Below are 144,179 nucleotides of genomic sequence, written 5' to 3'. Positions count from 1 at the left end.
AGAGAATATGTCCCTTCATTGCCACCACTTCCAGCTAGTTCAGTCCACTCTCTTCAGGTGGTATCAGGTGAGCCTGGGTCTAACAAAGTTGACTGGCATGTGTGTGGAAACTACAAGAAAGGTTCATCACTGAGTCTTTTACTTGGAGTTTTCAAGACAGAGGGTCCTTGCTCTTGAATGCTGGAGCAACAGCATGAACAGGTGGCAGGCACCCCAAGGAGAGAGAGAGAGAGAGAGAGAGAGAGAGAGAGAGAGAGAGAGAGAGAGAAACCCAGAGAAGAGCAGGATGTAATGAAGAGTGAACCCCTGACTTCTCCAGCCCTGGCTCCCGAGCAGCTGGTTCCCTGAGGCTGGCTCCATCCTTCTTTTCACCACAGTGCACAGCACAAGAACTCCCCAGAGCAAGTCTTCCTGTGGGTCTGATGCAATGTGAGTGGCCCCAGGGCTATCGTGAGGTATGAAGAGGTAAAAGGTTATTTCAGCTGTGGTGTTTAGAGGTGAGGCCTTACAGAAATGATTAGGATCAGATGTCATTAAGATTAGGGTAGGTTTCTGGTGGTTTTATGAGGAAAAACACCAGACATTCACACATATACACAGTTCACAGACTTTGTCTCAACTGCCCAGAGACTTTGCCAGCAAGAAAGCCATAGCTGGATAAGGTTTCTCAACCCTGTACTTCCAACCACACACCAAAATAAACCTCTTTGTGTGTGTGTATGTATGTGAGTTTGTATGTGTTTGTATATGTGTGTGTTTGTGTAGCTTGTGTGTGTGCATGCATGTGCATGTAGTCACCAACTGGAAGTCAACATACCTCTTCAGATGCCATGTATTTTGTATTTTTGAGACAAAGTCTTTTGTTGGGACCTCAGGATCACAATTGAGGTAGATTGGCTGGCCACTGAACCACAAATTTGCCTGTCTCTGCCTCCTTAGGTCTTAGAAGCACATGTCTAACTTTTAAAATGGGGGTCTGGAGGACTAAACTCTGGTCTGTCTTTGAATTATCACTCACTCCCCTCCCCTTTTTCCTTTTACTTGCTGTTGTTGGGGTTTTTAGTTCAGTTTTGTCTTATGGTCCTGGGGTCTGCACCAGAGCCTTTCACCTGCTATGTGCTGCCCATTCTTATCATGTGGTAAAGAAGCTGACAGGAACAAATGAGGAGAGAGTTTCCTTTGGTCGTGGTTTCAGAGACTCACTCCATCCTGGCAGGGAGGACGGACAGGGAGGAGCAGGGCAGTGCACATCACAGCTGCTAGGAAGCAGAGAGGGAATGCCCACACTGTGGCTTACCCTGCCTTTCCTCATTTACTCCGTGGGGCCACAACCTATTTGGTAGCATGCACACTCAGGGGGGGGGGGTGCTCTTCCCTTAGCTAGTCTCTGGCAAAAGCTCCAAAGCCCCAGAGCCACACCTGGATGTGCACTTTACCAACTTCCCACTCAGGTCTCAATCTCTTGACATTCATGATAGAAATGAACCATTACTGTAGGCAAGTGCTCTACTACTGAGCTAAGTCCTTGATCCTGGCTCTCTTTATAAAGTGGCCTGCCTCTGATATTTCATGTAAACACACACACACACACACGCACAGAGAGAGAGAGAGAGAGAGAGAGAGAGAGAGAGAGAGAGAGAGAGAGAGAGAGAGAGAGAGAGAAACAGAGACAGAGACAGAGACAGAGACAGAGACAGAGAGACAGACAATACTTGTCCCCATTGGTTTATGTCCAGTTGTTTCCCTCTACAGAACACATTTGATTCTTCACTTAGATTCCTCAGCAGTGGTAGCAGTAGGGGAGAGAGAAGAAATGTTTGAAAAGATAGAAATGGAGAACAGGGAGACAGAGCAGCATCCCCAACAGGCAAGAATTGCTGTCTTTACTACTTCCTACAGAATTAGGCACCGAGGAGCTCATCCCTTGCCCAAGGGAGTATTGCTGATCAGTAGAATTCGACTGGAACACAGGCCAAGGAAGAGCTTGCATAGAAGCAGGCCTCTGACAAATTCTTGTTATCCTAGCACCCCAAGCCCAGGACTCATGCCTTCTGATGCTTGCGTGGTATGTACAGTGGAATTTCAGCTCAATCCAAAATTGCTGTACTATTTTGCAAAAATATTACATCATTTTGCCTCCCCACCAGCCGAGCTTGAGCTTTCCAACTGTTTCATGTCACCATCAACCCTTGATATTAAATTTTAGTGCAGGACTCCCAGTGGTTATGTAGTGATAGCTCATTGCAGATTGATTTATATCCCCCTAAAGTCTTGAAGCAATTTAAAAATCAATCCCTTCCTCTTGGCACCTGCTACCATAGATAGCCCCAACCCATGCTTCAGTTTCTCAAAATGGCCTTTGCTGTAGCTCTCAACTGGTCTTGTGGTCTTAGCCCGCCATTCTTCAAATCTTACAAATCTTAGTGAGCTTTCTAAAATGCACATTGAATCACATCACTCAGCTCCTTGCTTACCACCCGTAACGGCTGCCCTTTACCTCAGAGCCAGATTTCCAGCCTATCATGCTGCAAAGACAGATAGGTAAGGCCACAGGAGGAATAGGGTGAAGGAAAACTGGGGCTCTACCTGAAGGGGTATCTTCCACCCAGTTTCTCAGGACCACAGCCCTTTGTGAAGAGAACCCAACAATGGAGTTGTTGCTTTTGTTTTGGAATCCCTTTCAGTTTTAAATGATGAAGAGGTGGCACAAAAGCAACCATTTACCCATTTGGCTAAATAAGGCAGAGCAATAAACAAGGCGGCCTATGTGCCCATCAGCTCATGGCCACCAACGCCACTCTGTCTCCAAGGGCCGCATCACTCCAAACTCCTTACCTACCCCTCCTGCCAGTACAGGTGGCTGTGGTTCTGTGGATACAGCACACATGTCCCTCCCCGTTCTGAGTCCCTCCTCCTTCTGAGCACTTGGTCCAAAGTGCTCAAAGTCTCAGACCCAGCCCTTTGCTTTGTTTTCCGGCCTCGGTAAGAACTTCCTTCTGCCAAAAGTTCTTCTTCCACTGTTCCTCCCCGCCCGGCCACTGTGACCAGGCATCAGGGTCCATGTATGGAGCCCACAACACAACACACTGTTGGGGGGATCTTTGCACTTAGAGGCTTCGCCCAGGATTCTGTGCACTCATTCAAAGCACGGATTCCACCCCACCCTGTCATTTCACCTCAGTATGTCCACCATTATTTTGTATAAAAAAAAAAAAAAAGAAAAGAAAAGAAAAAAAGAACAAAGAGCAGCGTCTGTAGAAAAAAAAACATAATCTGAACGGGAAACTTACTAGGTAAACATACCCATGATGATTTGTGGTTACTTACTTTGCATTGGGTTGGCTATGACACCAGTCTTGGATGTCTAGGGATTCTAATCTGAGGGGAAGCACTCAGGGAAACTGCAACAATGATAGCCAGGCTGTGCTGGTTTTTAATAATACCAACTGCTGGCTCTGTTTTCTTTGGGGCTTCTAAAGCAGTGACAGGAAGAGCTGAGGTGTGGACAGGTGTGGACAGACACTCACAAAAAGAACCTTTCTCAAAGCAGCACACTCAGGAACTAGGAGAATTTTAAGCAGGAATAAACCATACTCCCCCTGGTGGCCAGCATGGGGGTGGCCAAAGGAGGACTCTGCTAGTTGGGCTTGGTCAACTCGACCTAGTCCTATCTGGGAAGAGAGACTCTTAACTGAGACAATGCCTCCGTAAGATTGGCCTGTAATAAAGTTTGTGGGGGCATTTTCTTCACAAATGATTGATGTGGGAGGGCCTAGCACACTGGAGGCAGTTCCATCCCTGACCTAGTGAGCTGCGTTCCCCACTTCCTCTGCTTTGGTTCCTGCCTTGAGTTTCCTACTTCCTTTAACGATGGAGTGTGACCTCAGAGTTCTAATCCAAAATAAACCCTCTCCTGCCCGAAGTGCTTTCTGAGCATTGTGCCTTGTCACACCAATATAAAAACAGAATAAGACAGAGACACTGTGATTGTCTGGATCCCCTTCTCGACCCCACTGCTCCTCTGAGCCTCGACCACCCTAGTTCAGTGCTTGAAACCAGAGTCACAGCTCTCTTCAAATTCTGCCGAGATTCATGGGGCCTCCTAGTCTCTTGATCGTCCTATACGCAGAGTCCTTCTCCATGGCTCCTCCTTGGCATCCTGTGACTACAGCTCTACCACCATAGACACCACTTGTCAACTACTGTGTCCATTTTTCCAATCCCTTATAGGCCAGTCCTCAGCCTAACCTGTTCGTAGCTTCCCTCAGTGTGTTCAACATCCCTGTCTCACTTGCAGCCTTTCTATCAAAACACAGAGTAGTCAGAATCCCAAAATCTGTGTTTTCCAAACATCTGATTCACTTCAGACCTTCTGAAACCTACTTGAGAGCCAGAGGTCTGCAGAAGCGTCAACAAAAGCAGCTGTGTTAAAGACCCACTGTCTAGAAGCCCTTCAGCACTGGACGGACACCCTCCTCACCCCTATGCACCAATGCAGAAACTTGTCTCTTATAAGAGTCCTCTTTAGGTTATACCCGTCACTGACTCGGCAGGGTCATGGTCACCGTCTCCCCAACCCCCACCTTCTGGACATCTGGCCGCACCCCTGTTATGATCCCATTCAGTGTGGCATCTGCCTTAGTGAAAAACAAACCCCAAGGCCCCGCGGCTTGTCATGGTTCTTCCTCCGGGGCCGTTGTACTCCAGGTTCCGAGGCTTCAAGTCCTTGATCATGCCCAGAACTCTTTTCTAACCTGGCTGTCTCTAGTCCTTTTCCAAGTCGCCTCTCCATTTGCACCTGCTACAACGGAGGCCTGACAATGGCTCCTACACTGTAGTCGCAAAGTCACGCCTCGCCCCTCCCCGGCTCTGGCTCCCCTTGGCCCACCCTCTCCGGCGCATGCGGGTCTCCTGGCCCTGGAGGGCGGGCTCAGGAGACAGTCCTAGCTTGACCTGGATCCCTAACTCTGCGCACACTGGCGGACGCGCTTACAGCAAGCAGACGGTCAGATGGCGAGCCGCCTAGGGGGCGCTACTCTGCACTAGGGCATCCAGAGCGCGCCACTGGCCCCGCCCACACCAAGCCTCCAGCCACGCCCGTACTGCCCAGCCTTGCCCACCCCCAGTCTCGATTGGTCCCGCCTGCCTGGATATCCTTATTCTGATTGGCTGGCCTGAGAATCCGTCAGACTGAGCGCCGCGGCGGCGGCGGCGGCGGTGGCAGCAGTGGAGCAGAAGGGAACCGGACCGGAAGGGTCGCAGCGCCCCGCGCCCCTCACACCCACTGCGGCGGCGACGGGGCGGAGCAGAGCGGGGCGGGACGACCGGGTCCGGGTCGTGGAGCTGGGTGCCGCCAGAACGCATCGCCGCCAGCGTGCCCTCCCTCTGCCTCCGGCGCGACGGCGCGGAGCCGAGGTGAGCCTGGCGGGCGGCTAGGCCTGGAGGGGCTGCTCGGGCCGCGCAGGGCCTGGGGTGCGGGGCTCAGGGGTGGACTGCTCGGTACTGCCCGGCTATCCACGGCTCCGCGGTCGTTCTCTCCCGCCTGGTGTGTGCAGCCCCAGGGCTGCAGGCTGGCTGTCTGGCCCGGCCCCAGCAGACCTGCCCGCAGGGGTCTGTAGGCGCCTTTCCTCCAGCTGTGAGGCACGTCGCTGCACCCCGCTGCATGCCCTGGAGCCTGGGCTCTGGTCCCCTCGACCTTGGCGGTGACTGCGACCCTCGCTGGCCCTCTGCTTTCCCCTCGGGAGTAATGGTAGAATGTCTAGGGTTTGGTCGGGGTTGTTATCGGGCAATGTAACTGTCTCAAAGCGTTAGGGCAGAGAAGCCTAAGGCGCACATTTGAGGGCATCTGAGTGGGTAAATAAATGCTTCCTTGCTGATGTGAGTGTCGTAGGAACTCCCCCTCATCCGCTTAGATTCCTCCCCCACTTCTGCGCCCCCTCCCGTGCCTTGTCATTCATCTTTCAGTGCCCAGCAAAGCCAGAGTGGGCCCTGCCCACCTCCTCCGCCACTCCTTCCCCTCTTAACAGAAGCAGATCTCTGCTCTCCTATCCTAACCTCACCTGCCTTGGGCATGCCCAAATCATTTATTTACCTCAGGACCTTTGCACTTCGATTTTTCTATGTTCAGAGTTGTCTATAAGATTTTTACCCAGCTGTCTCTCTCACATCGCTTCCTCCTGTGGTTCAGTGTCTTGTTATAGGCGAGGCCTATCTAGCTTGACCACCCTTTTCCCTCGCTTAGTCATTCTCGCTCATCAGTTTCTTTAATTTTCCGTCCAGTACCTACTCTGGATTGATGCTATCTGATTTATTGCCCCATCCTTTTTGTTTAGCATGGTGAGTAGAGGTAGTTGTCTCGTCTGTAAAGTCAGATCAGTAAATGAGCAGTAAGACCATCCGTGCCTATTATCTCTGCTTTGTCCATTTTGTTGGTGACTTTTAACTTGTGAAACTTGTAAGCATACAGACGCTCATTCTCACTTTGTGAAATATTTTCATGTTTTTAATCTCTTTCTAGTAGCTGTCAGAACAATTTGTGATTAAAAAAAAATACGTTTTGGTAAGAGTTTTGCTCGGGCTTCCTTCCACACATTCAGGAGTTATCTACAGAATTCTGTATTATCTAGGTCATGCTTTCTGCTGGGCTCTGGGGACACAAAGGAGATAGCAACAGGGTACCGTCCCCCAGAGAGTCCAGGAGCCCCATAGAGCAGACTGGCATGCACACAGTTCTAGGACAGGATATGACACCAGCTGTAGTGAAGGGTCTGTGCCCTAGAAATGGAGGGTGTGGGGTGGGGGTGCTGGAGGGCCTTGAGCAGGGACAGACACAGAAAGTGAAAGGGCAAGATCAATGAGGAACTCTGCTCAGTCTGGAGCCAAGAATCAGCCCTCCAGGGCAAGTGTGGGGCTTATGGAGTGCTGGAGACCCCAGAGTTCCAGAACTTGGTTCAGCAATTTTTGTAAAAGCCAGGATTCCAAGTTTGTATCTGGACTCTGATATTTCAGTGTTGGCAATAGCTAATTAAAACTAGCTATTTGGTGCCAAGCCAAATGCGGACCTCATGCAGCACTGCTAACCTCCTGAGCAGGCAGTGTGGGAGGGAGAAGCATGGAGGAGCAGGAACTGTAGCCTGAGGCCAGAGTAGCTAGGCCCTGTTCCCCAGATACCAGCCAGGCACTCATTTGAGTGTGGCTGACACACTGGGTTCCACAGAGGAAGAAACGGAGGCTCAGTGCAGTTTGCTTCAGCGCAGGCAGCCAGTGAGAACCCGAACCCAGATTGCCCTCCATCTAAGGTTCTCAACTCTATTTGTGTTTGGCTTTCGATTTGTTCTGGAAGAACAATAGCCAATCTATAAATGTTTCTCTCCTCCCTTTCAGAAGAGTCCTGCATAGTTAAAAATAATTGTCGTTTTTGGGGCATAATCTCTGGAGAGCTTTGGTCTTCCTGAGGTTTTAATTTGCAGGGTCTCGGGACTTTATAATTACTTGTTAACAGATACTTTGCTGTATCCTTTATGAATGGTCAAGGGTATACTTGGATTTGTCAGTTTCAAATGAAAAAAAAAAGTCTTAACCTTCTGTACAAAGACAAATGCCAAACAAAGTAATTATTAATGAGTTACTAATATTTAAAAGGCTTATAAGATAAAACAAAAATCTGATCTTAAAACTATAAACTTGTCAGTAGGGCTGCTATATTTGTCTATATATAAAGTTATCTTTCACACCTGGCTAAGAAGGTGGCAATTTTATTAAAAAAAATAATTATTAATGGTTTATACTTGACCTCTGTGTGAATTGATTTCAATAGCAGTCTGTTAGTTGTTTATGATGGGGACTTTCAAATTTGTTAAAAAAAAAAAAAAAAACCTAGTATCAGTGTCTAAGGTTTCAACTCTGGCAGTCTTGTTCCATCCCTGACCTTAGATCCTCGACATCCCATTGTTCTGTCCATGAACTTTTTAGTCTATTTCCCTAAAAGACAGGGCCTCTCTTAAACTTTTAAAAGCAGTAATTCTTTCATAGCATCAAATACCCAGTCAAAACTCAAAACTAGGTGTCTTGTGTATCTTACAGTTTCTGTAGTCACTTGAAAGTAGAGCCAAGTTTTTGTTGTGATTATTGGTCTTTTCAGTTCTCTGTTTGTTTTTATTTTTAATTTTATGGTGTTTATTGTTTTGTGGGTTGGTTGTTTGTTTCTTCTTTCAGATATGACTTCATACTCATTATGAGTGAATGGCCCAGGCTGGCCTCAGCTCCATGGCAATCCTCCTGTCTCAGTTTCCCATGTGCTAGAATTATAGTCAAAAGGCACCACACTCAGCTAGATTTTTTTCAGTGTGTTGCTTTTCCTGCTTCTCTTCTGTTTTCCCTGTAGTTCCCTTGTAGAAGCAGATGGTGGTTCTGGAGTGTCTCCATGGTTGGGTTTTACAGATACCATCTCTGCAGTATAATATAGAGCTTCTGTTTCCTGAGACATACTAGGTGAATCTAGGTGACACCCACTGAGATTGAGGGTGGACTCAAGCCATCGTGCCTTCTCAGCTGAGCTGGACTCACAGCTAGAGGCGTCCTGAAGTTCTGTGCTCATCAGTGTTTTACAGATGAGGGTAGTTGCACTGGATAAGTAACTGTTCCACAGGGAACCTGGCTTGAGACCTGACCTTGACCTTCCATACTGCCTTTCCACGCTTATCCTTTTCCTAACCTTTGCTTTAAACTGACAGTGCCTGGGCTGAACAATGGGCCAGGGTTCAGAAATTAGCCAGGTACAGCCTCTACCACTGAGGAGCTTGGAGGAGAGCAAAATGGAAGGAGAGCTTGGTGCTGTTTAAAGGGATAGGCCGAGTAAGGAACCTTGCATGAAAAGTAGGTCCTTGAAGAGTAGAAGGGACAGGGACATCAGCTAAGGCAGATGGAGCCGCTGAGCAGAAGCCTGCAGGTGTGTCTGGTATCCAAGAGTGGGCCAGAGGGCTTGCTGTCTGCCCTTGTGCTGAGGACGGCTCATCAAGCTCTCAAAGTCACTGATTAAAGCATTCAGACAGGAAAAGGGTGGAATCGCTGTGTATTCTCACCAGATCTCTTTTTTAAATTTTCTTATTGTGGAACAATTACAGATCTTCAAGAAGCTGCAAAACCCCATCTATTTTTTACCCAGTTTTCTCCATCGATTGTATATTTATATAACTCTAGCACAGAATCATAACAGGAAGTTAGGCATGGCTACAGTATGTGTACAGTTCAGTATTGTTTTATCATGTGCAGATTCCTGAACCACCATTGCCACCACAGGATACAGAAACATCTTACCATCCCCACGGTCTCCCCTACTGCCCCTTTGTAGCTGCCTAACTCACCAGCTTCCACCAAGCATAATCCCTGGCTATGCAGTGGCAAATAGGATTCCATGCTTCTGCCTAACAATTCCTTAGAACAGTTGCTCTTACTGAACACTTCCTACCTATGGTTGGTTGAATTTAAAAACTTGAGAATTCATGAATGTGGAGAGCTACCAAATCAGTGCTGCAGCTTTTTCAGTGCTGACTAATATTCCACAGTCTAGGTGTGTAGCCATGGATATTTGTGCTATTTCTAGTTTTGATCTGTAACAGAACTGTTCTGAGCATCTGTGGCTGGTCCTTATGTGGGCAGATAGCTCTCAGCTAAGGGGCTTGGTACCTGAAAACAGGGCTAGCAGGGAAAAATTTGCCAGGCATTAAGTGTTGAGGTGAACACCATGTTTTGTATCGAGTACATACTGTAATAAATGAACAGAACTTCAGAAAGGAGGCCCTGCAAGGCTGCTCCAAGGCTCTTAAATATCAAATGGATACCTTTGCCTAACTGCAACGCAGCATCAAGTCAGGAAATTGTTGATAGTGATGTCACCCAGTGGTAGAGCATTTGCTTAGCATGTGAGAGTCCTTCAGCTCAGTCCCAAGCATGGGGCAGTTAAATTGCCATAAGCTAGGTTTTTTTTCCCGTGAGAATTAACATAGGCTAATGAGAACTTTATGAGAAAAATGTCAGGATCATGTTTTGTAACAGGGTGACTAAGACTTGCATTTAGCCATAGCAACAGTCCATTTAAATTGTGCATTTGAAATTTCAGTGTGATTAAAGGGTTAATTGGGTGTGAATCACTCAGTCTTCCTCTGAGAAAAAGTGTGCAGGTGAGGGATGCCTGTGTCGCTCTGGTGTGGCCCTCAGACAATACTTTATATCCCACACTATTCAGAGATGTGGGACTGGTGTGTTAGGAGGAAGGAGGATGCTGTGGTGAGACACACCTCAGCTCAGTGCTGGGCCGCACTGGGAATTTGGGCAGCGCCTTACTCCCCCAAACCTCAGCTTCTTCCTTTTTGTTGGATGATAGTGCACCCCTCATAGGTTACTTGAGAGAATCTGAAATGTGTCTCCTAGAACCTGAGCTGTTCTCCTCTCTCCAGTCATCTGTCTCAACCCACCCTCCCTGCCGGTGACACAAGGCCATTTTATAACATTTCGTTTTAATTGAATTTTTTTGTTTAGTTTTTTTAATGTAAATATATGAGGTTAAAAACAGAACAGAAAATTCTAATGGGAAGAGGAATGTTTCTCACGTCCCATTTCTCTGTTCTTGCTGGTGTGTAGTCTGGAGTGTGTGTGTGTGTGTGTGTGTGTGTGTGCACATGTATGCTCACCTTTGTATGTGTTGTGCGTGTATAGTCCTTGAACACAGATTGACATTTATTATGTGAATTTTATTCAAGTTACTTTATTTCCTTTTTGTATCTTAGATAGCTTTCCACGCCAGTACGCACAGACCCTGTATTGTGTTTAATGGCTTCATTGTACTTTATGTTTTGAGTTGTTTACAGTCTTGCTGGTTAGCTATTTTCCATTCTTGTACAGATATCTTTGAATATTACACACATATATGCACCCAATATATTTCTGGGCCTGTAATTTCTGGGTTAGGATTCACATGCATGTACAGTATTAGCTATTACTTGTATGATTGGCCACCTTACAGTTCTCACCAATATTCACACGTGTCTTTGTCGGTCATGTGAGCAAACGTGAGGACAGGCCTTGCCTCTGTGAAGCCTTCCTTTAATGACAGTCTCTGGGCACTGTTCTACTCCCTTCTGTGCTCCCTGACCTGCTCTGGAGTGAACCCAGGGTCTCATGCCAGGCAAGCACTCTACCACCGAGTTTCCTGCCCAGCTTGTATCTCCCTACTTTTTGAGAAGAAGCTCGTGGCCTAGGGAAAAGACAGACCTATAAACACCTTTATAGCCCCAGCTGAGTGTGCTGCCAAGTCTGTAGAAGTGGCTTGGATGGAGCCCTGTGTTGGACTGTGACAGTGACAGAGCAGTGTGGCTAATGCGGTTGCTTGAGGAGTGCTTGTACTTCCAGCTTACAAAACAAGCCGGTCCTTCTACCTAAAATGACATTCCAACTGAATAAATCCGTTAGTAGCTAACTTACATGTTTTCTCAGGTTGTCTTGTGCGTGGGGGAAGGGCGGGCGGCTCTTTATCTTGTTCTCCTCAGCCCATGTGTAACAGGAGGAGTGTTTAGGGGCTTCTTAGTTGACTTTCTTCTTGCCTAACAAGATAACTTTATTTTCATTTTAGAATGATTTTAAATCTTGTGATGAAATTATATAATCCTTGAGCCTAGTCTATTAGCTCTAATCCCCAAGTTCAAGGCAGCTAGCCTAGTATTGTACTAGTCCAGCTATGGAATGTGAGCAGCCATAGCAAAGAGCTGTGGGAATGAAGGCCAGGTCTGGTCACTTTCATGAAACAGGCCCATCTGTAGGTTACACAGCTCATACCAGTGTCTCTAATACTGGTAAAAGGCATATGGCTCTCAATCTGTGGTTTATCACTTGAACCTGAACCCATACACTTAGAGGACTATTCCACTTATCTCTAGAAGTTCTAGAATCAATCAATCCAAAACAATGCCCCCATCTGTGGCCGAGACGTCTAGACATAAGCTGATCGCACAAGAGGGAAGTGGATGAGATGCATTAGTGACATAGTAATCTCGCCGTGGCTGGGAAGAATGTGTGAATTCTTTTCTCCAGAGGTGGCTCTATCCCCACCCGCAACCCCACTCCTGTTTTTAATATGAACTCACTGTCTTGTGCTTGCTAGCACTCGGCTACTGAGCTGTGTCGCAGCCCCAAGATATTTTATTATAACCCAGTCCTTTAAAGATGTGGCCTTTGTGCATCTCAAAAATCCCTTCCTTTCAGGGCTAGAGAGGTTGAGAGCACTGACTGCTGTCCCAGAGGACCCAAGTTCCATTCCCAGCTCACAGCTGTTCAGGCACACACACAAGCATTCAGACAAAGCACCCAGGTGCATAAAATAAATAAATGTTAGAAAATATTTGTTTTAATTCGTTCTTTTCATCTTTTCATGATCTTATACTACTGAAATGTCGTTTTGGAGTGGAGGGGGGTATATACCCCTTGCTTAAATGGAGAGCATGGCCAAGCTGATTTTCCCATTTTGACCATGCCATCTGAAGCCCCAGCAGATCAGAACCACTATGTATATAATCTGTATGCATACAATCTATCTGTATGCGCATGCATACAAGCTCATCAGCTCACTCTGATTCTCTCTCTCCTCAGGGGTCTGACGAAGGCAGCAGCCCTTAGGATCCTGTATGACACTACATCATGAGTGACAGTAAAATCGATGGTCAGTTTTACAGTGTGCAGGTGGCGGACTCAACTTTCACTGTTCTAAAACGTTACCAGCAACTGAAACCGATCGGCTCTGGAGCCCAAGGAATTGTTTGGTAAGTCTGGGCTGTTCTAATAGCATAGACGAAGCCTTTAGTAACAAGTGAAACTACTGAGTAAGACTTTAGTAGCACTGATTAAAAAAATAATCTCCCTTGTAGAATTTGAGCTAAACTAAATCAGTCCTTGCTGTAGTTATATACAGTCATGTGTAGGATACAAACTCAATTTTTCATTTGCTCTGTTGTTGGCTTTATTGATTTATTTGTTTGTTATCTTTTCATTTGCCTTGCCATTATGATATCAGAATGATTGGTGTAACCGGAATTTGGCGTTTTATTCATTTCTTCATCATGGCCACCTTCTCCCCCCTCCTCCTTTTATTCCCAATCACTCCTGTTCATTTCCAGGCGCCATCATTGCAGTGCCTTGCCATTCAATGGCAGGATGAGGCCAGGCAGTGTCATTATCACACCATGGATTAACCAGGAAGGGATGCTGTGTGAGGGGTTGGGCTGGCCGTCTCTTCTTTGGTGTCTCTCTTCAACTATGTGTCCAGCCCAGGACGTCAGAACCATTAGTCTGACCCTGAACCTTAGGCTCTTGCATGGTAAGACAGTCAGCTGCTGCGACATCACTGGCCAGACAAAGGTAACGTTTCTCGCGTGTTTTCTAGAACTCTGTTGTCAGCACCTCCCAAACTTTTTAGTCTGTAGTTTTCTGGACAAAGCTTTTTTTCCCCCCTGCTAATCAACAAGATTGTTTTTTGTCTTTAAAAGAAATTGCGATTGCTGGTGATTGCCGGGTGTGGTGGTTCGTGTCTTTAATCCCAGTACTTGGGAGGCAAAGGCAGGTGATCTCTGTGAGTTCAAGGCCAACCTGGACTACAAAGTGCATCCAGGACAACCAGGGCTACATAGAAAAACCCTGTCTCAAAACCCAAAACATATAAATAAAATACTGTGATAAGATAAAAACATTTCATGTTTATAGCTGGTAGGCCAAGAGAATTGAAAATGAAAGAACTCTCCCAGGCATTCTGGGAGGAGAGCTTTGGTTTCCTGTGACGACACTGAGCCTAGCGTCATCAGTGGGTTCAGCTGAGACTCCGCTGCAGACTCTGATCAGGGAGACCTGCTCTTTTCCTCAGTGAGGGCAGCCGGGGCCCTGGTGCTCGGGATTGCGGATTAGGAGGCTCAGAGGAGAGACTGAGGAAAGAGGAGGTGCTACATGAAAGAGTGTGTGCACAGTGTGCCAGCTGTGTGCACGGGGCCTTAACAGTGCAAACGTGCTTTAGTGCAGATAGAATGTCCTTTCTCTCAACTGCTCAGGGGCAGAGTATTTTTGAGTTTAGACTTTTATCACATTTTTCAGTATTTGTGTTTACTGATAGGCATCTGTAAGCCCAAAATCTGAAATCTGAAATTCTCCAAAATCTAGCAGTCTGAGCACCATGATAGAAAATTATATAAAGAATATTATATATTCGCTTGATTTGTAACCTTTCTTATTTGGAATTAATAATTTGATAAGAGGATTGCCGAAGGGGAGCAGGAGTTACTTTGTGGGCGTTGACTTTAGTGAAGTGAATAGTGTATATGATACAACCATGAGCTCCTCCGTGGCCCTCTCTGTATATGTAGTGCAGCTGAGGACAAGGAAGGCTCACTGACTTTTGTCTCCCATGGCTTCTGAGGGAAGGTTTAGGTGTAAAACAGTTGTTGGTGTCTTGGGACTTTAATTCACTTAGTTAATGCTTGATGACTTTGAATCACTGATACTTTTTATATGACCAGGACTCTGTTCAGGGTCTTCATAATGATGAATAAATCAATATTCATTAAATTCCTCTTTAGAATCTCTCAATAAATTATATTCATCTCCATAGGACACTGATTATATTCAAGAACTGTGTAGGGCTAGAGAGGAAGCTCAATGGTAGAGCACTTGTCTAGCATGTGAAAGTACCTGAGTTTCTGGCCAGCACCAAACAGAAACATGTATTCATATGTATGTTATATGTATTTAAATATACATACATGAATTTGTGCACATGTATATATATTCATGTGTACATACTTATATATGTTTATATATATACTTGAATACATATGCATACATACACAGATATACCCATACATACCTGTGTACATATACATACATATGTACACACATGCTTCCATACATATATATGCTCGTGTATGCATATATGCATATATATATGTGTGTGTGTATGTATGTGTATACATATATATACATACACACACTTTAATTTTGTAATGGTAACTGACAGTTTTATAGTATCCTCCCACCTTAAGTTCTAACATAGGAAAGTAAAACTTCAGAAGTGATTGCACCTCTCCCCTCCTCCTTTCTACTTTTGTATTTATCCTTTGGTATCAGATAGGATAGGAGGGTGATCTGGTAATGGCACATTCCTATAAAGCAAACCAAAAAAGTTTGAGAAACCCTGTCTCGAAAAAACAAAAAACAAAGACAATAGGCTCTGGATTTTCTGTCTTAGATTGTTAAGATCCGGTCTTTTTGCTGTTGATGGTCCAGAGCTTCTTTTTGTCAGCATCATACTTTTAAAATATCTACCAGTGAACCTTTAGGGTGTGTGATGGGCAGAATACAGTTTCCTCAGATAGAGCCATATCCTAACCCTGGAATCCTATGAATGTGTGACCTTACAGGGCAAAATGAATTTTGCAGACCTGATTATATTGATGATCTTAACATCCAAGTAGGAGGATTACTGTAAGCAGCAGGCCAAACTGGGTTACATAGTGAGTTCATGGACACCATTGATAGAACGCCATCTAAAAACCAAAGCAACAAAGCAATGACCTGGAGGTGGGAGGATTGGCCTGGTGGGCCAATGTAAGTGGGAGTGCTCTTACAAAAGAAGTCGGGACTGTCCCGGTCAGAGAAGGAGGTGTGGGAGGTGTGACCATAGACTGTGGAGTGCTGTGGGGCAGGGATGCAGGACGCTTCTAGAAGTTGGGAAAAGGAAGGAAATGGATTCTTCCCAGAGCCTTCATGAGGGTCACAGCTGAGTTGACCTTACTGTTAGCCCCTTAGGACTCGTTTTGGACTTCTGAACTCCAGAAGATAGATAATAAATGTATGTTGTTTTAAATCAGTAACACATGGCCATTCAGTAGCCACAAGAACAGCACTAGAAGTTAATGTAGAGGCAAGTGTGTTTCTACAACTCTGAGAAGTAAAATGTGTTAGCACCAGTCAGTGGTTTCCAAACTAGTCAGTTCCATTAAATTAGACCACGATAGACACATAAGGCCAGCTGTGCACAGGAACCATAGTGTAGGTTGGCCCGATGGCCTACAGACTTACATGTAAAGAGCTGGGGCCAAGATAAAATATTCTGACCTTAGTTTTATTTTTGCTTTTGTTTGCACTGTTAGGCATCAGACTCGGGGCTTCGGGTGTGCTCTGCAAGCCTCCTTGCTGAGAGGCTCCCAGGCCCTCCCTCCCTTCATGTTCCAAATTGTGTTTACAGTTTTGGACCTATTTGATTTGTTTCTGTTTTTGTTCCTTAGAAGATGGTAGTAAAGCTTATTAGGAAATCGGTTTTCTAATGTTACCGTTTTAGAGTATAAATGCCAACTAAATTATATATAATACTGTTTACTCAAGATGTAGTGTATGCTTTCCCTTTCTCCTTCTAAAACCCCAAGGTGTTCAGCCCCAAATGTAAATCTGTGGTTCTGTGACTTGCTTACCCCTTCTCTTTAGTCTTTAATATTGGGTTTGGCAGTTCCTAGAGTAACAGTTACTGTTAAGGTAAGGAGTACCCTAATGCTTTCTGTGAGCATGAACATTGGTCTGGCTGTACATTTTCTTATTTTCCTTTATAAATATAAACAAACCATAAATAATGTCCAGAATAATATGTCTTTGATAAGGAGGCTGTTGATGTGAATGTCTGTGAGATAGGAGACTTGAGTTCTGAGCCCAGTACAGATCTTTGACCCAAATTCTTTGTGACCTTGGGCAGCCTACTGTGTCTTAATGAGTGTTTACATTTTCACCTCTAAAATAATGGCTTGAAACTTTTGATTCAAGGTGTTAAATCAAAGAGCTAAACAAAAGAGAATTACAATCACTAGTGAATGAAAAAGTTCTAATAAATTTCTGCAACATTAAAATAAGTTGGGGTCTTGGTCCAGATAACACTGCAGAGGAAGGGAGTGAGCAGAGGGGCTGTGTGAAACAGGAAAGGGCCTTGAACCACAGAACTCCGGGGGGTGGGAAATGTATATATCACAATACAGAAAATGAAGATAAGATGGGGAGGAGGCTAAAGCCAGGAACGTTAAAACACATCTGTGAGACAGTCCAGTTCCCACCAGAGTGCTCACTGTCCTCCATGCCCAGCATTTGTCCTTACAGGGCTAATAAGATGCTGAAGAATCAATATTACACCAAGCAAACCTAGCATAGGAAACCCATCATTTGAGGCTTACCTGTTTCTTGGTCATTTAAATTCTGAGAGAGACTGCTTGAACTGTCCTGTGGCTAGAGAATAGGAATTAGGTCCTGGGGCTCTCTGATAGGGCCTGGGTAACCTCTGCTTTGTTTTGGTGCCACTGAAAGGCCATACCCTAAAAGTAATGGGGTTAACTCGAGTGAGGCACAGCCCCCATCCAGTTATCATCCACCCGTTGAACTTATACAGTGGCGAGTCTAAACTGTTCATGCCCCGTGTGCCCAGTAGAAGCAAATATAAATTCTGAAGAAGGATAGCATTGCCCTGGATTTCAGATTCCTTCTAGAGCAGCTTTATAAATGCAGGTCCAACACAATAAAAAATAGCTAGGTACCCAGGGAGATAGGACAAAAGGATCAGATCAACAGAAGATCCCAGCATCATGAGATCCAAAATTTTAAATCGCTGTGGTGATATGTTCAAGATGGTAAAAGACAAGATGAAAGCTTTGGTGGAATAACAAGAACTTTTAAAAGGAGAACTAAGTGGAAATTTGACGTGAAAGTGAAAGCTATGGTAATTGAATTACAAATCTAAAAAACATGTTTGCAAATATTAGTTGTAACTGAAGAGAGAATTAGCAATGTGGAAAATACATCAGCAGAAAATAAAATACTCCTAATGAAGCCGCAGAGACCAAAGAGTAGGAATACAGAAGAGATGATGTGTTAATGTTTTATTCCATAATACATTACCATAAAATTAGTGGTCTAAAATTGCTCACATTGATTACCTGATGGTCATTCTTCATCAGAGAATGCAAATTAAAACAATGTTCTTATGTACATGATGAAATACATTCAGGCCAAAGGGTAAAAAGTAAGTTCATGATGCAAATGTTGGTGAAAACGTTCACATACAACTCCTAGGCATGCACTCTGGGCACACTGCTGATAGACACAGTCACTGATGGAAGTACGTCGGAAGAGAGTCTGGTCTTATCTGCTAAAGTAGAATCTGTGCGCTCCCACTTAGCTCTCTGCATGTATGAGAGGCAGGCTTAAAGGACTGCAGCCATGCACATACATGTCGATGGCAGTGATTCTTGTCATTACTTGAAAAGTGAAAATAACTGAGTGAGAGCAGCAAGTGACAGTCACACAAAGGAATATTATAGCAATGACAGAGTGAATTCTAGTACTCAGATTCGTGGGTGAGTTATAAATGCACTGTTGAGTGAAAGGTCATAGGCAAAAATAAGAGATAGAGTTATGTGTAACATGTTGAGTTTGTGAGAGCAAGAAAGTGACTGTCTTAAAGCCAGAAGTTAGGCCAATGTTAGTGGTGCACACCTTTAATCCCAGCACTTGGGAAGCAGAAACAAGAGAATCTCTGTAAGTTTGGGGCCAGCCTGGTCTACACAATGAGTTCCAAGACAGCAAGGGCTATGTAGAAAGATCCTGTCTCAAAACAAACAAACAAAAAAACAAAAACAAAAAAACAGACGCATGGACAATGATAACAATTGGGAGGGATTGTTAAGGGGACATTTGGAGGCTCCAATAGAGCATGGCTTTTTGTTATATATCATTGAGCAGAGAAACAAAAAAACAAAAGAGTGATTCTCAGATATCAGCCTCCCTCCCCACTAAACAGCACTGAAGCTGGGAGCAGTAGAGCAGTGGCCTTAGTGTTCGGTGAGGAAATTGATTTTCAGCTTAAAAGACAGACTATCAAAGCCGAAGGCAAAGTAAGATCATTTAGTTGTCTGGGGACATTCCTTAAGGAAGCACTCCAACAATGAGACAACACAAGAGCTTGTAATACAAGAGGCCAGATGGAGGATGAGTTCTGTGAAGTAGACTTTGAGATGTCTTCAAAAACGGGGTGGGTCAATTCTAAGTGTAGAAGTCTGAGTGGGAGAACACGGTACTGGTGGTGGGCTTTGGAAGACATCTCTAAGGAAAAAGATGTTTATTAGAACCTTGTGGAGGGAAGTATAGAAAGAGGTGTGGTCTGCTTAGAAACAAAGGCACGGAGTGTTCAAACACTTGATAAGCTGGGAGGATGGAGAACCTACTTGCCTCCATATAGCAGACATTCTAATTTTGTGTGTATGATTGGCAGCAAGGATTGTGTGATCTTTGGGAAGTGAAGTATAATTTCAGCTCTGCAACTAGTAATATTTACGTGAGCACATGCACTTTCCGGATGGTTGTCAGTGTTTATAGACAGCTGGGGGAAACAGCACAGAGGCCTGACTGTCAGTTTAAACTGAAGATGCTAGCAAGCACGACTGTTTAAGACAAAAGGTTTGGAGGAAGAGGAGGATAAAGAGATAGAGCAGGGGAAAGTGTACTCGTCACCTTATGTTATTGGGGAAGAGCAAGGTAAAGTGCATTAGCAACCCACTTACAGAGGAAACCCTGACTACCATCAAATAAGGCTGTGAGGGTGGGGAGGAGCCAAGGAGGTGGCTAAACCCTCAGTTTCACACTAGGCAGTGTCTGTCCCTTTGAGGTAAGAGTTGTTCTGGAGCTGGGACAGGCAGGAGTAGAGGAGCTTGTCTCCATATGTTTAGAATTAGCTCATTTGACTAATTTTGTACATCAAAAAAGGTTTTATTGATAAAGGTGTATGTATTTTATCGCCTTAGTTAGGTTTCTATTGCTGTGATAAAACACCAGAATCTAAAACATGAGGAGAGGAAGAAAGGGTTTATTCATCTGACAGCTTTAGTGCAGGGATGCCAGGGCAGGAACCTGGAGGCAGGAACTGAAGCAGAGGCCACGGGGAGGGCTGCGTACTGACTTGCTCCTCCTGGCTTGTTCAGTCTGTTTTCTTATACCATCTAGAACCAACTACCCAGTGGTAGTACCACCCACATGAGCTGGGCTTCCCACATAGTCCCTAATCAAGAAAAAGCTCTGCAGTCTGGTGAGGGCATTCACTCAATTCCTTCTAGCAAAATGACTCCAGCTTATCAAGTTGGTAAAAAACTAGCCAGTACATACATACATACACACACACATACATACACACACACACACACAAAAGAGAAACACATAAATATATATGCATAAATACACACAGAAAGAACAGAGAGAAACACATGCATATACATACACACATACATAGAGTGCTTCAAATACATATACAGTATAAAGTAGCTAAATTCAGCTAATTTACATATACATTTTTCTTACATGTTTTCTGCAGTGAGAACATGTAACATCTACTTTTTTAGCAATTTTAAAGAACACAGTATAAGCTGGGTAAGGCAGTTGTCCACCTTTAATCCCAATACTCCAGAGTCAGGGGCAAGCAGATACCTGTGAATTCAAGGCCAACCTGATTTACATAGTAAGTTTCGGGAGTACTTGACTCAAAGAAGAAAAAGAAAATAAAGAAAAGAAAAAAAAAATTACACAGTACAGTAGTAGTGTTATTAACTGAAGACACCGTGTTATTCTGTGTAGCCCTTGAACTCAGTCATTATTCTTGTTTGTCTAAAAATTCAGACAGAATCTTTTGAGATCAGAGAGGTGAATCCAAGAAACACATACACACAAGTGTACACATGCACCCAGGTTTATTAATGATTTATTTTACAATAGATCTTTATACCATATATTAATATGAGTAATGAACTTGCCTTTGAGCATGTGGGCTCACCTATGATTTGTGTATATACATATCCATATAAATGTAATAAATGCAATGGTTTTCCTTAGACAGTTCCACAATGGACAGTCTAAGTTAAAAACGGGTCTAATTACATTAGAGTTATTGAGCAGAAAGAATTAACAGAAAGGAATAAAGATAAACAATATTACAAATAGAATAAACTCACAGAAGCGGTGTTTAAGGAGATGCCTGGGCTCCCAGGTTGTATGTAGCAGTCCTGAGCCCCTGTTGAGCCATCAGAAGACCTCTGCATGACGACACTGTGTTGTTAGCTGGAAACCCTAAAACATGTCATCATGCCTCTCGCTCTCCATAGCTAGTCTCTGGGGAAAAGGTAACACTGAATTCCATGAAGGGATGTGAGCACTGGAAACTGGAGCTTTAGGTCTTACTCATACCATACAAGGCCGCATCACGCCCTGCACGATTTTATATATAGCAAGTGCTTACATTGGGATTTTGTAGCTTGGTAATTTACCGTGAGCTGAGACTTGGGCTTCTGTTTCCTTTCAGAGTCTTTGGCCTGGGAAAGCATAATCAGTCAAAACAGGTTTATTAAATTCTTTCCATGAGCTCAACTATGGCATTTCCAGAATATACTGACATTTTAATCAGTGATAACAAGGAAGTTTTAAATTTCTTGATGTGTTAAATGGAAAATTTCATGCCTTGACCTGAGTTTTGTGCTTTGGATTAAATTACCTGGTTCTGAACCTGCTAATCGTAGCTAACTGAAAATTATAAGTAGGAAGAATTGCTGAATCCCTCTCTAGCTGTAGCCAAAAAGCATGGTGCCTCTGGGGAGGGATTAGCCCGGCCAGCCCGGCCACGTCACTTTCTGGATGTACATAAAGCTTGATTGGGGAAGAGCAGAAACATTTCTCCTTGCCTTGCTATTCTCTGTGAAAGACAGTACATCAAATGTATTTCTCCATTGCTATTTTCAAAAGCCATTTTAATAGGCTGTTTATTATATTTCCTAATTATAGTGCTGCTTTTGATACAGTTCTTGGGATAAATGTGGCTGTCAAGAAGTTAAGTCGTCCTTTTCAGAACCAAACGCACGCTAAGAGAGCCTACCGTGAACTCGTCCTCTTAAAGTGTGTCAATCATAAAAACGTAAGTCATGGTGCTCTTCATGTGCTTTGATGTTAGTGGTGTGACCAGACTGAAGATTGGCTGATGAGGAGAGAAACTATAAAATAGATTACATTTTTTTCAAAAATTAAAAAATATTCTTTATTACATCTAGTTATTGGGGGGGGGGGGGAATGCCACTGCTCACTGTGGATGTGAGAGGACAAGCTTCCAGATGAGCCTAATCTTGATACCAACCCTACCCCAACCCTAACAGCTAACCCTAACCCTGAGAATAACCTGCCAGAATCACCCTAACCCTAACAGTAATCCCTAACCTTGACCCTGACCCTTACCTAATAACCAACCCTGACCTCTAACCCTAACCTTAACCCTATCACCTAACCCTGACCCTGACCACAATTGGTTCTCTTTGGGAGAGAGGTTCTATGTGGGATCTGATGCAGGTCAGTTATCGGTTATCAGTTTGTGACAGTGCCTTTACCCCCCATCCCCTGAAAGAGATCAGTCTGTGACATCTGTCTCCAGTTTTAGATGATTATACTAAACAGTTTATGTCCCCTTCGTCTCAATACTTGTGCTAGGCCTCTCTGTGTGGTGACATTGAGTATGCCACGAAGATCAGTTTCTTCTTTTGTCACATTGTATTTTTGTAATTTGGGGGGAAGCTGGGGATTGAATCCAACATCTTATGTACACAAGGCAAGCACTCTGCCTCTGAGCCATACCCTCTCCTCCACTTGGTTTGCTTTTGAATTGGTTTTAATTGGTTCAATGTTTGTTTTATTTTACTCTTCAATTTTGTCAGTTTACAAAGACATGCTTATTATTTTTAAAAATTCAGGTAGTATAAGTTAGAAAGCAAAAATCCCTGGGACCTTCAGCCACCAGTCACAAGTGTGAACATTTTAGTAAGCATGCTTGCTTATGTATATTTACATATGTATAAATAAGACCAAGTATGCTATTATTCCTCTTTTTATACCAAGAGGAATGTTGATAAATTTCATACACTTTAATAGACACAACTGTAAAACATTTTAAGTGGTTGTATATACAGATATATAATAATTAGTTAACAAATTGTGCTGGGTTGTTTTTTTTGTTGTTGGTTTGTTTTTTTTTGTTTTCGTTTTTTTGTCAACTTGACACAAGCTAGTGTCACCTGGGGAAGGGACGCTCAACTGTGAAAATGCCTTCATCATACTGGCTTATAGGCAAGTCTGTGATTGATGTGGGAGGGCCCAGTGCTCCTAGATTGTGTTTAAAAAACAAGGTGAGCAAGCCATAAGCTATGTTCCTCCATGGCCTCAGCTTCAGTTCCTGCCTCCAGGTTCCTTGCTTGAGTTTCTGCCCTGACTTTCCTTCCTGATAGATTATAAACCATAAGCCAATAAGCCCTGTCTTCCCCAGGTCTGGTTACAGTGTTTTATAACAGCCGTGGAAAGCAAACTGAGATACACATAATTTTGTTGGGTAGACTATTTCCAGTTTTGCTTTTTCTGTTAGAAGCCATGGTGTAATGAATGCCCTCTTCATACAACATGGTATACATACCCAGGCAGGTTATTGCTAGTCAAACAATCAGCCTAACCCCGGTTTTCATACACGCTGACAAGCTGACGTCAGGGCGCACTGTCAGCTCTGCTTGATGGGGGGCTTCTGAGGGCACATCTTACTCCACATTCACCAGCTCATACTGGTTTTGCTTTTCTTTTTGCCAGTCTGCTATATGACAAATAATCTTAATCTGTGAGGTTGAATTTCTTTTCATATGTTTATGGGACGTGTGTGCATGTGTGTACAAATCTGTACATGTGTGAGCATGCCTGTATGTGCAGGTCTGGGTGCACATGTGAAAGCTGGAGGCGTCTTTATGAATTACTCCCCACCTTATATACTGAGGCACGATGTCTCAGTTGAACCTAGAGCTTGCTAATTTGGCTAGTCTAGCTACCCAGCTTGCCCTAGTGATCCCCTGTCTCCATCTTCTGAGCCCTGAAAATACAGGTGGGCCACCATTCCCATTGACATTTGCGTGGGGGCCAGGAGTCTGAACTTAAGTCTTCACTGAGCCCCAACTGTTTATTCATGGAAAATTTGCTTTTCATGGTTGTGGCTTTACTTTTATCTTACACTATTTGGTATCTTTTTAAAATCACTTGTAGGTGATTTCACATATCAAAGTTATTAACCCTTTTCATTTGGGGATTTTGCTATGTAGCCCAGGCTAACCTTGAACTCTGAGGCTGTCCTTAAACTTTCAATCTCCTGCCTCAGCCTCGTAAGTCCTAAAGTTATAGAAATGCCACCCATGTCCAGCTTCAACTGTTTCTCCCCCTTTCCCATTTGACCTCATATGTTGCTCTAGTATGCTGATTTTTTGTTTAATTTTGGCTTTGTTTTAATGTAGTTAAATATCCTAGGTTTCCTATCATGTTTAAAATATTTTTGTTACACCAGAAAATAGAATATTTGCCCATATTCTTCTCTGCTTTATATTTTAGAATTTTAGACTTTATCCATTTTGTTTCCCAAGACTGAAGGTAGATACAGTTTCCTTTCCATTCTTGCTAGTTACCCCTTCTATCTGATGAGTAATTCCCCTTTCTCTTGTTCATGTGAGATGACTGAGGGTGTGTGTTTGAAACACATGGTTTGTAAGCACAGAGGCCACAAGGAGCAAGCAGTAAGATTGGCTGCTTAGCCCCGTAAGGGAATATAAGGCTATGAGACCTCATATTCATCACCATAAAGTACAAGCTCAGCCTTCTTATTTAAAAACTTTTCAGAAAGTTACATATAGTATTTGAGTTTCCAGTTAGCATAGTGGAAACTATGCTAGCATAGCATAGATACTTAAGATATCATATATATATATCTCGTTCTACTTGCATGCATACTGCAGGCTAGCAGAAGGCACCAGATCTCATTATAGATGGTTATGAGCCCACCATGTGGTTGCTGGGAATTTAGCTCAGGACCTCTGGAAGAGCAGTCAGTGCTCTTAACCACTGAGCCATCTCTCCAGCCCCTAGCATAGTGCTTTTCCAACCGTTATTTTTATATTTTACGTATATTTAAATTCCATAGTACTGATTTAAGTTACTAGGGTCATGTGAGTGATTCTATTAAGAGCACATCTTACTCTCAGTTGGTGGTTAAATATTCCAAAGCTCTGCACTAGAATACTTTGGCAACAACCATAGTAATGATAAATATTGGATTCTGCAATCATTTTTCTACCTTTAATACATTTCCGTGTACACTCCAATTTTTATACTCAATCTGACATACTAAAGTATAATTAATTTTCTCTTTTCAGATAATTAGCTTGTTAAATGTGTTCACACCACAAAAAACGCTAGAAGAATTTCAAGATGTGTAAGTATCTTTTGCATCAGATTGAAAATTTAGAAACTTAGTGACTTATATTTAGAAATCACAGGCCATTTGCAAGCTCGGGACCCTAGGGTGCTGCAGTGCCAAAGAACAAGGATGCCTGCAGTGTTGCTTTTAATCTAAGGCTGTGAGCCTGAGGACTCAGAGAGCTGTAGTATATAAGTCCTAGCATTCTGATTCCAAAAACACCGGAAAGTCTGTTTCAGCTCTCAGAGGAGAGTCTCCTTCATTCTCTAGATTTGCTCATTCAGGATCTTGCTCTATGCTTTGTACTCAGTGCATTCAGACTCACATAATAATTACTGCCCAAAACACCCTCCAAAACACACCTCACATAAGGCTTTGCCCGCGCAGTATTCCTTGGCCTAGTCAAGTTGCTGTCTTCAATTTCTCATCACAGGGTAGATGGGGGAAAGATCACAGTGAGGCAGTAGGAGAAAGGCTTAGGGGAGGAGGGGTTTATTCTGCAGATACTGGGACAGAGTGGAATTGACACGGAAGGTGTAGCCAGAGTGAAGGAGCAGCAGTGGAGCTTAGCAGGTGTGTGCTACTACCCAGAGGCCTGGGTGGCTGGGCATGTGTGGGGTCAGACATGGGGGCATGGCTTAGAGAAGTAGCATGCATATAGGAAAGGAAGCCAGAGTGAGATTTCCCACATAGCAGTGATCTTACCTGACATATTTTAAAAGAACACTTGGCTTTGAGGGGCTGTGAATCCACTGTGAGAGGTAGGACAAAAAGGCCTAGTTAGTATGGGGAGGCAGTCACAGCAGTTCATATGAGAGGTTCAAACGGGTAATGGGAAGGGCTTGAGATTAGACACCAACACTATCTGAGGGTGAGGCCTAGCATCTACTGATGCTAGATGTGAGAGAGAAATTGAAAGCCACACATGAAGGCTCTCAGCTGAGATATGGAGGACTATGAGAGGACCAGACTTGGGGTGCTAAGTAGCTAGACTCACACATAGTTTTAGACATGAATTCAGAGACACTATTGCCTATCCAAGCGGAACAGTGAAGTGGGTAGAGAGGAAAGAGCCTGGTGTTCAGGAGAAGCCTGGATTAAAGGAATGGAAGGATAATCTATAAATGGTGCTTCAAGGCACAGCAACCTGGAGAGCACCAAGACAGGAGCTGACTCCAGCCGCTCCAACAAAAGGAAGCAGTTAGGCACAGAAAGCAGCCAAGTCCTTAGCACTGGCCTTTGGGTCTCTGCAGATGTGGAAGTCATCAGTTTGGGCAGGGACTAGGCATCTGCAGAGTCAGAATGTCATAACAAGCAGTGGAGGAGAGTTAGAGATGATGTGTCTAAGCACCTCTGTGGGCTTGGGGTGGGGCTGCTATGCTGCTGGTGGACCGTGAGCTTGAAAGTTGTATGTTCAGCCTTGAAAGACAGATTCCACCTAGGGGATGGTAGCACATACATTTAATCCTAGCACTCAGGAGGCAGAGGACAGGGATCTCAGAGTTTGTGGCCAGCTTGGTCTACAGAGTTCCAGGACAGCCAGGGCTACCCAGAGAAACCCTGTCCTGTCTGAAAAAGCCAAAACAACAAAAATCACCAGAAAAAAAAAAAAAGATTTCCAAATACATAACCAACCTGAACAGAAAGTTGAGAGTTCCATTTACCCGCTGTATAAACCCTCTACATTAGCAGCCCTGCCAGAATCAGGTATTGTTAAAGAGCAAGAATCTACAGCATCACGGTATAGATGTTGAGAGGATGATCTAACAAAAGATAGATAGGTGGACAGACAGACACATGGGTTAATAAAAGAGAAGTAGAAAAGTTTGTATGAGATTGTTTCCATGGTTAAGAAAAGAGTTTGGTTTCTAATTTGAAAGGCAGAAAGACGTTGAGTAAGTTAGTTGTTTGTATATTCTTTGGGTAATTTTACAGACTCCTATTATATACTTGATTCTTTATTAAAAGTGCTTTTACTTTCAGCATGCAGTGTTAATATCCCATCACTACTGCTTCATAATGATTGTGAGCTAAGACTCGTGAAGGAATATTTAAAAATAATACTAATGAGTGTGGTTGGTCTCTTTTGAATATTCAGGTACTTGGTAATGGAATTAATGGATGCTAACTTATGTCAGGTTATTCATATGGAGCTGGACCATGAAAGAATGTCATACCTTCTCTACCAGATGCTTTGTGGCATCAAGCATCTGCATTCAGCTGGTATCATTCATAGAGTAAGTAATCACATAGCTTTACTTTTAAAATGATCATTTGGTCGTCAGTCATCTAGTTACAAAAGAACTTAATGTCTTTATGTGTGAGAGAGTATGAGTGTTTGTGTGGTGTATGCGCACATGTGTGAGTGCACACTTATTCATGTGTGTTTAAAGGCCAGAGGTCAGTTTTGGCCTTATTTCCTTGAGGCAGGAACCTGAACCTGGAGGGAGGCTGGTGGCCAGCCAACCCCTGCGATTCTCCTGACTCTGCCTCTGACACCCACAGCACTGGTTTCCAGTTCCACGTGTAAGCACACTTGGCCTTTCACGTGGCTGCTGGGGGTTTGAATTCAGTTCCCAGAGCTTGTGCTTACTCCCTGATCCATCCCCACCCTAAGAACGTATTTTTCTTCTTTTTAAAGTTTGGTACTTTGAGAGTCCAGGTTAAGCTGTGGAGTCATACTGTGTACAAAACACTGTTCAGATCAGCTGTTTCCCCAAGGTGCAGGGGCACCTCAGCCACTGTAAACACAGAGGTAGGGGGCCACCCTACTGCAGAACAATCTTGGTTTTCTGGTTTAACCTTTCAGTTTGTAGTAACTTTTTTTTTTCTTTGTAGCCCCAGCTGTCCTGGCACTCACTCTGTAGACCAGGCTGGCCTCAAACTCAGTGATCCTCCTGCCTCTGTTGCCAAAGGCCTGTGCTGGCTTCCCTTTCCTTGTGCACCCCCATAACCAGGTTTTTCAAAGTGTAGCCTTTGCTGCCACCAAGTGGTCATTTCAAGCAATAGACCTTCTGATGGTAAAGTTCACTTTTAAATAGTAACTAAGATTCCTAATGAATCATTCTATTTCTAAAAATTCCCCCAGACCTCCAAATAACTGAGGCCACTTTTTAGTTTTATCTAGGACACTGAATTTTCCATCAACAATATGATGCTTATTTTCTTCCCTCATGCAGAAGGCTTTTTAAAAGTATATTTATTTTTATTTTATGTATGGATGTTTTGTCTGCATTTATGTCTGTACCACATGCATGAATGGAGGCCAGGAAAAGGCATCAGATCCCTGGGAACTAGAGTTCCAGATAGTTGTAAGCCACCGTGTGAGTGTTGGGAACTGAAACAAGGTCCTCTGGAAGAGCTGCCAGTGCCCTTAAGCACCGAGCCATCTCTCCTCCAGCCTAGCCCCTCTTCCTGTAGGCATTCTTACTGTCTCGTAGCTATTGCGTCTTGTGTGGTGCTGAGATGGATGGGACCCAGGGTGCCGCTCATAGGACGTAGTGCTTTACTACTGAGCTGTGGCCATCAGCCTTATAAATACACGCCTAATGAAGTGTATGCTTTATGATAATTTCCCAGATTTACAAGCTCTATTGATTTTTGAGGGGGGACTGTTTTCCCTTACTTGGAGCCAGAGGTGAGGGCAGGAGAATGCCCCTACTTCCTGGAAACTTCATGAGACTATGGCATGTACTTGCCTTTTGTGGAATGTTTGGTCCTTTAGTCTACAAGCAGGTGAGACAGAGCCCAAAGTAGTGTGTGTTTTACTTAGCACAGTGTTTAGAATCCATGATGATCTGAGACAATGTTGTGTGTCTACCTTGCTCCCTGCCTAGCTCCCTGTCTTACCGGTTCCTTCTGGATCCCTTGTACACTCTTACCTCACACACTCACATCTGCGACTGCTTAGGAAAGGTCTGAGCGTTGTCACTGAGACCAAACAACCCTCAGGTCCATCAGACTGGATGACAGGCCTCTGTGAGTGAGGAACTCAAGTGAGCCTCCGCATGGCAGTATATGGTCCCCTTTAAATAGGGCCTCACATAGAGAAACATACCTTCAGTTTTGCTGTTAATGCAATTTGTCATGCCTGTCATGGAGAACTCAGGATGATAAGGGTCATAAGTTCAAGGTCACCTTGCGACATATAGCAAGACTCTTGTCTCCAAGAAACAAAATGGCTTTACAATAAATAAAACTTTTAATTATTTTTTAAGTTTTAGAGTGAAACAGGACAAAAAGTAAAGTTTTGTCCCTCGCTCTTACCACTTTTACTTTATATAATTCACAAAATTGGGGAAAATGAAAACCTCCCTCAGCCCTGCAGCCACCTGGAGACGCCCACAATAGCAGGCTGCCGAGCTCCTTCCAGCTTTGCACAGCTGCTTCAGTGCTCACCTGCGCCAGTGCCAGCCTGCCTGTCCGCCTGCCCAGTGTCTGTCCTTCACAGTCTCAAAGTCGGACTCCTCTCAACAGAACCAAATCAGCAAATGGGTTGATTTGCATCTGTATTCATCAAGAATCACATGGTTGCATAAATAGTTATGAAGCCTGCATTCCCTCTTCTTTCTCCTATTTCTGTCTCCTTTTGAAGCAAACTTTGAGTTTAGTTTTTGTTATTTAGAATTTGTTATTGTTGTTTGTTTTGGTTTTTGGTTTTGCCTTTTTATGTGGCGACAGGGATGAAGGCAGAGCCTTGTGCATCCTAGGCCAGCACTCCATCACTGGGCTATGTCACCAGCCTGACTTTCAGTTCTCTTAATGAATTGCTCTAGTGCTCGTTTCTGTGTCCCAGGGCAGTGTGTTTAGATCTCTTTGACCTTTTTCAGTTTGTGACATAAGATACTGATACATTCCTCCTCCCTGTGACCCTCTTCCCCTCCCTTCCCACTTTAGTTACAATATGGCTTCATCCCTGTGACCCTCTTCCCCTCCCTTCCCACTTTAGTTACAATATGGCTTCATCCCTGTGACCCTCTCCCCTCCCTTCCCACTTTAGTTACAATATGGCTTCATCCCTGTGACCCTCTCCCCTCCCTTCCCACTTTAGTTACAATATGGCTTCATCCCTGTGACCCTCTTCCCCTCCCTTCCCACTTTAGTTACAATATGGCTTCATCCCTGTGACCCTCTTCCCCTCCCTTCCCACTTTAGTTACAATATGGCTTCATCTCTGTGACCCTCTCCCCTCCCTTCCCACTTTAGTTACAATATGGCTTCATCCCTGTGACCCTCTTCCCCTCCCTTCCCACTTTAGTTACAATATGGCTGTTTGGTCAGGATTGTGATTTACGCCCTCATAAACATGAAAGACATCAGCTGGGATGCCCCTTGCACAGACACCCAGAGCTTTATTTCTATTAGCCTAGCTGGCCAGCAGATGGCAGTAAAGTAGACAGCTGTTCCTGTCACCACACTTTTTAGGCGAGTATGGTCTGGACCAGGGGCTGTTTCCCTTCTCTAGGGCTCCCTGACAGATGAAGGCTTTCACTGCTGAGTGGTTTCCAGTGCTGCGTGTGTCCTGTGTTTGTCTTCTTTGGAAGCGGTGCTGCTGTGACTGCTTGCCCATATGGCTATGCTGCTTGTCTGCATGCTCAGGCCTGCTAGTAGTAAGGTGCCTCCATACTCTTGGGTTCTTCATCCGTGCATTCAACTGGCTGCAGATTAGGAGTATTTGGAAAACGAACATTTCATCTGTACTAAACACAGGCAAATGTGTGTGTGTGTGTAATTACTCCCTATATAATAGCATTGCTTGGTTATTATACTCATCTAGATATGAGTTAGACAATCCCAGAGGCTGTGTGTAGGTTATGTGCAAATGCCATCTCATGTTATGTGAGACACTTAGAGGCTCTCAGGTTTTGAGCAAAGAAAAACATGGCCACCTGACATGTCTAGAGGCAGGGTCTCAGAAGCCATGTGCCTACCTGCCCTCTTTCCCGTTCTTACACACTTCAGTAGCCACTCATCTCACAAGCCCTTGTTGGTGTGATACTGTGTGGTTAACATGCTGTGATTCATTTAAATACGTGAACAATTTCTTTTCTAGGATTTGAAGCCTAGCAACATTGTAGTAAAATCAGACTGTACCCTCAAGATCCTTGACTTTGGCCTGGCGCGAACAGCCTGTACCAACTTTATGATGACTCCCTATGTGGTAACTCGCTACTATCGGGCTCCAGAAGTCATCCTGGGCATGGGCTACAAAGAGAATGGTAAGTACAGTTAGGACGCCAGACAGTAAACAGTGAGGTAGCATTCCCACCGTCACTGGCATGCCCTTCCTCAAGGACCATTGGAGACAGTTTGAGCACTGTGCCTGCAGGCCACAGATAAGAACGGTTTATTTTGTCTTCCCCAACTCTGGCTGGCCTGAAACTGCCATAGAACTCTGCCAGCCTCTGCCTCCCAAATGCTGGAATGGAAGGCATGTGTCACCATGCTGAACCTCAATATTTGATCACAGAGTATTGTGCACTGGAACCCCTGTGCCTCTCTCCGTGAGCAGGCCCACGTCACCCACAGCACTGAGACCTCTGTGCTCTCATTACCCTGGTTGCCAACACTGAATGGCTTCACTCGTTTTTGTAATAATATGAGTGGAATAATGTATCGTGTTTTCTTTCATGTAAAGCTGGTATTTTCTTAGATCAAAACTTCACTTATTCTAGCTGTGTCAACTAAATAAATGCTAAACCTTAGCTATTAATAAATTCATGTGATTATTTATGAAGGGACAACAAGGGAGCTTTGCTGAAGTCTTCTGAGATGAGTCTGAGTGTGAATTTTTGTACATAATTTGTCGCCTGCTCTGAGAGGCACAGTGCCCCTCAGTAGCTGTCTGTGCTTAGCTCTCCCTTCCCTGTCTGAAACACAGGACTCAGTCAGGCCCCATGCTCAACTCCACACTAAAGGGCAGTTACCACAGAGCCATGCTCAAGCAGGGCCTTACCCAGAGTCCAGTCCTTACTAATAGGCTGCCACCTTTTTGATGTGGCAGTTTAAAAAATGCTCATTCAGATGTGGTGTCAGGAGTTTACAGAAGTTCTACCCAATGAGTATTTGCTGGGGCTGCCCATGTCTGGGAGGTGGTTTAGAAACGGAGATGCAAGGCTCTGGCTGTTTTTTAATCACCTGATATTTGGTAGTGGACATCTGGTCTGTCGGGTGCATCATGGCAGAAATGGTCCTCCATAAAGTCCTGTTCCCAGGAAGAGACTGTATCCTTCACAGGGAGAGACCCAGTACTCGGCCCTGGAGGCTGCGGTGGGGGCTGGGGATGTGACCCTGAGAATTTTGTGTTTATTAGAACTTTCTGTGTCTGGTATTTTGTTTGTTGCTTTTTTTTTTTTTTAAAGCTGTAAAGTATTGGATTCTTTGGCACTAAAACTACAGATTGCTGCAAACTGGAGGCTGAAGGAGAGGTCAGCAATCATTCATATTGTGTGAAAAGCGCACCCTTAGCTAGGCACTGATATTTCCATGTCTGTGTGTCCAGTACACTGTTAGAATCCCTTTCTCTTCACTTTTGTTTTGTTCATGACACTTCATAATTTTATCATTTCATTTTGTTTTCAGTTGATATCTGGTCAGTGGGTTGCATCATGGGAGAGCTGGTGAAAGGTTGTGTGGTATTCCAAGGTACTGACCGTATCCTTCCCCAGGACCTTGACCCTGGCCATGATCTCCACGCTAGGGCAGCACGTTGTGCCTACTTACGGAATACTCGGGAGGAACAGACTGTGCAGACTGTGTCGGGTGCAGACCGTGTTTTCTGGGGGTCTTATTTTTACATTGGTGTCACAGACCAAGTGGTTCAGTTTTATACTTTCACTCAAATACCTGTGACAGTTTTGTTAATCTAAACCAGGTATATTAGCTATCTTATCAGAAATAGCTAGATGTGTAAAATTATTGTCTTTGTTAAATATATTCTGGTATTTAAGTAGAAATACTATTTTACAAATTAGTTGATTCTGTTAATTAACCGGGAAAGGAGCAGTCTAAACTTAATAGGATAGCATGCATGTGTGATTTAAGTCATATATGATTCTGTTAGTTACTGGTATGATATAAGAGCTGAGGCAGGCTATTCAGAGTTAAGTGAACAGGTTAAGTGAAACTTGTATCAGAAGCAATATATTATACTTTCTCATTTGTTACTTTGTTGACATTTTATAGACATTTCTAAAGACTCCAGGCAGAAAGGTATCTGTGACACACTGGGGAAGGTAAATTTAAACACAAAAGACGACTCATACCCTGGTCAGCAAGTCACATCAGCAGGAGATTTTGTAAAGGGAGCAGATGGCATAGGGCACTAGCTCTGTCCCCTTGTGTGTTCTTCCATTTTCCACATTCTTCACGCTAACATGCTTCTTCATGCTTCCATTTGTGTTCTAACCCCTTATATTTCCAGTGGTCTTTGATTTTGTTTTTGTCATGAAAGCTTCCTGTGTCCTCTGTCTGGGAGCAGACCCATGCTTCAAGAGAAGCCAGGCTCAGTAGTCAGGGTTTGGGATGTGTGTACTTCACAAAACGTGCTTTAATGTTTATAATTTTATGAAGCAACTTACTCAAAACATGGGTCCCTCACAGTCTGAGCTTAGAATGAGTGTATTTTACTCTACTCATCCCTTCACATTGTCCTCATAAGTTACAAAAGATGCCAAGTTAAACATAGCATTTTAGTTTGCTCTAATAATTTATCTGGCTTTTTTTCTATAACTGTACCTTGGATTTACTTGTACTGTTACAAGTAAGGAAGTCTTTATTTTACAAGTAAAATCAACTAAAGGGAAAGTTGAGGTATTCTGCAGCCAGAGACTTAGAAATGCTGTGTGGACTTGTCATGAGTGGTCAAGGTGATGGGCTATAGTGTCAGTTAAGAGTACTTTGTAACATTTATTTGTTTATATTTTTATTTATTAATAATTACTTTTTCCAAAAAGTAAAAATAAATAAAAATATATGTACTTTTGCATATACTTTAATGATTTTAAATTATAATTTAAAATACTTTATATATTAACATGTTATGATAGCAGTAGTTGATGTTTTACATATAAGGTTACTTAAAGTCCTTTACAGTCAGGCCGGGCGTGGTGGCACACGCCTTTAATCCCAGCACTCGGGAGGCAGAGACAGGTGGATTTCCGAATTTGAGGCCAGCCTGGTCTACAGAGTGAGTTCCAGGACAGCCAGGGCTATACAGAGAAACCCTGACTTGAAAAACAAACAAACAAAAAGTCCTTTATAGTCACATGGAAATTAACATCCTTTTCTAAAAGAAGTTTTGCTTACCTTTTCAAAGATTAAATCAAAAAGTTTGGTAATTTATAGAAAGGCTCCAGAAACCAAGTTGAGGTTCTCAAGAGGTTTGCCTGTGATGTTGGTAGAAAAGTAAGTGTTGTCCTCACAGTGGCTTGTGAGAAAGAAAACACTTGAGACAGGCTAGGAGAAGCCTAAGCTCAGATGGTGCCCACGGCAGCTGTGCATCCTAGAGAGACTCAGATCTCTCTGGGCTATGCTTCCTTTTTTTGTTGTTTTTTTGTTTGAAATGAAACCTGTGCTCTACCCACCCAGAAGGCCCACCATGCTTTCTCAGGTAAGCCCCACCTGTACCCCATGCCACCTCCTCTCAGCTATCAAAATGACCCTGTAGCACTAAGCCAGACATATTGAGTTCCTGCCCATTTCTAGGTACCTCATCCAGGTGATGGGGTAAAAGGCTCACTGCCAAGATGACTTGAGGGTAGGTTTTCTGTGACAGTAAGAAGTAGGAGACAGAGCAGAAGCTTAGAGTCACCCAGAAAGAGATGGCAAAGGCTCACTCCAGGCCAGTGGACTGATGGCCGGGTTGGGCCTGGAGTCTGCATTTGCTCTGAGGGCCTGCCCTTCAAATGACTTTGTGGATTTGGAGCATCTAATCTGTGAAGTGTGGAATTCAAAGGAGAGATTTGGAATAAGGAAAATGTGGAAAGCGTTGGTCTGTTGATAGCACTGAAACCTTGAGCTGGTGCTAAGCATTGAAGAGATGAGCAAAGGCTCAAGGAAGAGGAGTCAGCACTCAGAACTGACACCGGGATTAGTGGGCGCCTCAGGCAACCTTTGTGGAAACAGTTGTCAAGATGACCAAGGAGGGAGGACTGATGAGAGTGTGTTCTGGAGAGGACAGATGGGGAAGGATTAGAGATGCAGGTCTCAGAAAGCAGGGGCAGGGAATGTAAAGGAACGTGGCTGCTGTTAACATGGAAGAACATCATGCTTGAGTGATAACAAAGGTTCCGGTAGGGATCACGTTGGGGTTGGAACAGCAAGAAACAAGAATATGAGACAGTTGTCCTTCAGTAGGTGAGAGGGTGAGGTAGGTGGGCTTGGCTTTTGGCCAGGAGCCCAGATGGTTCCCAGTGGTAAGAAGCATAAAAGGTGGGGGTGGGGTATCATAGCACTTTTATGATTAGTCTTCCCAGTGAGCCCTGAGCATGAGGGAGAGGTGTTAAAGTATAGGAGGGATGCGTGTGAGCCAGGTGTCCTGTTTTGGCAAAGCACTTAGATAAAATGTGTGCATCATTCTGATCTGGCAAAGTATGTGGAAGGAGGAGAGAAGGAGGAGGATTTGCTCAGAACTGAGTTTGTGTTGGCTGCCCTCGGTGCTTTCCCAGTGGTATAGATGCACATTCTGAGAAAGCCTGATACATTCCAAGCTCTGGCTTATGTGATTTCGTAGCTTGCATTGTCTCATGTACCTGTTTACAGCTTCACTGTCACTTTCCACAGATATCGTCCCAGTCATCCTAAGTATAACAAGCATCCTGAGAGCTAGGCAAGGCTGGGGTCAGCTGCCCCAAGAGTGAGGAGGTTGCTCTGAGGAGGACTGACTCCAGCACCCTGACTGGGTAGTGCATACTGACTGTGAACCCCAAGTCATGTACTCTGAAAGGAAGAAAGAAAGAACACATTACTAGATGCAGGGATGGACTGCTGCCAAGAGAAACAGAATGGCCTCTGAAAGCATCATTGTCTAAGGCAGTTTCAGGAGGGAGTGTGGTCTGAGATAGGCCAGAACCCAAGCCCCTCCCCTCTCCATGCTTCCCTTCCTTGGCCAGCCTGTCTCACAGGCTCTGCTGCCCAGCTGCGAGAGAAGTCAGATTGATTCGGTTAGAGAGAGACCTGTAAATCTCAGGTAGCTTTAGTATGAACATTAATTTCAGTTTGCTTATGTGATATTTATTTTCTGTTTAATCATTTATCTCATAGGTTAAATCATTTGTCATAAATTTATTTTGAATTATAATAGGAAAACATAGATTATGTTGATTTAATGAACCATGATCATACTTTTTACGATTCAGAGTATTAAGAGTTTTTGTTAACGGATTTAGAAATCCAAACCTTATTTAAGTTTTATCCCAAAATGTTTCTGCGGATCCTCTAGGATGGCCTAGTTACTTACTTGTTTACAGATGTGTTAGAACTTTCCTTTGCATGAGAGGACTGTTTGTATTATGACTATGAAGCATTTTAGTTGTATTTTCCTCAAGAGAATCCTTAGATATTGATCAGTGGAATAAAGTTATTGAACAGCTAGGAACACCATCCGCAGAGTTCATGAAGAAGCTTCAGCCAACTGTAAGGAATTATGTGGAAAACAGACCAAAGTACCCTGGGATCAAGTTTGAAGAGCTCTTTCCAGATTGGATATTTCCGTCAGAGTCCGAGAGAGACAAAATCAAAAGTAAGGCATCCTTTTATCTTGCACTTGTTTCTCTAACTCTTAACTCTAAAGTCGGTGTATGTTAAGAGGTGCAGTAATGGAAACCCTGAAATAGAGGCTCTCATAGTCTGACATTCAAAGGCACCACAGAGGGAAAGCTTTAAAGGCCAAAAGTGTTGACCGTGCTAAAACAGTGTCACTAAATACCCAGATAGTCTGGAAACCCCTTAGGTTACGCAGTGGGAAAACACTTGCCTGCAGCTGTGAGGGTTTGAGCTTGTGTCCCCAGCATGACTCAAAGCACAAGTGTGGCTGCCTGTGCCTGTGACCCACACTCTGGGGTGGAGAGCAGTGGTCCTGGAAGCTTGGTGACAGCCAGTCTAGGGGAACTGGGTGCTTCCAGTTCAGTGAGAGACCCTGTTGTAACAGAAGGAGGGGAAGAACAATAATAAGGCAAGACAGCCAACTTCCCCTCTAGCCTCAGAGTACATCTTACACTCAAACATTCATGTGCATATATCATACACGTTCATGCACACACATAAGACCCATATTGTGATGTCACCAATCCGAATTCAAAACAATTTCAAATATAAAGAATACTTCAGTAAGGATTCTAGACAGAAACCATTGAGTGTGGCCCAGTGGGAAAGGCCCTCACTGTCCTAATGTGTCCTTCCTAGAATGTGGTCACCTGAGAAAAAACAATAGCTTTGCTGTCCTCCACACCGGGGTGAGCAGCACCTTGATCACAAAAACCCCAGCTTTTCCTTGTGAACTTTTCATTGCTGAGACCTTGCTGAGGCTTCTTATTAAGTTAATTAGCTTCTTGGTTTTTTTCTTGGCTACTAACCTCTAGATTAAAAACAAAAGCACTGTTTACAGCTAGGCAAAGCAGTGGTCCCTGTGAGGCTATACTCTGGGACTGTGGGTTACTCTGAAGGTTTTAAATTTGTTCTAATGTAACACAAAGAATACTCCTGATACTTCATGTCCATACTCCTGGCAACACCATCCTAAGAGAGGTGCTTGCTACCTACTGTACTGTGGCTTCATAGCTTCAGGTCATCTGGACACTGGTCTGAGGCACCCCACCTCACATGCTAAAAGCCTGGTTTGTAAGAGTGGCCATTGAACTTTTAAAGGTTGTGAGCCGTGTTGATCTTGAACCTCTTAAACATTTTCTGAAGTCAACATGTCTCTTTACTGTCCATACTCTCACATTTGATTCTTTATTGTGTGGCTTCCTCTTTTCCATGGTAGCAACATAAGTACATCATTTGTTTACATCCTAGCAAGTCAAGCCAGAGATCTGTTATCAAAAATGTTAGTGATTGATCCAGACAAGCGGATCTCTGTGGACGAAGCCTTGCGCCACCCGTATATTACTGTTTGGTATGACCCCGCTGAAGCAGAAGCGGTAAGTTCTCTGGAAAAAATGTCTGAGTAAAGGGCTCACTTTAAAATCCTGGGCCCACTGTCTTTGGATCTTCCTTCTGTTGGTCCAGAATGGCTACATGAAGATAGCAAGTTGTTACTTTTAGGGCCCTGACTTCAAAAATAGAAACCTGCTACCTGAGGCCTAGGTTGGTCCCTCTCTTGGCACCTGCTACTGGGGCTGGAGCTGCAGAGTGCTCAGGAGTGTACTGTGGTGGATGTTGGCCTTATGTTTATAAAGCTGATGTGTAATAATAATTTATGAAGCATCTGCTCATGCCTGGCACTGGGCCATGAGCTTTGCTTACATCTTAGTCAGAGCCTCAAGTCAGAGAACCTAAGCAGCCTTCCCAAGTGACACATTAGCTCACATCTCCCCACCACATCTGGGCATCTCACCCACTTAAGTTTTCTTCACAGCATCCCTTGTGAATGTCCTTTAGTTATGAGTAAAATACTAACCCAGTGGGTGTTTACTTCATGCCAGCTGGGGAACACTGTTGTATCCTGGGTATAGATTTAACTGCCATTGTAATATTGTGTTACATCAAAAGAATCAGATTTATGAACAGCCAGGCTATGGAATGTTCCATTCGTGAGCTGGTGGCTTGGGCATGGGTGTCCTGTCATGAAGAATTATAAACTGGAAGTATGTTCTAAGAAAGTACCACCCCTCCCTCAGCTCCCACGCAGTTGACCCTCAGAGCTGCCTCTTGTTAGCAAGTTTGTAATTCCATTTGGGCAATGTCTGCAGAACATTTTGAGGTCATGTGATGATTGAGATTTATTATTGATAGCTTGCTTTAGGTTAACTTTCTGTAACTGTTTTTTAAACTGATAAAATATATCATTCTTTCAAAATAAACATCTAGAACATGTTAACTAAACTAAATCCATAAGTAGACTCAAAACATCTAAGTAGCATTATCTTCCAAGCATGGTCCATTAGTTTTGAGCTATCGACCTGACATGTCATTTCAGCCACCACCTCAAATTTATGATGCCCAGTTGGAAGAAAGAGAGCATGCGATTGAAGAGTGGAAAGGTAAGACCGGTCCTTTCTTAGGACGATCCCATAGTCCACAAGAACATGATCCCATAGTCCACGAGAACATGTTCCCATAGCCCTAGAGAACATGCTCCTTAGCCCTACAGAACATGCTTTTTACTTCTTATTCATACTAGCCTCTTAGGAAGGACCTTGAAACCCAGAAACCCCAGGGTCTTCTCTTCCCCCGTTCAGCTCAGAACAACTGTGACACTAGCAGTGTTAGAGTAGAATATATATGACATCATACTTTGCTTCAGGTGAAATGCAAGGACTTTTCATGATTTCCCATCATCACATACTGATACAGGCCTGGAGGTCAGTAAGCATATCACACTTCTTGATAGCATGGGAGTTTGGAGCAAACCCAATATACAGGCCACATATTCCTTACAAAGATTCCTGTCTAAACAGATATGGGAGAGCCCAGACATGGGACATGTGATTGTTTGTGTATATTAAGACATGTGGTTATATTTTAAAATCTAGTTTGGAGGAAATTGCCAAAAATAGGCAGGAAGGTATTATTAGAGCTTTAAGATGTGCTACACAGTAACAGTGAACTAAGTTGGTTAACAAAGAAGCAAAACCTGGAGGCTTTCATTATGGCTTGGAAGCAGGGTTAATAGTAACTAAGGGCCATAGTCAGTACAGCTCAACGTTGGTCATAGACCTTCCAGACTGGCATGCCAGTAGCCCACTCATGCACACAGTCATCATGGCAATGATCATAGTCTATGCGTACAAAATGCTACTAATGTGAGCTCCTAATAATACCACGTGGTAGCCAAAAGAAGCTGAGACATCCCAGGGCCAGGGGTGGTGCTTGTGATCTGGAGGCAGAGTTCGGTGCAGGGGAAATGACAAGTGTCTTGACTTCTGTTTCTCTTTGAAGAGCTAATTTACAAAGAAGTGATGGACTGGGAAGAAAGAAGCAAGAATGGGGTAAAAGACCAGCCTTCAGGTTGGTGATTGCTTTAATTTTGTTGTCTAATATTTTCTTTGTCTATTCAATGTTTATAAATGTCAGTGATGTGTTAATATCACTCGGGCCACCTTAGTGTGACATTGTCACCTTCTGGCTTGTCCTAATGCTGGTGGCAGTGACTTTGCACTCATGTTTTTTGAGGTGCCAGGCCCTAAGCTGCATTTGAAGCATTCCTGTTGTGACCTTGCGGCAGCTGTTGTCAGCTCTGTTGAGAGAGGAAGGGATTGGGTTTGAGGAGTTTTCGAAATGTGTGGCCGTCTTTGCTCAGATCCATCCAGTTTAGAAAAGGAAGGACTTTGTACAGACCTAAGACCCTGCGTGCTTTATTTTGCTGAGGCCATGCTAACACATGGGTAGGAGGAGGTAGGATAGCTTTATTTACCTTTGAAATTAAAATAATGGTTTCCTGACTCACTAGATAAAAATAAAATCTACACCAGGCACCACACTTTCCTTTTTGGGTGTATATTTTAGAAAGCATTTTTATCACAAAAGATTCATTTGAATCCTGATGCTTTTTTTCTGTACACGAGGTGAGATATGTCTGTTGTAGATGAAATGTCCATGACACTTGGATGCTACGCAGACCTAAACCTCTTGTGGTAATTATAAGATAAATTCATCCATTTTCTTTTAAGGTCTACTTGAAGTCAGAGGGTGTATCTTTTAAGTAATCAACATGGTCTTATGTGACCACAGGTTGTGGGGGAAGAGTATTATAGGGAAAGCCCAAGACTGTTTTGAAACTGAACCAAAGAAGGACTCAAGGAAAAATCCCAGAAGCTCAAAGTATAGTTGAGCAGTCTTGGTTCTGTTGATCATTAGGATCAGGAAACTGCAAGGCACAAAATGGAGAGGTAGCCTGAAGCCCCACGCCTGGCGTGCAGGATGCGTGCCTCAGATTTTATTCCATTTGGTTTTCTTAGCACAGATGCAGCAGTAAGTAGCAAGGCTACTCCTTCTCAGTCGTCATCCATCAATGACATCTCATCCATGTCCACTGAGCACACCCTGGCCTCAGACACAGACAGCAGTCTCGATGCCTCAACAGGACCCCTGGAAGGCTGCCGATGATATGTATGTTGGAGACAGCGCACTTGTCTGTGAAGGAACTCTCGCTTCCATGGCCCTGAGCGCATGGGAGCTGATGGAACCAAATCGAAAAACTCCATGTTCTGCATGTAAGAAACACGATGCCTTGCCCTGCTCAGTTCCAGTAGGATTGCCTGCTTAGACTATAAAATGAGGCAGACTATGTCTGAAGAAAAAGTACAAACCACACTGTTAGAAATTTTGTTCAAGATCATTTCAGGTGAGCAATTAGAATAGCTGAGTTTCTTTTCCAGTTGTGTGGTATCTGTGGTGACAGCTCATGTGTAACTGTGGGGACTCGTATGCATGTGACCACAAATGCTTGCTTGAACTTGCCCATGTAGCACTTTGGGAATCAGTATTTAAATGCCAAATAATCTTCCAGGTAGTTCTGCTTCTAGAATAATCTCTTAATCCTCTTTAGTAATTTGGTGTCTGTCCACAAAAAAATAGATTATGTGTATTAATTGGCCACCATCATATATCATATCTTACCCACTTTATGGTATGATTTATTCTATCTTTTGTATTTCAGAAGGAATATAATTAAATTTATTTAATAAATAAAAATACAGCTTTTCTTAAATTTGTGATGTTTTAGGCTGAGAATTACCACTGCTCTATATAGACACTCTGTGACCTTTAAACTGCCCACTGTGGGATACTTTACGTACAGCTTTCTGCATGACAAAGTTCCCAGTTGTATTTCATGCTGCTTAAGACATCTGTCACCTTAAATCCTGCCCACGAATTTCCTTTTTCTTGTTCCTTTGAACATGGATCTAGAATCGTCCACAGAACTTCACCTTCTTTATCACAAAGCACCCCATCTCAATAGAATGAAGCGGCAGGTTCCTGAACCCACTGCCTGATGTTGGCGTAGAGCTGACGGAGTGGCTTCCCCAGAATGGTCATTGAATGGTGCCTCCTTCCCTGAACCCACCTATCCTTTGCTCCCCTCTCCTTATTTAAGGTGAAAGGTGATTGGGTCTCACAGCCGTTCCCTCTGCAGCCTTCTCTCCTAACTTGTCTTTCTCCCTGACAGAAGCCACCCCGTCCAGCCAGAGCGCTTGGTCTCCTAGGAGACTGAACTCACTCACTGTGCCTGTTTGCTGCGCTCTTTTTCCATTTTGTGGAGGCATTTCCTTTTCTAAGGGAATTCCTCAGATGTTCTAGAAGCACTCAGAAGAACACAGAAGAAATATTCTAGAGAGTAGGGGTTCATTCTTGAATATTTTCTGATTTAAAACTGCTCACCTGAAATTGATACTTTCAGATCCTGATCTGTAAATTACTCAAGATTTGATAAGATGCTGAGTTCTCTGTGTTGTTGCAGAAATGGAGTTGGGATGGTCATACCTTGCTACCTGCGCTCAGAGCATTTTCTCCCTTGAGCTTATTTTGTTAACAATTCATATCTTGTGTTCAGTTACTTTGGGAGCTATGGAGTGTGTTCTAGGAGGAAACGTGATAGCTTTTATGAAAAGTACCATCTAATATGTGATTCTGTCTGCACCAGTTGCATCCTAATGGTTGGTCTGATCATTGGAACCTTCAATGAACAACATTAATCTGAAATCTGAAATAAGGATTAGCTTTGTATCATGTATGGATACTTTCAGGTACAAAGTGGAAATGCTAGTGTGGGTGGGGCCCGAGACTCCTGTCTATGGCTTCAGGTTATTGGGCCCTGGGAGCCTGAAGTCCCACAGTGCATCAGTCAGCATCATACTGTGCTCTTCCTGCTGATGCACATTCTTTAAATGACTTCCCTGAAACTTAAGGAGGAAATACAGAAAGGAGCTGTATCATCTGCCCTACACTGTAAGGGGAGTATGCTATGATAGAGGCTCACCCTGGTCCCACGGGCAGGAGACAGCTGCGAGTGGATCCAGGTGCCCCCAAAGAGCAGCTTTCTCTCTCCCCTTACTCTGCATATCCATTGAGTCTGTTGTGGATGGAGTCTGTGCTGGTGTGCACAGGGTCTCGTGCCAAGACCCTCTTCCATCCAGGCAAGTGCACCTATGACCGGCCACAGAGCCCCAAAGAAATACCTCACCCAGTTTCAGGGTCCTCCCTCCTGAGCCTAGATTTGCTAGGGTCCTGGGACAATGCGAATGGTTTTGAACTAACCTCTGTAGGCAAATGCTGATGTTGGATAAAGAACTGAAAAATGTGCTCAACTTTTTCATCTTTTCTATTTTATTTTTGTAATTTATATTGTACACACCCTGGAAGTCACTATTTTGGACATGTATTTTTATAAACCGGGTAACTAATGATTATCTGGAATTTGCACTAGGTTAGTTTTTGTTGTTGTTGGCTTAATTTTTCAGCCAAAAGTGGAATGACTGCCCCTTCCAGGTCCGGGTTTCCATTTCAAGCGCAGGTCTGGAGGGCAGACATGTCCAGCCAGGGTAGGAGAGCGGCCTCAGAACACGGGCTGCACAGTGCCTCAAGCATTGGGCCTGCAGACAAAACCAGGCTGTGCGCTCATCTTTAGAACACGAAGACCAGACCCCCGGTGTTAGAAGGAGAAAGCCCTCCATTGGCCCTTGCTGGCAGCTGGGGCCTGCATCTAAAGCAAAAGACCCAACCCTGGTTTCATCTGGGCTGAGTGGTGTGTGAGTCTGTCTGCTGACTCCTCTGATGGCCCATGCCGATAGTCAGTACAGGTGTGACCTTTCAGATCGCGTATCTCAAAAGTGGCATTGCTTAATGTTTTATAATAAAATATATCATGTGTTTTGATTGGTGGAAAATAATACAAACTACATTTTAAAAGAGAAAATGTACAGCATGTCCAATTCCTGTGTGTTTCAAAGTGACAGTTGACTGTATCTCTCCACATCACCATTTTGATTACAAACCTAACACGAATAGATGTTGAAGTGTCGTAATTTCAGACATTCAGAAGGGTTTTCAAACCCAAAGTAGGAGCGCTGCTGTTAGTTCTAATCTCTGCATCTGTTTCCAAAACAATGGCAGTAGACTTTAACTTTTAAAAATTGTACAATGTGGTTGGAATATTGGTGACGTTGTATTCTCACAAGATGTAACCAGGAGAACCTGCCAAGCTGTCTCTATGTATGTGTCTAAAAGCCGTTAATGGTGCCTGTGTACTTGTGGTTTTGTGCCCAAAGTGAGCTGTTCTCATTTCACTTGCTTCCAAGCACTGAGAATGTTTGAAACGTCAAGCTACAGAGTAGCAAGCCTCCCTAGGCTGGCCTCCCTTTCTCTGTTAGGGAACACAAGAGTCAGGTAGAGTCTGCACCAGCCTTGTGCTAAGGTCTAGACTGAGAAACTCATCTCCTGGGCTGCCATCTCCCTCCTCCAATGTACATAGCTCCAAAATTGTTTTATTAACTGAAATGTTCTGTGTTGATGAGGTGACAGTTTGATGGGGTTTTTTGTTTTTTGTAGTACGGGTACTCATATTTAGAGGTGGTGTGGGGTCAGCCCCTCAGCAGGCTCCTGAAAACCCACTGTCTGCTCCTGAGAATTTAAGTGTAAGGTTACCTGTGACAGTAGCTAGTGGTTAAGGTTACCTGTGACAGTAGGTAGTGGTTAAGGTTACCTGTGACAGTAGGTAGTGGTTAAGGTTACCTGTGACAATAAGGTATTTTTGTTGTCGTCATTTCATCAGTCAGAGGCAGTAACAGTAATGGAGCGGTAGGGTAGTGAATCATATCCCTATACAGCTAAATCTCACCATGGTACATCAGGGAGGCTGTGTTACATATTAGTTAGGAGCCAGTCCCATCCTGTGCCTCATCTATAGAACCACTTGCTCCTCCATGGCTTAAAAGCCCAGCGGCCGTTGTGACAGAGTTTCCTACTCAGTACTCTGGCTTGCTGTCTCACCCACATCCCTACCATAGAGCAGTGGAAAGGGAAGTGGAGGGAGAGGCATTCCTAGGCCTGAGACCTGAGAATCCAGGGAGAGCTTCTTCCAACACCAGCCGAGAGTGCCTTCAAAAGTTTGTCACTGTGAGCATCATCTGTCCCTTCAGCCACAGCCCCGTCAGCATCTGTGATGATGTGTGGTTTCTAGCTGTTGTGTTCTTTAGTATCCTCTCATCCCCAGCGAAGGTAATGTGCAGTACCAGTTTGATGTGGCCTGGATGATGTCAGTCACCTTTCTCACTGCTGTGACAAAATACCTTACAAAAATAGGGAGGTTTATTTTGGCTCTGAGTTTGGGAGTCCAGTCCATCTTCGTTAGGAAAACAGGGTGGCTGGAACTAGAGGCAGCTCTTTCCATTGTGTCCACAGTCAAGCAGCAGAGGCAGATGAACCCTGATGCTTGGCTCACTGTCTCTTTCTCCTCTCTGTTCAGTCTGGGAAACACACACACACACACACACACACACACACAGTAGGATGGTGCCATCCAATTTCAGTTAAACCTCTTTAGAAATGCCTTCGTAGGCATGCCCAGATGTGTGTCTCCTAGGTAGGACCTCTAACAGGTGGAGGTGTTTGGATCTCCAGAGGGCTCTGTCGATAGGATTAATGCCTTTCTTTAGAAACTAGATGTATTCTCTTAAGTCTGGGTTGGGTCTCATGAGAGTAAGTTAAATATCAGACTAGGTTAGTTGCCTCAAGGGTGGCTTGTTAGAAAGCAAGCCATGGCCTCCTCTGCACCTGTGGTGAACGTGCACCTGCGTGCATGGAGTTCCCCTGTCTGCACTTTTATTATATGTTACAGCAACAGGACCTCGCCAGAAGCTGAGCGAGTGCCCACACAATGCGATGCTTCTTAAACTTCCAGAACCATGAGCCAAATACATTTCTTATCTTTATAAATTATTTAGTCTCGGGTATTCTGTGACAGCAGGAGAAAGCAGGCCGAAACAGGTTGTCAGGTAAGATGCTAGCTTCTGACCATGTATAGCAGTTTCCATAAGGTTGCATTGACCTTTTCCCCTCTTTCTTGTATTTTCTGGATTCTGGAGGGTATACCTGAAGCTTACACACATGTGCTTCATCTTTTGGTAATCATATATTTGAGTAAAAATGTGACCTTTGTATTAGATCACACCAAGAGACATTTCATATCTCTGTGGCCTGCTGTCATAGACACCAAAGCTGACCACTTAGTTAGAGTAATGGCAGCCCATCCCCTCCGCAGTTACATCCCCTCCTTGTGATGAGAGGCTTGTCTGTCCGGGTTTACCTTGGGGATGCCCCATCTGTCACTCTTTTCATACTGTCAACCGCAGTTGATCATCCCCCTGGGAGCAAGAGTCTCCTGGGGGCCTAAGGAAGAGCGACTTCCTCAATCCATCTATCCAGATGACAGTCATTTGCTGACACATGCTGTCAGCAAGTGCTTCTTTGCATCAGCCAGGAATGCTTGGTGGCCCCCAGGTAAGATGTAGCCCGATGATGGCCGCTGCCCCTTGCTCTTTTTGCTTAGTACTTGGTGTTCAAATGGGCACAGCGTAAAGGCTGCCTGCATGGCCTCACCAGAGGCTCTGCTTTTCTGTCTGAATATCTCATTATTCCTTCTGAGACTTGCACTGCCACAGCTGTGGGCCCCCCAAAGCTAACTCCTATGCTGTGTTGATTGATCTCATTAGGTCTTCAAGTTTTAATTTTGAGGTGACATTAAACAAACAAACAAAAAAAGCTCAAGAAAAGTACTGCTTCAAGAAAAGCAGAAAGAGTAAAACAAAGAATTGCTATACACCCTTTCCAGATCCCCACATGTTCATCTCCCATGTGTGTGTTATCCTATATCACACAGATACATGAATGCACACATAAACACATGACTTTATCCTACTACATAGTCATTGATTCTCCCTGTTGTTTTTTTGTAAGCAACCAGATTTTTAATGTCTGTTAACCCATGTATACATCTAATTTTTACAGACAGAGTTACAAGAGAGACATACATGTGTCTGTTGATAAACATTTGGCATTCACAGTGACCAGTACTCATGTAGCTATACAAGTCCACATTAACTGTAGACATCTCTGAAGAACCCAGAATCTAAGGGAGTGTTTGGCAACCTTTGGATACCTGCCTTCACCACAGGACTTGAAGGGAGAGGCTGCCCAAGGACACAGGACTCAATAGTAGCAGTGAAGATGAAGCCAGGAGCCCAAAGGATGTGAGAACATGGTAAGACCTGCTTGCTGATGAGGGTCACAGAAGTGGAGACATTCTGACATTCTGAGGGGCTGAGGGATGGCTCAGCAGCTAAGAGTACTTGCTGTTCTTCCAGAGGACCTGAGTTTGTTTCCTGGCATCCACGTGGCAGCTCACAGCTGTCTGTAATTCCAGTTCTAAGATATCTGACACCCTTTTCTAATCTCCAAAGGCACCAGACATACACATGGTGCACAAACATACACATGGGTAAAACGTTTATACACATAAAACATGAAAAAGAAATTAATAAAGTTAATAGGAAATTAAAATTTGTGACATGATCTAGAAGAAGGAAATTCATTCAGGAAAGTAGGGAAAAAAAGGAAATGTAACCATAAATGAGTTATTAGATACACTGGGCATGGTGGCGCACGCCTTTAATCCCAGGACTCGGGAGGCAGAGGCAGGGAGATCTCTGAGTTTGAGGCCAGCCTGGTCTATAAAGCAAGTTTCAAGCCAGCCAGGGCAGTTATACAGAGAAACCCTATCAATCAATCAATCAATCAATCAGTCAATGCAAATGGCTGAAGCAAAATGATCAGCATGCATAAGGATCCTGGATAAATACAAGATGACAAAAGCATCCACCCATACAGTGTTCTGAATAAGGTCAGCCGTGGGTACACAGATGATTAACATGTCACAGGAGACACAGATCAACAAGTTCTGTCTAAAATAAGAGTATACTGCTTGTACGATAGACAGGTCAGCAGGTCAAAGCTGAATAAAGATCTAGACATGCAGAGTACCAGGATTTAACTGGGCTCATAGGGAATATTGTACCCACCAGGCAGATTTGTTTTGATCATGCAGTGGAAATTAAAGGAAAATCAACTACCAGACCACAGAGGAAGTGACAATACATTCCAAAATTGGCATCGGATTTTTTGATATAATAATGTAAACATAATTGAAAATAAACTTGAGAAGGTTTTACACTTTAGGTGAGAGAGGAAATTATGAAGAAAAATATCAAATCCCCCCACACACACACACCAAAACCACATTTCATAGAAACCTGCATGGACTGACCAATATTTACCACACATTTCCAAAAAAAAAAAAAATGTGTCCAGCATTCAACTCAGGAGATTAGCACAAATGAACAGAGCAAACTCAAGCAAAAAAGAATAGTAAAGATGGGGCTGATAACCAGCAAGATTTTGCTGAAAGGACCCTGATATAGCTGTCTCGTGTGAGGCTGTGCCAGTGCCTGGCAAATACAGAAGTGGAGGCTCACAGTCATTTATTGGTTGGAACACAGGGCCCTTAATGGAGGAGCTAGAGAAAGTATCCAAGGAGCTGAAGGGGTCTGCAACCCTATAGGTGGAACAACAAGATGAACTAACCAATACCCCCAGAGCTCATGTCTCTAGCTGCATATGTAGCTGTGGATGGCCTAGTCAGTCATCATTGGGAAGAGAGGCCCCTTGGTCTTGCAAACTTTATATGCCCCAGTACAGGGGAATGCCAGGGCCAAGAAGTAGGAGTGAGTGTGTAGGGGAGCAGGGCAGGAGAGAGGTATAGGGGACTTTCAGGATAGCATTTGAAATGTAAATGAAGAAAATATCTAATAAAAAATTGAAAAAAAAAAAAGGATAGGGCTGGCAAGATGGCTCAGCAGGTAAGAGCACTGACAGCTCTTCCAAGGGTCCTGAGTTCAAATCCCAGCAACCACATGGTGGCTCACAACCATCTATAATGAGATCTGATGCCCTCTTCTGGTGGGTCTAAAGACAGCTACAGTGTACTTATAATGTACTTATAATAAATAAATCTTTGGGCTGGAGCAAGAGCAAGCAGTGTTGACCAGAGTGAGCAGAGGTCCAACAATTCCTAACAACTATATGAAGGCCCACAACAATCTGTACAGCTACAAAAATAAATAAATATTAAAAAAAAAAAAGAATACTAAAGATAGGAGCTGGGATCTAGAAACTAGAAAACGGGGAAGGCGGACTGTGCAGAAAGTGGCTCAGTCCAGAAAGTGCTTGCCTTGAAAGCACAAGGACCAGAGTTCAATCCTCCAGACCCACATAAAAAGGCCTGGTGTGGTCCCAGCCACTTGTTATCCCAGTGCTGGGGTTGTGGAGACACATCGGTCCCTGGGGCTTGCTGCCAGCCAGCCTAGCCTAACTGGGAGCTCCTGTCTCCAAAGCTAAAAAGGAGGAATAACATTGAGGTAGTTCTCTAGTTTCTGCATGCACGAACACATAACCTGCATACATGTGCAAGTGTGCAAATACACACACACACACACAGGAGCACACAAATAAGAAAGTAAAAATGACTGTAAGGATGGGAAGTGGAATCTAGAAGCAGCTGGAGAGAGCAGTTTGGAACCTTCTGGCAATTATGATCATCTGTGCAAAGGCATTTTTGTTTTGTTTTGTTTTTCCAGACAGGGTTTCTCTGTGTAACCCTGGCTGTCCTGGAACTTACTCTGTAGACCAGGCTGGCCTCGAACTCAGAAATCTGCCTGCCTCTGCCTCCCAAGTGCAGGGATTAAAGGCATGCCCCATCACTGCACAGCATGCAAAGGCATTTTCTTATAAATGCAAACTTAGGAAATTGTCCCAAGAAACACAACAGCAGGGCACATCATCAAGTGTGTTAGCTATCTCAGCACTCCCTTGAGGGTAATATTGTTATCTTCACCTGCAGAGAACATGCATTCTCAAATCGAGGGCATACAGAGCTGGTGTCTCCAGCTTGATGGCAGAAACTTACCCCTTCCCTCTCTTAGATAATTAGATGGTTTCTAGAAAACTCAGATGGACCAGTGACCATCAAATAAAGTGATATAGCCAAGTGCCACCAGCTCCCAAACCCCAGTATTCTCCAAGTTAAACTAATCTGGCATTGAGTTCAAGAAACAAACCCTTATTTTACTGAAGATTCTTGAAGCTTCCCCAGTCCAGCTGGAGATTATTTTCGTCTGGATCCCAAAGATGGATGAAATCAAGAAAATTCTATGCTGGGCAGTGGTGGCGCACGCCTTTAATCCCAGCACTTGGGAGGCAGAGGCAGGCAAATTTCAGAGTTCGAGGCCAGCCTGGTCTACAAAGTGAGTTCCAGGACAGCCAGGGCTATACAGAGAAACCCTGTCTTGAAAAACCAAAAAAAAAAAAAAAAAAAAAAAACCAGAGAGAAAGAAAGAAAAAATTCTATGCCTACCTGTGGCTGTGAACTAACTGAACTCAGCACTATATGCCTTGTTCCAGAGTACAAACATGACTTAGTTGTTTAGATACATAACTTTTCTTTTTTTTGAGACAGGATTTATTCATGTAGTTCTGACCTGGAAATCACTCTGTAGACCAGGCCTTGAACTCACAGAGATCTGCCTGCCTCTGCCTCCTGAGTGCTGGGATTAAAGATGTGTGCCATCACTGCATTCCCCTACCCCTTTAAGTGTTAGAAAAATTGATCAGAAAAGAATTTCCTCTTGGGAATGGCAGACCTTATTAGGGTTGAGCAGAAGGGGTAGCAACTGTCACTTCACACATGGGGACAGGGGAAGGGCAGGACACTCCAACTCCTCTTTATCTACGGTGATGCTGAAGTCTCATGAGCCTTCCTGGAAGAGACCAAACCTGGTTATAAGATGAGACTGATGTATCACAGGGCTCCCAATGGAGAAGCTAGAGAAAGTACCCAAGGAGCTAAAGGGATCTGCAACCCTATTGTTGGAACAACATGATGTACTAACCAGAACCCCGGAGCTCTTGTCTCTAGCTGCATATGTATCGAAAGATGGCCTAGTCGGCCATCAATGGAAAGAGAGGCCCATTGGACTTGCAAACTTTATATGCCCCAATATAGGGGAATGCCAGGGCCAAAAGAATGGGAATGGGTGGGTAGGGAAGTGGGGGGCGCTATGGGGGACTTTTGGGATAGCATTGGAAATGTAATTGAGGAAAATATGTAATAAAAATATTAAAAATCAAAAAAAAAATAAGATGAGACTGCCATTACAGTGCCTTATATCCACCCACTTGTACATACATGCACAATACATATGTGCGTGTGTAAACTATGAGGCACACGAAAATGCAGAAGAGAGAAGCCCCTTTCAGGCAGCCAGAGCCCCAAGTCTAGAAACAGGCATGAACTGGATGAAGGCCCAGAACACTGCTCCCCAGGAAAACGCTTCCCTCTACCCAAGTCAAAGCTGACCCTTCGCAAATGTGTAACAACACATGACTCCTCAGCTATGCTGGGATGTTTCCCAAGGTCCCCAGCTGCACACACCCTGCCCATCCTTCATCCCCACACTCCACTGTGTGCCATTCTGTTTCATCACATGCCCTCTGAGTATCTATCTCTTTTGTTCTGGATCTTTGGCTAGAGGCAGAACCATACACAAGACCCATCACTCCTATCCCAACAACCAAATAATCTAGTGTTAGTGGATATGGTCAACAACAGTATCAGTTCTTGGCCCCAGCTGGGGATGACTGCTGGGCCCCAGCTGGGATGTCTTCTGGGTAGGTTACGTCGGGAAAACTAATATAGGAGGCTTACACCTGATCTAGAAGATGGAATTCCCCCTTCCTCCTCCTCCTCCTCTTTCTCCTCCTCCTCTTTCTCCTGTCCCTCTTCCTCTCCTCCTTCTTCTTCTCCTTCCATCCTCCTTCTCCTCTTTCTCCTCCTCCTCTTTCTCCTTCTTTTTCTCCCCCCCCCCTTTTTTTGAGACAGGAGTGTAGCCCAGGCTGGCCTAGAACTCATGAGCCTCCTGCCTCTGCTCTCAAGTGCTAGGATTACAGTGTGTACCACCATGCCCTCAACACAGATCCCTTTCTAAGTCAAAGAAAGACTTAGGGAGGGAGGGAGGGTGTAGCCCAGTTGGTAGAGCATTTGAACCATCCTATGCAAGCCCCTAGGTTCAATCCCAGTTACAAGAATTGTATATAGATCCACACACGACATCAATATACCTGGTGTCAGCAGACTACAAACCACATGGTTATGAACGGATATGCTTTCTATAGAATGGCCTTCTCTCTGAAATATAACGTATATATGAGAAATTGGACAGACATCAAGCGGATGGCTCAGTCAAGTTTTCCAAACTGAGCTCAGCTGTATACACAGAACCACCCAAATCTCCACAGGAAACGTCATATGCCCTGCAGGCTCCCTCGTATCCCATTTCCAGTCACAGACCCTCAAAGTCACCCTTCTCCCATCCTTAGCCGTAGAGTTCCCTGGGCTGAGCTCCCAGCTTGATAGGTAGGTCCTCATTTCTGAGTCTCTCCACGTTATTGAACAGTTGTAAGTCCTACCCTCCTTGCTGCTACATCCGACAGCATAATTGACTTATCCTTTTTGCTGATAGGCACTTGGATCATTTCCAGGTTGAGACTGTGGCAAATGGTGCTGTGCTAAGCATTTCTGCGCGTGTCTTGGGGGCACGTTTCTCCGATGGGAACAGGACTGCTGAGTCGGGGGATATTCCGCTTTACTGCTGTATTAGTTTTCTGTTGCTGCCATAACAAATGGCAGCGAATGTAGACCACGTTCAGAGCAACCATGATTTATCAGCTCATACTTCTGTGGTCCAGAACCCCCAGATTGGCTTAGGCGCTGTCTTTGCTGTAGGACACATGACAAAGGTATCAGCGGGTTGGCTTTCATAGTGAGGAGGGAGTCTGGGAGGCACATGCTTCCTCCAGGAGCATTGGCAAACTTCAGGCCTGGGTACTTGTGTGATGGAGGTCTCTAGCTCCTTGCCACTAGCTAAGGGAAGTTATCTTAAGTCTTCTCTTTCTAGTCTTTACAGGTGGTCCCTGCAACTCAGAGCCAGCAGTGCAGTTCAAAGCTCTCTCTACGACTCTCTGCCACATCCATTCTGCTTTGAGGAGTTCGTATGATTGAGCTGGGCCCATGGCGACAGTCCAGGCTAATCTCCCTGATTTCAGTCCTGGCAATTGTACATCGCTATGGTCTTTTTTGCTATATAATACAACCAGTTCACAGGCTCCGGGGATTAGAATCTGTGAAGGGTCAGTGCTCAGCAGCTTCCAAAATTATCCTTCCCCGTTGTGTCCCACTAGTGCGGAATGAACACCTCTGTAACCCTCCACACCTCCATCCTTGTCATGACCAGATTAACCAATCAAGTAAGGCATCTTACCTTCTGCTTTCTCTTTCCAGTGGGTGTGCAGTAGCCCCCATGTAGCTCAGATCACAATTCCATGATGGCTCCTATGGTTTGGATCTGGAATGTTCCCTAAAGACCAGTGCTTGGCTGGCAGCCTGTGTGCTACTGGGAGGTGGTAATGGAGTCTCCAGGAGGTGGGGCACAATGTAAGTCAAATCATTTGGGGCATGCTTTTACAGTAGTCATTAGAACCCCAGCTCCTTCCTATCTTTATGCTTCCTGGATGCCAAGAGGTAGAGGCAGCTTCCTCCTCCACATGTATCTACCATGATGCTCAGCTTCACCACAGTCCAGAGCAGGAGGACCAAATGACGATGGGCTGACATCTCTGAGACGATAAGCCAAACAAACCTTTCCTCCTTTGAAGTGATAGTCTGTAATGTCACAGCATTGGGACACTGAGTAACAATAGCCTGTAATGTCACAGCATTGGGACACTGAGTAACAATAGTCTGTAATGTCACAGCATTGGGACACTGAGTAACAATGATTTCAAGTTAATACTCTTTCATATATTTATTGACATGTAAACAACCTTTTGTGAAATTCCTTTTGAGGATTTATATTTAATTTTCATTATGTATGTGTGTTGTGTGTGGATATGCGCATGTGGATGTAGGTACCTTCAAAGTCCAGAAGAGGACATCAGATCCTTTAGAGCTGGAGTTGCAAGCAGTTGTGAGTACTGCCCGATGTGGGTGCTGGGCATGAAGCTCAGGTCCTCTGCACTGGAGGTACGTGGTCTTAACCCCAGAAAAATTCTCTTTCAAGCCCTTTACCCATCGTTTTTCAGAGATCTCAATGAAATATTTTTTATTTTTAATCAATTTCCTCTCTTTTTCTGTATCATATTTTCATTGTTATTTTAAATGCCTTGTTTGCTCACTCCAGTGTCTGGACTATTTTGAATTACACTTGAGATATATATATATATATATATATATATATATATATATATATACACATATATATATACATATATATATGTATACATATATATATATACATATATACATATATATATATACACATATATACACACACAAATCATTATTATATATATAAATAAACACATATATATACACACATATGTGTGTGTGTGTGTATCACATCTATGGTAGTCTGTCTTGTATTTTATTTAATTTTTCTTCCTCCTCTTCTTCTTCCTCTTCTTCTCCCTCTTTTTCCTCTTCTCCCTCTTTTTTCCTCTTCTTCCTCTTCTTCTTCCTCCTCCTCCTCTTCTTCTTTTTCTTCCTCTTTTGTGCTGGTTGTTGAGCCTATGTTAATCAAGAGCTCTAGCAAATGCACTGTATCTCCATTCCTATTAACTCTTCTACAGTGCACTAAACATTGAGGTTTCTTATTTGTTTGTTTAACTGCAGATTCTCTCACTGGTGGCCGCCCCCTCCCTCCCTTCCTTCTGTTTGACACACTGGAGTGGGTGGATTACCTCAGTCTAGTCAAGCATTGGTGCCAGTCTGAATGAACCCAAGTGCTCTGCTTCCAGAGCCTCTAAAACCTCAACTGAAGGAAACAGAGCTTTGCTCACGGAAGAGTTGTCCTTCACCCACACACCCTCAAAATTGGACTACTGTCTTGTTGTGGAAATAGGCCTTCTTTTGGCAACCCTGTGTCCATAGTCTCCAACTTTGCTGCTTTACCTCTGCAAAAATTCCAGAGTCTTTGGTGGTTTTCCTGTCTCTCTGGCAGTGGTTTCCTGCCAGAACCTAGGATGGGATTCACACGCTCTGCCAGGTTCTGAAGTGCTAAGGGTTCCCACCAGGTGAAAAGTGAGAGTTCAGGGCCAATTCGCTGCCCCTCTGTGGTCTGCATGGGTTGCCTGTTGCATTTTCATGTCCCCTGCCCAGGGTCCTGGTCTCCTAATCCCTGGGAGATAAGAGGATTTAATGCAGCTCTCGGTGTTGAGAAGAGAGATTCTTCACACCCAGCCCTGCAGTTAATTCGCAGGTACATTAGGGAGAATTTAGCCTCAATATCCCAACCCCACACAACACACACCAAATTACTAAAACATGAAACCTTTCCTTCCTCTTCCTCCTCTCTCTCCAGTCCTCCCCCTCCCTTTCCTGATATTTTTATGTGCCCATTTAATGCTATTATGGAAATCTACAATTTGAGATTATTGGCACAAGTCTTGCTATTGGTCATAGTGTGGCTCAAGGCTAGTTTTGAATACAAGCGTAAGAGCATATTAACTTTCAGAGTCTTTGTACTAGTCACACTCTTTAATGCCATGGCAGAATATCTGAAGGGGAAAAAAAACAACTTTAGGGGAGTAATTATTTATTCAGTATCAAGGTTTTGAGGATTCCGGGAAGTTCATGGTTACTTAGTCCTTTGCACCTGGCAGAACATTTATAGTGCAGGAGCATGCTCACCTCATGACAGACAGGAATATGATGGACAGACCAATGGACAGATAATGGACAGACAAACAGTTGGGAGGACTTTGTGGGAGCAGACTAGGACTCTACCATAGCCTTCAAGGTGCGAGTGTTTGGATTATTTTTAATGTCACCAATCTCTTTAACAACCACACCCTTCTTGTCCTCAACTTTAAACATGCTTCTTTCTGTGGCTAGACCACACATTTTCTCCATCTTTCTTTTTTCTTTTCTATTCTATTCTTTCTTTATTTATTTCTTTCTTATTTACTTACTTATTTATTTTTAGATATGGTCTCTCTGCATAGCCCTGACTGTCCTGGAATTTATTATGTAGACTAGGCTTCAAACTCAAGAGATCCTCCTGCCTCTACGTCTTGAGTGCTGGCATTAAGGGGGTGCCCCATCTTGCCTAGGCAGGATGTATATTTTCAAATATTTTTTACTCCTGATTCTCATTGTAAATGTGGCTAAAAGCAGCGAGTAACAACCATGCCACAGTTTGTACCTGTGCTGTGTTTACAGTTCCTCTGGAAAGCCAGACCTAGTTCCAGAGTCCTCTCAACTACTCAGGGAGCGGAGGCAGGAGGACTGTGAATTTAAGATTTTTCTGGAGCTACAAAATTAGTTCAAGACCAGCCTGGACAACTTAGTGAAACCCTATGTCTTAGTTTAGGTTTCCATTGCTGTGAACAGACAATATAACCAAGACAGTGCTTATAAAGGACAACATTTAATTGGGGCTGGCTTACGGTTTCAGAGGTTCAGTCCATTATCAAGGCAGGAAGCATGGCAGTGTGCAGGTAGACATGGTGCTGGAGGAGTGGAGAGTTCATCTTCATCCAAAAGTAACCAAGTGGAGACTGTCAAAGCTCCCACAGTGACTTCCTCCAATAAGGCCACAGCTATTCCAATGAGAACACACCTCCCTGTGGGCCAAGCATTCAAACTCTTGAGTGTATGAGAGAGTTGAACCATTATACCCTATCTAAAAAATAATGTTTTAATGGGAAAAAGGATTGTGGATAGAGTTCAATGGTAAGGTACTTAGTTAGTATGCACAAGGCCTTGGGTTCAGTCCTCAGCATCTCCAAAAGAAAAAGAAAAAAAGAGGGAAGGAAGGAGGGAGGGAGAGAGGGAAAGGGAGAGGGAGAGGGAGGGAGGGAGGGAGGAAGAGAGAGAATCTGTTTTGTTACCTTTAAACTCTGTCTCCCATAAAGTCTCAGGAGGTAGAAATATACAGAGAAGTCCTTTGCCAGACTACAGCATGAGCCACCTTGGTCCAGTTCCCAGCACACTGTGCCTGTGCCTGTCTGAAGTCTCACGAGCAGTCTTCTGCTGTCTGTGTTCCCAATGGGGTTCTGATCTCCCGAGTTCCCACCATAACTGCCAGTTAAGATGAGCATACAACACTTCAGAGCTCTCTAGCCTGCTTTTCCAAAGTCTTTAAATTTCCCCCACAACCACTTCCAAAGGCCTGAAGACCTCATCACCAGGGTTAGCAACAGCAAACACTCTTTCTCATTATCACAAACAAGCGGATGGCAACAAAAGGGAAGGGATTACTCGTGTCAGTCCACGGTTTCTGAAGGTTCAGGCCATGGTCACTTTGTCTTTGGACAGAGCATCATTGTGGCAGGAGGGTGTGATGAGGAACTTGACCTCATAGCAGGCAGAGGAAGAGGACCTGACCTGGGTCCTGGAGTAACCTGCGAATGAATGCCTCAGTGGTCTATACCTCTGGCTGGGTTCTTCCTCTTCAGATGTCACAGCCTCCAAAGTAGGACCAGCATCTGGGAACCAAGAGACTGACATAATGGGGAACGTGTCAAGTTAAACCACACTAAGAGGCAGTCAGTATTACCCATTACAAGGAGGCAGGCTTCTGCCCTGGAAAAGCATGAGGACCAGTATCTAGGACTCAGGCCTGAGCATCTCTGTGCTTCTGATTCTACTTATAACCATAGATGTGCAAATAGCCGTGACCCAACAAGGATGCAGAAACTGCTCTGACCCTGGACTCAACCTCAGACATGCACAAACTGGAAAAGGCACTGCCTGTGGCTTAGTGTGGTGGAGGAGGGAGGTGACTGGGCTTCAGGTAAGACCTACAAGAATCTGGGTGTTCCAATAGGTATTTTGAAGAAGGCAGGTTCTGTGCCCTCTGTAATCTCAGCCATCTGTATTCAGTACAGTTCCCACAGAGTCTCCAGGAAGACAGGCTTTAGTTGGCCGTGATGGTCACCATCCTAACAATACGTCCTTTATGAGTTGTCCCTCCTTCCCTGCTCTAGCCCTGGCTCCCTGGAATCTCCTTCCACCTCGGCAACCTCCAGTCTTATCTCAGGCTCCATTGCCAGGATCCCATCTGAGATAGCATCCTTTAATTATAGGCTAGCATCATGATGGTACTAGGAACCCATTCTACCTATATCCAGATCCATGCTTACTCTACACATACCACACACACACACACACACACACACACACAGAGAGAGAGAGAGAGAGAGAGAGAGAGAGAGAGAGAGAGAGTCATGCACACCTCATGCTTGGTCACATACATAATGTACATGCAGATGCACCACACACCGCACACATATCACACCCAAGGGTTCTACATGCATGTGTAGAGTATAAACACCACCATTAATCACATACTGCATACATTTAGCACATGTAGACCCATACTGCACATATATACACATATGGGCACTCTTGCTTCCTCCTCCCAAGTCTTCACTCATACTCTGTGGGAAGGCAGAATCCTGGTGTGTAAACAATAAGAGATTCTCTCTCTCTCTCTCTCTCTCTCTCTCTCTCTCTCTCTCTCTCTCTCTCTCTCTCTCTCTCTCGCACACACACACACACACACACACACACACACACACACACCTCCTTGTAGCTGACTGTAGCGTAACTTTCTCCTAGTGCTCTCTGTCTGCCCTTGTAGTAACGTTAGAGGGCTTTCAGCAGACCCAAGAATGGACAGTTTATGGGCTCTGCTTATAAAGTGCATTGGCTGGAGCCCAAAGTTCTGTCGTCTTTGTTCTTGCATTTTATTGGTGATCCTGTTTGGCCACCTTGCAGGCTGTCAGGCTTCCCTGAGTCACCTGATGCATTTATGCCAAGGCTGAGACAGAATGCTGCTTGAGGACCTGCACAGGGTGTCTATGGCCACTGAAACCCAAGGGTCTCCTTTTACCTCAAGGACCTGATTCCAGAGTGCACTCACTAGCTGTCTTCAGGACTTTCCCAAATTTTCCTTTGGCCACACAGCCTCGCCACCTTCTGGGAAAGGGCTCCTCAGCAAACCTCACAAATACTACCTACCCAACAGCCACCCATGGGAAATTTCCCCCTCACCAACCCAGAATCGCCCACTCCTCTCTCAAGTTCTCCTGTCCTGTATCACTAAGCCCTGTGGCTTTTCCTTTCTTGTATCTGTACCATTCACTGACCCTGTCTAGGGTCTGTGCTTCTCAGCTCTCCTCTGCCTGCCCCGTCTACACTGGTTCCTGCTGCTTGCTTCTCCCTCTTATGTCCTCTCAGTGACAGCCTTGTGGGATGAACTTTTGTGGTCCAGACCACTGTGAATGGGAGATGCAGTTCGGAAAACCAAGGCAGGGGGCTTCTTAGGAGCCAAGGTAGTCGGGAATGTACCATCTCCTCTTGCTGGAAATGCTTTGGGCAGAACTGGGGCTAATTTGTCCCTAGGGCCACAGTCAAGAACACGACCTACCTCTTCCTAGTATTCAGGAGGTTACCCCAGCTCTGCTCCCTTCCACCTTGGCTCCTAGCACTCTCCCCACTGGAGAGTCAAAGACTATGATTTAACTACCCTAGGAATCAACATTGCTTTTTTTCCCCCTATGTTTTAATAACCAATAAACTCCGCTTGAGTGAATTGAGTTGGGTTCCTGCCACAATTCATCAGGAGGTTCTGCCAAAGCAGAAGACAAATGTCCTGACCTCTGCAGTGAGACACGCCTGGATGGAGCCAGGGCAGAAGGTCACCAGGTCCTGTGTTGGCTCCTTCTTTTCACTTAAAATTATGACCGCCCTGCTTTATCTTTCCATGAAACGCGGCTATGCCCCTCACTATAGGGAGGAGGGTGTGTGCAGTCTTCGCCATCCTTTTGACACTTAGCCTGTGCCAATAGGACACCAGGACACAGACCACCCAAAGTTCAGTGGCCGTTGTAGGAGAGGCCAGGACTCAGCCTTGAAGCAAGTGTGACCTGGGTTTCAGGATTCCAGAGGCTGGTCCAAAGAAGAGGTATGGCCTGATGGCAGTTTAAGTGCTGGGGGCTCGGGGACCAGGCTTGGGAGAGGACCACAGGAGCAGTTTTAGCACGCGGGACTTCCCTCAAGCGAGGGGAAACGAATCACATTGAGGGTCCCGAGCGCATTCCTGGACATTGGGTCTTGATCCCGGGAGCTGGGAGCAGAGGAGAGGCTTGGGCAAGGCGACGGCATGCGGAGTGGACAGGGAGGGCAGCGGGCAGCGTTGCGTTGCGCTGCGCGGACTCGGGCGGCTCCACCCGCGCTTCCCTGTGCGGCCGCGAGGGGGCTCCGCGCTGCTCCGGCCGGGCCAGGCGCACGGGCGGGCTGCGCGCGGGATCGCGGCGGGCTGCGAGCGGGCGAGCAGGCAGCGCCCGGTCCACGGTGAGCGGCTGCGGCGGGCGCGGCGGGCGCTGCCGATGGGCCGGGCCCGGGCTGCTGGAGCGCCCGGAGCCGGTGAGTAACGCGCAGTCAGGAGACACACCTGCGCTGCGGACAAGGGCGTGCGGGGCGCGGCGAGGTCCGCCCGTGGGGCGCGGCAGCGACGTGGGCGGGGACGGCGGATCGGGCCGCGGGCGGGCACGCGCGGGGCTGACCCGGGGCAAGGTGCGCGCGGGTGACAGTGCGCGTGGCCGGAGCCGCGGCGCGCGTGGCGGGGAGGTGGATGACACTGGGCCGAATGGCGCGGGAGCCCCAATCCGCCCATACACACACACCTCCCTAAGGCGCAGGGCGAGCGCAGTGTCCCGGAGTGGAGGTACCATGCAGTGGCTGGAGGACCGGGACTCAGCAAAGGGCACGCCCCCAGCCACTGGAAGGAGACCACCTCCCTACACCAGCTAGTGGCAGAAAAAAAAAAAAGCCATTCTGGACCCAGAGTCCCCTCCCACATGGGTCTCAGTTTCCCTGACTCTGAAACGGGCACAGCGAAGTTGACCTGCGATCTGCATGGGAAGGGTGACACGAGCCTTGGCCTTTTGGAAACCAGAGGACCTGTGTGCCCATGAGGGTCTGTAGGGTCATGGTATCTACTGGGACTCCATGTGTGTCCCTCAGACAGTGGCAGGAAGCAGGCTCAAGGATGAAGACAGAGAAGCCCTGTCAGAAGTGGGTGCTCTGAACGCCACTGTCTGCCCAGCAGCTTAGATGGTAAGGTGGTGGGGTCCCTTGCACTCCAATTGACCCCCTCCTGAGGCTGTAGGGCAGGTAAGAGAGGCCAAGAAGGGTCCTGGGAAGACCCACCTGATGGGCAGGGCTGTCCACTTCACAGTCAAGAAAACAGACTCAGAGGGATGAGAGGACTTGCTCTCATGAAGTGACAAAGGCGAGGTTCCAGCTCCTACCCCAGCCACTTTGTCAGGTGCTGTAAGAATGCTGTGTTCACTGAACACCTACTGTGTGCAGCCAGCTCCCTATCCTGAGCACTGTTTCCACACTGGTGTGAGGGCAAGGGAAAATCTGAAGTCATTTCAGAAGATCATCTCTAGGAGGACAATAAAACGGGGTAATGGGCTGGAGAGAGGCAGGTATTGGGACGGAGCCTGGGCCTGGCCAGAGAAGGTACCTGTCCTTGGCTAGAGACCTCTGTGCAGTAAGTCAAAGATGGAGCCTGGAGCCCGTGGGAAAGGGTTGAACAGGTGCAACATACGGATGATGTGTGGGAAGGGCTTTGAACCGGATAAGTCAGCAGAACTGAGGCTTGGATGTTCTTCTGGGTGCAGTAGTCCTCGGAGGTTTGGAGTTTGACTTGTAGAAGGAAAGGTTTAATGGCAGAGCTGTGCAGGAGGCAGAGAGGAAGCAGGGTTAGAGTGGCCAGGCAGAGAGAACTCAGACTGGCCTAAGAGATCAGAGGTGTGGAGATATTTGAGAGGGCTGTGCCCACCCACCCCTGGCGGCATAGCTTCTTAAAGGCCTTCATCCTGGCAAAACCAGAGCCACAAAGAGGCTTATAGCAAGTTGAGGGGCTCAGGTGGAAAGGGAGCCTGGTTTTAATTCAAGTGCTTTCCCAGTCTGGTCCAGCAGGGGGCGCGTGATTGCGGGCTGGGTTGCAGAAGTCCAGTCCGGGTGCTTGGGCTAGACTCAACTTGTGGAATCTTCTGACTTGTCATCAGGTGTCTCAGAGGGCTGGCCCACCACTCACATTTGTCCTTAACCAAACCTGGAATAGGCCGTTTTCCAAAGAGGCTTTTATTCCCTTAAGTGGAAGCTGAGAAGCCTAGAAACCACCTTCTAGGTTCGGTGTGCCCATGACTGTCCTGGTGCCGCTGAATCTAGACTTTGTCAGGGAGTCCCAGCCAAATCGCTTTTAAAAACAAACTAAAATTTTATATTTCTGTCTCTTTTCTCACAGTGAGAACCGGATTCCCAAATCATCAGTTATATTTAATTGTTTGCTAAACCGTAGAAGACACACAGATCGTTTCAGAAAGAAACTCCGTAAACCACTCCCCACCCATAACGGCTACCTAAGGTTTCAGTGCCGTTGAGCGCACACCCAGAGCTCCGTGGGTCGTTTTTCCGCCTGATACAGTTTTGGTTTCATGAGTTTCTAGTTGCATTCAGCCTGGTTTTGCACATCCTTGGTCTTGCAATTTTATTTTTGAATCTGTAAAATATTTTTATGGCTCAAAGGTCACAACTACACAAAAGCTATATTTAGAAGCTATTTAGAAGTACAGCCCATCCCTGTGTCTTTGTCCCTGTCCCATATCAGCAGTAGCCATTTTAAATAGTTCCTAGATGTCCTGTCTATGTTTCTTTTTATCGAAGAAGCCATCTATACATTATATTAGTATCTGTCGCATCCCCCTTTGTACTATGACAAAAATTTTACCTAAAAACCAGCTCTCCCAGTCTATAGAGACCTTTCCAGTTCTTTTTTTCACTACCACATATTACTCTACTGTGTGACTGCACTCTAGGTTATTTTATTTGTGTGCTATGGGTGAACCTCTGATTTTTATTCCAGGCTTTTGATTTTTTCCCCTCTGTCTTTTTAAAATTTTTTATTTTATATGTGTGTGTCGTGTGTGTGTGTGAGTGTGTGTGTGTATGTGTGTGTGAGTGTGTGTATGTGTGTGTGTGAGTGTGTGTGTGTGTGTATGTGAGTGTGTGTGTGTATATGTGTGTGTGTGTGAGTATGTGTGTGTGTGTGAGTGTGCACTTATGTGGAGGCCCAAAGATGTGCTGGATTCCTTGAAGTTAGAGTTACAGACACTTGTGAGCTTGTGTTTATCTTTAATTAATTAAAATATTTGCTTATTTTATTCATCTTTAGCCAAAGGGAAGAAAAAGTGTATTCGGGATCCTGGTACGGGGAGAGCAGTTGAACAAAAAGCCTCCCCTCTCGCGTTTTCGAGTCTGGCAGAACTCACTGCTGCCACTTGCTATTTCAAAGGTCTCCTAGCTATTCCGGAGTGTTCATGATATGTGGAGTTGGATCATGTTAGTGTGTTCACAGTGTGTGCAGGAACGTAAGTGTGTGTGGGTGTGTGGGCCAAAGGATAACCTTGGGTGTTATTCCATAGGCACCCTCTGTCTTACTGTTCCTAAGACAAACCTAGAGCTTGCCAGTTAATCTGGGATGTCTGGCATGCAAGCCCCAAAGATATGCCTTGTCGGTGCCTCCGTAGTACTGAGATGAAAGGTACGTGCCACTCTGCTTTGCTACCCCCACACACACACAAACACACACACACATACACTCACACATACACACACATACATACATGCACACACTCACACACACATACACACATATTCACATACACACACATACACACACATACATACATGCACACACTCACACACACATACACACATATTCACATACACACACATACACACACATACATACATGCTCACACTCACACACACACTCATACACACATATTCACATACACATACATATATATATATACACATACTCACACACACATACACGTACACACACACATACATACATACACACACACACATATACACACATACATACACAAACACATGCACTCATACACACACACACTCACACACATACATACACACATATACGCCGGGAGTGGTGGCACATGCCTTTAATCCCAGCCCTTGGGAGGCAGAGGCAGGTGGATTTCTGAGTTTGAGACCAGCCTGGTCTACAAAGTGAGTTCCAGGACAGCCAGGGCTACACAGAGAAACCCTGTCTCAAAAAACAAACAAACAAAAAAACAAACATACACACACATACACACACACACACATACACATACACACTTTAAGAGACTGAGTTCCAATACTCCGCTCCTTGCGCTTGTAATACAAACACCTCACCAGCTTGGTTTTCTCCTCAGCCACATTTCTATATTAGCTTCTGGAAAGTGGACACCTTTAGGCAGTTAATCATAGGAATCATGGAGGTTTTCTGTCTCAAGCTCGCTTCCACTGGGGAAGCTGTCCTTGAACAGGCTCTTTACATTTCCTTATCCAGGAGAATTCCACCTGGCTCGTTGTTGTTATAAACATTTCTCCCTTCCATTGTATCTCCTAGCTGGCTGTTACCTCTGCACATGGTCTGTTTCCTACTGTTGTTGGTTTGTTCGTTTTGATTGTAATTGCGCTGTAGATAGCTTGGGTATCTACACCTCAACAATCTCACTTTGCTTTACTAATTTTCAGGTATTTATTGCTTCCATCTAATTGACTAGCTAAACACATTCAGTTGGGGCTAGAGAGACAGCTCAGTGGTTGAGAATGCCTCCGCTCTTCCAGAGGACACAGGTTCAGTTCCCAGCACCCACAGCAGGTGGCTCAGAACCCCTGTAATTATCCTAGCTCTAGGAGACCCAGTGCCCTCTTCTGACCTGTGTGGTCACCTGAGTGCACATGCACACAGAGACACATGAACAACAAACAAATCCCTCGGATTCAGAATTAAATCTTGGATGCAATGTGTGTCTTTACCTTGCCCTAAGGCTAGGGAAGATGGGGAAGGAGAAATGAAGGAAATGCATTTGTTCATTTTCTGCTTCTTTATAGAATACCAAACACTGGGTGGACTGTAAACAATAGCTGTTTATTTGGTTCATGGTCTGAAGGCTAGAGAGTCTGCAATGAGGGGACTGTGTCTGTAAGGGCCATTGTGACTGATAATCCCACAGCAGAAGGAGGAAAGATCACACACACACACACACACACACACACGAGAGAGAGAGAGAGAGAGAGAGAGAGAGAGAGAGAGAGAGAGAGAGAGAGAGAGAGAGACTTTTCTAATGACCCACTCTAGAGATACCTAACTCATCCTATAAGAATGACAGCCCAGGCTGGAGAAGATGGCTCAGCGGTTAGGAGCACTAACCAAAGGTCTGAATTCAAATCCCAGCCACCACATGGTGGCTCAAGACCATCCGTAATGAGATCTGACACCTTCTTCTGGAGTGTCTGAAACCGGCTACAATGTACTTTTAAAAAAAGAATGACAGCTCATTTGTAAGAGCCGAACACCCATAGTTTTGTTGTTGTTTTTTAAATTGGGTCGCCTACCTCCTTTTTGTCTTAATGATAGGGTCTCACTATGTAGCCCTGGATGGCCTGGGACTCAATCTGTAGACCAAAGTGACCTCGAACTCCCAGAGATGCACTTGCTTCTGCCTCCTTCATGCTGGGAGTAAAGACACGTGTCACCATGCCTCCCCCCAGGTCCTACCCTACACATGCAGTACTGAGGGTAAAGTTTCTGACATTGTGACACTGACACAAGCCATCATTCACACCTATTGTACTGGAAATGCTTTTATTGAATCGTGTATTCTTACAGCAGGATGCTATTTCTCCTTGGCACTGTTGGGACATTGAGCCACATTAGGGGATTCCCTAATGCCAGATTTGGGACAAAGGTGAAGTAAATATACTTGAATCTTAGTTGTCAGCCACCCCTGCCTTCCTGAAACCAATCCCACTCGGCCATGCTGTATTCTGCTTTAACGTGGTTGTATTGGTTAGCTATTGCTGTGTACCGCTGTGTCAGCAGCAATTGGATTACAGCAGCATATGTTTGTGATAGCTCAGAGCTGGCTCAGAGCAGGCGCTGGCCAGAGTGGAGCCCCGTGACCTACTCACCTCACATTAGGTCCCTCCTCCTGCATTGGAGAGCCAATCAACATACAACCTCTGGAAGACACCTTCGGCCTTCAGTGGCCACTCACAGTTTCCAGGAGTCATGTCCAGGTCCTTGTCACATGGGAGCCTACACCATGGCCACTTACTCTACTAAGATAGTGATGAAAGATCACGGGGCAACATCCAGACAGAGCAAAACAGCCACATCGCATAACCATGGACACAACTTTCTATCACCTTTGATGTGATTCACCAGTTAGGGGAAAGCAAAAATTCCCACCCACTCTCCAGGGCAGGGCTTGCAAGAAAGGGATGATGGTTGGGCGCTATAGAGTGGGCCGCTGTGGAACTCAAGGTCAGATTGCTAGTGTCTGATTTTGCTAGAGGGCCTGGTGTCATGCCTTGCTTGGGCCATGCTTAGCTTGTGACAGTTTCTTTAAGAAGAGAGCATAACCAGTCTTTCTTGGTTTTGTCCTCTCTGTATCCCTGATTCTTGACGGACTGGTTGGCTGCTTGTAAAATACTTGGATTTCTTTCCTAATCTCCTTAAGACACATGTGAACTTGGAGACATCACCAGCCTCAGTACTTGAGAAACTTCATAAAGAATGGTGTACTCTGTCTCCATTTACCTTTAAACAAAACAAAACAAAACACTGTGGGATATTTGCCATGTCTCACTGCCCACAATTTATTTTTACTGATCGAATTAAGGGTGTTACTGGAATACGTGTGCCACTTGAAAGCCAACATTCAAGAGACTCGAGTCAGTACAAAGGAATCGGGCAGTTTAGGGAGCAGTTCCTAAAGATAACGGAGAGCTGCTTCCTCAAAGCTCCATCCAGACTCCTCTGGTCTCAAGGATAGAGCAGTGGTTCTCAACCTTCCTTATGTTGCAACCCTTTAATGCAGGTCCTCATGGCATAGTGACCCCCAACCGTAAAATTATCTTGTTGCTACTTTATAACTGTAAATCTGCTAGTTATGAATCATGCTGTAGAAAACTGCTCTGCAGGATATCTGACATACAACTCCAGAATGGTCAGAACCCACAGGTTGAGAACCACTGCTTTATAGGGAGGAAAAGGCAGAGGGATGCAGGGATCTTTGACCTCCTGGCTTTTATTTCGTTGGTTGGTTTCTGTTTGTTGTTGTTCTGTTTTGTTTTGTTTTGTTTGGTTTGGTTTGGTTTTTGAGGCAGGGTTTCTCTGTGTAGGCCTGGCTGTCCTGGCACTTGCTTTGTAGACCAGGCTGGCCTTGAACTCACAGAGATCCGCCTGCCTCTGCCTCCCAAGTGCTGGGATTAAAGATGTGCTCCACCACCGGCCTTTGTCATCCTTTTTGTCCTTCATCCTCTTGGGAACATTAGCTGCAGCCATACCTTGTGTTTGTTGACTCTGCTGAGGGCTGCTGCACAGGGCGTCAGTATTCTAAGTTCTGTAAATCTGACACAGGAATCTCAGCATTTTAACCGTGTGTAAACAGGGGCTTCTTCTCCGGGTTTAGGATGCCAAGCAGCAAGCAGCAAGGGCATGTAAACCCAAAAGAATTAAGATGGGGGTGGGGAGAACAAAGAACTGCTAATGACCCGCAGACACCCTCCTGTTCATTCTGGGTCCCCCAGATGAAGCCACCACTGCTCTGAGCAGCCCCCTGGACTCTTGTCAGTCTCTCTTCAGTTGTCTCAGGGCCAGCGCTCCCCTGCACAGAGCGAGCAGCTGTTGAGTATTCATTCACAAAGCTGTGCGTTTGCAAACATGAACACTCCCGAGTGTTAAAGGTGAACTCCTCCATATTTCGCAATTAGCCTGAGACTCTAGGAGAGGCACCGTGGTTCCAGAGAGATTAAGGAGTGTTGATGTGTTGACAGGACATCAGATGTTGGACTGGCCGTGGAGAGAGTGACCTTGTCCTTCCATTATAGATTTGAAGGGAGCCCCAGACGTGTCAGCCTCCAGCCAACAGCATCTGGCTGTATGTTTGCTGCTGGTACTGGGTCGTAGGAAGCCTAAATGATGCTCAGGAGCGTTTACACTTCAATGTTGCTTTGCAATTTGAGTATCTACTCCCTGCTATGCTCTGTGCAGGGTGCCAGGGCCTTGTGAGGGTTATTTTATGAGAATGGACGTGTGTAACAGGGCAAACACATGGTAGAGAAATCCCCTTGGGGAAAGGTTAATAAAATTGGTCAACTCCTTGCAAGACTAGCCACAAGAGACACATGTATACATACATACATACATACATACATACATACATACATACATACATACGGACAGGCAGACAGACAGAGCAAACAGGAGTGAGAAAGAACAGGTGACCAATATCAAGAACAAAAATGGGAGACATCATTTCAGATTTTACAGAGAGAGAGAGAGAGAGAGAGAGAGAGAGAGAGAGAACGAGAACAAGGGGTTTTTAGAAGCATACCAAGACTTTAATACTTTAGGTAGAATGGACAAATGCTTTTAAAAGTTACAGCTTATAAAAAATAACACAAGAGAAAACCTGCACAACACTGCTTTTTCATTAAAGAAATTGAACTTATAATTAAAATTCTCTCTAGACAGAAAATGTCAGGCCCAGGAGCCTTCTACAGTGAATTCTATCAAATATTTAAGAAAGGAACTCCATCACTCCTTCATTTTGTCAGTAAAAATCAGTATGTCTGGCAATTCAAATACTGACAAGGATGTGGGTGATGGAGACCCTTAGCATCTTTGGGCAGGGGTGGGCATTTCAGGAACCAGTTTGTAAAACCACTTAGTGAAATTGGTCCTGACTGCATATACCTGCAAGGCGGTAGTCCCGCTCCCGGGATGTCTGTCCACAGGAGAACTGTGCATGTCAGTTCCCATACCTGGCTGGCCACAGCAACAACTGGAAACAAAAAGTACTTATACATGCATTGTGTTAGATTAAAAAGTAATGCACAGAGGATGACACCATATCTGTAAGATCTAAAAGCCAGCTCTATAAGGTAGTGTTTAGAGATGCCTACTTCTGAGAGAAAATGTCGAATAGATAAATGAGTTTTTAAAAGTTTCACCTAGCAAAATATACTGATAGCTTGACCTTGTCACACCTCTGTCATGACAGCATGTCATTTGCCAGAAGTATAAATATAATTCTTGTTCATAAAAAAGTGCTTTATTATAAGGAGCTGGGAAGATGGCTCAGTGGGTAGAGTGCTTGTTGTTCAAGTATGAAGACTGAGGTTTGAATCTCCAGCACTGAGGTGAAGAAAACACAGTCAGGTAGAGTTGTCATGCCTGTAACCACAGTATTTCAGGATGGAGATGGATGGATGGATCCTGGGGAGCTCACTACCCAGACAGCCTAGCGGGAAAGGGGAGCAGCAGTGTTAGTGGGCTTTGTGGTCGGTGCAAAACCCTGTTCCAAGGAAATGGGGCAAAAACCATAGAGGAGGGCACTCAGTATTTGCTTCTGGCCTCCACACATGCACACGAGTACAACACACACACTAATTAACCAACCAATTTCATTTAATTTAAAAAGTTTTAGTGTCCTATACTTTAGATCTGGGCTAGGGCATAGATGACCTCTGCCTAGTCTTATCTCAACTTGACACAAGCTAGAATCTTTCTACCCCAACTTGCTTTCTGGTCACGGTGTTTCTTCGCAGCAGTAGAAACCCCAGCTAAGACAATGCCTGATAATGATTGTGCTTGAATGGCCAGAAAGCCCCTAGGTTTCTAATTTGCTACTGTGATTCATGAGTTAGGGTAGGCATTCACATAGAATATTGTGTGACATGATCCTTTCAACAAGCAAGGCTCGACTGTCCCTCGTCCAAGATACCTGAAACCAGAAGTTCATATGATTAGAGGAATTTTTTTGATGAGGTGGCATTATTTACATATACGTAATGAGCCATGGTAAGAATAGCATCCAAATTGAAACAGGAAATTCTGGTACCACTCGAACACATAGCTAAAAGGTCATTTTATACCGTATTTAAAATGCGCCTTCATTTTGACTGCACCTGTTGAATGACATCAGGTGTGGAATTTTCCACTTCTTGTTTGGCTGGTGCTCTAAAAGCTTTAGATTTTGGAGCAAACCACACTTCAGACTTCTAATCCATAATAAAACATCGAAGTGAGTCCCCACCTCTTCCCATCTCTCTGTGGACTGTTCTCACTTTGGATGCCACTGACTAATGAAGCCACATGGCCACAGGGCCTCTCTGCAAGTAAGCTTTGAGTGTAGACCCAAGGTGTTCCCAGGTGGGTGTGTCAGGGCGGGGCAGGGGGGAGGAGTTGCAGTGGTGGATTACTTTAAAGGAAGCTGATATGGGGGTATGATGCCCCAGCTGTCCTCAAAACTCAACCCAAATATGTGTGTGTGAGGAAGGAAGGAGTGATGAGTTCTAGCATGGAAGACTTCAGTCTCGGTACCCACTCTGCTTCAAACATGGGGCCACTCTACCATCAATATCCTGAATGGCTGGGGTGAGGTGGTATGTCAAATGTGCAAGGCTCCAGGTCTTCTTTCTTTTTTACCTCTAAAATATTTATTATTAGATTGGCTTATTAGTATTCATTTATGGGCTGCAACATTGTACTACTACACACATACACAGTATGCAATGATAATATGCACAGGTTTCTCTTTTCCATCTCCTCAAATGTGACCATTTCTTTGTTCTGGGACCCTTCAAATCCTTCCTCTCTGGCTTGTGAGGTATGCTAATCGAATTGTTGTAGACTGAGTGACTCCAATGTGTTATAGACCATTGGACGTCCTTTCTTACCACCTCACCGTATCTTCATGTTCATTATCTGAACCCTTCTTTACCCAGTCATTCCCATGGTTCCCTACCAACCTCCAGCAAACTCCATGCACAAGAGGTAGAAAATCAAGATGTGGGGCCTGAGGTGCTGAGCCACAACAGACTGAGACCATGCCTGCAAACACAGGTCTCATGGCACACTCATTTTCCAGGACCTGACCACTCTGCTTTCAGACTTGGTACCATGAGCTGGCTCTGGGTCCTCAGAGGTCAGTCATATTCTGTAGCCCCCTAGAGGGATTTGCTATCTACTGGTGACAAATTCCCATCAAATGGTTTAACTTCCCGGCACCTCAGTGTCTGGTAACAGCATCCATCAGTCATTTGGGAAGTGGCCATGTCTGGACCACCCAGGACTCTCCCCATTTTAGTGCTTCTGGCCATGGGGCTGCTTTGACAAGCCCTTTAAGGATAAAAAATGGCACGTACAGAGGTCTTGTGAGCCTGTGCAAGGCAGATTGCGGGAAAGGCTTAAAGAGGCTGAGATGACAGAGTGTGTGACAGCTGCTCAGGGGACACGAATTGCAGGTCCCCAGTGGCCTGTGGTTTGCAAACAGATGTTTGGGCATGAGCACAGCCAAATTGTATAGCACTCTGGGTGATGGAAGGGGCGCCAAGTGCTTCGGGTTACCGTTCTGAAACGTTCTCGGGGAAAATGTACTTCTATTTTGCAAACAGCAAGCCTAAGAAGGAGGAACAAATTAGGTTATTGTGCCGTAACCAATTTCATGTGCAGAGCCGTTGACAGAGGCACATTTTACATAATGAACGTGATCAGCAGGGCTGCCACTCACCTTAATGAGGAGAGAGAGCAACAGGGAGCGTGGTGTCCCCTCCTGCCACATCTGTCCCCCAGCTCAGACAGGGACCACGACCAAGCAGGTCTGCCTGCCAAGTCCCAAGGTCATACAGCATCCAGGCTTGCCAGGACTTCCAGGAAGAAAGTCATAGGCCCTCTTCATTTCCCCCCACAACCTTTTTCTTACAGAAAAGCTCAAAAACATGGAGAGAAGAGACTAAATATGTCACACCGTCCCCATTCCCCAGCCCCCACAGACATAAGCTCCCAGCTCACCTGTGTGTGTGTGTGTGTGTGTGTGTGTGTGTGTGTGTGTGTGTGTGCGTGTGTATGTGATGTGCATGGAGAGACCAGAGTTTGTAATCAATGTCCTTTATCACTCCCCACCTTGTTTCTTGAGACAGTGTCTCTTGCTGAACCTGGAGCTTACCAATCAGCAAGACAGACTGGCCATGGAGTCCTAGGGATCCTCTTATTTCTGCTTCCCCATTTCTGGGGCTGCAGGCAGACATCACGGCTGTGGGTGCTGGGGCTCTGAACTCAGAACTTTGTGTTTGTGTGATAAGCACTTTACCGATGGAGCCATCTCTCCAGCTTCCCCATTCACGTTCTCTGATCTCTATTTCTCCTCAGCTTCTTAAATCAAACCCGAGGCCCTATCTCAAGCCCTCTTAGGCCTCCAGGATGTATCGCTGAGCACAAGGCAACTGTATTTTCATAACCATAATATTCTTGATGTATTTCTTGAAACTGGTAGTGATGTATTAATAAATATTGTATTTCTGTAGCCAAATACCTAAGATCAGACAGTACAGCATATAATGACTAAAGGTCTATTTGGCTCACGGCTATGGAGGCCGGGTCGTCTAGGAGTGTGGGGTTGGCACCAGCTGATGTCCTGCTAAGATCTTCCCTCATAGCATTGCAGAGGGCTTCTCATGGGAAGGCAGAGCAACTATGTCAACTTGGCTCTCTCCTCCTCTTCCTTTAAAGCCACTAATACCATCATGGGGGTCCAACCTTCACAGCCTCATCTAACCATCATGACCTCTCAGAGACTCCACTTTGAAATGCCATCCACATGTGGCTATAGGAATTCATTTCTAAAATATGACCCTTGAGGAGATACATTCAAACCATGGCAATCATGTCCCAGGTACTTCAAAAATGTAGTTTGAAATCTTTCTGGTGTGTGTGTGCGTGTGTGTGTGTGTGTGTGTGTGTGTGTGTGTATGACTACATTCCTGTGTGTAAATATGACTACTCACATGCCATGGCATGCATAAAGAGGTCAATGAACAACCTCAGGTGTTTGCCTTGCCTTCTATCTTGTTTGGGTGAGGGTGGAGTCTCTCTCCCTCTCCCTCTCCCTCTCCCTCTCCCTCTCCCTCTCCCTCTCCCTCTCCCTCTCCCTCTCCCTCTCCCTCTCCCTCTCCCTCTCCCTCTCCCTCTCCCTCTCCCTCTCCCTCTCCCTCTCCCTCTCCCTCTCCCTCTCTCTCTGTCATTTTCTGCTGAGTACAGCAGGCTAGCTGCCCCTCAAGCTTCCAGAGATTCTCCAGTCTCCACGTCCCATCGCAAACTAAGAACCCCATGATTATAGCTGTGTGCTACCTTGCCCAGGTCCTGGAGATGCTGAGTCAGCTCTCGCTTTCACAGCAAGCGTTTTACCCACCGAGCCACCCCCTCCTGCCCCCGCAGCCCCTTGATGACTTTTTGATTTATTCAAATTGGAAGGATTCCGGTCCCACATATGCCCTTTGCTTTTGATAATTCTTAAGTCTCCTTTGGTTCTTTCTGCTTAGGTTCACTGATTTGTTAAGGAAAATAAGGGCATTTGCAGAGAATCCCATGTCTCTGGATTTGGTCGTTCGTATTGTTGGAATGTCATTTCATTCATTTGTCTATCCCCATGTAGTTAGAGGTCTACAGAAGTCTTGTCCAGTAGAAATAGCAATGGATCTTATGGGAGATTTGGACTTCTCTACTGGATGAGTTTAAAAGGGAACGTGGGGTCTGGGGAAACGACCCAGTGAATAAGGCACGTCTCAAGCAAGCATGAGACCCCAAACTATGATCCTTAGCACCCACAGAAATGCTGGTGGGAGTAAATGAATAATTTATTTATGGAATTTTCCACTTATTTTTAGACCATGCTTGACCACGGGAAACAAAAACTGCATAAAGTGAAATCATATAGAAAGGAGGACTACTGTGTTCATATTCTCATGTGCATCAAGAATTTCTGCCTCTTCACTAACAAGAATATTTCCATGTATAGATATACCACAATTTCCTTATGGTAGGCAGCATTCTAAGATGGTCCTTCAGAGTTTCTCCTTGGGCTGAAGAGATGGCTCAGCATTTAAGAGTTCCAGTGCCCTTACAGAGGGCTAGAATTCAGTTCCTAGCATCCCTGCTGGGTAGCTCACGGGCACCTGTAAATCCATATTCTGGGGATTCAATGCAGAACTGTTCTGGCCTTTGCAGTTATCCATACACACACACACACACACACACACACACACACACACACACACACACATACTGCACATACAAATTAAAAACTGTTTTGAAAATAGACCAAAACAATTACTGCTTCAAGAAGCTCAGGATTTAACAACAGCAAAATCCTTGTCTCACAAGCACATGACCCTGGATTTGATCACCAGCACTGGGGCGAAAGAAAGGAAAGAAGTCCCTGTTCCATGGTCCCTGCGCCATGATGTATAAGTCAGTCCCTTGAGTGACAGATGCCTCTGAATGTGTGGCCATTGTCATATCTGCCAGTGTCGAGGTCAGTCGTCAGTTACTTGACTTTGAGTTAACATAAAGGGAAAAAAGATGGCATCAGGCAAATCCTTGAAAAAAGAACAGATCTGAATCCCCCCAAACATTCTCTTTTCTGTCTTGAAAACACAAACTACTGTGGCACATGGATGGTGAGTGGCTTCTTAGAACTGAGGACCTCGGATGTTACAAATGTAAGGGCACGGATTCTGCCATTAGCTAGTGAGCTGAGAAGAGAACCCCACTGCAGGTGAGACAGCAGACCTCGCTGATGCCAGTGTCTTGGCCCATTTTCTATTGCTACAACAGAATACTCAACACTGGAAAACTTTATAAATAAAAGAGATTTGGGTCAACTCACCATTTTAGGGGCTTCGGATTCAAGGTGAGGTGGCATGATCTGCTGAGCTGACAGTTGAGGGTCCTGAGCTGTGTCACCTCAGAGCAGAAAACAGGAGAGACAGTGATCATGACTATGAGGAAGAGGCAGAACCCCAGGGAGAAATTTACTTTAGAACAACTTGCTGTTGTGACTAAGTTAGTCCCAAGAGAGAGGCAGCCTTCCCACCTAACAGCCTATCAGCCCTTAAAGGGCCCACCACCTCTCAGTGCCTGTTACTCTGGGGACCAAGCTTCAAAATGAGTTTTGGAAGTAACAAGCCAGCCTCCTAATTTCAGCCTGTTGAGTCCATGAGCAGAGGATCCAGCTAGAACGCGCCAGAGTCCCAGCCTAGAGGAAGTAAGAAATAATAAATTTACTTTGTTTGAAAGCGTTAAATTAGTGTTCATTAATCACACAGCAGTAAGAAACTAGTCTTTGTAGCCGTCGTATCTGCTGAGGAAGAATTGGGCAGAGAAGACTATAAAGATGTAATGGACAGTCTGTGTGTATGTATGAGTTTATTTTTCTTGGATAAATGCCTATGAGTAAAGTGGTTTGGTTATATGCTAAGTTCATGTGTGTGTGTGTGTGTGTGTGTGTGTGTGTGTGTAGGTGCAGGTGTGCATGTGTGTGTGAGAGTGTGTGCGCATGTGTGCATGTTTGTGTGCCTGTGTATGCAGGCAGTGCTTGTACCTATGCGTATAGAGGCCAGAGTTAGATATCAGGTGTTATCTTCAAACACTCTCCTCCTTACTTTTTGAGACAGGATCTCTCCCTGAACCTCAAGCTCACCAGCCACCAGATTGGCTGGCCAGTAAGGTCTCCTCCGCTGGCATTCACCTAATCCCTTCTCCGGATGCTGAGATGTGAGGTGCCTGACACCATGCCTGACTGCTTCACAAGAGCTAGGGATCTGAACTCAGGTCGTCACGCTTGTCCGAGGGACTTTACCACTGACCCATCGCCCAACCCCTTGCTTTGAACTGTTTTGGAATGTACCAAATGTTTCCCAAAGCAATCAAATCATCTTATGCTCCCTCCAGCAGCATAAGAATTGCAGTTGTGCCATTTTCTTACCACATTTTACATTATCTATCATTTAAAATTTAGCTGTTCTCATAGGTATATAGTGGTGTCTTAATGTGACTTCAATTGTCATTTCCCTAATGGCCGGTAATATTTGCAAATCCTCTTTGGTGAACTGCGAATTTATCTTTTCCATGTTCTTAGAGTTTTCTTAATGTTTTCTAATAGCTCAGATATATATTCTGGATTTGTGATCTTTACCAGATACCTAATTCATGATTTTCTCTCCCCCATTATGGACTGAATCAGTAGAAGCTTTTAATTTTAAGGGTCCATACTCTAGCAGAAGATTTCCGAGCATACTGTGGTATTTAAGAAATTTGTACCTGTGGTTACAAACATTTTCTCCCTGTATCTCTCTAGGAACTTTACTGTTATTGGTTTTGCTGTTATTGCTAATATTCTGGACATTCAATCCGTTCTTTATATATTTAAAAATTTTAAGATCTATTTTTATTATTTAAAAATATGTATTTGTGTGCATGAACATGTGTGCGTGCGTGCGTGCGTGCGTGCGTGCGTGTGTGCAGGTGACTGTGGAGACCAGATGTGTCCAATCCTCTGAGCTGGGGTTATAGGCAGTTGTGAGCCACCCAACATGGATAATGGGAACCAAATGTGGGTCCTCTGCGAGAGCAGCATGAGCGCTTAACTGCTGAGCCATCTCTGCAGTGCCTGCAGTGTTGCTGTCAGGTGGATGTATGTTTATGATGCTGATTTTCTGTGTATGAACTTGTCCCTAAGTCACTATGAAGTGGTCTTCTCTGCGTTACTATTCTCTGATGCAAAATATGACCTGAATATAAAAAATAGACATAGTAATTATCATATAAACAAAATTATCTTTCTTTTCTTTTCATGGTCTTTTGCGTTTAATGTATGTGTGCTTTAAATTTTAAACCAGGGTATAGCAATAAGGTATAATTTTTTTACTTTTTAATTCAATTCTAAAATTCTCCCTTATAATTGAAATGTCTGGACTGTTTACATTCAGGTGTAATTGCTGATATTGCTGTAAGTCAGCCATCTTGCCACTTCTCCTTTTAAAGGTTTATTTTATCTTTTAAAGTGTGTGTGTGTGTGTGTGTGTGTGTGTGTGTGTGTGTGGTGTACCCACAGTGCAAAAGCAGGCATCAGACCCTCAGGAGCTGTGGTTGCAGGCGGCTGTGAGGAGAACATGTTTTTAATGCCCTGAGCCGTCTCCCCAACCTCCTCCAATCTGTTTTTATTTGTTTCATTATTCATTTGTTCCTTTATCTTGTTTTACTAACATCTTTTGGATTAGTTAGGTATTTGTGGTTCTAATGTCTTTATTGTCTTACCTTAACCCTTTTTCACGCTGTTGCAGTGCTTAAGGGTCAGAACACACAGCCCCACCCAAACACAAACCTTCTTAAAGATGCGAAACACATTGATTTACTTATTTATTTTTATAATTTTATTTGGGGGAACTTCATATATGAACCCTGTGTGTATATCTCTCCCACCCTCCCACCCACAAAGCCCCATTTTCTCAAATTTCCACCCACAGGTTTGTGATCTACTCTTTAATATTATTAAAATAACTTGTTTATTGAGTTTCCAAGAGTCAGGCGTTCACACAGTTTATCTCGGTCCTTCCGTTATGGACTTACAAATCTGGTGCTGGGGCTGAGTCCCATCTGGGATTGAGAGTCTCCTCCCCAGCTCATTTGACTTATGATATAATTCATTTTTATTTTGTGTTATGTTTCTGCAGCTGCAGAATTCACAAGAGCTTGCTTCTTCGCTCTGAGAAAGCCTCAGTCTAGACTCTCCTTCAAATCTTATCAGGTTAGGTTCGCTGAGGACATTTTCTTCTCCCTCTTGATTAACTCAGTCAACTGATGAAGGGCCTTAATTCAATTTGTGAAACTCCCTTCATCTTTGCCAGAGAACATAACCTAATCACAGGAGTGGCATCCATCATATTGACAGGTCCTGCCAACACTCAAGGGGAGAAGATAATACAAGGGGATAATACAAGTACACCAGGGTGGGAATTTGGGGCCATCTTTAGAATTCTCCCCACTGCAACATCATTAACTCAGCACAACTCACCTTCCAGTGCTGCTGCGCTTCTTGCTAAGGTGTGTGAGCACTGTGCCTGCACTTCCAAGGCTCCCAGCCTGTGCACAGGTGTCCATTTCCTACAACTGCCCTAATAAAACGTCGTCAACCAGGACACCATAGAGCAGTAGAAATATGTTCTCTCACAGTTACAGAAGCATGAAGGCCAAAAGCAAGGTGACTAGAGGGACTGGAGAGACGGCTAAGTGGGTGAGAGCACTCCTTGTTCTTGTAGAGGACCCCTCATTCAGTTCACAGCATCCAAGTTTACAACCACCTGTCATTCCAACTCCAGAGAATCCGGTGTCCTCATCTGGCCTCTGTGGGCACTTGTATTCACATGCATATGTGTGTATCTATACATATAATTTAATAATAAAATATATCTTAAAAGGTGACAGCGTTCTGGTGCCTCCGGAACCCTTTCTTGCCCTTCCCTTAGCGTCCATTGACTTCTGGAGGTGATGCTAGCCAATATTACTACTAATGTGTGCGCATTCCAGAGTGGAGCATCTCCACCTGAGGCTTCATGTTGACTCTCAAAGAATTCAGATTTTGGACCAGTTCGGATTTCTGGATTAGGGATCTTTGACATATTTATTTTAGTTCTGATTCCTTGTGAGTCCCAGGTGGGCGTGGTCCGACAGATGGGCGTGGTCCGACAGATGGGCGTGGCCCAGCAGCTGCTTCCTGTGGCCTATCTTGCTTGTCTATGGTGTCAGCCATGTAGACTCACCTCCATCTTCCTCCTGTGTTCAGAAAATGCCCCTGCCTGGGCACAACGGGTTTAAAACCTGAACGTTGGTGTGTACAACAATGGTTTCCAATGTAGCAGCTCGTGTCTCCTCTTGCTTGGAACTCAGACCTTAGTATAAAGGGACATCAGCATAAGGGTTTGCAGACAGTTGGAAACTTCTGTTTTCTAGTGTGTGAGAGCTGCTGGCTGCTTATGGTCATGTCATCAAGAGAATTTACCTAGCTGACTCGTTCATGTGTGCATCCCAGGCTGTAAATTACATTTCAGTAAAAACATCTTACAAACAACTGAGTCTGACATTGGAGCTAGAGGTACTATAGGTGCATTGGTTTGTCAGGCAGTAGCCCAGTGGCCAGTCTGGGATAGAGACTTAGTTCCTTAAATTTGTAGGAAGAGACCCAGGACCGAGGATAGTAGCATCTCCCACCCATCTGCACCCTGTAAATGTAACATAGTGCCAGGCTGACAGTGTAAACTGTAACGGTATATGCACGGACCGCCAGATTCTGCAAACTCTAAGGCAGGGTGTGCATTTCAGTCTGACTCTGAAAACTGTAAAGCGCCGTGCAGTTGCCGGTTAGTGCTCTGGCTACCTGAGCCCTGGAACTCAGAGCAAAGGGCAGCTGTGATTGGGGCACTGGATTCAGAAAAAAAAGGGCGCCCAGGGTAGCTGTAATTGTAAGGTAGCTGAGGGGCTACCTTTCATGCCAACTCCTGCTTTGACAAATGGCTTGGAATCCATCATCCCTGCTCTTTGTCATACTCAAATGCGCCCTAAATGCTCCGACTCGTTATTACCTCTGCAGAGTAATAAGTGGCTGGAGGGAGAGCAAAGCACATCTGCTGCCTTTTAGAGTAATTGGCTGCCTGGCTTCCCCCCAGAGCTGTGTGAAGTCTCAGCTTCAGCAGGCTGCCTCCTCCTGGTGACAGCCCAGAGAGCCCAGGCTGCGGTGCACACACAGAGAGCAATGGCCTCACATCCATCACCCCTCCATCTCTCATCTTCCTCTCTCCCCTCCTTCTCTCTCCCTCTCTCTCCCTCTTTCTTTCTCTCTCTTTCTTTCTCTCCCCCTCCCTCTCTCTCTCCCTTTCTCCCTCTCTCCCTCTCTCCCTCTCTCCCTCTCTCCCTCTCTTTCCCCAAACTGAGAGCGCCTTTCTATTTTCAGTTTGTATAAAATCATACAAGCTCATTGTTGGAGGGAAAAGCAGAAATGCAGTGGGGGTAACCCAGAAAACAAAGCTCTCACCTCCCACACCCAGGTAATTGAAGGCGCCTCTGGTCTTTCCCCTGGGCTGCATGGAGGTGCAGGTTTTTCTGTGAAGATTCTGTCCTAAGCATAGCTTGGCAAGTTTGGCTTTTCTCAGTGATCTGTTCAGCCATTCTGTCCCAGGCGCCTGCGTTCCTTCCACAGCTGTGGGCTGTTCACTTGCCTACCCAACACCCATGGCTGGACTGACCATTTCTCACTGCTCAGCGCCACGGTCAGGTTTTTTGCAGTTGACAGCTGCTGTATTGGCCGCCTTCTTTCTGAATTAGATCCTCAGGATAATCAGTGGGTCCAGGCTCAATGGTGTCGGTTCCAGCTGGCTTCTGCTTTCATGCTATTCTACAGAGTGGCTCTGGAGGAGGGGGGTCCTCATAGTCTGAGGTTATCAGACTTGGGGTTCTCTGTGCCCTTGGCTCCTCTTCCCTGACTGCATCCCTGGTCCACTTAACAGCTTTTTCCTTTCTGACCCACTAAGCACTGTCCCTCCCTCTTTAGGACTCCCTCCTGTGGCTCACACCTCTCCCAGTCCATTCCAGCTCTGGATAGTCTCCCCTAACTGAACTGTGAACGTGGCATAGACCCCGAAAAGGTTTATGTGTTGAAGGCTCAGACCCCAGCTGTTGAAACCAGTCATTGAGAAGTGACTAAATGATCAGAAGGCTAATTTTATCGATGTGTTCTGAAGGGTGGGGCCTGGCAGCTTTGATTAAAGCCACTTCCACGCCTCCCCTTGCCTCCTGGTGAGGGTCCTCTCTCACCTTGTCCCATGCTCGTCTCAGCTTGCGCTTCTCTTTGTGCCACACTCACCTGCCTTCTCCTTCCTCTCCCACAAGCCCATGTGTCCACCTTTCCCTGCTCCCGAGATGTTCATCCCATGGTCCTGCCTGCTGTTAAGTTCTCGACCGGAAGTCACTTCCGTACATAAGCCTGTGAGGTGAGGTTATTAGGCCCATTTTACAGATGATGATGTAAAAGAAAGTGGCCTCCCCAGGGCCCCACAACCAGCAAGGACCCCACATTTTCCCTATGATGAAGCCACTGCATTTCTTCTGTGCTCTGACTATGGTGGGTTCCCTTTAAAACTCACATGTTGAGGGGCTAAGAGATGGCTCAGACAATAAAGTGTTTGCTGCATTAACATGAAAAACTGAGTTTGGGTCACCAACATTCACATTAAAATTAATTGATTGATTTTTTAAAAAGCAAATCAGCCAGATGAGTCAGCAGGTGAAGGTGCTTGCCACCAAGCCTGATGACCTGCCTGTTTGATCCCCTGAACTCTCGTAGTGGAAGGAGAGAACCAACTTTCACAAGTTGTCCTATGAGCCCCACACATTTAACATGGCACACACACACACACACACACACACGTGCCACGGACTGGACTCAGTCAGTTGGTCCCTCAACCCACAGGAGAATCAGGGTCCCTGTACTCAGGTGGGCAAGGAGTTGGCGAAAATTGACAAACAGACGCAAACACAGGGAGTATTGATCTGAGTGTAATTTCTCAAAGCAAGCATCAGGCTTATATTACAGAAGAAAACAAAGAAGTAAGGTGACACACCAGCCAAGGTACATTGACGTTATCTGACACAAAACAGAGAAATGTGGCCGGGCAGTGGTGGCGCACGCCTTTAATCCCAGCACCTGGGAGGCAGAGGCAGGCGGATTTCTGAGTTCGAGGCCAGCCTGGTCTACAGAGTGAGTTCCAGGACAGCCAGGACTACACAGAGAAACCCTATCTCAAAAAACAAACAAACAAACAAACAAAAAACCACAAAGAAATGCATACATAAAGGCTGGCAGGAACCAGGCAGTAGTTACAACTGAAATAAAAGGTGACCCTTTCTAAAGTCAGTTTAGGGAACCAGGTGAGGATTTCACACCCTAGTCACAATTTATGCTATTCCTCTGAGCCTTGTGAAAGCTTGCACCAGGGGGTTCTGCTCTTGCTGACCCTTTCATAAATAATGCAGTGCTGTAGTTCCTTCTAAACCACAACCCTCCTTCTTCCTAGGCCATGGTAAATTCTTGCATATGGGGGTAATGCCCTTTTGAGTGTCTATAGGGAATCTCCATTTGTCAGAAGAACTCACCAACTTTCTTCTAATATGTAATGTAGTCTGCTATACCTGACTGTAATGAGGATTCTAAGTTTACTGTTTTGAACTAGCCCTGAGATTTCTAGCTCCTATCCAGCAAACTGCAATACCTGATTTCTAATTATCAACACTGGAGGCATTTCATCTGAATGAGTAGCATTACCTATGATATAACTCCAACTATCGCCAAGGACAAATCTGGAGCATTCCTGCTATGAGATGCCAAGGCTCCAGGAGAAAAGTTTCCGTGAAACTTTTCCAAGCTTTTGGGCTTCACACACACACACACACACACACACACACACACACACACACACACACTGACATTTCAGTTTGATTCCTGATGCAACAGTCTGGGAAGATGGTAGGACCTTTGAGAAGTGTTTGGGTTACAAGGGTCCATCCTCATGGAGAGAATAAAGGGACTCTAGCAGCACGGAATAAACTTTCTCAGTGACTCCATGGTCCCAAGAACAGGTCTAAAGGAAGGCAGCCCACGATAATCTGTCTTTCATACATGGCCTTGCCCTCTCCTCTTTCCCACCATGGGGTGGAGCAGACCCATGTTCCTGACTTTGCCTTCAGAAGCACGAGCCAGCATAAACTTTTCTTTATAAATTACTTAGTCACAGGTATGCTGTTATAGAAACAGAAAACAGGCTAAGACAACTTCCCACAATCCACACCTGACTCCATGTAGCTGGCACTGGATGGGAACTTCCAGTACTTTCCAAATGGCCATTAGGATTTTGTTGAAAGTGTAGAAACCTGACTCAAACATGCTTAAGCACATGAGGAAAACAGCTTTTCATAAGTTCACTTCTGTGAATGACGTCTAGAGTGGACTTCAGGAATGGTTGCATTGAAGACAGGCTGGTCTCAGCCTATCTGATTCTTGACTTTTCCCAACGAGGTACAATAGCTTCACTCTCACTTCCTGTTCTTCCCTTTGACCTCAACAAGAGGAGAGAGTCTCTGCTCTTACAGTCCGAGTTAAATACCCCAAGCCTGGGCCTCATGTCCATCTCAAACTCACATACCCAGGCAACTTGTTTCCATTGGCATTGGGACTTTGTGTCCTCCTGTCTTAAACCAGAGAGGAAGGACAAGTAGCTCTGTTCTCCAGAGGAAGAAGAGCAGATGCTGGGCAGGCGGAAGCCATAGAGGCTGTGACCCTGGGCAGCTGCAGCAGGGCCAAGGCTTGGCATGGAACCCAGAGGCGAGCTAGGTTCTTCCTGTGACACACAGGGCTCACCCCACACAGCCTCACTCTGTGCCCATGTTCCCTGCAGCCTGGTTGGGAGGTTCGAGCGGTGGCATGTTCTGAGGGCCTCCATTGCTGGAGCTTAGAGGAGGCTGAAAGAAGAGACAATTAGCAGCCTGTTTCCTCAGGGAAGCTGCTGAGAACAGCAAGGCACTCAGTAAGTTCAGCTTGAATAATAAGTGACAGAGACAAGGCTGGGAGGGGCACGGAGCAGGCAGAGCGGGCACGGAGGGCTCTGAATGCATCTTCTCCTAGAAGATGTTACTGGAAGTAACTGTAATTAGCTGTGCCTCTTTATCCATGCCAGGATCTCGCCTGCCACCCCAATCCCACACACTCTATTAAAATTACCATTCCTTGGAATTCCTTTGCCCTCCAACTCCTCCTTTAACAGCCAGGTAGGTTTTAAGAGGTAAGACAAGAGTCAGAGGCCAGACCTTGGGCTATGTAGAAGCCAGGACAGGTAGATAGGATTGTCCCCTGTCCAGGGGCAAGAGCTGGCATCTCTGGGGTTGTGGTGTTTCTAAATTCTATCATTGCTGAATCTATTTTGGAAACACACACACACACACACACACACACGAACAAACGAAAGCCAGGACCCTCTATTACTAGTGCAGCTCAGCTGAGCCCACACAACAGCCAGCCCCCTCCCTCCCCAGCTTTCCTGTCCTGGCAGAGCAGGCTGGGTGTGATAGATGGCTCCTGAGCTGACCAGAGGCCCCATGCTGAGCCCAGAGCTACAGAGATGTGGCCGGAAGTCATTATTCTGATGACAGGATTGATGGACCTGGGTGAGGCCCCCGTCTTTGCAAGATTAAAGTGGGCACTTAGCAAGGCTGAATCAAGTGCCCTCCAGGGGACTGTCTATCTGCCCAAAAAACGCCTGCAAAGAGTGGGGAGGGCTGCTTTGGCTTTTGCCTCTGACTCTAGGGCCCACCTGCTGCACTGAGACCCAGGCTAAGGGCATCCTCTTAAGAGACTGTAATCCACCAAGGTCTAAAATCTATCCCAACAGCTGTGTGTCTTCCAGCCCTTTGTTGTGAGCACTGCTGCCTCTCTGGGTCAGGCTAACAACCAGATACAATAATGCCACATCAGTCACTGTCTTCAGCCATTAGTAGGTGTTTATTATAATGCATTTTAAAAAGCATGTAGTTAGCACATTTTACCCTTGAGCCCACAGATATCATGGTGAGGCTAAACACTCATTTAAAAATGTAATTAACAGGGCTCGAGGTGCAGGGAGTGCTCAGCCCCAGGGGGTGTTCCTGAACTGGCTCCTTCAGCCCAAAGGCCCTGAAATGGGGTCCCCTGAATGTACCTGAGCCCAAAGCCAGTCTCACAGCACTACTCAAGTCACAGCTCATGTGAGGGACCCAAATCTAAGGCTTTTCAGATCAAAGAACTGTTCAGGAATTGGGGACCTAGCCCCCGCCATACCCAGTCAGAAACAGAGATCTCACCTCCAGGAAACCCCCAAACCCATTTTCCAAAGATGCACAAAACCCATTACTAGTCTAGGTCCATATCGGGTGCTTAGACCGACCCATCACCCCATGTTCCTGCTGCATGCCTCAGTTTCCCTTTCTGTGGAATGCAGATAGCAACACAACTGCCTTGCAGCAAGAGACCATTTTTTACGTATTCTCACCACAATATGATAGCTGCTTAAGCCTATAGATATGGCAGCTACCCTCATTTGATAATTACATGTATTGAAACTTCACACGAACACATACAGTTATCTCAAACAAATCAAATATTAGGATCAATTATAAAGTATACAGAAAGAAGAAAATAAGATCATCAAAATGTAAAACAGCATAAAAATGTGATGTTGGAGACTGTCTAAAGGAATGGTAGGCCACCTAACATTCCAGTACTATGAGATGATCTTGTTACAAGAGGTATCATTCCCCGGATCACCTGTAGGTTTTACACAACCCTCATAAACAGCCTTGGAGGAGTTCTTTGGAAATTTTGACAAGATGACCCTAAAATTCATATGGAAATTCAAGGGTGTCCAAAGAGTCAACTCCTGAATGAAAAACAAAATTGGGTACCCACATTTCCTAACTTCCAAACTTACTCGAAAGCACACAAAATGGTTGGTGGGAATGACTGCGTGCACTGCGGTGGAACTCCAGCCCCTTTGCTTGCAAGCCAATCCCCTTAAAAGTTGGGTGCCGAGTGTGGTGGCGCACGCCTTTAATCCCAGTACTCAGAAGGCGGATCTGTAAGTAAGGCGGATCTGTAAGTAAGAGGCCAGCCTGGTCTACAGAGCAAGTTCCAGGAGAGCCAGGGCTACACAGAGAAACCCTGTCTTGAAAAACCAACCAACAAACAAAAAGCTGAATGTGGTAATGAACACTTTTAATCTCAGGGCTGAGAGGCATAAACAGGCAGATCCCTGGAGGTTCCTGTCTGGTTGATGAGCCAGTGAGAAACCGCCTCAAAAAGCATGGTGTGTGTGGGACTTGAAGGGTCACTCCCAAAGGTAACCACTGGCCTCCATACACATGTGCGCTCACACAAACACACACACACACACACACACACACACACACACACACACACTGAAAACCATAATAATCAAGATACAGTGGTTTTGCCATGAGGATAGACATGCCTAGGACTTTCCCTGAGCAATCAGAGAGAAACCCAAGACAGTACCAAAAGACACTAAGTTGTACATTTCTTTATGGTGGGTGGAATGGTGAGTCAGCTTCATTTCAACACATCTTACCATGTTTTAAAATCCTTAGCAGCAAACTGAAGGGAAAGAGGTTGGTGGTCATGTCTTTGTGCACACACTGGGTGTTGGCTGTGGATAATGGCTCTCTGTCCCAGAGGCTGTAACCTAGGAAAGGAACTGAGCCTAGAATTCTGTATGGAGCTTCTGGGGGTGGGGCTGTACACACACACACACACACACACACACACACACGTCCTCTCAGCTTCTAACAAGGGCCCTTTCTCTGAGTGCTTGTCTTTTCTCGGGGAAGGCAGAGGAGACACTATGTTTCTTTGTTTTATCACACCACCAATGACTTCATCTTTCTTGTCCTTCCCAGAAAAGACGGTGACAAATTTGTTAAAGTTCAGCCACGAGGGCCTACTCTTCCAGCAAAAATGAGAAATATTCAAAGCAGCTCCTTGCTTTCCAGAGTTATTTTCAGCTATTCCGGGTCTTATTTGGTGTTTCGGTGTTGTGCAAGCCCACGCCATATGGCCTGAGCTCCATGCTGGCCGTTTGGTACTCTGATTCCCACTGTCTCTAGGGATACCACAAAAAACCTGCCTCCACCTGCTCTGAATATTTCAGAGGGTGAGCTTCTCTGTCTCCACCCCAGCTGCCAAAGCTGGTTCACAATTCCCCAACTTTCTAAGCCCACCCTGTGTACCTGGGCTCCCTACACTTGTGACCTCAAGCCAGAAGTCACCATTATGAGAAAAACAAACAAACAAAAAACAGCAACAACAAAACCCCCACAAGTTTTATCCCATTCCCTCAAATTTCCAGAACTAGGGGAGAAGTAGAAATTATTTTTGAGTCTTAATTCTTCATTACTTAAGTTTTTTGAACCCTTGGCGGCTATCTCTAGCTGAAATAAAACGGTGCCAGGGAGTGATGTTCATGTGGTCACTGCTGCCTGAACAGCTGAAGTCACTGGGAGAGTCTCATCTCTGCTGTGTCCTCAAGTACCAGAACACTTGCTTCGGTGTCCTTCCCTGACCCAGACTTTGGATAGCCTCAGAAGATGTCATAAGATGAAGATTAGCGCTGTGGCTGCAGCAGTGGGGACCAGGGGATAGGGACAGTGTGGTGGTGGCTTCCCCAGGCTACAGACAGACCACTCATCAATTGTCAACCAGACATTACCAGGCATAAATGTGTGCATGATTTGGCCAATCCCCCTAGCTTTCCAAGGAAAGCAGATACGCTGTCATGAAAGACACCAGTAGGTAAATAAGCCAGTTAAATCAATAGGAAAAAGGATAACATGAAAGCCAGTGTGTTAGCCTTAGGTGTACTCATTTGGGGTTACCATCAGTATATCGTTGGCAAGTACCTAACAGAACTGGCTCAGGGGATACAAAAGTAAGGAAGCAGGCTAGGGTACTAGCCAGGGAGTAGTAGGACTGTTCAAAAGGCAAAGGTACCCAAAGGACTGTGCACAGCTCAGGAAAGAAGCCACAGCCCCCGGAATGAAAGATAAGGCAGGCTTCCTAAGAGGAAAGAACATAAATTGAACCTGAAGGGCCTCTTCCAGGCCAACTGACAGGGGAAGACATTCCAGGAAGACAGTGTGGACTGTGCCGAGATGTGGAGAGAGGAAGGAGCTGGAAGTGAACACTGCAGACAAGTGGGAGAGCTGGAAGTGGAGAGGGTACCACTCTGGGTACCTGGGTGCATGACGGAAATGTTGCGTGGGCCCCACCTTGGGATGCAACACTAAGCAGGGAATCTAGAGGAAAAGAGGGCGGGAACCTGGTTCTATGCCGGCCAAGAGGCCCCGACAGATGGCTGTGCCCTCATGCCTAGGTCATGGCTCTGAGGGACAGTGTGAATAAAGTCAGTATGCAGACTCCATCTGGAAGATACAGCTACTGTGGATTCAGTGACAGGTCTGCCAGGGGACCCTTGCACCTCTGTTCCCCAACATATACCCCAGGGCCTTGACCACTTAGCAAACAACAGCACAGGATAGCACTCAGCCGGAGCCTGGAGTCTGAGCTCAGCAGAGGCCAAGGCCCCAGGAAAAGCAACGAACAGCAGTTCAGGCCTAGAGATGCTTGTCAGGGGTGGCTCCTGAGAGACAAGAACAGACTGAAGTGACCGGCCAGTCAGCTGGTGGGCATGTGGGGTCCTGAATTCCTCAGTCGGGCTTGAGATATCCAGTGGCTGCTTGCCCCTTAGTATCTGATCACAGAATTTGTCCCCATGTTTCTCCTTGGTCCACCACTGGCTAACATGAATAGAGCAGGGCCCCACTAATGGAATAGTGACCCACTAAGGCTCTTGACCCCACTCTAATTTTGTCTAATCTGAGACCCGGGAAGTAGACGTGGCTTTTCTGAAGCTAATCAATGGGAAAACACTCCTCCCCAGCCCCCACGGGCTCACCCTCTGCCCCTATCCATGAAGCAGTCAGTCCCTTGAGACCTCACCCAGAGTTTGTCTCACAAGCTCACTCTTAGAAATGATTCCCACAGCCTGCAGAGGAAAACTAAAGTGTTTATTTTTGCCTGATGCTCCCCGTTCTGGAAAGAGCCGGAGAGGTGTTCGTCAGGAGGTGTGGGTGACTCACGAAGACACTTGGAACTGGCTATTTTTGCCCAAGATTCTGGAGGAGGGGGGTGGGTGGGCAGCATCTTTTTAAGGTGCCTGTCACTGGGATGCAGATGCTCAGGGTGGCTCAGCTGACCTGCAGCAAGAGGCCAAGCCCTAAGCTCCAGCATTGACAGCGGGTACCCAAAAAGCGATGCCCTATGGTGGGATGGACATCCCAAGAGAGGCAAACACTGCAGATAACATCCTGAGGCAGGCTCTGCTTGTCAGAGGCAAGGTCTCTGGTCCACTCCTGAGTTTCGTTGGGGTCTCAGAGTAGTAAAGAGGAAAGACTGTGGCCTCTGTTGAGATTCCCTTCCCACTAGTCCCCCTGCTCTGGTCAAGTCATGCCCTGCACCCCCAGTATGAGCAGGTCAAGTTTGCCTTCTGCTGTTAGCTCCCTTACTCTTCCATACTCCATTCCAGGTCTTCTTTTCCCTTTTTGGTGTTCATGGGGCGAGGTTGGGAACTGAGCATCCCAGGCTCTTGTGGCTCAGAAACCTCACCTCTGAAAATGGTTCCAAGCATCTTTTGTTCCACTAGGGTCTTGCTTCCCAGGAGGATCCTATGCTGAAACTGGGGAACGCTTTATCGGTCTGTGCTGGCTAATTTTATGCCACTTTGACACAGGCTAGAGTCTTCTGAGAGGAGGGAACCTCGGGTTGGGGGGATCTGAGAAAAATGCCTCTGTAAGATTGGGTCGGGCAAGCCTGAAGGGCATTTTCTTAATTAGTAATTGATTCGAGATGGCCCAGCCCATTGTAGGTGGGACTATCCTTTGGCTAGTAGTCCTGGATTCTATAAGAAAGCGGGATGAGCAAGCCATAGGGAGCAAGCCAGTAAGCAGCACCCTTTCATGGTCTCTGCACCAGTTCCTGCCTCCAGGTTCCTGCCCTGACTTCCCTCAATGGTGGACTATGGTGTGGAAGTGTAAGCCAAATAAAACCTTTCCGCCCCAAGTTGCTTTTGGTCATGCTTCATCATAGCAATAGTAGCCCTAACTAGGACAGGGTCTATTATGGGGAGCAATGGCCTATTCCCCACATCCTAGAACATGGAACTGTAGCCTTCATCCATCTCCCTACCCAGTGGAACAACTCAGCAGTATCCTCCTATTCAGGTCCTTGTAGGACAAGGATGCTTCAGATAGGATGAGCCAGCTTCCCAGATAACAAAGCCCATAAGAAGGCAGAGTGGGTAGCAAGGGGCTGGTGAGATAGCTCAGCTGGTGACATATGCTACATAAGCCTGGTAAGTGCTGAGTTCCTCGGCACCCACATAGCCAGATGAGATGGCCGTGTCTATAATCTCGGCACTGGGAAGGATTCCTGGGGCTTGCTGGCTGCCAGCCTAGCAAAACCAATGGGCTTCAGGCTCAGTGAGCAAACTTGTCTCAAAATTAAGGTGGAGAACAATTGAGGAAGATGCTGATCTCTGGCTTCCATGTGCACACACACACACACAGAGGGGGGGGGGACATGGACACATACATGAAAGAAAGAAAAAGAAAGGAGGAGAGGGAAGGGAGGAAGGGAGGGAGGAGCAGGGAGCCCAGCTTGAGGGACAGATCCACAGGGAGGTCACTATACTATGACCAAGACCCTGAGGACTGGGATAGGAGAGGGATTGGCCTGACAAGCTTGTGAAGTCCTTTGGCTGCGCACAGAGAGTGTCCAGGCATCAAGAGAAGGAGGAGCCCAGGCAGGCATGGCAGTGGAGACCTGGGGGCCCAGTACAGTACAGAGGGTGAAGAAAACACCAATGGAGGACTGGCTTTGAGCAGAAGGTGTTCACAGAAGGTGACCTGTGTGAAGAAGCAGAGGTGACTGATATCAGAGGGTCACAGCAGGAACTAGGTGGCCATACCTAGGCAGAGTGGGCAGGACTAGAAGATGGCATGTCTCAGCTGGGGTGAGGGCAGTTCAGAGAGAGAGAACACTTGTCCCTGGCACATCATAGGTCTCAGTGGCAAGGAGGATTTGAACACAGTCTGATATTTATTCCCCACAATAAATAAGGGGCTTGTTTTCCCCTCACCAACCATGCTGCCTCCCCACCATCCCAGCTGCTACCCAGCTGGTCAGCCCTGCAGAGGCAGCCAGGTCACTGCTGTCACCCTTGGCCTCCAGCCAGGCACATACTGAGCTTTCTCCTCAGTGCCCTGACACCCAGCCTCTTCCATCTGCCACTCCTCCAGTCCCCTCCAATGGTGTTGTCCATTCATTCATTCAATCATTCATTCATCCATTCATGTATCTGGCAAGCACTGACAGAGTCTGCTCAGTGTTCCAGGAGGGCAACCATGAACAAAAACAGGCTAATTAGCAGCTGTTTGGGTACAGAGGATATCCAGTCTGGGGGGCCCAGGAGCCGAGCACATGTCAAAGGTGCCGCGGCTTCAATATAGCTGAACCCTCCAGAACTCACGTTGCAATTTAATCCTTATTATGAGCTGAGTTCTGTGGTCCAGAGTAGAGAGGAACTGGACAGCGAGTACCATGAAGATCATCTGTTAAGGGGAAGCCTCTTAGAGAGAAGAAGGAAGCAGCCAGGGAAGATCTGGAAGGGTGTTTCCAAGGAGAGAACTGCAAGCTCTAGGGTGGGAATGAGTCCGGAGCTCGGAGCAGAGATTGTTTATTACATTCCTAAAGATGGCGATGGCAGGACTTCCGACCTCATGCACACAGACGACAGCAAGGGGAGACTTATAATGTTAGACTGATGGGCTCAGTGCTTAAGGGCTTGGTCCTTCTGAGCCAGCAGAAAGGCCAGGGCAGACTGAAAGGTGTACTGGTAGTACTGAGCTGAGTCTGTGTGCTCAGGGCCAAACCAATACTATATCGAATCTTCATCCAATGCTACATGTGCTTAGCATCTTCATCCAATTGTGCATGGGAGGTGGGTGGGGGAGAAATTGAGGCTTGAAGAGGAATGCCATCTAACCCTTACTGTTCATTTCTACCCACCTCTTACTCCACCCCTACCAGCGTGCTCTCTCTCTCTCTCTCTCTCTCTCTCTCTCTCTCTCTCTCTCTCTCTCTCTCTGTGTGTGTGTGTGTGTGTGTGTGTGTAGGACCCTGCTCAGAGGACCCTTGTATTAGGGCTCACACAGAGGAGCAGAGAGCCAATAGAAGGAATATGTACTTAACAGAGGCAATGATGGAGGTTGAAGGAGTGAATGAGAAAGGAGTGGGGAGGGGAAGTAGGTATGTTAAAGGAAACTAGCCGGTCAGTGGTGGTGCACACCTTTGATCCCAGCACTTGGGAGGCAGAGATGGCAGATTTCTGAGTTTGAGGCAGCCTGGTCTACAGAGTGAGTTCCAGGACAGCCAGGGCTACACAGAAAAACCCTGTCTGGAAAAACCAAAAAGGGGGAGGAGGTATAAAGAGGTATGTAAAAACTTTATGGAAACCCTTTAATTAGTAAGAGAGTTTCAAAAAAATAACCTTTAAAGAGAAGTTTGAATAGAATTACCCTGCAAGAGCGGGAGAGCCCTATCCTCAGGAGGCATAGGTTTTTAAATACAAATTGTTTTTTTGCTCAGTTCCTGGATACAGTGTGTTATGGAAGGATGTGTTGCCATCAGGAGCTGGAGGCAGCCATTCACATCCTATCTGAAGTCAGGAATCAGGAACCAGGAAAGGCTGTGGTCTGCTTCCTTTTTTCCCTGACTTTTAGGGTGGGTCTTCCAACCTCAACTAATGCACTATAGGTGGTCCCTCACAGGCATGCCCAGGGACTCATGTCATCCATCCAAGTCCTAATGGACCTGCCCAGGGACCTGACTTCTGTGTGATTCTAGATTCTGTCAAATCAACACTCAATGTCAACCATTGCACACACCAGGAGGTGAGCGGTTTTGCTGCACTGGGCAGTCTCATCATGATGTGCTTCTCTGCAACCTTGAAGCAAAATAAGCTTGCTTGCTTGCTTGCTTGCTTGCTTGCTTGCTTGCTTGCTTGCTTGCTTGCTTGCTTGCTTACTTGCTTTATAAATTGACTAACTCTGGTCTTTTGTTGTAGTGACAAAAAGCAGAGCTGCCTGGGAAATGGCTCAAGTAATCAGAATTAATAGCAAGTGTCTTTACTCATTGAGCCATTTTGATGACACCCAACAATTGTATTAACTATGAACAGCATAGACCAATGAGGTAACTCAATGGGTAAAGGCAACTGCCCCCAAACCTGATGACCTAAGTTCAATTCCTGGGGTCTACATGGTAGAAGGAAAAGCTAACTCCCTCAGGCTGTCCTCTGACTTCTACATACACACTGTAGCATGCACATATGTGCACACACACACACTAAAATATTTTTAAAAAGTTAAAATACAGTGTGGTTACTATGTCCCTGCCACAAAAAGCACTCCTGAATAAACATAGCTGTGTACAGAATTGGTATGCTAAAACCTGTGAAACTCTAGTGAAAGAGTCAAAGATGCATGTAATTAGAGAGGCATACCATGTCCATAGATTGGAAGACTCAGCATAGTAAAGATATACTGTCTATTGTTTATATATACTATATACTATAGTACATATATGTGTGCATGTAACTATATACATAATAAATATATACTATGCCAAATATAAAACTCTCCCCCAAATAAGCTGACAGATTTGAATATCCCACAGGAGTTTTTGGCAGTGGTTGCTTTTCTTTTGCTTTGTTGTTTCTATTTTCGTCATTACAGATATAGACAATGCCATTTAAAAAATGAATATGAGAATACAAGAGTTAAAAAAACAGTGCTACTAAAATATGAGCAGAATAACAAACCTATTTATGATCATTTTATCTGCGAAAAAAAAAACCCACTCCTCCATGAGGTGAGGGGAGCTGTTTATCATTAACAACAAGCTGCTTAGCTCTGAGCAGCTCTGGACAATACAGAGGGGTTCTAAGACTCTCACCGGGGTCTTCTGTGTGTGTCTATGAATGGCTTACAGTCTGTGACTCCTTCCATCCACTTGAGGTCCTTGGGATTAGCGTCTAGAGCTTGAGCCTGGAATGCAGTGTGCTGAGCACAGATATCCCCCTCCTGGAGCTTCCTGCTGGCCCCCACACATGTGCACCCTCATGCTTTAGGAAATCAGCGGTGGATGCTAATCCCATGCTGTAAGAAGAAGAGGGGGGGGGGCTGGTGGGTAGAGGTCAGTGGACATCATCTTGATTTCCAGGAAGAGGAACTAATGACTTCCTCTAGTGTTTATGCCTCTTGGCAGTCCAGCGCTAGGCACCAGACACCTTCTCATTCCTTCCAGTTCAGAGAGGGAAATGAGACCAAGAGTAGAGAAGCAATATGTCCAAGCCACACAGCAAGTGGTGGTCAAATAAAAACACAACAGTCATCCACCCACCAGCTCATGTTTCATTTCAGACATGCACCCTACAGGGTTTCCAGTACTTTCTAGGCCCTGGAATCGTGGCTGTATGTGTAAGAGACCTTGTCCCTGGGCTCACAGCCTTGTGGGGAGACAGAGAAGGAACCAATAAACTAAAACAAGAGCCTCAGTAGATGCCAGAGGTTGTAGAAACATAACCCAGCTGAAGTAATGCTGGGGCCTGCAGGATAGATGTGCGTGGTAAGAACTGTGAGGTTGTCTCCAGGAGACAGCATCCTCCTGAACTCTGAAGGATAAAGAGCCAAGCACATAAAGGGAGAGGGGAGGCTCCCAGCAGAGAGACCGACAGTTTTCTCTTGCTATCTTCCCAGCCCACATTGCTTCCGTTGCTTTAAGAGTCTGCTCACCTGTCTAGCCAGGGTTCGCCTCCACAAAGCTGCAGTGGAACCCAGGCAGAGAAAAAGCCCCCTCCCTCCTGTCCCCAACCTTTACCTCTGTAATGTCCTCTTCCTCAAGCCCCTGGACTTTTTTCTAGCCTGCACGCTGTGGAAGAACTTTGTCTTCTCACTTTTGTTAATGGTATATATTTGAGTGTGATATGATGTGCTGATGTACATAAATATAGTAGAATAATTAGATAAATTTGCATAGCCAACATCTTTTTTTTTGATTTTTAATATTTTTATTACATATTTTCCTCAATTACATTTCCAATGCTATCCCAAAAGTCCCCCATAGCGCCCCCCACTTCCCTACCCACCCTTTCCCATTCTTTTGGCCCTGGCATTCCCCTATATTGGGGCATATAAAGTTTGCAAGTCCAATGGGCCTCTCTTTCCATTGATGGCCGAGTAGGCCATCTTTCGATACATATGCAGCTAGAGACAAGAGCTCCGGGGTTCTGGTTAGTACATCATGTTGTTCCAACAATAGGGTTGCAGATCCCTTTAGCTCCTTGGGTACTTTCTCTAGCTTCTCCATTGGGAGCCCTGTGATACATCCAATAGCTGACTGTGAACATCCACTCCTGTGTTTGCTAGGCCCCGGCATCGTCTCACAAGAGACAGCTATATTTGGGTCCTTTCAGCAAAATCTTGCTAGTGTATGCAATGGTGTCAGCGTTTAGAAGCTGATTATGGGATGGATCCCTGGATACGGCAGTCTCTAAATGGTCCATCCTTTCATCACAGCTACGAACTTTGTAACTCCTTCCCTGGGTGTTTTGTTCCCAATTCTAAGAAGGTGCACAGTGTCCACACTTTGGTCTTCATTCTTCTTGAGTTTCATGCGTTTAGCAAATTGTATCTTATATCTTGGGTATCCTAAGTTTTGGGCTAATATCCACTTATCAGTGAATACATATTGTGTGAGTTCTTTTGTGATTGTGTTACTTCACTCAAGATGATGCCCTCCAGGTCCATCCATTTGGCTAGGAATTTCATAAATTCATTCTTTTTAATAGCTGAGTAGTACTCCATTGTGTAAATGTACCATAATTTCTGTATCCATTCCTCTGTTGAGGGACATCTGGGTTCTTTCCAGCTTCTGGCTATTATAAATAGGGCTGCTATGAACATAGTGGAGCATGTGTCCTTTTTACCGGTTGGGACATCTTCTGGATATATGCCCAGGAGAGGTATTGCTGGATCCTCCGGTAGTACTATGTCCAATTTTCTGAGGAACCACCAGACTGATTTCCAGAGTGGTTGTATAAGCTTGCAATCCCACCAAAAATGGAGGAGTGTTCCTCTTTCTCCACATCCTCGCCAGCATCTGCTGTCACCTGAATTTTTGATCTTAGCCATTCTGACTGGTGTGAGGTGGAATCTCAGGGTTGTTTTGATTTGCATTTCCCTGATGATTAAGGATGTTGAACATTTTTTCAGGTGTTTCTCTGCCATTCGGTATTCCTCAGGTGAGAATTCTTTGTTCAGTTCTGAGCCCCATTTTTAATGGGGTTATTTGACTTTCTGGAGTCCACCTTCTTGAGTTCTTTATATATATTGGATATTAGTCCCTTATCTGATTTAGGATAGGTGAAAATCCTTTCCCAATCTGTTGGTGGTTTTTTTGTCTTATTGATGGTGTCTTTAGCCTTGCAGAAGCTTTGTAGTTTCATGAGGTCCCACTTGTCAATTCTCGATCTTACAGCACAAGCCATTACTGTTCTATTCAGGAATTTTTCCCCTGTTCCCATATCTTCAAGGCTTTTCCCCACTTTCTCCTCTATAAGTTTCAGTGTCTCTGGTTTTATGTGAAGTTCCTTGATCCACTTAGACTTGACCTTAGTACAAGGAGATAGGAATGGATCGATTCGCATTCTTCTACATGTTAACAACCAGTTGTGCCAGCACCATTTGTTGAAAATGCTGTCTTTCTTCCACTGGATGTTTTTAGCTCCCTTGTCGAAGATCAAGTGACCATAGGTGTGTGGGTTCATTTCTGGGTCTTCAATTCTATTCCATTGGTCTTCTTGTCTGTCACTATACCAGTACCATGCAGTTTTTATCACAATTGCTCTGTAGTAGAGCTTTAGGTCCGGCATGGTGATTCCACCAGAGGTTCTTTTATCCTTGAGAAGAGTTTTTGCTATCCTAGGTTTTTTGTTATTCCAGATGAATTTGCAGATTGCACTTTCTAATTCGTTGAAGAATTGATTTGGAATTTTGATGGGGATTGCATTGAATCTGTAGATTGCTTTTGGCAAGATAGCCATTTTTACAATGTTGATCCTGCCAATCCATGAGCATGGGAGATCTTTCCATCTTCTGAGATCTTCTATAATTTCTTTCTTCAGAGACTTGAAGTTTTTATCATACAGATCTTTCACTTCCTTAGTTAGAGTCACACCAAGATATTTTATATTATTTGTGACTATTGAGAAGGGTGTTGTTTCCCTAATTTCTTTCTCAGCCTGTTTATTCTTTGTGTAGAGAAAGGCCATTGATTTGTTTGAGTTAATTTTATATCCAACTACTTCACCGAAGCTGTTTATCAGGCTTAGGAGTTCTCTGGTGGAATTTTTAGGGTCACTTATATATACTATCATATCATCTGCAAAAAGTGATATTTTGAATTCATCTTTTCCAATTTGTATCCCTTTGATCTCCTTTTGTTGTCGAATTGCTCTGACTAGGACTTCAAGTACAATGTTGAATAGGTATGGAGAAAGTGGACAGCCTTGTCTAGTCCCTGATTTTAGAGGGATTGCTTCAAGCTTCTGACCATTTACTTTGATGTTGGCTACTGGTTTGCTGTAGATTGCTTTTATCATGTTTAGGTATGGGCCTTGAATTCCTGATCTTTCCAAGACTTTTATCATGAATGGGTGTTGGATCTTGTCAAATGCTTTTTCCGCATCTAACGAGATGACCATGTGGTTTTTGTCTTTGAGTTTGTTTATATACTGGATTACGTTGATGGATTTCCGTATATTGAACCATCCCTGCATCCCTGGGATGAAACCTACTTGGTCAGGATGGATGATTGTTTTGATGTGTTCTTGGATTCGGTTAGCAAGAACTTTATTGAGGATTTTTGCATCAATATTCATAAGGGATATTGGTCTGAAGTTTTCTATCTTTGTTGGGTCTTTTTGTGGTTTAGGTATCAGAGTAATTGTGGCTTCATAGAATGAGCTGGGTAGAGTACCTTCTGTTTCTATTTTGTGGAATAGTTTGTGAAGAACTGGGATTAGATCTTCTTTGAAGGTCTGATAGAACTCTGCACTAAACCCATCTGGTCCTGGGCTTTTTTTAGTTGGGAGACTATTAATGACTGCTTCTATTTCTTTGGGGGATATAGGGCTGTTTAGATCATTAACCTGATCTTGATTCAACTTTGGTACCTGGTATCTGTCTAGGAACTTCTCCATTTCATCCAGGTTCTCCAGTTTTGTTGAGTATAGCCTTTGGTAGAAGGATCTGATGGTGTTTTGGATGTCTTCAGGATCTGTTGTTATGTCTCCTTTTTCATTTCTGATTTTGTTAATTAGGATGCTTTCCCTGTGCCCTCTAGTGAGTCTGGCTAAGGGTTTATCTATCTTGTTGATTTTCTCAAAGAACCAGCTCCTTGATTGGTTGATTCTTTGAATAGTTCTTCTTGTTTCCACTTGGTTGATTTCGCCCCTGAGTTTGATTATTTCCTGCCGTCTACTCCTCTTGGGTGAATTTGCTTCCTTTTGTTCTAGTGCTTTTAGGTGTGTTGCCAAGCTGCTAATGTGTGCTCTCTCTAGTTTCCTTTTGGAGGCACTCAGAGCTATGAGTTTTCCTCTTAGAAATGCTTTCATTGCGTCCCATAAGTTTGGGTATGTTGTGGCTTCATTTTCATTGAACTCTAAAAAGTCCTTAATTTCTTTCTTTATTCCTTCCTTGACCAAAGTATCATTGAGAAGAGTGTTGTTCAGTTTCCACGTGAAGGTTGGCTTTCTATTATTTATTTTGTTATTGAAGATCAGCTTTAGTCCATGGTGATCTGATAGGATGCATGGGACAATTTCAATATTTTTGTATCTGTTGAGGCCTGTTTTGTGACCAATTATGTGGTCAATTTTGGAGAAGGTGCCATGAGGTGCTGAGAAGAAGGTATATCCTTTTGTTTTAGGATAGAATGTTCTGTAGATATCTGCCAGATCCATTTGATTCATAATTTCTCTTAGTTTCTCTGTGTCCCTGTTTAGTTTCTGTTTCCATGATCTGTCCATTGGTGAAAGTGGTGTGTTGAAGTCTCCCACTATTATTGTATGAGGTGCAATGTGTGCTTTGAGATTTACTAAAGTTTCTTTAATGAATGTGGCTGCCTTTGTATTTGGAGCATAGATATTCAGGATTGATAGTTCCTCTTGGAGGATTTTACCTTTGATGAGTATGAAGTGTCCCTCCCTGTCTTTTTTAATGACTTTGGGTTGGAAGTCAATCTTATCAGATATTAGAATGGCTACTCCAGCTTGTTTCTTCATACCATTTGCTTGGAAAATTGTTTTCCAGCCTTTCATTCTGAGGTAGTGTCTATCTTTTTCTCTGAGATGAGTTTCCTGTAAGCAGCAAAATGTTGGGTCTTGTTTGTGTAGCCAGTTTGTTAGTCTATGTCTTTTTATCGGGGAGTTGAGTCCATTGATATTAAGAGATATTAAGGAAAAGTAATTGTTGTTTCCTGTTATTTTTGTTGTTAAAGTTGGCATTCTGTTCTTGTGGCTATCTTCTTTTAGGTTTGTTGAGGGATTACCTTCTTGTTGTTTCTAGGGCGTGGTTCCTGTCCTTGTATTGGTTTTTTTCTGTTATTATCCTTTGAAGGGCTGGATTCGTGGAGAGATAATGTGTGAATTTGGTTTTGTCGTGGAATACTTTGGTTTCTCCATCTATGTTAATTGAGAGTTTGGCTGGGTATAGTAGCCTGGGCTGGAATTTGTGTTCTTTTAGTGTCTGTATAACATCCGTCCAGGATCTTCTGGCTTTCATAGTCTCTGGTGAAAAATCTGGTGTAATTCTGATAGGCTTGCCTTTATATGTTACTTGGCCTTTTTCTCTTACTGCTTTTAGTATTCTATCTTTATTTAGAGCATTTGTTGTTCTGATTATTATGTGTCGGGAGGTATTTCTTTTCTGGTCCAGTCTATTTGGAGTTCTGTAGGCTTCTTGTATGTTCATGGGCATCTCTTTCTTTAGATTTGGGAAGTTTTCTTCTATAATTTTGTTGAAGATGTTTGCTGGTCCTTTGAGTTGAAAATCTTCATTCTCATCCACTCCTATTATCCGTAGGTTTGGTCTTCTCATTGTGTCCTATATTTCTTGGATGTTTTGAGTTAGGATCTTTTTGCATTTTACATTTTCCTTGATTGTTGTGCCGATGTTCTCTATGGAATCTTCTGCACCTGAGATTCTCTCTTCCATCTCTTGTATTCTGTTGTTGATGCTCGTATCTATGGTTCCAGATTTCTTTCCTAGGGTTTCTATCTCCAGTGTTGCCTCATTTTGGGTTTTCTTTATTGTGTCTACTTCCCTTTTTAGGTCTAGTATGGTTTTGTTCATTTCCATCATCTGTTTGGTTGTGTTTTCCTGTTTTTCTTTAAGGACTTCTACCTGTTTGATTGTGTTATCCTGTTTTTCTTTAAGGACTTCTACCTGTTTGATTGTGTTATCCTGTTTTTCTTTAAGGTCTTGTAACTCTTTAGCCATGTTCTCCTGTAATTCTTTAAGTGAGTTATTAAAGTCCTTCTTGATGTCCTCTACCATCATCATGAGATATGCTTTTAGATCCGTGTCTAGTTTTTCCGGTGTGTTGGGGTGCCCTGGACTGGGCGAAGTGGGGGTGCTGGGTTCTGATGATGGTGAGTGGTCTTGGTTTCTGTTAGTAAGATTATTACGTTTACCTTTCGCCATCTGGTAATCTCTGGGGTTAGTTGTTATCGTTGTCACTGTTTAAAGATTGGAGCAGAAGCTGTGTTCCACTCACCAGCAGTCTCAAGATCCTGTGGCAGGGGTCGTGGGTAGCTGGCGGTACCCCGATGTTGGTCCAGCCGGAAGAGGCCTGTGGTCCTACTCAGGCCGGTTTTCTGCTTCCCTAACTAATGCAGTCTCTGGTCCCGCGCGCAATTGGATTGGAGCAGAAGCTGTGTTCCACTCACCAGAAGTCTTAAGATCCTGTGGCGGGTGTTGTGGGTAGCTGGCGAGTGTCAGCCGACCCTGCGCCCTAGCTACCCCGGTGCTTTTCTGACCGGAAGAGGCTTGTGGCCCTACGTAGGCCGGATTTCTGCCTCCCCAACCAAAGCAGTCTCAGGTCCCGCGTGATTGGACTGGAGCAGAAGCTGTGTTCCACTCACCAGCAGTCTCAAAATCCTGTGGCGGGGGTCGTGGGTAGCTGGCGGGTGTCAGGCGACCCTGCGCTCAAGCTACCCCTGTGCTGATCCGGCCGGATGAGGCCTGTGGCCCTACTCAGGCCAGTTTCTGCTTCCCTAACTAATGCAGTCTCAGGTCCCGCGCGCAATTGGATTGGAGCAGAAGCTGTGTTCCACTCACCAGAAGTCTTAAGATCCTGTGGCGGGTGTTGTGGGTAGCTGGCGAGTGTCAGCCGACCCTGCGCCCTAGCTGCCCGGGTGCTTTTCTGACCGGAAGAGGCTTGTGGCCCTATGTAGGCCGGATTTCTCTCTCCCCAACCAGAGCAGTCTCAGCCATAGCCAACATCTTATATAGATACTTTTTTTTTCCTTATGGGAAGAGCACTAAAACCTTCTGCCATGATGAACTGACAGTGTACAGAAAGCCACTGTTAACTGCAGTGGAGAGACTTTCCCTTTGCTCCTGACATTGCCCCCAGATGAGGGAAACACAAAGACCCATGGGAGAATCTCTCATTCCTCTGCTCTGTTGCCACCCAGCCCCCCAGATCTCCAAATGTGGGCTGGCTATGGGAGCGGGGACAAAATGGGGAAAGAGGCATGCTGGTCGGGAAGTTGTCACTATTTTATGGGAAGTTGTCACTATTTTAAGAAACGCTCTTCTTTCCCACCTCTCTTCAAAACCCACGACCTTCCCAGGCTGCACCAGTTTGCCAGTGGGTGCCCCTTTCTCTTCGTTTTCTGTTATTTGTCTTATTGAGATGGTTCCTGAATAGCACCACATTGTGTTGTACTGCAAATAAAGACACTATAAATACACGTGTGAGTGTGTGCAGGGCAAGGGAGACAGTCTGAAGCACTTGTAGGAAGCATTTATGAGTCTGTACTGTGGAGCTGCCTGAGTTTATGGGTGGGTTCTTGAGCTATGTCTGAATACTGGACAGAGATGCTTAGGAATTTAGGAAGTCTACATTTCCCCCCACAAGGCTTCAACTTTGTCACTCATCTTGTATGTTTTTAGCTTTAAAACCATTTTATTGTTTTAAGATTATGTTTTATATTTTAATCACATGTATATGTATGTATTTGCACATGGGTATGTTCTGTTTTTAACTATTTATTTTTATGTATGCAAGTACACTGTTGCTCTCTTCAGACACATCAGAAGAGGGCATGGGATCCCATTACAGATGGTTGTGAGCCACCATGTGGTTGCTGGGAATTGAACTCAGGACCTCTGGGAGAACAGTCAGTGCTCTTAACCGCTGAGCCATCTCTCCAGCCCACGTGGGTATGTTCTTAGGAGTGCAGATGCTCCCAGAAGCCAGAGGAGGCCACTAGAGCTAGAATTAGAGGTAGTTGTGAGCTGCCTAGTGTGAGTGCTGGGAACCAAACCCCAGTCCCCTTTGCAGGAGCAATACACACTCTGAATACACACAGCCATCACCCCAGCTGTGAAGGCATTACAAGCTTTCCAGCACCACATCACTGGTGACAGGTATACTTAGCATGGCTTTCCTGCAACCAAAGAGCCACTTCCCAGGGGCAGAGCTGACATGGATGAAGGGGTGATGCTGGAGTTGTATAGAATAGTAATGTGGGGGGGGGCAGCTTGTATGTTTTCTTCTACTAAAGGAGCCAGGTGGGTGAGCCTAGGTGCCCAAGAAGTGGTTTTCTGCGTCTCCAACACTAATTCATCCTTTGTGGGGAATCAACCCCTGACCACAGATGAAAGAAAGTCATGAGATGCAGTCAGAGCATGCCCAGGGGCCTAATAGCAGATGGCACCCAGTCGGAAAGCCCCAGAGGCTAACAGGGAAGATGCTGTGACGTGGCGTCTATGCAGAGTCTGTTCTTCCTCTTTCTGGTCTCTTGATGGTCAGTGCCTTTTCAGAAGCAGAAAATGGTCAGCATATTACCTCTTTATTTCCTGGATCACATCTTTGGTGTTGAACCCGAAAAGTCCACACTGACCCAGGGCGTTCTACATTCTCTTCCAGTTTTCTAAGTCTGTATTTTACATTAAGACCAAGTCCACTTGATATTTGTGAAGAATGTGATGTCTCTGTCTATATTCACTGATTTAATTGTTATATGTTTTATTTGAGGGGGGGTCACTCTTGTGCTATAACATGCCACAGCATGTATGTAGAGGTCAGAGGGCAACCTCCAGGATTCAGTTCTTTCCTCCCATCATGTGAATCCCGGGGACAGAACTCAGAATTTTGGATGTGGTAGCAAGTGTCTTTACTCATGAGCTGTCTCACCAGCCCTAGGTCAATTTTTTTTGTATGAGGATAACCAGATGTCCTGGCATCACCATTACAGAGGTGATACTTTCTCTATCGGATCATTCTTGTGTCTTTGCCAAAGCCAGCTGACTGTGTGCGTGGGTCTGTTTCTAGGCTGTCTGGTCCACTGTGCCTGTCCTTCCACCAATGCTGATTGCTGCTGACTTAGAGTAAGGCTTGCAATCTGAGGTTTAATCACCATCAGGCTGGGTTAGAACCCTGAGGAAAGAAGCCCTGGAGAGCTCAGCTGAGGTTGTCAACAGTGTTTGTTTCTTGCTCACTGGATGCTGCAGAGTCTCTTCCTTTCCGCTCTGCTGAGGATGTCCTTGTCACTCACAGAAGTTTTTACTTTCCACCTTTCGTTCTAGAGACAGGTCAGTGTAAACTTAGGAGCAGAGCGAACAGGGCAGCACTCTCCTCTAACTATTTCATTGACATGTCTAGGGTCTGGTCCACAACTCAGCCCTGCTAGGCTCCCAGCTGTGCACCCCCAAGACTCTCTGGTGACCTTGCTGACAACCTCTCTGGCTATTAGGAAAGAAGCAGAGGCGAGACCCCATCCTTGAGACTAATCCACACACATCTCTTCCTGCATCCTCTGTCCAGAGGAGGCAGGCCACCCTTTGTCTTCAAAGTACAATCAAGTGCTATGTAACATTTTGGCTGATCATGGATTGTATATATGACAGAACTTATTATTCTGTGATGTCAGAGTGCAATACGTTGTTTGCATATTCATGGCGGTGCTGTTGGCAGACTTATCACGCTTCTACTTCATGCAGAAAACATAGAAATGGCTATGTATGAGTAAGCCTTGACTCATTCATTACTTTTCACTGTTTGTGACATAATACCTGACAGAAGCAACTGAAGGGACCTATTCTGGCTCACTCTCTCAGAGCCTGCAGTCTGCCATGATTGAGAAGGTGTGGCAGAGTGGCTCCCATCTGAGCAGAGTGGGTGGAGGGGCTCATAATGGCACCATCTGAGATCAACAGGCTTGGGTGTCTACAACAACCACCAGACAATTCATGTTCCTAAAAATCTCCAGCATCCTAGTGGTTCCTTAAAACTCAGACTTTACTTTAAAGCCTTGTGGAAAGTCCGCTCGGAGCTCCAGGCAGGGGATCCGATGCTGCTACACATGGCCTGATTTCACAGGCTTTTTTTTTTTCTGGAACTTTGATCCACAATTCTGGCACTCAGCATTGCCTGTAAAAATTGGCACCATGTGAATTATACCAAGCTTTGCTGCCAGCTCAGGGCCCTGCCTTGATCACAACTGCAGTAGCTTGCAGATGCTCACACACGCAAACCATGGAAAACACTTCTTTTGTTTGAGCCAGGAATCCTAAAGGTTCCATTTCCCAAGACACTCTCTTCTCTAAGGAAAGACTTTCAAATGTGTTTTCATATTTTTGCACCCTGAGGGTCTCACCAGCAAACCAGCTCTCCTGTTGTCAGTGTACAAACTGTACACTTTCTCTTTGACAATTACAGGCCCTTGGCTTACACCCACCTTGTCTGCAGCTTTAAATACACTCAGACTCTTTCTTTCCCAAGCTGCACATTTCCCAAATCTTTTTGCTGTACTTTCCCCAATTTATCTCTGCATATCTAGCTAAAAGCAGCAAGTAATAACCGCGCCACAGCCTGGATGTGAGACCGTTTTAAAATATTTTCAACCAGTTTTGAAATTTTTTTTTTGAAAATTATTACTTTTGAAATCAGCTTCACCCAAATTGTCTGTACACTGACAGAATGTACCGGATTCTTTGCCAGCGTATAACAGAAATGGGCTGCGTTTCTATTCCTGATGGAGTCCTTGTTCCTGTCGGAACCCTCAGGAGCATCATCTTCACTGCCTGCATTTCTGTCAGCATTTCTATCCAAATTCCTACCCAAATGGTCCATAGAGCTCTTTAGTGCTTCTCCCCCTCACATCTCTAAGTTCTTCCACACTCCCCACCCCCAACCCCCGCGCCATTTGCAAAGGCCTGTGGACCTCATGGCCTGTTGATCACAGCAACGGCTCGACTTCCTGGCTCCGGTTTTCTGTACTAGCCACTTTTCTGGTTGCTATGACAAAATGCCTCACAGAAACAACACAAGGAAAGAGAGATTCTTCTCGACTCACGGCACCAGCGTGCTCTAGTTTAGCATGGCAAGGAAGGCTGGCAGCATAGCTCCTGGCCACAGTGACAGGAGCTGTGACCTCACGTGGGTGACCAGACCAGGAAGCAGTGGTGGCTACAACCTTCCTAGTGATCTATTGCACTCCCCCAGCTAAGCTTCACACCCCAGAGGTTAGACAATCTCCCAAAATTACAGCTCTATCGAGGAGCCAAGTTTCAAACACATAAACCTGGGTGGGACATTTCCAATTTAAAACACAGCTTCTGTTAATTAGGATAATGAACTTGATAATGGTTGTGCTTGCTGTCTTAGGTTTGGGTGGTGGTCTTGTTGCTATTGTTTTCTTTTTTAAGATTTATTTATTTATTTTTATGTATATGAGTATTTATGTAGTTGTACAGACGGTTGTGAGCCTTCATGTGGCTGCTGGAAATTGAATTCAGGACCTCTGCTTGCTCCGGTCGGCCCCATTCGCTCAGTCCCTGCTTGTTCCGGCCCAAGAATTTACTTATTATAAATAAGTACACTGTAGCTGTCTTCAGACACACCAGAAGAGGGCATCTGATCTCATTACAGATGGTTGTGAGCCACCATGTGGTTGCTGGGATTTGAACTCAAGACCTTTGGAAGAGCAGTCAGTGCTCTTAACCGCTGAGCCATCTCTCCAGCCCCACCCGTTTTGTTTTGTTTTGTTTTTCGAGACAGGGTTTCTCTGTGTAGTCCTGTCTGTCCTGTAACTCACTCTGTAGACCAGGCTGGCCTCGAACTCAGAAATCTGCCTGCCTCTGCCTCCCAAGTGCTGGGATTAAAGGCGTGAGCCACCACTGCCTGGCGCTATTGTTTTCTTTGTGATAAAATACCCACAGGGTCAACATAAGGGAGAAAAGACTTGTTCTAGACCACAGTTCACAGTGGTACAGTCCATCCTGGTAGGCAAATCAAGGCAGCAGGAGCTTGAATGAGCCAATGACTTTGCATCCACAATCAGAAGGCAGCAATGAATGAGTGCTGCTCTCCACTCCCCTGTCTCCATTTATAAGGTCCAGCATTCCATTCAAGGCTTGCTTGACACCCACAGTGGGAAAGTCTTGCTACCTCAATTAGTACAATCAAGATAACTCCCCACAGGCATACTTAAAGGCCCATCTCCTCGGTGGTTCATTGTCGATCAACAATACTAGCCATCCCAATTGACAATAAGCATGTCATGTCACATGGGCACAATTTGATAGCTACATGTTTATCACTTCTCTTGATTGAATCATTTTCTCTTGTCTTTGGTTTACTCTCATATTTTTGTGTTCCTCATAGTCCTAGGAACACTGGCATATGTACACACACACACACACACACACACACACTTGGTGTACATAATAGGCTGCACCATCTGGTCTAGATTTGTACAAGTATGCACCAGTGCTCACACAATGATGAAATCACCTAATGACGCATTTCTCAGCCATTAATAAATTCATCTCCTATATCTCCATCAATTAAGCAATATATCGCTATATATTGCTTAGTGATAGATATATAGGAAAAATCAGAAATAAAAGCAGGAAACTCTTAGCACAGAAGTCAAGATGCTTACCCAGCAAAAGTTAGAGTGAATAGTGAGGCCAGGACAGAAGGGCAGGACAGACTTTTTACTATCAGTAATGCTTATTTCATTAGCTTGGGATGTCACAGATGTTTGTTTTATTATAATAATACTTGTTTTTAAATTGTTTTATTGATGAGGGGGAAATATCAAAAGGACACTTCTCCATGGTCTCCAAACAAGGCTTGGGAGTTACTACAATTGTATAACCTGGGCCACCGGCTCAGTGGGAAAAGGATGCTATAATTCTATTAACCAAGATTCATTCACCCCTACCCTTCCTCTAGTTTCCATGACTTGGATGCCAGCCAGTCCAAAGAAGTGATTTCTGGAAGCAAAGAAGCATGGTGGGGTGGGGTTTGGGGTGGGGGCTGGGGGCTTAAAAGCACTCAGCTCTTGCAGAAGATCTGAGGGGTTTTTTGTGAGCCACATGATAGCTGAAACTCCAGTTCCGGGAGATCTGACACACTCTCTGACTTCCATGGGCACCAGGCATATGGTGCATATACATAATGCAGATAAATTAAAATAAAACATATAAATAATATAAATTAATAAAACATAAATTAACAATATATATAAATTAATAATATAAATAAATAACAACAACATATAAATTAACAACAACAACAACAATAGCAGCACAGCGATTAGAGCCGGGTGTGGTGATACATGCCTTTAACCCCAGCACTCATGAAGCAGAGGTCAGAGGACCTCTGTGAGTTAAGTCCAGCCTGGTCTACATTTCGAGTTTAAGAATAGCCAGAGCTGCATAGTAGGACACTCTGTCTCAACCTAAGATTAAAAAAGCGTCATTGGGAGGTAGAAACATCTGCCCTTTGCTATAGTTTGGGGGATCCGTTAAGTGGGACAGCTCTTCAAAGTAAGGTTTAGGAAATAATTGTCAACATGACTGAGGATGGATAACGGAGCGGGGAGAAGCCGACTCACGCCTCTTTGGAGAACTCTATTTTCAGCTACCAATCTACTGTGAGGCTTTTTCTCTCCACTTGCAACAACAGATTGCCTGCAAGTGCCCCGAGCTCTCCAAACCCACTGCTTCTAGAAGTGTGGAAGCAGCAGGGTCTGTCAGCGGGAGCAGGGGGCCATCTGGAGCCCCAGATAAGTCAGCTCAGCATCCCTCTCCCAGCCAGTGCTGTCACCAGTCTCCCAGCCAGTGCTGTCACCAGCCCCCTGTGGATAAAGTCAGGTGAATTCTCAACCTAGGGAAGCCTTAGGCCTATGAGAGGCCACAGCATCCTCCAGGCTACAGAGAACAGACAGGAGTCCTTCTGGTGAAATGAGACATGCCTCAATCCCAATTTTTGCCAAGGCAGAAGATGGGGACCCTAGAGGCTAGCTAGACAAGATTGGAAAAGCTAGAAATGACATGGCATGGTCAAAATCTGCATAGAGTGGCTTCCTCTAGCCACCCACAATGCTCCTGTGCAAGGGGAGGGCAGGGCTGGACACTGGAGTCTCTCTCCATCAGCTGAATCCAGCAGGCCATGCTCAGGGGTATCCTTAATCCTGGAAGGCTGGGCTGTCCTGAGGATCCCTCATGTTAGGGTGGTCCTCCTCGGCCTCCAGACTCTGTGCCCTGCTGAATATTCAAGCCACATCTGCCCTCAACTCAATGTTTATCAAGTCCCACTTCACAGGGTCAAGGACAAGAGCTTGGTCTCGAGTTGGGAGCCAGGGATGCAGGGAAGGCCACAAGTGTCCCACGGGTGACCTTGTCTGCTCAGTTACCACCTAGGGCCTACGTTTGTTACTGTGAAGTGAGAGACCATCTAATGAAAGAACTTTATCCTTTAAGGTTTATGTGACTGTGTAAACTTAATATTTTTAAACCTTATTTTTAATGATGGTTTTTAAACATTTTAACCCCTCTTTTAGCCCACCACTCACCAGAGGTAGTGGGAAAGAGAGGATACGGGGGGGGGGGGGAGTGGACCTGTTTAGAAAGGGTTTTGGAGCAACTCCCATCTGTGTTGTCTGGAAATCGGAAGTTCAGTTGACAGGTCAGCAGCAGCAACTTGATCCACTCCCAAACACTTTAGGGATACACCAGCAACCCAGTTTTGTAGAGTCAGGATAGCAAACATGAGTCAGCAGTGGTGGCTCTACCTAGTAGAGACAGCCAGACTTCAGCCTCGGCTCGAGTCAGCAGGAGGGACCAGGACAGAAGTTCTCAGCTGTGCCTCTCTCAGGTGAAGTGGAGATCAGTGAAGACAGAAGAGCCACAAACTATAGGTGGAACAACATTATGAACTAACCAGTACCCCAGAGCTCTTGACTCTAGCTGCATATGTATCAAAAGATGGCCTAGTCGGCCATCACTGGAAAGAGAGGCCCATTGGACTTGGAAACTTTATATGCCCCAGTACAGGGGAACGCCAGGGCCAAAAAGTGGGAGTGGGTGGGTAGGGGGGATGGGGGGAGGGTATGGGGGACTTTTGGGATAGCATTGGAAATGTAAATGAGGAAAATACCTAATAAAAAATTAAAAAAAAAAAGAAGAGCCACAAACGTTGTACCGCTAGCTCTATAAGCAAGCCAAGTTCAGCCTCAGCCACTGTCTGTCAAGTCCTATTTATATCGTCCAAATGTCATGTGTCCTCCACAGACCTTGCCTCAGCATGTGTGTCTGCCTTAGTTGACATCACTTTGTCAATCAGCCTGAGTCCTCAGAAGCGGCAAGAAACTGCAGCACACCACCAGATGTTTCTTGATGTGTTTCTCTCTATGCAGTCCTAACAAGTGCAGTTCAAGTATGCAGTGTAAGAAGGACCAATACATGCATGTTGTTAGCAAGGAATCTTTTATCACATGCCCTTTCACATGCTTGTTTTAGCAAAACATCCTTTTACCTGTGTCTGCTTTAGCTAAACTTTCCTTCACGAGTCTGCCTTGGTCTTTTACCTGTGCCCACTTCAGCTAAACGTTCCTTCCCGTGTTTGTCTCAGCAAAACACCATCCAACCAACTTTCCAAAGAACCCTTAAGTTTCCACTTCATCAGTGAGAAACAGACTTTGTTTCTTACTGAAACCTCTGGAGGTCAGAACCTGTCTGGAGTAGGTAGAGCAAGTTCTTTATCTAGACCCGTGGAAAGAGCCCTGTGTTCATGGCTTCAACCCCTACGGGCACAGGTTGTTCCTTGTTCCTGAAGAAGCAGCCCAGCAGATTAGCCACTTTACCAGTACCCTGAGCTGGCTGAGACCCTAGATACCAACTCCAGGCACCTGTCCAAACAACAGACTTGCTCTAGGCCCTGAGAAAAACCTGGGACTCATACCTCTTCCAAGAGCTCCCAAAAGTCCTGAAGAAAAAGAAGAACAGATGAAGTCAAAATATCACTTTTTGCAGATGATATGATAGTATATATAAGTGACCCTAAAAATTCCACCAGAGAACTCCTAAGCCTGATAAACAGCTTCGGTGAAGTAGCTGGATATAAAATTAACTCAAACAAATCAATGGCCTTTCTCTACACAAAGAATAAACAGGCTGAGAAAGAAATTAGGGAAACAACACCCTTCTCAATAGTCACAAATAATATAAAATATCTTGGCGTGACTCTAACTAAGGAAGTGAAAGATCTGTATAATAAAAACTTCAAGTCTCTGAAGAAAGAAATTATAGAAGATCTCAGAAGATGGAAAGATCTCCCATGCTCATGGATTGGCAGGATCAACATTGTAAAAATGGCTATCTTGCCAAAAGCAATCTACAGATTCAATGCAATCCCCATCAAAATTCCAACTCAATTCTTCAACGAATTAGAAAGTGCAATCTGCAAATTCATCTGGAATAACAAAAAACCTAGGATAGCAAAAACTCTTCTCAAGGATAAAAGAACCTCTGGTGGAATCACCATGCCGGACCTAAAGCTCTACTACAGAGCAATTGTGATAAAAACTGCATGGTACTGGTATAGTGACAAATAGACCAATGGAATAGAATTGAAGACCCAGAAATGAACCCACACACCTATGGTCACTTGATCTTCGACAAGGGAGCTAAAAACATCCAGTGGAAGAAAGACAGCATTTTCAACAAATGGTGCTGGCACAACTGGTTGTTAACATGTAGAAGAATGCGAATCGATCCATTCCTATCTCCCTGTACTAAGGTCAAGTCTAAGTGGATCAAGGAACTACACATAAAACCAGAGACACTGAAACTTATAGAGGAGAAAGTGGGGAAAAGCCTTGAAGATATGGGCACAGGGGAAAAATTCCTGAATAGAACAGTAATGGCTTGTGCTTTAAGATCGAGAATTGACAAGTGGGACCTCATGAAACTGCAAAGCTTCTGCAAGGCTAAAGACACCATCAATAAGACAAAAAAACCACCAACAGATTGGGAAAGGATCTTCACCTATCCTAAATCAGATAAGGGACTAATATCCAATATATATAAAGAACTCAAGAAGGTGGACCCCAGAAATTCAAATAACCCCATTAAAAAATGGGGCTCAGAACTGAAGGAATACCGAATGGCAGAGAAGCACCTGAAAAAATGTTCAACATCCTTAATCATCAGGGAAATGCAACTCAAAACAACCCTGAGATTCCACCTCATACCAGTCAGAATGGCTAAGATCAAAAATTCAGGTGACAGCAGATTCTGGCGAGGATGTGGAGAAAGAGGAACACTCCTCCATTGTTGGTGGGATTGCAAGCTTGTACAACCACTCTGGAAATCAGTCTGGCGGTTCCTCAGGAAATTGGACATAGTACTACCGGAGGATCCAGCAATACCTCTCCTGGGCATATATCCAGAAGATGTCCCAACCGGTAAAAAGGACACATGCTCCACTATGTTCATAGCAGCCCTATTTATAATAGCCAGAAGCTGGAAAGAACCCAGATGTCCCTCAACAGAGGAATGGATACAGAAATTATGGTACATTTACACAATGGAGTACTACTCAGCTATTAAAAAGAATGAATTTATGAAATTCCTAGCCAAATGGATGGACCTGGAGGGCATCATCTTGAGTGAAGTAACACAATCACAAAAGAACTCACACAATATGTATTCACTAATAAGTGGATATTAACCCAAAACTTAGGATACCCAAGATATAAGATACAATTTGCTAAACGCATGAAACTCAAGAAGAATGAAGACCAAAGTGTGGACACTGTGCCCCTTCTTAGAATTGGGAACAAAACACCCATGGAAGGAGTTACAGAGACAAAGTTCGTAGCTGTGATGAAAGGATGGACCATTTAGAGACTGCCGTGTCCAGGGATCCATCCCATAAGCAGCTTCTAAACGCTGACACCATTGCATACACTAGCAAGATTTTGCTGAAAGGACCCAAATATAGCTGTCTCTTGTGAGACGATGCCGGGGCCTAGCAAACACAGGAGTGGATGTTCACAGTCAGCTATTGGATGTATCACAGGGCTCCCAATGGAGAAGCTAGAGAAAGTACCCAAGGAGCTAAAGGGATCTGCAACCCTATTGTTGGAACAACATGATGTACTAACCAGAACCCCGGAGCTCTTGTCTCTAGCTGCATATGTATCGAAAGATGGCCTACTCGGCCATCAATGGAAAGAGAGGCCCATTGGACTTGCAAACTTTATATGCCCCAATATAGGCCAAAAGAATGGGAAAGGGTGGGTAGGGAAGTGGGGGGTGCTATGGGGGACTTTTGGGATAGCATTGGAAATGTAATTGAGGAAAATATGTAATAAAAATATTAAAAATTAAAAAAAAAAGAAAAAGAAGAACAACTGAACAGAACCAGTGCTGCAGATGTTGAAGGGTGGTCGTAATGTCATGCTCAATTCAAGAAATTGAATAAACGCCGGGCGTGGTGGCGCACGCCTTTAAATCCCAGCACTCGGGAGGCAGAGGCAGGCGGATTTCTGAGTTTGAGGCCAGCCTGGTCTACAAAGTGAGTTCCAGGACAGCCAGGGCTATACAGAGAAACCCTGTCTCAAAAAACCAAAAAAAAAAAAAATTGAATAAGCTAGGTAAATGAATGGAAATTTCTAGAAACACAAAAGTTATGGCATCCAAATTACAAAGAAATGAAGGTTTGAGGAAGCCCTGAGACTAGTTTAGAGATCCATTAGTAATCAGAAGCCACCAACAGAGAAAAGTGCAAGACTTCGCTGTTAAGTGTGTGAACAGTTAATATAAATCCTTTCAAACTTTTACCAATAATTGAACTGGGGGATGCGTCCTAGCTCACACTATCTGACAAGCATTTGGTCTGATCCACAGACCCTACTGAGAGACCAGACCTGCTCTTAGGTTCAGACTCCGTCTTAGAGAAGCTGACCTAAGGTTGAACTTGAATTAAGTAACAAGCCTGCCCCAGTACTAAGTTTCCAGGTTACTCTCAGTCAAGCCTGCACCTGACAACCACCAATCAGGAGGAAAGCAGAAGTTAAGTTAAGCTCCCAGCACAGCCAATTATTTTAAAGGGCAACAAAATTCCATAATGGCCCTCCAACCAGATGTGTGCCAGGCTAGAACACCCCCCCCACACACACACACACACACACACCTTGCTTGTGTGCTTGCCTCTATAAATGCTTGCTTAAAACTGGGCTCGGGGCTTCACCCTCCCGTCATCCTGCTGTGTCAGCATCAGCTGTGACCCGGAGCTCAAGCTTGAATAAAAAAGACCCTAGTGTGATCGCATCCTTGGTGAATCAACTCCTTGGTGGTCTTTGGGGATTTGTGAATGCTTAACAGTCACAACATCCACAATAAAGGAAAATTCAAGGGCAATACTTCTTCAGAAACATCGACGCAAAAGTCCTCAGCAGCAGCAGCAACAACAAAAAACTATCAAACCACATTTAACAGCACATTAAACAGGATTCTACAATGGAGCTAAGTGGGACCTATGGGTGGAATGCAAGGATGGGTCTACTGAAACGTGGTGCAATGCACACTCACAGGAAAGCACGCATGCACGGTCATCTCAGTGCAGAACAAGAATTGGCAACGTTGAACACTGTTCACAAACCAAAACACCCAACACACCAGGAAGCAGTGACCTCAACACGGTGAAAGCCACATGACGATAGGTGACCCACAGCTTTTCTGCTAGGGCGAAAACAAGGGCACTTGCCGGGACAAGCCCCAGAATGGACTTGGCAGTGCAAGGCTCTGTTGCTGTAGCTGATTGATAGTTCTAATCTCAGGTGCTTGTTCCTGGACGCCTGTCCCAGTGGTCTAGGTTCCTGAATGAAAGACACACAGGCAGCCTTGTAGCGTATAGATCTCATCTATTTGTGGACTGTGATGGCTAATGCTGACTGCCTTTATGAGGAATTAATTGCCAGGCGTGATGGCGCACACCTTTAATCCCAGCACTTGGAAGGCAGAGGCAGGCAGATTTCTGAGTTCAAGGCCAGCCTGGTCTACAAAGTGAGTTCCAGGACAGCCAGGGCTACACAGAGAAACCCTGTCTTGAAAAAAAAAAAAAAAAACAATAGAGAGGAATTCATTATCTTGATTAGGTCAGCCTCCAGCCATGCCCATGAGGTTATTTTGACTAGGTTAAGGTGGGGACGATTACCCCAGAAGGAATCAGCACAGGGTGTACCTAAGCTCGGGTTCTGGGTTGTATAAAAAGGAGAAAGCCGGGTTGAGCATGAGCCTTTATTACTCTCTGCTTTGTCACTATGGGTGCAATGTGACTGGATGCCTCTAGCTCCAGCTGCCATGACTTCTCTGCCCATGACCAAATGAACCGTTTCTCCCATAAGCTGTGTTTCTCGGGGTATTTAATCACAGCGATGATCCAAGTAACTTATACCTGGTCTCACTCTAGTTAGGGTCTTGATGCTCCTCCAGAAGCCCGTGCATCAAAACTTGGTGAAAAGTGGTGAACCTTTAAGAGGCAGAACGTAGTGAGAGCTTTTCAGATCACTGAGGCCATGCCCTCGAAGAGGACTATGGTGGCTGAGTTCTTGCCCTTCATCTCTTTCACTTACCAGCTAAAGCCAGTGAGGTGGTGTTTTGTTTTGTTTTCTTTTGTTTTGTTTTGTTTTGTTTTGTTTTGTTTTGTTTTGTTTTTCCTACTAAGTGCCCTATCATGGTGCCTCCACTGGCCCAAAGCAATGAGACCAGCCGGTCACTGACCAAAAAGAAGCTTGAAAACAGTAAGCTGAAATAAACTGTTTATCTTGATGCATTGACTATCTTAGGAATTTGTTACAGCACTAGTGAAGCCTGCTGACGCATGCCACCAAAAAGGCCAAGAGAGAAATTCAGACAGTTAGAGGGAGGAAAAGAGGGAGAAAGGGAGGGGAGGAGAGAAAGAGAGCAGGAGGGAGAGTGCAGGGACCCCTGGAGACCAAAAGAGGGCATGGAATTCCGTCCAGCCTGAGTTACAGGAGAAGTACGCTGCTCTGTCTCCCTCTATCTCCCCAGGCCAGCTTTTGTCTTTTTTGTAACTGTCTTCTGTCCCTAACTCAGCATCCTCAGTGCTTCTCCATGCTGTAAGACATAGCGGGATTGTCTCCTTCTTTTAAGTAGAATACGATTTCTTCACACAGATCTAGTCTTGTTTATGTAGTCATCCACTGACGGACATTTAGGCTGCTTCACCAGGGACTTTAAGAAATTACTCCTAGACACACAAACAGTGAATAAGATGGTCTTAAAAGTTAAGACAAGGGCTGGTGAGATGGCTCAGTGGGTAAGAGCACCCGACTACTCTTCCGAAGGTCCGGAGTTCAAATCCCAGCAACCACATGGTGGCTCACAACCATCCGTAACAAGATCTGACTCCCTCTTCTGGAGTGTCTGAAGACAGCTACAGTGTACTTACATATAATAAATAAATAAATAAATCTTAAAAAAAAAAAAAAAAAAAGAACTGAAGAGCATCTCTTCAGGCCTGGAGGTTTTGTTTTGTTTTGTTTTGTTTTGTTTTAAAAAAAAGTTAAAACAAAATATTTTAGGCAAAAGATGAAACAAACCCTGGCCTGTTTCTGAGATGTAGTGCTAATGACAAGAATCCAGAACGGGGCAGCGTGGGGGCTACGCTGTTTTATGTGTAATAAAGAAACGGGAAGATAAGTGCTCATATTGCATTTGTGTGAAGAAGCTATGGGTGACAGGTAAGAGACCGATCCCACAGTCATTCATACTTACAGGAAAGGACATGGGGGCCTGGCCTGGTGCCTCGGTGTGCTGCCTGGAAAGACGTGTGTCTCCACACACAGACGCTTGCTTGATGTGCTCATCTGTGCTTGCCCTCATCCACCACTTTGTCACTTAGGACCTGAGGCACCTGGCCCTGGCCACCCAAGCACACTTTTTCACAATCACCCTACCTTCCCCTTGTTGGTCCCATGACAGGCTTGCTTTTCCACAGTCTCATTCCTTCCCTCAGTCCTCAAGTCAGTGGCCTCCCCACGCTCCTACTTGGCAACCCATCCCCTCTCAGGTCACCTCTGTAGGACATCCCTTCAGCTCATAGCATAAGCTTAGGGATCTAGCCACCCAACACCAAGGACATCAAGTGCCCAGAGCTGAGCCAAGCCTAGGGATGTTCTGAGAGGTTCCTTGACTGACTTGTGAATCGTCCCTCTGTGATTCTCCCACCACCTGGCAGACCACTGTCCTGCCCCACGGAGGGTTTCAGTGTCACCTCCACACTGTCACTGGCCAATCTGGGAGAAAATTGGACTGTAATCCAGGACAGGCTGCAAAGTGAAGAGGTGGGAGGCATTACACAGGAGAGGGGAACTTTGAAGCGCACATATTTTGGCATGTGAGTTAGAACCAGGTGCTGAGCCCCAGGCATGAGACAGAGCTAGCACCTGCTGTTTCCAGAGATGGCCACCCTCTCCACTGAAAACCTTCAGGATCTCCCTCCACGCCCCCCCATCTTCATCTGCACCGGCTTCCCCACACAGATGGGCAAGAGGTGGTTTGTGAAATTTGCGTTTTCAGGACTGAAAATTGAATGTTGGAGATTGCTAGGGAGGTAAAATTAAGCTGTGACTGTCACCAAGGTCAGGGCTGTCCAGGTTGCCATCCACACGGACTGACCAAGCACTCGCTAATTCTGTAACCCATCCCAGCACCTCCCACACCACAGACTGTGGACAGCCCTCTGGAGAAGTTCCCCTCATCCCTGAGTGGGTTCTGGCCTCCTGTCTTTCTGTCTCTAGGTAAGGGTCACTGGAGGACAGAAAAGGCAGGCAAAGCCAGAGTCTTTCAGGGGGTGAGCCCATAAGATTCTGTGTTTGAGAAAAAGGGGTGACCTGACTGTCTAGGCTGGAATTTTTTCAACATTCACAGACCTACAGGCATGTGTGGAAGAAATGGAATGAAGCACGGGCTCCCTGTTAAAATGCGCATACGCCCTCTGCTGGCCAGGCCACAGAAGAGCTCAGCATTGGTCTAGAGAAGGCCTACATAGGGAGAACACTGAAATGCCCACAGAGGGTCCTTAGCTACACCACCAACTGACAGAAGCCCCCAGGCCTACAATAGGGCTCACAATGAAAATCCACTGATGCCCACTAGGGGTCAGATGTGAATTTGGAGCTACTCTGTAGGCTAATGCATGAGGACCATAATAAGTTCAAGGCCTGCCTAGACTACAGAGAACATACAAAACCAACTTGGGCAACTTAGCAAGACCCTGCCTCAAAATGAAATAGCAAAGCGAGCTGGGATGTTAGCTCAGCCATAGAGGCCACAGGTATTGTGCACAGGCAGTCAACCCCAGCTCTCCCCCTCCAAAAAGGAGTGTGCCTGCTTTCCTAGCTCCTCACAATGCTGAGATGAACCAACAATGTCAAGTTTACATTCCCCAAAATCTAGTCAATGGGACCTCAGGGGAACAATAGCTTCCAAGTGTCAAGGAAACTCTGGGATTGTTCCTGAACCCCTAATCTGGATCAGGTTCAATCCTGAGTCTATTTTTGTGGCCAGTAGCTGGGGCAAGATGGACGTTAAGGACTATTAAGGACTTGGACAAACAACTTTTCCTGCCCTTGGTAGCTCACCTCTAGAGTGCAGGCAGAGGAAGACTCTGAAGCAGGGGGATTACTGTGAGTTGCAGGCCAGCCTGAATTATAAAGATAGAGAGAAGTAGAGGGGTAACCAACTATTAAGGATGTGTTTTCCGGGGAAAGATGGTTCTGGAGAAACAGTGAAGAAGAGATTATTCCTGGGGGAAGAATTGGGGAGGCTATAAGAAAATGGAGAATGGGTGTTGGGCTGTGAAGTGGGGGACACTGGCAGCCTCTCACGAGTGCTCACTGAACAAAAGTGTGGCCAGTCAGAGGCATAGTTCTCCAGCCTAGAACCCAGAGAATCAGTGGGCTCCCACTCAGCTACCCCCAACTGTTTCTTGCCATTGCAGGCAGGCATGCCCCGGACACTGACTGCCTCCGACATGGTCACCCCAGGCAGCCTCAGCCCGCCTCCCACAGAATCCACAGAAGGAGAGCAGGCCGGGCAGCCCCTCCTGGATGGAGCTCCATCCTCAGCCTCTTTGGACACCCTGATCCAACACCTCGTGCCCACAGCCGATTACTATCCCGAGGTGGGTGAGCCGCCGCCTGGCATGGGGAAGGGGCTGGAGAGCACGGCACAGGTGACAGGGCTGGGAATGGTCAGCCCTGGTCCCGGGTCAGGCTGATGACACATCCTCTGTGCGCTGATGAGTTTGTGTGCTATCCTCACCAGAAAACCTACATCTTCACCTTCCTGCTGAGCTCTCGTCTCTTCATCGAGCCCCGAGAGCTCCTGGCTCGGGTGTGTCACCTGTGCATAGAGCAGCAACAGCTGGACAAGCCGGTGCTGGACAAGGTGAGGACCTGGGCAGGGCGCGGCTCTGCGTGCATAGGTACCCCCTGGATCTGACCTCACAGCGTCAGCTTTTGAGGGAGGCAGTGGTTACTCCATCCTCTGGAAAGGGCACCTATTAAGCTTCTCACTTAACTGAGGCCCAGAACCTGCAAGAATAGGCCGCCCTTATCCCTGTGCCTTTTTCCAAAGTCCTGTGAGATCTATTAAAGCTAGACCTGAGCCCCCAGAACCTACTCTTTAGGGCCCTTACCACCGGTAGCCCCATGCCTCTGCACAATTTCTTTTCAGTTACATTCCTTTTCTGTATGAGGATGGCTTCTCTATGCTATGCCTCCGCAGACCCTTTCTCCTCTCCCTGCCTGATCCTGTAATTTTCTATGCCTGCGTCAGTCAGGCTTTTGGGTACAGAAACCCAGCTTCAACTGGCCCAAGCAAAAGGCCATGACTGACTCACGAGCTCGCCCAGCAGTAGGTACTTCTCTTTGAGGAGCCCAAATCACCCAACAGGACATGGGTTTTCCTACTCTGATGCTCCCCGCCTGGTTTTATCTGGGACCACAGGCCTCCCCTTGTGCCGGCTGATTCTCCTGCACAATGGTAGGTGGTCTCCTTTGTCAGGGTGACCATCTAACTTCTCAGTTACGCGGGAAGACCTTTAAAGGTAAAAGGTTGAGATTTCATTGACCAAGCTTAGGTCACATGCTCCGCTGCGTGCAGTCACGTGATGCCTTAGAATCCCGGGATCTGATTGGCCAGGATTCATATAGTTCTATCCCTGAGTCAATCAGCAGGGCTTGTCTCTCTGGAGAGAGAGGAGGAGCCCCATGGGAAAACTAAGATATCCCGACCCTAGGAAAGGGAGAGGCCAGGGATGCTGTCGGTGGTAGAAATGAGATGGACCTGGTCTCAAAATGTATGTCTGTCTCACCTCCATCCTGGGTGTGAGCAGAGCCAAGGTGTCTCCCCTCCCACCCTCTGCTCTGTTGTTCTCTCCCTGCTGCAGGGCACAGGTAGCCTGAGGCTTACCACAACTACGGCAAGGGCCCGTAATGGGCAGAGCCCGCTCAGTGAGAGGCTTGCTACAGCCCCACCAAGTGGCCCCTGCTTTCCCTTGCAGGCCCGAGTCCGGAAGTTTGGTGCCAAATTGCTCCAGTTGTTAGCCGAGTGGACTGAGACCTTCCCACGGGACTTTGAAGAGGAGTCCACCATTGGACACCTGACAGACGTGGTGGGCCGCATCTCCCCGTGTGACGAGGTGGGCCAGGCAGGGTAGAAGTCGCTTCCCCTTCCTGTACCTTTCTTCCCACCCAGGACCTGAGCCTGTTTCCGGCTTCCTCTGGGCCCTTCTCTCCCCACACTGCATAGTATAAATACCTCAATGGGCCCTCTGGAGCCCGTGGAGGAGGCGGGACCTGTATAGCTAAGTGGGAATCCAGGGCCCTGTATCTCTACCTTTCCCTTCTGTCCTGGCAATGGTATTAGGTAGTGAAGAAGGCTCAGATCAAGGGCTCAGAGGGACTGGTGGCCTGGCAGTGGCTCTGTAACCCGCTAAGCCACCTGCACAGGCCTCCAGAGGCCTCCCTCCCACAGGCCTGCTCCCGTGTAGAGCTAGGCTGGCAGTCAGTGTTCATGGCCAAGGCCCTGTAATTTGGAGCAGAAGGAGGGTTCCACAGATGAACCACAAGTGCAGCAGAGAGAACAAGTTTCCCAACTGCCTGCCACTCCTCGGCCAGCTCTCAGGCCAGCTCCTTGATGCATAAGAAGGAGAGATGTCTCTAGAAGACATATTTGCCACAGGCCCTCAGGGTTAAAGGCCAAAACTCTTGAGATACACTTGGGATACGTGGACATCTCAATAAATCCAGCTAAGCTAATGGCATCTCTCTTTAGAAATCATGTCTCTGGGACTGACATGGCTCAGCAGTTAAGATCAGAAGGACCAGAGTTCAGTTCCCAGCATCCACACTAGCATCACAGCTTACCTGTAACTCAAGCTCCAGGGCCCTGGTGCCTGCCAGGGCACCTGTACTGGTGTGGCACCAGCACGCAAACAAACACATATGCATCTAATTTGTTTTTGTTTTTAATTTAAAAAATTATCTTTTTTAAAAGACAGAAATATGGTCTCTGAAGGAGAGCTGGTGGGTTTCCCATTGTGAGTGGAGGTTGCCCCTAGGAACCTCTTGTCCCTGCCCCCAGCTCAGGGAACAGTCCAAAGCAGGCTGTCCCTCCAAGCTCCATGCTGAGAAAGTTTGTCCTTGCACCATTCACCGAGTGCATCCTGCATGCCCAGAGATGGGCTGGGTCCTTATAACAAAGATGGCGCTTCCTGCCCCACACAGCATCATAGCATCATTCTAGCTGGGGTCCTGTGAGGAAGGTGACATTGCCAGGAACTTAGGCAGGAGAGTGAGGCTGGTTCACAGCCTGGTTCTGAGCCAGGCTTGAGGACCAGGATGGTTCCCACTTGAGCCAGTAAGAGGCCAATCTTCCAGGGCTGGGTCTGCCCTGTGCTTTCCCATCCTCCTCTTCCTTCCTTCGCTGGTTTGCCCGACCTTCTCTGTCCCGGAGCCCAGAAATAGCTGGTACGTTTTAGCCAGAGATGTTCTGCCTGAAGCATTTTCTCAGCCCCCACCTGTAACCCACAGCCTTCTCCCCAGCTGGCCTTCACTTCAGCCCCAACCACCACATGTCCAATGATCCCAGGGTATTTGCTGGTACCTGGCCTTATCCACAGAGGCAACACACACACCCCATACACCACACACAGACACACACACATCACACACACCACACAGACACACCATACACATACCACACACACCCATACCACATCCTCACACATTCAAAACACACACAAAAAACATGTACACACATACACCACACACAGTCAACACACACACACACTTTGGAGCCCAGGAGCCTGCAACTGGGGTTGAGTTTGGGGTGTGGGTCTTCAGGCCTGAGTGCCCTCTCCCCTCACCCCAACCCTAGACCTACGGGAGCAGGGTGCACCAGCTCCTGCAGACTCTGCACCAGAAATTGGCGTCACTTGGCCAGGGACCAGAAAGCCTGGTGGGGGCCGACAAGCCCATCTCCTACAGGACCAAGCCTCCAGCCTCCATCCACAAGGAGCTCCTGGGTGTCTGCAGTGACCCCTACACGCTGGCCCAGCAACTGACCCACGTGGAGCTGGTGAGTGGGACCCAGGGAAAGAGCCACTAGAATAGCAAACACTGTCCCTAACCTGTCTTTCCTGATCTCAGCATAGCCCAGCATAGCTCATCCAAGTCCAATGTACGCCTGCAGAAGACTCTAGAGCGGTCCCTCAGGATTCTTATGCCTGGGACAGGAGGACTGCAGGTGGCAACTAAGGGTCTAGGCGGAGGACAGAGGAATGGGGTTCGAACTCTCATTCTGATGCCATTCACTGTGTGGTCTTCTCAGACCTAAGGAACTTGCCATTTGGGACACACATGCGCGCGCGCGCACACACACACACACACACACAGAGGGCTGGAAGTAGGGGGAGGTTGCTCTCCCAGTTTTCCAGAGCAGCAGCTGAGACCTCCTTCATGCTGGTAAAAGGGAATGAGCTGACCTCTCCCCAAACACAAGGGGTCCAGAGGCTTAAGACAGCACCTCCCTGCCACACCCACACCCCTGACTGTGCCCTTGATGCCTCCCAGCGTGTGCCTCCTCCCCAGTGTGTGCCTCTCCTTCTTTTCTGACTCTTCTCCCCTCCCCATGCAGGAGCGACTAAAGCACATTGGGCCCGAGGAGTTTGTCCAGGCTTTTGTGAACAAGGACCCCCTGGCAGGCACAAAGGTAAAAGGTTCTTGGGAGAGCTGAGAATACAGTGGCCTCTACCCAGTGGTGGCCACGAGGTGGGAGATCTCACGGACTGGGGAAGCCTTGATGCTGCCGGGAGCAGAATGGAGGGCATCCGGCCTTTCCAGCTCAAATGTCCAGCACTGAGTCCCAGAAAGCCCAGGGGACTGGCTAGACATACCCACCAGATCACTCACCCAACCAGGGTGGAGGGAGAGTCGGGAAGCCCACTGTCACCTTGAGTCAGGCTTCAATGCGGGGTAGAGAGAAGATACAAGGTGCACCTAGCACGGTCAGACCTGAGGGTCCTCCTTGTGCGTTTCGGCAGGCGCTGGTGCCCTCTAGCGGCTATGATAGGAAGTGCTGACTGGTGCTCCTTGCTTGAAAGGATTGGGAGGGTTGAGCCACACTAGCATTGAAAGCTAGTTTATTTTTCCTCCTAGGGCCCCAGCCACAGAAGGAGGGCGTCTAACCAACTGGCTAGATCCAGTCAGAACTGGAAGCATGTGTCATTTATTGCCCCGCATAAGAGAGAGAGACAGAGACAGAGACAGAGACAGAGAGAGCAAATTAAATGCTGTAATGGGAATTGCTCTTTTTAAGCTGCCCATACTTTTGGTAAAGATCACAGGACTTTACTAGGCAGATGAACAATGGCGTCCACTATGCAGATGTGCGTCTTCAGGCTAGGAGCTGGAGCTCAAGGGCAGAACCCTTTCCTCCCACTCAGGAACCCCCTAGGTCCATTCTAGTGCCAATCCCTGAAGGGAAGGGAGGGGGATCGAATCTCACAGGTATGTAGTTGAGAATTTGAAATACTTGACATTCTTATGAGATATCTGTCCATATTCTTGTTAGATGCAAGTGCTAATTTTTAAATATTCATTGTAACACGAGATCCAAAAATATATCAGTGACCTTTCCATACACCGTGATGTCCACCGAACTGTAACACACCTTGAATATGTGATTTTGTAGCACCATACATCATTTTACAAAACACAGAGATGCTGAGTAGAGCAGATCTCCCCACTGTTGGGTTGAAAATCTGTGAAAACCCTGAGGCTGTCAAGCTCACAGAGGTGGGTGAGGGCTTTGTAAATTCCCATTGTTCTCTTGAAAGCTTGGACTTCTTCATTGGCAACAAATGCTGCGGATTGTTAGACCAGGCTGGCCTCGAACTCAGAAATCCGCCTGCCTCTGCCTCCCGAGTGCTGGGATTAAAGGCATGCGCATTTTCAAGGCAAGATCAGCCAAATGCTGAAGTCTGAACAATGGGAGTTTCTCTATCATTCTTCAAGTCAAAATAATATTCAGTGAAAACCAGTGGTCAGTTCAGGTGCTCGCTCTTAAGACAGCAGGTTTTGGAGGGTTTTTTTTGTTTTGTTTTTGCATGTCAATTTTGTAACTGACAGTACTGACTAGGACTTGGGGGAGGGGGAGGCTAGGATTGAACCCAGGGCCTCTTGCATGCTAGGCGACTGAGCCACCACGTGGTGCTGGGAGCTTCTAGCAAGGGCTCTCAACCACTGAACAACCCCACCAGCCCCTGAAATCATATTTATTTTTACTTCTGTGGCAAGCATAAAATAGAAATTCCACTGGTAGAAGAGGACAGGAATAGTCTATAGATCCTCCTCCATACCGAAAGTCTCTGAAGTGCTAAGACTGTTACTTAATGCAGGAAACCCCTGCTCGAGTTTACTTATAGCATCAGCTGGCACCCCAGGACCATGTGAAGCAGAAGTGTTGAGAAATGACACCCTTCTTTTCCTAGTTTTAAAAGGACCACTCTTAGCAGTCCGTGCTAGAGTGCTTGCAATTAAAGGATGTCTTCAAGTATCAGAAAGGTGCCTTGCTTCTTAATGTGTCAAGAGGTCTCACATTGGATTGTTTCTCTGGTTCTATTGCCCCCACATAGATTAAAGGCAGTAGAGTAGTCTCAGATGTGCCGATATGCGTCGACATCACATTAACAAAAAGGATCCAGCACGTGTGTCCTCTTGGACTTTGACCAAGAGCCAGCCCAGATATAAATTCTCCTACCCTTCTCCATGTGTCTTCTGTCTCTGTGTGGCTTACGGTTTCTGTCCTGCCTGCAATCTGTCCGTCTGTCAGATGTGTCTGAATCTGTGCCTTCCTGAATGCTGTCTTTGTGAATCTGTCCCTAACAAAGGGCTTGGCTCTCCTCTATTAGACAGCTTTCCAGGAGGAAGGCATGATGACTGTCTCACAGAAATACTTTAACCGAGTTTTACACGGAGTAAAGCTACCGGTTCTAACCTTCCCAGATAACAAGCGGTCCCGCAGACAGTCTATCTCTGTGCTCTTTCCAGAACTGGTGGCAGATAGTTATTGTACAAGGTCTCTTTTGTCCTGTTTGCTATTTTTCAACAAATGGTTATCATAGCATACATTCAAGCACACCACGCATTGCTCTGGGCCAGCGGCATGGAAGAAAAACACAATTCAAGATTAAAGCTTAGGCTGCAAAAAACTGCTTCTGTGGGAAATCTAAGACAAAGATGGTTGTTACATTGTTCTCCCAGAGGCAGGTGGAACAGACAGGCTGAGCACACAGCAGGACACCAATCAGCCTTAGGACACCAATCAGCCTTAAGTGAGCTTAAGGTGTGTTACTACCTTGGTTGTAAGGTCTAGCAAAAGTTCCCAACTCTTGGATGTAAGAGATATTTTCATGATAATGCATTGTCACAGAACTCACATGTTGCTCTCCTCTACACTACTGACTGTTTTTTACTAGCTTTGAAAGATCAATGTTGAATCTATCTTACAATTCTGAAATAAGCAAACCAGGACAAATAAGACAAACCTTTGTGTCTCCGTATCCCTGAGTCCTGCATGCTGCTTTGTTTTGAGGTTCTGCCACCATTACTCAGGAGTGAGACTGCATGGCTACTCCTCTGCCTGACACTATTTACAGCCCCTCTTACTCTTTCCGCTGCTGTGTGTCTTACTGCTGTGTGTGACTGGAATTGCCTATTGCTGGAGCATGCATCTGCTTTTGCCAGAGAAAACTCTTGAGACTGAGTGTTCTCAGAGGAGTAACTTTCCTTAGCCCAGTCAAGTTTTTCTTGTTGGATTGTTTCTTTGTTTATCTCACTGTTATTTACTAACCATATGGCTGTTTAGGTTTTCTATCCTCTGCCCCAAAGCAATTCTAAGGATGGAACTTAGGTGGTTCCATAGCCTAAGCAGGACCTCTACCCTGGAGCTACACTCCCAAGTCTCCCATTTGCGTGTTGTTATTTTGTGACAGGCTCACTAACTAGTTCAGCTAGGCCTTGAACTTAGGCTCCCTCTGCCCTCGGCCTCCTGGGTAGCTGAACTCTGTCTGCCTTTCTCTTTTCTCTTAAGTTACTTTGTAACTTAACCTTTTCCCTTAAATTTTCCTGTTTACAGATACAGAGTTACTCACTGACAACTATTCTTTTAGATTTCTGCATCCATGCTGGAGTCCCATTACTATTCTTTGTGATTTATTCCTGTCTCTTCATCAATATAACAATCACATCACTCGGATTCCAAGTGAATGCAACCAAGCTTGGTGTGTGCCTGTGCATGAGCATGCGTGCTTGTGCATGTGTGTGTGCTTGAGTGTGTGTATGCATGTGTGTGCTTGAGTGTGTGTGTGTGCTTGAGAATGTGTCTGTGCTTGAGTGTGTGTGTGCTTGAGTGTGTGTGTCCTTGAGTGTGTGTTTGAGTGTATTGAGTGCTTGAGTGAGAGTGTGTGTGTGTGTGTGTGTGTGTGTGTGTAAGAAAGAGAGAGATTCTGGGCATCAGACCCAGGTCTTCATGTTTGTCTGGAAAGCACTTTACCTAATGAATCATCTCCCCAGTCCTAACTCCATATTTTGAAGACATGTTACTTAGCACAAATGTGATATTTTCCTAGCGAATTGAACCTCTTATCACTGTGTGGTTACCCTTTACTTATTTCTATAGTGCTTTTCCCTCAGAATATTTTTTTTTTGCCTTAAAACCTGTCCAACTGTCACAGATCCTCCCTTGCTTTCAATGGCGCTCTGTCCTGATAAGCCCACCATAAAGCTGAAAAGTTTTAGTTGAACCCTCAAAGTTGGAATCCTCCGAATAGCTGAGTGATATTTGCCAAATGAGCAATTTCCTACTTCTCTTTTATTTACATCCTGGACTTAGATTTGACTGTAGTTGCTGATCTGCAAGGGTCGGTCCTCATCTACCCCTGTGGCGTTTGGCATCATCTTCCTTGACTTCCTGTTTCTTTTTCTCTCCTTTCTTTACCTTTTTTCCATCTATCTCTTCTACTCATTGAATTTATCCTGGTAGTTTTAACATATACATTTCTTTACCTTAAATTTAATCATTTAAACAATGGTCCATGTATTTACAACACACAGAATGTTCAGCATAGGTTGAATTTTTCCCCAAATATTTATTACTCAGGAAAAGATTCAAATGGAAATCTATACATATAGATACACATACAAACATACATACATACATGCATGCATAGAGTTGATTTTGTTATTCCCATTAATTATGTTCTAGAACACCAACACGAATGTCAAATTAGCAAATCCTAAGCCATTGCTCCTGGGGGGAAATGCAGCATCAGGTTCTTTTCTCAATATTTTCTACAAGCAATCAACACCTAGCCATGGTTGTGTGCACATGTGTAAAAGACACCAGTCTAATGTGCATTACTGACTAACACTGGACTTAGTAATGCACAGTAACACACACACACACACACACACACTGGCTGAACATTCTATGTATTGTAAATACATGGACCATTGTTTAAATGATTAAACTTAAGGTAAAGAAATGTGTATGTTAAAACTACCAGGATAATTTTGTCAATGAGTAGAAGAGGTAGATGGAAAAAAGGTAAAGAAAAGAGAGAAATGGCCAGGCCAACTCATGCCTGGGTCTGAGATGGAGCTCAGAAGTAGAATGCTTGCCTAGCAGGAGTTTAATCCCCAGGGCGACATAAAGAAAATATTTATCTGTGTATGTATCTAATCTATCTACCTACTTGTCTGTTTCTGGATCTATCTGTTTGTCCATGCACTTGTCTATCTATCCATCTCTCTCTATTTGGCTATCCATGTCTGTAGAAGTCGTAGATAAATGAGAGCTATCTAGTACACGTTTTCTCTGTAGGAGACACCATAGCCTTTGAGTGCTTTAGAAATAAAATATATCACTCCAGTATTATTCTTGGAATCCTTTCAAAACATGGAAACCGTTCCCCAAAGAAAACATAAAAAGGAAAGAGAAGAGATACTAAACAGAGGCAGGGGGAAGGATCCTTGCACACAATATGAGCAGAAACAAGACACAGTGGCTGTATTTAGTTCGGTCTTAGCTGGAAATACTCATGCAAATGGCTCAGATATTTTGGTTTGCTGTGCCTGCACACCATTGAACGGAAAAGCAATACAAGCTATTGGAGGGGGGGAAAGTAGTACACAAATTTGTAAATACAGAATCTATGGGTAATATTGGTTCTGTGTATATACTCATAATATTGAAGTACAGCTTCATTAATTGATGTACTTGTACATCATCTGATGCTGTGGATGGACCCAAGGACCTCCCCCCGCATCATGAGTGTGCAGTCTACTGCAGGGCTCTATACCAAACCCTCCTCTTTGCCTTCTCCTGCCACTGTGATTCTGGGGATAAGCCCAGGACCTCCAGACTCCAGGAAGAAGACCAGGAGGTTTCACATCAGATCATTGTGTTTCTGGTTGACTTCGAGATTATTCCATTGTCCGGGTTCTTTATAGTGACTATGACCTGTTTCTATGCTCTAAAAAGTTATCAGCAAGGAGACTCAGCCTGCATGTCTTTCCTAGCCCCGCTTCAGTGACAAGACGAACAACGTTGAGGCCTACGTGAAGTGGTTCAACAGACTATGCTACCTGGTAGCAACGGAAATCTGCATGGTGAGTAAAGCCAGCTTGGCCCTGCCTGCCAGCCAGAGGCTACCTGGGGATGTATCGAATCCCAACCTTCCCAAGCCCAGGGGCTTGGCTGGACCATTGTACCAGACCAGGTTCACCTCTTCCCTCAAGTGATTGTCCCCTGTAGATGGATCTCAGGGTGGATCCACCAGCCAAGTGAAAGTCTGTCTATTTGCTGGGGACAGAGGGCTGGCTACTGTGTGCCTCAGTCTGGGCCTGTCTGCCTCAGGCAGCTGGGGTGTGTACCTTACTTGGTGCTTGGAGATAAAAAGGGTCTAACCTTTAAGAACTGAGAAATTGCATGTTAAAAGTCCAGGCCAACGATGAGATTGGAAATAAATCTATTCCTAAATCTTTTCTTTATTTAATACCAGGCCCCAATTACTTTCTAAAATTTGTGTTTTCAGTGTAATCTAAAGCCATGCTGTTGTTTGCGTAGTTAGTGAATGATACTTGCAGGGGACAGCAGGTGATCTCTACAGGTTCCACTGTGTCTATTGACCTTGTTTTGCCTATTTTTGTTTATTCAGTGTTCTGAAGGATACACACAATTTTCCCCAAACCATCAATCACTGGTGCACATTTCATCTGTTATTTTCTGAATATAAAAAGATGATGGGTCAAGATTTTTAAAAAGCTGAATTCCAAAACAAGTCCAGACTAGTGGCTGCTTCTGTCGCAGGAAGCTCTGTCACCCTAGTGTTAGACACATTGTCATTGAGGTGAGGTGCCTGGCCAAACCCTGCCTGTCATCTACCCTCCCTTTAAACCAAAGGCACTGCCCTCTGGACATACATCTTCATCTTCAGGCCATGCTTCTCAGCCTTCCTAATGCTGATCCATTAATACAGCTCCTGTTGTGGTAACCCCCCCAACCATAAAATTATTTTTTTGCTACCTCACAATTATAATTTCGCTACTGTGATGAATCATGATATAAATATCTGAGATGCAGGATATGATATTTGACCCCAGTGGGTCACGACCCACAGCTTGAGAACCACTGTCCGGTTGCACACTGTGACAGACTGGCTAGTTAGGCTCACAGGATGCAGGTGCTGAGCCAGAGCCTGGGGTCAAGGGTCAATGCTCATTAGGGCTCAGCAGCTGAGAGGTGAGCAGGGCAGTGAGGTTTGTGCTAAGGGAGAAACTGACCCGTGATGTTCATAACGGACTGACGCGGTCGACTTTTCTCTAAACATCACCCGGCTCCGTCACTGTCATCGGTTAGTGTTGCTATTTGAAGGGCAGAATTGAGCCTCAGGTGGGCAGCTTTCTGCAGCAGAGAGGACTCCTTGTGGGGAGGGGCTGTGGTGGTGCACCTACAGTGTCACTTCCTGGTGGCTAGAGAGACAACGGTGTGGCTAGACAAGAAAGATGCGCCAGAATTGTACTGGCCTGAGCCTGTTCCCACATTCCCATCACTGTATGCTGCATCTGCTACAAAGGGTCCCAAGACCCTGGGCCTTGGGCTTCTCAGCTGTGGAATGGGTTCTGAGAAGAACAGGAGAGCCAGGCTGGTTGATTGGGGTGTTTGAAGAGGGAGGAACACATGCCCACTGAAGCTCGGTTGTCCTTTCCGCAGCCAGCCAAGAAGAAGCAGAGAGCGCAGGTGATTGAGTTCTTCATCGATGTGGCCCGCGAGTGCTTCAACATCGGCAACTTCAACTCCCTCATGGCCATTATCTGTGAGTGAACTTGCCCAGGCCTCGAATACCCTGTGTGAGGACCGCTAGAGAGGTGAAAGTGGACACGGCTGGCGGGAGGGGGTGCACGTCTAGGGTCTTCTCTGCAGTGAGTGGCTGTGGGCTAGGTGGCCAGCTCCAGAGGCTGATGATGGAGGTGCTCCATCTGAAGCAAGGTCAACCTCCAAGGGGCGGCGCATTTGAAGAGTCTGGGAGTGTGCACCCACAGACAGAGAGGATGGGACCAAAATAAGTATTGGTGCTATGTATGGTGGGCCCGTGTAGGTGGGTCAGTCAGAGTTACCGTGCACCCAAGTCCACCTCAGTACAGTGTACACCAGTACCCTGCCCTCTCAGCTACCCTTCAGCCACCTTCAGGGCACACCAAGGCCACTCTTCCTATGGGGCTACCCAGGCTGAAGGAGCCCGCCCGGCTCTATTTACCTTCTTCCAGCTGGCATGAACATGAGCCCTGTCTCCAGGCTGAAGAAGACTTGGGCCAAAGTGAAAACAGCCAAATTCTTCATTCTGGAGGTAAACAGGGTTGCCGGCCCAAGGGTTGTGGCCATCTGGTCCCTGAATATAGCTACCCCAATGTCTCCCTGTCTCCTTCCAGCACCAGATGGACCCAACAGGGAACTTCTGCAACTATAGGACAGCCCTGCGTGGGGCAGCCCACCGTTCACTCACTGCTCACAGCAGCAGGGAGAAGGTAAGAAAGAGCCTTCGAAGCTTAGAAGTTTCAGCCTTCAGGTGGGCCGTATCAATATACTCTTCAGCTTTCTGTCACTGTAACCAAATACCTGACACAACCAAGTTATAAAGCAGAAAGGTTCGACTTTTGCCTGCAAGCCCCAGAGGTTTCGGTACTTGATTGGTGGACTTTGTTGCTGTGGGCCTTTTATGGTTAAGACACATGATAAAATGAAATTGCTCACTTGATGGTAGGGGAGCCAAAAAGAGGAGGAAAAAAACCACCCTCAGAATTCAAAGGCACGTCCCCAGTGACTAAAGATCTCTTGCTCACTAAACTCCATCTCCTGATGTTTCCACGGCCTCCCACGAATACCTCCCTGGCTAGCAAGTTATAGTCATAGGGGCCTTTAGAAAACACATGATCCAAACTGTAGCAATCAGGAATCTGAGAGGCCAAATCACCTGGCCCAGTCCCTGCCCTAGTAAGCCTGCTGCAGCCAGGACAGTAGAAAGCCAGACAGCAAGGGCAGTAACTTCTCTCCACTGAGCATCTAGAACAGGTGGGCTCCATGATTCCCAGCCTTCCACTTAACTCTGTTGGGCTTCAGCATCGCCATCTGCCAGATTGGAAGACTGGGTCCCCGTGAGAATTCTTCACTGTTCTGTTGCACTGTGGGGCCGTAGCAGAGCCAGGTATCAAGCCCCATGCTGCACAGCTTTGAATACCTTGGCCTTATTATACTGCATCGGCTGCTTTGCTGAGCCCAGGACACAAGTGGTGCTGTGTTTTAGCCTCACGGGTACTGGCTCCCAGCTTACGAGTCAGACTCTAGGGTGGACTGTATAGAAGCCCGGCTGACACCTCTGATTGGAGAAGTCGCTTGCAACAGAGGATTTCTGCAGGGGTTTTCTCCCATCCTCACTAAGGCTGGGTGACCATGGGGCAGGGTGACACTTCATGTGCCTGTACTCTGAGTCCTGCTCTAGCTCTGTGCTACTCAGGGCTGTTCCTTTACAATGATCTGCACCTTCTCCCTTCTAGATCGTCATCCCCTTCTTTAGCCTGCTCATCAAGGACATTTACTTCCTCAATGAGGGCTGTGCCAACCGCCTTCCCAATGGGCATGTCAACTTTGAGGTGGGTCCACCAGCTTTCAATGGTACCAGTAAGTGAGACAGCTGCTAAATGTTCCCCAGCATAAACAAGGGAGGCAGCTAAAGAGATGCCGCAGCATGAAGTGAGGCAAGCAGGAGGACCCAAGTCCTGCCCCCAGAACCATGGGAAGAAATGCTGGGTTTGTTGGAACCCGTTTATAATCCCAGTCCTGGGAGGAGGAGAGACATGGATTTCTGGGTGTCTATGGACAATCAGCCTAGCTTAATTCATTAGTTCTAGGCCAGTGAGAGACTCTGTCTTTTGTTTGTTTGTTTGCTTGCTTGTTTGCTTTGTTTTGTTTTGATTTTTCAGACAGGGTTTCTCTGTGTAGCCCTGGCTGTCCAGGAACTCAGAGATCCACCTGCCTCTACCTCCCAAGTGCTTGGATTAAAGGTGTGTGCCTCCATGCCCAGCCGAGAGACGCCATCTTTTGTTGTTGTTTTGTTTTGTTTTGTTTTGTTTGTTTGTTTGTTTGAGACAGGGTTTCTCTGTGTAGCCATGGCAGTCCTGGAACTCACTTTGTAGACCAGGCTGGCCTTGAACTCAGAAATCCACCTGCCTCTGCCTCCCGAGTGCTGGGATTAAAGGCGTGTGCCACCACCGCCCGGCTGAGAGACCCCATCTTAAAAAGCATAATAGACAGTACCTGAAGTTGACCTCTGGCCTCTACTTCCCCGAGTGCACCTGTAGTAACACACACACACACACACACACACACACACACACACGAATAGACAAAAGTTGCCAGCATGGGACAGCTAGCCAATGGATAGCTAGATTCGTGGGGGCTGCAGGAGAGGCAGGGTGCAGCAGTTTACAGCCATTTCAGACTGGGGTCATCCAGGTCCCCTAGCATCAGCCAGAGGGAGAGACCAAGGCTCAGGCCAACAAACACTCCATACCGGGCACTGTTCTCAGCACAGGGAGCTGAGCCATTTTGGTCCTTGAAGAGAAATCCAACCCTGAAGATCTATAATGGCAGCTGGTGAGATGCTTCAGAGACCACACAAAAGTACATGAGAAAACCAGGACAGTTCCCAAAAAGGAGTGTCCCCAAGCTGCAGGATGGAGGTGTGAAGCAGAAACCACAGAGGGCAGAAGCAACGAGTTTCTCTCAGCTCCCAGTCTCATTAGATGTCCTTCAGGAAGTTCCTATGACCTCCTAAGCAGAGAGACCCCCCATCTGCTGGGGTTCCCACAGCAGACAAGGCATTGGTCACTCACTCCGAGAACCCGAGTTCCTGGACACTTCAGAAGAGCCCACCCACATACTAATATGGTGGATGGGCTCTGCAGACAGAGTCCAGCAAACAGCAGGACATGAAGTTCAGTGGGACCTTTCAATCTTTGGGGGGAGAGAGGCTCTTGTCTTACAGAAGGCTCGGCCCCCTCCTGGTGCCCACTTAGCCTTCTACTCTAACAAGCATAAATCCTGGACCTAGTATTTGCTCTATAGCAGTGGTTCTCAACCTATGTGTCACAGCCCCTTTGGGGATTGAACAATCCTTTCTCAGGAGTCTCCTTTAGACCACCAGGAAACTGATATTTGCATGATGATTCCTAACAGGAGCAAAATTACAGTTATGAAATAGCAATGAAAATAATTTGACGTTTGGGGCCCCACAGCATGAGGAACTGTATTAAAGGGTCGCAGTGTTAGGAAGGCTGAGACCACTGCTCTATAGGAAGCCCATTCCCCTACTTCTGTAAATGGGGCCACAGCTGTGGCTACACAGAGGTCCTGGAGGCTGTCAAGAACTCTGTGAGTGTCCCCAGCTGATGAGGACCACAACTCAAGTCTGGGTTCTTTGGCCTATACCTGCTATCTGCACAGATTCCAGGTGACACACAAGCCTGGTTGTCCCAAAGTTGGCAGATCCAGAGGACTGTCTAGGCCAGCATGTGGTCCCAGGGTCTTACCGAGGGGCCACATAGATGAGCCCAGGGACCTGAGATGGGTTTTTTTCTGTTGGTGACCCTGACAGTGAAGACTCATCATTTCCTCTTGTTGTTCCAACTGTGTGACCTTAGAGTCAGAGCTGTGGGAGACTGTGAGCCACTCATGTGACCACATGCGGAGGGAGCATGTGGTAGGGACTAGACCTGCCTACTAGGGCTGGTTGAGGGGATGAAACAGGGCAGGCTCTCCAGCCCAGACATGGCTTTGGACTTTGTCCTACCTTCTTTGCTGTCTCTGTGATAAAATACGCTGACAGAAACAAAGGAGAAAGGGTTTGTTTTGGCTTACGGTTCCAAAGGGTTGAGAGTCCATCACAGAGAGCAGAACAGGAAGCTGGCTGACACACACACACAACGTATCTGTGCTCAAGAAGCGCCATCCAAACAGCAAGGGGGACCAGGCTGTCAACCCTCCAAGGTCACCCCCAGTGACATACTTCCTCAGCAACTCTCCACCTCCCAGAGGTTTCATAACCTTCCAGCAGTGTCACCAGTTGGAGAAGAAGCCTGCTGAGGGCATTTCACAGTCAAACGTAGCTGGCTGCTATGTGTTTAAAGTCCTTTTGAAAGTTAGCAGACTTTTAAATTTTAAACACATATGTCGTCAGCCCTCTGTTTCCATGGGTTCTGCATCGGTGGATGGAAAATATTTCTTATTTACATCTGTACTGAAGACACACAGACTGGTTTGCTTGTCACTGTTCCCAGAACAATGAACACAGACTCCATTTGCATAGCATTACATCATAGTAGGTGTCAGGAGGAACCTGGAGATGGTTTAAAGCATGCAAGAGAAGCTATCTCTGTGACATGGAAATAAATACACATTTTAAAAAGGGACAAGAGGCTCTGTGGTTTGGGGTATCTTGGGTGGGATAAAGGGAGCCTAGAACCAATTGCTTGTGCATATTAAAAGATGATTCTAAGCTGTACAGCAGTGGTGCACGCCTTTAATCCCAGCACTCAGAAGCCAGGCAGATTTCTGTGAATTTGAGGCCAGCCTGGTCTACAGAGCGAGTTCCAGGACAGCCAGGACTATGCAGAGAAACCCTGTCTCAAAATAACAGCAACAACAAAAAATGATTTGAAAATACACTTAAAATTTACTTAGGGCTGTTGAGATGGCTCGGTGGATGAAGGTGCTTGCTGGCAAGCCTGTGGGCCTGAGTTCCATCCCTAAGATATACAGGGTAGAAAGATAGAACTGATTCCTGCAAGTTGTCCTCTGACCTCCACCTGTGCGCCAGTGCATGCATATGCCTACACATATGTGTACAATAGAATGTCACAGATCTTTAAAAAGAATTTACTTGGGCTTCATAGATGGAGCAGCACTTGAGAACACTGCTCTTCCACAGTCCCCCAGTTCAGTTCCCAACATCATGTCAGGAGGCTCACAACTGCCTGCAACTCCAGCTCCAGGGGTTACAGCACCCTCTGCTGGCCTCTGTGGGCATCTGCACTCATGTTCACATACCCACATGTATACACATAATTAAAAATAATGCAAATCTTTTTAAACTAGTTAATTTTTTTTTTTTTTTTGGTTTTTTGAGACAGGGTTTCTCTGTGTAGCCCTGGCTATCCTGGAACTCACTTTGTAGACCAGGCTGGCCTTGAACTCAGAAATCCGCCTGCTACTGCCTCCCAAGTGCTGGGATTAAAGGCGTGCGCCACCACACCGGGCAATTTTATCTAAATAGATTTACTGAACTGCATTTACATCACCCTATAAGTCAACCAGCCTGTGTCACTTTTTCCCAAAGAAAAACACAAAAATAAATTCAAATAAAGCTATGTGCATTCTTGCTACATTTAGACAAAGGCTGGGGGCAGCCAGGTATGGCGGCACACACCTTTTGTTCAAGCATTTTGGAGTCAGAGGCATGAGGATCTCTGTGAGTTCGAAGCTAACGTGATGTACACAGGTACTTCCAGGCCAGCCCTGGCTACGTGGTGAGACACTGTCTCAAAAAGCTGTGGGCCAATGGCTGCCACCCCTTGATGAGGATGCTGGGAGCCTGAGGTGTGACAGGTGTCCCAGATTCTAAAAGGGATAATTGGCAAGATTCTCACAGCACACTCAGCATCCTTCCTAGGTTCTGCTACCACCTATGGTCCCATGTTCCTTCTCAGATCTGCAAGAAGAGCGATGACCCAAGGAATCTTGCTCACTTTGCTCCTTTTTGTGTCTCTGTAAACCTGACAGAAATTTCTGGAACTGGCCAAGCAGGTTGGAGAATTCATAACTTGGAAACAAGTGGAATGTCCTTTCGAGCAAGATCCGAGTATTACCCATTACCTGTACACTGCCCCCATCTTCAGCGAAGACGGTAAGGTGGGCCCATGGCCTCGACACCCAGGCAATAGGACTGTCCCATGGTCTCTTAGTCACTATGCAGGGACACCAGGGCTGGAGTACATCTCACACATACTTGCTGGGCCCAGCGTGGAATAGAGAAGGTATATATTCCCTTATCTGAGAAGCACCCAGTTGCACACTCCTAAGGAGTACAAGACCAACTCAACAGCTTGCAGGCTAGCTAGCACCTCAAGGACCCCTGAGTTCAATTCGTCCCTGAACATGGTTTGATTATTGTTGGCCATTCTAAACATGAGCAGCCTGTCCATCTGCCATGAGCATGCTGTGTTACAAGAATAAGAGAGGATGGTTGTCTTTCCACAGTGTCAGAGTCCTAAACAATATGGGAGAGAAGTAGAGTAGGGCATAGCTCCGCTTCAGCACCAACGCCCTCTGGTTTCCTCATTAATAAAAACTTAGCGGGGGTGAGCACTAGGGTTCACACGAGGAGACCTGAGTGCCGGCTTGGGTACGGGTTTTCCACAGATGGTGCATGTGTGGTGGGTGTGATCTGCACTGGCACGAGACATTGATTTCTGGAAACTGTGGAACCCACGGCCTCATGCCCCACTGGGCAAGTGTTGTAACACTGAGCTATATCCCCAGCCCTCTTCTTTATTTTTGAATTCGAAGCAGGGTCTCACTAAGTTGCCCAGGATGACTTTGAACTCATTTTGTAGCCCAAGCAAACCTGACCTTGTGGTCCTTCTCCATCAGCCCCCAAAGCAGCTGAAATTACAGGCTTGGAACACCAGGTCTAGCTTGTAAAACACACTGACTTAGCTGCAACAGTTTCACTTTGCAGGGCTTTATTGGACCATAACCCAGGAAGCTTCTGTGATGACAAAGAGGTCTTGGTTTGGGGTTTGCTTGCTTCGCTCTTTGTGGTTGCCTAGATAATTGTTTTCTTTTGTTTGTTGAAGTAGAACCTCACTATGTAGCTCAGGTTAGCCTAGAACTTACATAGCCTGGACTAACTCCAAACTCACACTCGGGTCCCCCAGTGTTGGGATTATAGTCAGAGTGCCCAATGGACCAAGAGCTTCTTATAAAACTAAGAACCATTAACATTATATAACCAAGAAATTGCACTCCTGGGCATTGACTTATTTTAGATAAATGATATCCATGCTCACTGAGACACAAACAAACAACAGTCAAGTATCCGTAAGTTTCCTTTGTAACCACCTCAAACTGAAAACAACCCCAGTGTCTGTCAGTGGGTGAATGGTTAAATGAACTGTGATATGCCCCTACATGCCACCTACGGATGAGTCTCCAGTCTATCCATACATATACATATACATATACATATACATATACATATACATATACATGTATATGTATATATATATATGTGTGTGTGTGTGTGTGTATATATATATATATATATATATATATATATGACTATAATTTTCTTCAAATTACTAAAGAAAGAAATGGAGGCCAGGCATAGTGGCGCACGCCTTTAATCCCAGCAAAGGTAGGCAAAGGCAGGCAGATTTCTGAGTTTGAAGCCAGCCTGGTCTACAGAGTGAGTTCTAGGACAGCCAGGGCTACACAGAGAAACCCTGTCTTGAAAAACAAACAACAAACAAACAAACAAACAAGAAAGAATGGGGAACAGATTAGTGATTGTCAGAAGAAAAGGGAGAGCAGCTGGGATGTAGCGTGATGGTAAAATGTTGCCCTGGGTTCAATCCCCAACATCACAGAAAGAAAAGAGGGAGGGGAGTATAGGGGTGAGGAGGGTAAAGGAAAACCATGGGGCAATGAAGGAAGTGGCTGTGACTCTAAACAGGCACTTTTGCCATGGATGCTCTGGTCCTTATGGAAATGTCCTGTGCCTAAACTCCGCCCATGTCATTGTCTTAATTATGAACTGTACCAGGGTACTTCAATTCATGATGGAATTGCATCCCTGTAAACCCATCCTACGTTGGAAATACCATTAGTCAAAAACACAGCTCTAGTACCCTAGCCTACAGATTGTCACAGCTTGGTCCAGCCTGCTGCTCATGTGCTTAGAATGTTCACGGTCCAGTAGAGCACAGTCATCTAACACAAAGGCAGCTTTTCCTTTTTGAGCTTTGTTTTGTTTTGTTTGAGACAGGGTCTCACTATGTACCCCCAAATGCCATGCAACTTTCTCTGTAGACCAGGTTGGCCTTGAACTCACAGAGATCCGACTGCCCCTGTCTCCCAAGTGCTGGGATTAAAGTTGAGCCACCATGCCTGGTCTAACATAACACATTATATCACTACATATGGAATAGCCCATGTTGTTTATTAAATATGATACACTGTATATATTGGAGTCCCATGGCTGATAGAAAGTGGCTGCAGCCCACAGAGAGGAGTGCACTTCTTATGCTAACCAAGGGAAAACTCCAAATTCAAATTTCAGACTGTGTTATCTTCTAAATGTGTCACTTTACAGCATCATGAGGAGAAAACCTGAACATTAAACCATCGTGAGTGAAGGACGTGTTTTGCACATGGGCACTGCTGGGGGAAACTGGGTACAGGAGCCATGGGATCTCTGCGTGTTATTTTTTAAAATGGCCTGTGGATCGTGACCTCCAAATGAGACGTTTAATTCACAAACGAAAGGTCAAGTTCTGGGTAAAGAAGGAGTTGTGGTCACCCACCGTCAGTGCATAATTTCATTTTCGTTTTGGTTCAGGTCTGTATTTGGCTTCCTATGAAAGTGAGAGCCCAGAGAGCCAGACAGAAAAGGAGAGGTGGAAATCTCTAAGGTGGGTCTGTGATCCAGGAAGGGGCGTGCAAGATGGCTGGAGGGGGACAACTGGGCTGCTTGAGGCCGGGAGGAGGTGAGGGGCTTGGAAGGTATTGGCTTGTTAGGCTCCTCCCTGTGAGGAGGGAAGAGGAACAGGCCGGGGACCAGAGGGATCAGGGCAGAACCCAAGTATTGGAAGGAGATTGAGCCGATGACCCCTAGTGCCTGGTTGCATCTCTGTGGGATGGTCAGGATGCATATCCCAGGGCCCAGACTGACTGACTGACTGACTGACTGACTGACTTTGTTTATTTGGTTGGTTGGTTTTGGTTTTTCAAGACAGGGTTTCCCTATGTGGCCCTGGCCATTGTGGAACTCACTCTGTGGACCAGGTTGGCCAAGATTCACCTGCCTTTGCCTTCTGAGTACTGGGATTAAAAGGCATGTATCACCATTGCCTGGCTCTAGTCTGTATTTTTATGCCAAAAATAACAGATATGCACATGCATACACACACACATACACAGGCACACTACACACACATGCACACACACAGGCACACTACACACACACACAAGCACATACACGGGCATGCACGCACACACATTGCACACACATGCACACACACACTGCACACACACCAGCACACACACACACACTGCATACACATGCACACACACACTGCACACACACACACACACTGCACACACACTGCACACACACCAGCACACACACACACACACACTGCATACACATGCACACACACACTGCACACACACACACACACTGCACACACACTGCACACACTACCTCCTGTTTGTTCAGCATGCTAACACAGCCAGATGGAAGCCCAAAGCAAGCAGTGAGCTTAGAGAGCTAAGCTGAAAGCATTTGCCACCTCTCTCATGCTGAGAAGGTGGCCTCTGGTGAAGCATCTTGGCCACAGGGAGGGTCTCACCTTACTCTCCTATGTGTTTAAATCTGCAGATCTTCTATTCTGGGGAAGACATGAGAAGCCCTGACACAGAGGAAGAGAAAACAACGGAGCTGACACAGGCAGTCCCAACCCTGTCACAGACAGCCCAACAGGTGGAGGTTGACGCAAAGCCTCATTACTTTGCAAACCAGATGCTGTGGCCTGGTACCTGCCACAAAGGCCATGTGGGCTCAGGAAACCTTTCTTGGGACCTCAGCCCTGGCTGACTTGGCAGGGCCTCCAAAAGCATGGGTGACATGCCTTGGGCAAACATTGCCTTTATGACCAAGTGGGTCACATAGTCAATCTGTCCATTCTGGACAGGGACACAGCACTACCCGGAAGGCTGGGTGACTGCAATCACGTGATCTTGTTGAGTGCCGTGTGCTATGGAGAGTAACACCACTGTCTGTCACCAGGTGGCTTGAGAGCCTCTGTAACTGCAGCAGGCATCGTGGTGCAATATGAGGTGTCCCTGCACCAGCCCAGAGCCCATGCTAGCCCCTGGCATTCTGCTGAGGGGCCCCAGTCCTGTCCTTCCCAGAGGACTTGTTTCTGCAGTCACCATCTCCTTCTGCATCCTGCTGGTATCAGGATAGCCCTCTGGCGACAGCTGTGAAACAAGTCACTGAAACAAGCCAGAGTCATGGAGTCGGCAATGTGTATATTACGACCTGCTGCCTAGCTCCCTTGTAAACTTTAGAGTCGGAGTAAACACATGTTTGTACGCCCGTCCTGCACATGCGTCTCCATATGTCTGATCCTTAGGCCCAAGATGAACTTCAACAGAGCAGGGTGCGGGGTTCCCAGATTGTCCCCGGGAATGTAGTAATATACTTTCGGAACAGGAGGTGAAGCTGGAAGATGGCTCTCTCTCGATGAAGTACCAACATGAGGACTTGAGGTTGGGTCCCCAGCACCTGTGTAAAAGCCAGGTGTTGGAGCAAATCTGTAGACCTGGTGTTGGGTGGGCAGAAACGCACAGCTCCCTGGAGCTCGCTAGCTAGCCAGTGACCAGTTATGGAGCTCAAATGAGACCCTGTTTCTGTCCCTGTCTCCTGACCACACAGACAACTTCAGGGGCCTGTGGGGAATCCTTAGAATTCTGAAAGGGTTCTGCCAGCATGCGGCCAAGATGGTCTTCTCTGCCTCCTGCAACTCCTCCCCCACCCCCTGCCCAGGTCCCCTGGAGTTGGGGCATGCATCAGCCCTTGGGCCTTTGTTGCACCCGCTGACTTGTCTGCATCTAGCCTTCCGTGAACTCTGCCCAAGTGTCACTGTTTATAGTGTACATTGACACATTCCAAAGATGTGGCTTTGACAGGGTGTCAGTCACTGCTTAACCATTTGACAAAATACTTGAAGAAGCTAACTCAATGAGGAGGTCTGGTTGGGTCACAGGTCCAGAAGGCCAGGGACACGGCACCTGAATTGACTCAGCTCTGGGAAGTGTCTTGCTGTGACATGCGGGGCAGGTTGCAATGATGGAGGATTCCGAGAGTAAAGGATTGCCAACTCTACACAGTGCCCGAGAGAGTTCCTCCCCAAAATCACCAAGAGGCCTCACAGAGAGAGTCGTACCCTTGACTCCCACAGAGACCGAATTAGGATGTTCCTCTTAAAGCTCATGGCCTTGCTGGGGGGTGGGGGGTGGCACACACCTTTAACCCAGGCACTCAGGAGGCAGAAGTAGGCAGATCTCTGTGAGTTCGAGGCCAGCCTGATCTACAGAGCAAGTTCCAGGACAGCCAGGGCTACACAGAGAAACCCCCGTCTTGAAAAACAACAAAACACAAAACAAAAAGGTAGCTTTACACTCTGCAGTGCCAACATCCAGGTACCAAGCCTCTAACCCACGGAGCTCTGGGTGGTAACACAGTAGCCAAACCACAGTGGAGAGATGCCACCAAAATTACAAATGTTTGCTGTCTGTGGCTGCCACCTCTAGTGAGTGAGTCATCTGGCCACTAGGCTCACAGACTTTTGCTGCAGAGCTGTTTGAGAGAGAAAAGATTGGAACCAGACCAGCATTCCTAAATAAGAATCTAAACTCGGCTGTCATGGGGCCCAGCCTCCACAGCTGCACTAAGGGTGCTTTGGGCCCTGATAAGAAGAAATTCCCATGACCCCCAACGGTGGCTGTGGCTAGCCATACCCCACCAGCATGGCTCAGGAGTCCCCTAAGCTCCACCAGCATTATGTTCCTACAGCAAGGTACGTGCCACCAAGCCAATGAGAAGGCTCAACACTCCAACACAAGAAAATGAAGCCTTGGAGAGAGAGTGGGCTGGCAGCAAGAGAGGAGCTGGGGGTGGGGCAAGGGAAACAACAGGGCACCAGGAGAAGCCTCAGTAAAGAGTAGGCTGGCAGGAGAGGCGCTCCTGTAACTGCAGAAGGCCTCTGTGGAGTAGAGATAAGGGAGAAAGCCGGGAGACAGGAAGTAGAGGCTTTTGTGACAAGCTTTGCAACACGCTCTGAGTTATTATAAATAATACTTGGACAAGAACTGAATCTCTAAGCCAGATGGGGTTGTGGGCCTGTGACCCTAACACTCGGTTGGTTAGGCACAAGGATCAACAGTCCAAGGCCAGCCTGGGCTACATACATAGCAAGACCATATCTCAAAAAAACAAACAAACAAACAAAAAAACCCTTTCTCCCTCCAGTCCCTTGGGGCTGGGGTATGGATCTCAGTGGTAAATGACTTACCTACAATGTTCAAAGTCCTGAGTTCAGCCCACAGCACTTCAAAAGCATTCTAATAATTTGAAATGAGGGTTCCCACTTCGATGCGCAGAACAAAGAGCCTGTGGTCTTGCCCAGAGCCACATGCTGTTAGAAAAAGCTCTGTGGATAAGGTTCAGAGTGAAATAACATATGTGGTGAAAATGACTTCTTCTAAATCCTCTAGAAATTATCTTACATCATGGAGCAACTCAAGAAAGTTTACTCAGGGAAGTCTGCGGTTTGGAGATGGATCCGTGTATAAAGTATTTGCTGGCCAAGCACGAGGACCTGAGTTCACATCAGCACCCATGTAAAAAGCCAGGCATAGCAGCACATATCTGTGCACACCAGCACCAGAGGAAAAGAGACGGTCAGGTCCCAGGAGCCCACTGGCCAGACAGTTTAGCCAAAATGATGAACTCCAGATTCAGTGAAACACCGAAACACCCTGTCTCAAAAAAAAAAAAAAAAAAAAGGAAATGGAAACCAGGCAGTGGTAGTGTTCATCTTTAATTCCAGCACTGGGGAGGCAGAGGCAGATGAGCTCTGAGTTCGAGTCCAGCCAGATCTACAGAGTGGGTGCCAGGATATCCAGGGCTACACAGAAAAACCCTG

At 45.8% G+C, this 144,179-nt stretch overlaps 2 protein-coding genes across 5 annotated transcripts; both read left to right on the top strand.

Annotated features, from left to right (window-relative positions):
* Window positions 1–5,202: 5,202 nt before the first annotated feature.
* On the top strand, window positions 5,203–44,758 carry Mapk9 (mitogen-activated protein kinase 9). Of its 4 annotated transcripts, none has more exons than XM_021175404.2 (12): window positions 5,203–5,415; window positions 12,640–12,809; window positions 21,883–22,012; window positions 25,317–25,375; window positions 27,459–27,597; window positions 31,413–31,578; window positions 32,942–33,013; window positions 36,918–37,100; window positions 38,375–38,499; window positions 39,498–39,561; window positions 40,460–40,528; window positions 41,484–44,758. In XM_021175404.2, the coding sequence occupies exons 2-12, from the start codon at window positions 12,688–12,690 to the stop codon at window positions 41,624–41,626; spliced, it is 1,272 nt and encodes a 423-aa protein (XP_021031063.1). In that variant the 5' UTR covers window positions 5,203–5,415; window positions 12,640–12,687; the 3' UTR covers window positions 41,627–44,758. The 4 variants fall into 4 exon arrangements, with proteins under 4 accessions (XP_021031063.1, XP_021031065.1, XP_021031064.1 ...); XM_021175406.2 differs by having other exon boundaries at window positions 41,479–44,758; XM_021175405.2 differs by lacking the exon at window positions 32,942–33,013 and adding an exon at window positions 32,512–32,583.
* A 16,280-nt stretch (window positions 44,759–61,038) lies between these two features.
* On the top strand, window positions 61,039–141,686 carry Rasgef1c (RasGEF domain family member 1C). Its single transcript, XM_021177347.3, has 14 exons — window positions 61,039–61,115; window positions 119,009–119,191; window positions 119,335–119,457; window positions 120,575–120,712; window positions 122,452–122,652; window positions 123,211–123,285; window positions 129,156–129,245; window positions 130,849–130,951; window positions 131,403–131,482; window positions 131,565–131,660; window positions 132,687–132,782; window positions 136,969–137,092; window positions 139,808–139,880; window positions 140,849–141,686. The coding sequence occupies exons 2-14, from the start codon at window positions 119,015–119,017 to the stop codon at window positions 140,871–140,873; spliced, it is 1,401 nt and encodes a 466-aa protein (XP_021033006.1). The 5' UTR covers window positions 61,039–61,115; window positions 119,009–119,014; the 3' UTR covers window positions 140,874–141,686.
* Window positions 141,687–144,179: the final 2,493 nt, after the last annotated feature.

Source organism: Mus caroli, unplaced genomic scaffold, assembly GCF_978045245.1.
Source record: "Mus caroli unplaced genomic scaffold, Mus_caroli_1 scaffold_13, whole genome shotgun sequence".
Classification (NCBI taxonomy): domain Eukaryota; kingdom Metazoa; phylum Chordata; class Mammalia; order Rodentia; family Muridae; genus Mus; species Mus caroli.
The sequence above is the reverse complement of the archived record's forward strand: the minus strand, read 5'-3'. Positions and strand labels throughout refer to the sequence as shown.

Bases quoted from the DNA above. Each gene is read 5' to 3' on its own strand.
- Rasgef1c (XM_021177347.3), top strand. From the start codon at position 119,015: ATGCCCCGGACACTGACTGCCTCCGACATGGTCACCCCAGGCAGCCTC. The intron at 122,653-123,210 runs GTGAGTGGGACC...CTCCCCATGCAG, and splicing joins AACTGACCCACGTGGAGCTG to GAGCGACTAAAGCACATTGG. The intron at 129,246-130,848 runs GTGAGTAAAGCC...TCCTTTCCGCAG, and splicing joins TAGCAACGGAAATCTGCATG to CCAGCCAAGAAGAAGCAGAG.
- Mapk9 (XM_021175404.2), top strand. From the start codon at position 12,688: ATGAGTGACAGTAAAATCGATGGTCAGTTTTACAGTGTGCAGGTGGCG. The intron at 22,013-25,316 runs GTAAGTCATGGT...TTCTCTTTTCAG, and splicing joins AGTGTGTCAATCATAAAAAC to ATAATTAGCTTGTTAAATGT. The intron at 25,376-27,458 runs GTAAGTATCTTT...TTGAATATTCAG, and splicing joins CTAGAAGAATTTCAAGATGT to GTACTTGGTAATGGAATTAA.